General features: G+C 43.9%; 3 protein-coding genes and 1 non-coding gene across 4 annotated transcripts; 2 read left to right on the top strand and 2 right to left on the bottom strand.

The window, feature by feature from the left end:
- Window positions 1-29,583: 29,583 nt before the first annotated feature.
- LOC109883149 (arachidonate 5-lipoxygenase-activating protein) lies at window positions 29,584-40,305 on the bottom strand. The gene is made up of 5 exons (XM_020475197.2): window positions 39,966-40,305; window positions 38,942-39,023; window positions 31,075-31,145; window positions 30,089-30,170; window positions 29,584-29,943 (listed from the first exon to the last, which is right to left on the bottom strand). Exons 1-5 carry the CDS (start codon window positions 40,033-40,035, stop codon window positions 29,781-29,783), a joined length of 468 nt encoding a protein of 155 aa, XP_020330786.1. The 5' UTR covers window positions 40,036-40,305; the 3' UTR covers window positions 29,584-29,780.
- Window positions 40,306-45,035: 4,730 nt separating this feature from the next.
- trnae-uuc (transfer RNA glutamic acid (anticodon UUC)) lies at window positions 45,036-45,107 on the top strand. The gene has a single exon. It is a non-coding gene; the product is annotated as a tRNA-Glu (tRNA).
- A 2,449-nt stretch (window positions 45,108-47,556) lies between these two features.
- On the bottom strand, window positions 47,557-87,856 carry LOC109883148 (SUMO-specific isopeptidase USPL1). Its single transcript, XM_031808287.1, is given in 12 exon segments — window positions 47,557-49,174; window positions 49,176-50,605; window positions 50,607-51,098; window positions 51,529-51,689; window positions 53,965-54,090; window positions 62,759-62,894; window positions 64,171-64,281; window positions 64,578-66,570; window positions 68,607-68,729; window positions 69,618-69,803; window positions 70,134-70,304; window positions 87,803-87,856. Coding segments are annotated over 10 exon segments (5,037 nt in total). The 5' UTR covers window positions 69,678-69,803; window positions 70,134-70,304; window positions 87,803-87,856; the 3' UTR covers window positions 47,557-48,769.
- LOC109883150 (high mobility group-T protein-like) lies at window positions 85,279-109,063 on the top strand. Its single transcript, XM_031808286.1, has 5 exons — window positions 85,279-85,407; window positions 89,757-89,917; window positions 90,653-90,798; window positions 91,117-91,291; window positions 108,179-109,063. Exons 1-5 carry the CDS (start codon window positions 85,311-85,313, stop codon window positions 108,323-108,325), a joined length of 726 nt encoding a protein of 241 aa, XP_031664146.1. The 5' UTR covers window positions 85,279-85,310; the 3' UTR covers window positions 108,326-109,063.
- The last annotated feature ends 35,116 nt before the right edge of the window (window positions 109,064-144,179 follow it).

Raw genomic sequence — 144,179 nt, 5'->3', positions numbered from 1 at the left:
CCAATGGTTACTCTGACAGAGCTCCAGAGATCCTCTGTTTAGATGGGAGAACCATCCAGAATGACAACCATCTCTGCAGCACTCTCTCTCTACCTCTGTTAGTCTGTTGTTGCTCCTCCCCCCTCTCTCTCTACCTCTGTTAGTCTGTTGTTGCTCCTCCCCCCTCTCTCTCTACCTCTGTTAGTCTGATGATGCTCCTCCCCCTCTCTCTCTACCTCTGTTAGTCTGATGATGCTCCTCCCCCCTCTCTCTCTACCTCTGTTAGTCTGTTGTTGCTCCTCCCCCTCTCTCTCTCTCTCTCTACCTGTTAGTCTGTTGTTGCTCCTCCCCCTCTACTCCTGTTAGTCTGTTGTTGCTCCTCCCCCTCTACCCTTGTTAGTCTGTTGTTGCTCCTCCCCCTCTACCCCTGTTAGTCTGTTGTTGCTCCTCCCCCTCTACCCCTGTTAGTCTGTTGTTGCTCCTCCCCCTCTACCCCTGTTAGTCTGTTGTTGCTCCTCCCCCTCTACCCCTGTTAGTCTGTTGTTGCTCCTCCCCCTCTACCTCTGTTAGTCTGTTGTTGCTCCTCCCCCTCTACTCCTGTTAGTCTGTTGTTGCTCCTCCCCCTCTACCCCTGTTAGTCTGTTGTTGCTCCTCCCCCTCTACCCCTGTTAGTCTGTTGTTGCTCCTCCCCCTCTACCTCTGTTAGTCTGTTGTTGCTCCTCCCCCTCTACTCCTGTTAGTCTGTTGTTGCTCCTCCCCCTGGAAGAGGGAGAGGAGGAAGCAGAGGAAGAGGTGTTTGAAATGAGGAGCGAGGGGAAAGGAGAGTGGAAGAGGGAGAGGAGGAAGCAGAGGAAGAGGTGTTTGAAATGAGGAGCGAGAGGAAAGGAGAGTGGAAGAGGGAGAGGAGGAAGCAGAGGAAGAGGTGTTTGAAATGAGGAGCGAGAGGAAAGGAGAGTGGAAGAGGGAGAGGAGGAAGCAGAGGAAGAGGTGTTTGAAATGAGGAGCGAGAGGAAAGGAGAGTGGAAGAGGGAGAGGAGGAAGCAGAGGAAGAGGTGTTTGAAATGAGGAGCGAGAGGAAAGGAGAGTGGAAGAGGGAGAGGAGGAAGCAGAGGAAGAGGTGTTTGAAATGAGGAGCGAGAGGAAGGAGAGTGGAAGAGGGAGAGGAGAAAGCAGAGGAAGAGGTGTTTGAAATGAGGAGCGAGAGGAAAGGAGAGTGGAAGAGGGAGAGGAGGAAGCAGAGGAAGAGGTGTTTGAAATGAGGAGCGAGAGGAAAGGAGAGTGGAAGAGGGAGAGGAGGAAGCAGAGGAAGAGGTGTTTGAAATGAGGAGCGAGAGGGAAAGGAGAGTGGAAGAGGGAGAGGAGGAAGCAGAGGAAGAGGTGTTTGAAATGAGGAGCGAGAGGAAAGGAGAGTGGAAGAGGGAGAGGAGGAAGCAGAGGAAGAGGTGTTTGAAATGAGGAGTGAGAGGAAAGGAGAGTGGAAGAGGGAGAGGAGGAAGTAGAGGAAGAGGTGTTTGAAATGAGGAGCGAGGGGAAAGGAGAGTGGAAGAGGGAGAGGAGGAAGCAGAGGAAGAGGTGTTTGAAATGAGGAGCGAGGGGAAAGGAGAGTGGAAGAGGGAGAGGAGGAAGCAGAGGAAGAGGTGTTTGAAATGAGGAGCGAGAGGAAAGGAGAGTGGAAGAGGGAGAGGAGGGAAGCAGAGGAAGAGGTGTTGAAATGAGGAGCGAGAGGAAAGGAGAGTGGAAGAGGGAGAGGAGGAAGCAGAGGAAGAGGTGTTTGAAATGAGGAGCGAGAGGAAAGGAGAGTGGAAGAGGGAGAGGAGGAAGCAGAGGAAGAGGTGTTTGAAATGAGGAGTGAGAGGAAAGGAGAGTGGAAGAGGGAGAGGAGGAAGCAGAGGAAGAGGTGTTTGAAATGAGGAGCGAGGGGAAAGGAGAGTGGAAGAGGGAGAGGAGGAAGCAGAGGAAGAGGTGTTTGAAATGAGGAGCGAGAGGAAAGGAGAGTGGAAGAGGGAGAGGAGGAAGCAGAGGAAGAGGTGTTTGAAATGAGGAGCGAGAGGAAAGGAGAGTGGAAGAGGGAGAGGAGGAAGCAGAGGAAGAGGTGTTTGAAATGAGGAGCGAGAGGAAAGGAGAGTGGAAGAGGGAGAGGAGGAAGCAGAGGAAGAGGTGTTTGAAATGAGGAGCGAGAGGAAAGGAGAGTGGAAGAGGGAGAGGAGGAAGCAGAGGAAGAGGTGTTTGAAATGAGGAGTGAGAGGAAAGGAGAGTGGAAGAGGGAGAGGAGGAAGCAGAGGAAGAGGTGTTTGAAATGAGGAGCGAGAGGAAAGGAGAGTGGAAGAGGGAGAGGAGGAAGCAGAGGAAGAGGTGTTTGAAATGAGGAGCGAGAGGAAAGGAGAGTGGAAGAGGGAGAGGAGGAAGCAGAGGAAGAGGTGTTTGAAATGAGGAGCGAGGGGAAAGGAGAGTGGAAGAGGGAGAGGAGGAAGCAGAGGAAGAGGTGTTTGAAATGAGGAGCGAGGGGAAAGGAGAGTGGAAGAGGGAGAGGAGGAAGCAGAGGAAGAGGTGTTTGAAATGAGGAGCGAGGGGAAAGGAGAGTGGAAGAGGGAGAGGAGGAAGCAGAGGAAGAGGTGTTTGAAATGAGGAGCGAGGGGAAAGGAGAGTGGAAGAGGGAGAGGAGGAAGCAGAGGAAGAGGTGTTTGAAATGAGGAGCGAGGGGAAAGGAGAGTGGAAGAGGGAGAGGAGGAAGCAGAGGAAGAGGTGTTTGAAATGAGGAGCGAGAGGAAAGGAGAGTGGAAGAGGGAGAGGAGGAAGCAGAGGAAGAGGTGTTTGAAATGAGGAGCGAGAGGAAAGGAGAGTGGAAGAGGGAGAGGAGGAAGCAGAGGAAGAGGTGTTTGAAATGAGGAGCGAGAGGAAAGGAGAGTGGAAGAGGGAGAGGAGGAAGCAGAGGAAGAGGTGTTTGAAATGAGGAGTGAGAGGAAAGGAGAGTGGAAGAGGGAGAGGAGGAAGCAGAGGAAGAGGTGTTTGAAATGAGGAGCGAGGGGAAAGGAGAGTGGAAGAGGGAGAGGAGGAAGCAGAGGAAGAGGTGTTTGAAATGAGGAGCGAGAGGAAAGGAGAGTGGAAGAGGGAGAGGAGGAAGCAGAGGAAGAGGTGTTTGAAATGAGGAGCGAGAGGAAAGGAGAGTGGAAGAGGGAGAGGAGGAAGCAGAGGAAGAGGTGTTTGAAATGAGGAGCGAGAGGAAAGGAGAGTGGAAGAGGGAGAGGAGGAAGCAGAGGAAGAGGTGTTTGAAATGAGGAGCGAGAGGAAAGGAGAGTGGAAGAGGGAGAGGAGGAAGCAGAGGAAGAGGTGTTTGAAATGAGGAGCGAGGGGAAAGGAGAGTGGAAGAGGGAGAGGATACTTATGTAAAATCAGTCTCAGATTTCTTTTTGCATTTCATTTTCACTACATTTGCAAAAATGTCAAAAAACATGTTTTTATTGTGGTATTGTGTGTAGATGGTTGAGGGAAAAATATATTTAATCCATTTTGATATCTGGCTGAAACATTTTATAAAGTGTAACTTCCAGGTGTGTCACTCGCTTTCACATCGACCGTACACTGCTGTCGATAAGAGATTAGGACTAAAGTTAAAGTTAGACTTCGGTACATGGAAGATTTAACTTCAGAGTTAACGCTAAAATAAAGTAAATCTCTATTGGCCTTGTACTATTAAAAACCCCCGGGAATATGAACGTCTCTCTAAGTCCTCAACAGCCCCCTTGGCTGTCCAAAGACACCACTTACCATGACAAGTCAAATTTAGCGCTAAGAACATTTAGAATTCTCATCCAAGGTTCCAGAACGCTCGTCAAGCTGCTCAGGTCCGTTATAATGGCAGACATTTGCATAATTATCCCCCAACATTCCTTTTTAACAAACCAGCTAGAGCCCAGGGTTGAAAGGAACTAATGTCTTGGTTTTAATGAGATAAAAACACATCAAAGTCAGAGAGGGAGTGTAGTTTCGGCTCCGGAGAGAAACCATTCTTGTGTTGCTGTAGTGCTTTTGAGTGCACCAAAGGGGATAATTACATTGAATTGTTTTTGTAAATAAGCACAGTGGGGGTTTGTTTCGATACAAATAGGGGGTGGGGATACACAAGTAAGGAAATAACTAAATAGTCTAAACCGGTCAAACACAGTTTATCTAAAGAAGACCTAATGAAGCCTTCATAACCCCTTCATTAAGCTTCATAAGGTCTACATACGGAAGATCCCCAAACAATATATACAGAACGACAGCATAACAGTGAGCAACTCCCAGCAGAGTGTATCTTAATGATGCTGGTTGGAGGTCGATAGAATAGAGAAAGAAACATTTTTCCAGACACAATACTGTTGTTTAATATTATCATGTCTGGAGAACTACCTCCGGAAGATGTATACAACACTCACACACACACACACACCCCCGAACAGGGCAGAAATGTGTCTAGAGAACAGGGCAGAGTGAACAGAATTGTGTCGTTGAGCTCAACACTTGTTTTAATGAGATTTTACCTGAAAAATACCTGCTCCATTCTAAAAGTGTCACAGTAGCTGTCACCTGCTCGGCTGCACTGAGCCACTGAAAACAACAAAGTCCATTCTCAGCCACCATTAAAAAATAAATAAATAAACGATCTCGAATTGCCTGACACACAGTGAATACTTTTTGTGTTCTAAACATTTTGAGAAACTTCAGTCAAACTACGTAAACTTTTAAGATAATGGATCATACAAAAAACTGTTTAATGTTTTGTTTTTTTGGTAACGTTGTGTAGTGATTTTAGAGAAGCCACCACAGGTTCCAGAGGGGGGGGGGTCCTAGGGCCCAGAGTTTTGCCTGATCTGGTAAACCTCTGGGTATGACATAGTAATAAATCACTTGTAAAGAACGGTTATATATGGGCTCTAATCCTGTCTCAACGAATCAGTCTCAATGAATCAGTCTCAACGAATCAGTCTCAATGAATCAGTCTCAACGAATCAGTCTCAACGAATCAGTCTCAACGAATCAGTCTCAATGAATCAATCGCAACGAATCTGTCGCAATGAATCTGTCGCAACGATTCAGTCTCAACGAATCAGTCTAAACGAATCAGTCGCAACGAATCAGTCTCAAGGAATCAGTCTCAACGAATCAGTCTCAACGAATCAGTCTCAATGAATCAGTCGCAACGAATCAGTCTCAACGAATCAGTCGCAACGAATCAGTCTCAATGAATCAGTCGCAACGAATCTGTCGCAATTAATCTGTCGCAACGATTCAGTCTCAACGAATCAGTCTAAACGAATCAGTCGCAACGAATCAGTCTCAACGAATCAGTCTCAATGAATCAGTCGCAACGAATCTGTCGCAATGAATCTGTCGCAACGATTCAGTCTCAACGAATCTGTCTCAACGAATCCGTCTCAACGAATCAGTCGAAACGAAAGATCCCTGTCCCACTTTTCAATTCTTTTGTATGAAACACCACGTTTGCCGGCAGCCCTGCTGTGCAGATCAGATAGATGTAAATTGCCTCACAACGCTACAAGTGAAGACACACACCAATGTATTTATGTATTCTCTACACTGGCTTCCTGTCAAAGCAAGGGCTGATTTCAAGGTTTTACTGCTAACCTACAAAGCATTACATGGGCTTGCTCCTACCTATCTCTCTGATTTGGTCCTGCCGTACATACCTACACGTACGCTACGGTCACAAGACGCAGGCCTCCTAATTGTCCCTAGAATTTCTAAGCAAACAGCTGGAGGCAGGGATTTCTCCTATAGAGCTCCATTTTTATGGAACGGTCTGCCTACCCATGTCAGAGACGCAAACTCGGTCTCAACCTTTAAGTCTTTACTGAAGACTCATCTCTTCAGTGGGTCATATGATTGAGTGTAGTCTGGCCCAGGAGTGGGAAGGTGAACGGAAAGGCTCTGGAGCAACGAACCGCCCTTGCTGTCTCTGCCTGGCCGGTTCCCCTCTTTCCACTGGGATTCTCTGCCTCTAACCCTATTACAGGGGCTGAGTCACTGGCTTGCTGGGGCTCTCTCATGCCGTCCCTGGAGGGGGTGCGTCACCTGAGTGGGTTGATTCACTGTTGTGGTCATCCTGTCTGGGTTGGCGCCCCCCCCCTTGGGTTGTGCCGTGGCGGAGATCTTTGTGGGCTATACTCAGCCTTGTCTCAGGATGGTAAGTTGGTGGTTGAAGATATCCCTCTAGTGGTGTGGGGGCTGTGCTTTGGCAAAGTGGGTGGGGTTATATCCTTCCTGTTTGGCCCTGTCCGGGGGTGTCCTCGGATGGGGCCACAGTGTCTCCTGACCCCTCCTGTCTCAGCCTCCAGTATTTATGCTGCAGTAGTTTATGTGTCGGGGGGCTGGGATCAGTTTGTTATATCTGGAGTACTTCTCCTGTCCTATTCGGTGTCCTGTGTGAATCTAAGTGTGCATTCTCTAATTCTCTCCTTCTCTCTTTATTTCTCTCTCTCGGAGGACCTGAGCCCTAGGACCATGCCCCAGGACTACCTGACATGATGACTCCTTGCTGTCCCCAGTCCACCTGGCCATGCTGCTGCTCCAGTTTCAACTTCCACCTGACTGTGCTGCTGCTCTAGTTTCAACTGTTCTGCCTTATTATTTTTCGACCATGCTGGTCATTTATGAACATTTGAACATCTTGGCCATGTTCTGTTATAATCTCCACCCGGCACAGCCAGAAGAGGACTGGCCACCCCACATAGCCTGGTTCCTCTCTAGGTTTCTTCCTAGGTATTGGCCTTTCTAGGGAGTTTTTCCTAGCCACCGTGCTTCTACACCTGCATTGCTTGCTGTTTGGGGTTTTAGGCTGGGTTTCTGTACAGCACTTTGAGATATCAGCTGATGTACGAAGGGCTATATAAATAAATTTGATTTGATTTGATTTGATTTATGTTGTTCTCTCAGTGGAGACACAGACGTTAGAGGATGGAGAACAAATGGAGAGGTAGAATCCTCAGTGCTTCCCTTACGGAGACAGGTAATCCACACACACACACACACACAAACACACACGCACACACACAAACGCACAAACGCACACACACACAAACGCACGCACACACACACACAAACGCACGCACGCACGCACACACACGCACACACACACACACACACACACTTACGCACGCACGCGCACATACACACATACACAACACGGTATAATCCAGTATCATTATTGGATTGCATATTTCCTAAGGGACTCGTTCCCCTCTGGATCCTTGAGCTTTAACAGGTAGCTGGGCTTGTTGAAACCTGTAGAACGATCTTATCCAGCCACAGTTTCTCCTTTATAGAGAAGAAAGGAACCATTTCAGATAGACTTTTTAGTTCTGTGAAACATGGGGCAGCACAGCAATACGATCCACTGAGTAAAAACACTTACTGCTGCACCACTCTTTACTCTAAAACCAGAACAAACACACTCTTCTAGAAACACCTGTTCTGACTCAGTTTTGTCCGATCTTCGGGTCAAGAAATAGCTGAACATTAATGTGGTCAGGGTAACGGGATGTGGGCAGCGACAGACAGCAGTGGGGTGGGAGGTCGTCCTTAATGTAGCCAATGTGAAAATGACTAGCTAGTTAACGGTGCACTAGTAGTATTCGACTGGGGACGTCGCCTGTTCTGAGACGCAGAAGTGGTTGTTTCTCTACGGGCCCTGCCCGGTAGCTGAGGCTTTTGTGGAGCGATAGATAACGATGCTTCGAGGGGTGACTGTTGTCGTTGTGTTCAGAGGGTCCCTGGTTCACGGCAGGTTGGGGCAAGGAGAGGGACCCGAAGGAAAACAGTTAACACTCGCAACGTGACACACACACAATCACACACACACATACACAGACACACACTGCTCACGTTACAGCGGTGGAATGTAACCATGTGAATATTGGAACAATTCAATTCGTTCTGAAGGTTGCAACACCACCAATTAGAGACAGAGATATTAATAGATTAGCATATTAAGAGACTTATATTATATTTATATTAATATTTAGAGACTTATATTATATTAATATTTAGAGACTTATATTATATTAATATTTAGAGACTTATATTATATTTATATTTAGAGACTTATATTATATTTATATTTAGAGACTTGTATTTATACTAATATTTAGAGACTTGTATTTATACTAATATTTAGAGACTTGTATTTATACTAATATTTAGAGACTTGTATTTATACTAATATTTAGAGACTTGTATTTATACTAATATTTAGAGACTTGTATTTATACTAATATTTAGAGACTTGTATTTATACTAATATTTAGAGACTTGTATTTATACTAATATTTAGAGACTTGTATTTATACTAATATTTAGAGACTTGTATTTATATCTATATTAATATTTAGAGATTTATATTTATATTAATATTTAGAGCAGTGAAAAGCAAGTTGAAACTTCGAGATGAGATCGATTAAAATAAATAAACAGTGCTGAAATACTCTTTAAGAGGTAAAAGAAAGATGAGGAGAGGCAGAGTGATTTCAGGAAGCAGAGGTAGAATGGTGGAGTATTTCAATTGGACTGTTCTCAGAGAAGCAAATCAACACCCAAGAATACGAGAAAGAGGATGAACAGATTCGAGAGAAGGATTGTGTGATGATTGAGTGATGAAATGATGAGGAGAGAGAATACATGACCTACTCCCCATAGAGGAGACAGAGAATACATTACCTACGCCACATAGAGGGGAGAGAGAATACATTACCTATTCCACGTAGAGGAGAGAATACATTACCTACTCCCCATAGAGGAGAGAATACATTACCTACTCCACATAGAAGAGAGAGAGAATACATTACCTATTCCCCATAGAGGAGAGAATACATTACCTACTCCCCATAGAGGAGAGAATACATTACCTACTCCACATAGAAGAGAGAGAATACATTACCTATTCCCCATAGAGGAGAGAATACATTACCTATTCCCCATAGAAGGAGACGGAGAAAACATTACCTACGCCACATAGAGGAGAGAGAGAATACATTACCTATTCCACGTAGAGGAGAGATAGAATACATTACCTATTCCACGTAGAGGAGAGAATACATTACCTATTCCACATAGAGGAGAGAATACATTACCTATTCCCCATAGAGGAGAGAGAGAATACATTACCTATTCCCCATAGAGGAGAGAGAGAATACATTACCTACTCCCCATAGAGGAGACAGAGAAAACATTACCTACGCCACATAGAGGAGAGAATACATTACCTATTCCACATAGAGGAGAGAATACATGACCTATTCCCCATAGAGGAGAGAATACATTACCTATTCCCCATAGAGGAGAGAATACATTACCTACTCCCCATAGAGGAGAGAGAGAATACATTACCTATTCCCCATAGAGGAGAGAGAGAATACATTACCTACTCCCCATAGAGGAGAGAATACATTACCTATTCCACGTAGAGGAGACAGAGAATACATTACCTATTCCACAGAGGAGAGAATACATTACCTATTCCACATAGAGGAGAGAATACATTACCTATTCCACAGAGGAGAGAATACATTACCTACTCCCCATAGAGGAGAGAGAGAATACATTACCTACGCCACATAGAGGAGAGAATACATTACCTATTCCACAGAGGAGAGAATACATTACCTATTCCACAGAGGAGAGAATACATTACCTACTCCCCATAGAGGAGAGAATACATTACCTACTCCACATAGAAGAGAGAGAGAATACATTACCTATTCCCCATAGAGGAGAGAATACATTACCTATTCCCCATAGAGGAGACAGAGAAAACATTACCTACGCCACATAGAGGAGAGAATACATTACCTATTCCACGTAGAGGAGGGAATACATTACCTACTCCACATAGAGGAGAGATAGAATACATTACCTATTCCACGTAGAGGAGAGAATACATTACCTATTCCACATAGAGGAGAGAATACATTACCTATTCCACGTAGAGGAGACAGAGAATACATTACCTATTCCACAGAGGAGAGAATACATTACCTACTCCCCATAGAGGAGACAGAGAAAACATTACCTACGCCAAATAGAGGAGAGAATACATTACCTACTCCCCATAGAGGAGAGAATACATTACCTATTCCACGTAGAGGAGACAGAGAATACATTACCTATTCCACAGAGGAGAGAATACATTACCTATTCCACATAGAGGAGAGAATACATTACCTATTCCACAGAGGAGAGAATACATTACCTATTCCACGTAGAGGAGAGAGAGAATACATTACCTACTCCCCATAGAGGAGAGAGAGAATACATTACCTATTCCACATAGAGGAGAGAATACATTACCTACGCCACATAGAGGAGAGAATACATTACCTATTCCACAGAGGAGAGAATACATTACCTATTCCACAGAGGAGAGAATACATTACCTACTCCCCATAGAGGAGAGAATACATTACCTATTCCCCATAGAGGAGAGAGAATACATTACCTACTCCCCATAGAGGAGACAGAGAATACATTACCTATTCCACGTAGAGGAGAGAATACATTACCTATTCCCCATAGAGGAGACAGAGAATACATTACCTATTCCACGTAGAGGAGAGAATACATTACCTATTCCCCATAGAGGAGAGAATACATGACCTATTCCACGTAGAGGAGAGAATACATTACCTATTCCCCATAGAGGAGAGAATACATTACCTATTCCCCATAGAGGAGAGAATACATTACCTATTCCCCATAGAGGAGAGAAAGCAAAAAAGCGAGAGAGGAGGAGACAGTGACTCATCAGTCTGGATCACTTTTAAAAATAGTCACTCCTTTTCAGAGATTCTCTTCTTTTTCATGTTGGATTGTGAGATACAAGGACATGGTTACAACCCTGATCTCACACACACACACACACACACACACACACCAAAACAAATATCAGGTTAGCTACAAGTCGCATGTAAGAACCAGTCTTTGGCAGAGAAAAATGTTGTGTTTTGTTATTTATTTGAAAATAGTGTTTAAATAGAGTTTCAACAGCTCTGAACAAAAAAACAAAAAAACTCAAAATGCAACAAAGATTTTACTGAGTTTCAGTTCAAATAAGGGAATCAGTCATTTGAAATAAATAAATTAGGCCCGAATTGATGGATTTCACAAGACTGGGAACACAGATACCTTTCAAAAATAAAGGATGAGTAAACCAGTCAGTATCTGGTGTGACCACCATTTGCCTCATGCAGCACAACACATCTCCATCACATAGAGTTGATCAGGCTGTTGATTGTGGTCTGTGGAATGTTGTCCCACTCCTCTTCAATGGCTTTGTGAAGTTGCTGGATATTGCTGGAAAATGGAACACATTGTTGTACACGTCGATCCAGAGCATCCCAAACATGCTCAATGGCTGTGTGAAGTTGCTGGATATTGGCGGAAACTGGAACACGCTGTCGTACACGTCGATCCAGAGCATCCCAAACATGCTCAATGGCTGTGTGAAGTTGCTGGGTATTGGCGGAAACTGGAACACGCTGTCGTACGCGTCGATCCAGAGCATCCCAAACATGCTCAATGGGTGACATGTCTGTTGAGTATTCAAGCCATGGAAGAACTGGGAGATTTTCAGCTTCCAGGAAATGTGTACAGATCCTTGCCACATGGGGCCGTGCGTCATCGTGCTGAAACATGAGGTGATGGTGACAGATGAATGGCACGGCAACGACCTCAAGATGTCATCACTGTATCTCTGTGCCTTCAAATTGCCATCGGTAAAATGCAATTGTGTCCAATAACCGTAGCTTATACCTGTCCATACCATAACCCCACCCCCCCATACCATAACCCCACCCCCCCATACCATAACCCCACCCCCCCATACCATAACCCCACCCCCCCTCTGTTCACAATGTTGACATCAGGAAAAATCTTCGCCCACACAAGGCTGCCATCTGGTACACCTGGTACATCTGGTACACCTGGTACACCTGGTACATCTGGTACACCTGGTACAGCTGGTACACCTGGTACATCTGGTACACCTGGTACACCTGGTACAGCTGGTACACCGGGTACATCTGGTAGACCTGGTACATCTGGTACACTGGGTACATCTGGTAGACCTGGTACATCTGGTAGACCTGGTACATCTGGTACATCTGGTACACCTGGTACATCTGGTAGACCTGGTACATCTGGTACACCTGGTACATCTGGTAGACCTGGTACATCTGGTACACCTGGTACAGCTGAAACCAGGACTCATCCGAGAAGGGCGTACTTCTCCAGCGTTGCCAGTGGCCATTGAAGGTGAGCATTTTACCCACTGAAGGCGGTTACGACGCCGAACAGCAGTCAGGTCAAAACCTTGGCGAGGACGACGAGGACGCAGATTAGCTTCCCTGAGAAGGTTTACCAAAAACATTTGTGAATAGACATTGGTATTTATTGATCCCAGATAACGTTGAGCTACTTTCCCCTGCTTCTCCTTTTTTTTGGTTTTGTCAGCTCGGGGTTTTGAACTTGCAACCTTCCGGTTACTAGTCCAACACTCTAACCACTAGGCCAACCTGCAGGGGGCAGTTACTCAGTGACGTGTTGTAAATTCTACTGTTGCAACTCCTCTCTTGAATGAATGAACATTTTACAATCTGACACAATGGTAACCTACCTGTTGGGCTTTGCTTTGGAGATGTGCAATTGTTTTCAGGATTTTTTTCTTAAGCACTTCTAACGAGGGGGGGGTGCATCTTTAAAAATAAAAAATAAAACAGCATTGGAATAGTATTTACATCTATTTTGCATAAATGTACATAAACAATTAGCCTACCTGTCAAAGTGTAGCCAAGGTGTAACGCATATTGGCTACAGCCTCTCATGTCCACACCGTTGCTGACACGAGAGGTGCCAGAAGATGAGACTTTTAATCACATAAATAAATAAATATAATAATATAGGCGCAAGTCAGGTTTGAATATTATAATGTAGAATCAAATAAAATATCGGTTCTGTTGACATACTTGAGGCACGTCTAAAATATAGGTTCTGTTGACATACTTGAGGCACGTCTAAAATATCGGTTCTGTTGACATACTTGAGGCACATCTAAAATATCGGTTCTGTTGACATACTTGAGGCACGTCTAAAATATCGGTTCTGTTGACATACTTGAGGCACGTCTAAAATATCGGTTCTGTTGACATACTTGAGGCACATCTAAAATATCGGTTCTGTTGACATACTTGAGGCACGTCTAAAATATCGGTTCTGTTGACATACTTGAGGCACGTCTAAAATATCGGTTCTGTTGACATACTTGAGGCACGTCTAAAATATCGGTTCTGTTGACATACTTGAGGCACATCTAAAATATCGGTTCTGTTGACATACTTGAGGCACATCTAAAATATCGGTTCTGTTGACATACTTGAGGCACATCTAAAATATTGGTTCTGTTGACATACTTGAGGCACATCTAAAATATCGGTTCTGTTGACATACTTGAGGCACGTCTAAAATATCGGTTCTGTTGACATACTTGAGGCACATCTAAAATATCGGTTCTGTTGACATACTTGAGGCACATCTAAAATATCGGTTCTGTTGACATACTTGAGGCACATCTAAAATATCGGTTCTGTTGACATACTTGAGGCACGTCTAAAATATCGGTTCTGTTGACATACTTGAGGCACATCTAAAGTATCGGTTCTGTTGACATACTTGAGGCACATCTAAAATATCGGTTCTGTTGACATACTTGAGGCACATCTAAAATATTGGTTCTGTTGACATACTTGAGGCACATCTAAAATATCGGTTCTGTTGACATACTTGAGGCACGTCTAAAATATCGGTTCTGTTGACATACTTGAGGCACATCTAAAATATCGGTTCTGTTGACATACTTGAGGCACATCTAAAATATCGGTTCTGTTGACATACTTGAGGCACATCTAAAATATCGGTTCTGTTGACATACTTGAGGCACGTCTAAAATATCGGTTCTGTTGACATACTTGAGGCACATCTAAAGTATCGGTTCTGTTGACATACTTGAGGCACATCTAAAATATCGGTTCTGTTGACATACTTGAGGCACATCTAAAATATTGGTTCTGTTGACATACTTGAGGCACAGTTCCTTGTATTTTTGTTAAATGTGTAAAATGCAGGGCTCCCTGTATGGACTCCATGGTGCTCCCTGTATGGACTCCATGGTGCTCCCTGTATGGACTCCATGGTGCTCCCTGTATGGACTCCATGGTGCTCCCTGTATGGACTCCATGGTGCTCCCTGTATGGACTCAATGGGGCTCCCTGCATGGACTCAATGGGGCTCCCTGTATGGAGTCAATGGGGCTCCCTGTATGGACTCCATGGTGCTCCCTGTATGGACTCCATGGTGCTCCCTGCATGGACTCCATGGTGCTCCCTGTATGGACTCCATGGTGCTCCCTGTATGGACTCCATGGTGCTCCCTGTATGGACTCCATGGTGCTCCCTGTATGGACTCCATGGTGCTCCCTGTATGGACTCCATGGGGCTCCCTGCATGGACTCAATGGGGCTCCCTGTATGGAGTCAATGGGGCTCCCTGTATGGACTCCATGGTGCTCCCTGTATGGACTCCATGGGGCTCCCTGCATGGACTCAATGGGGCTCCCTGTATGGAGTCAATGGGGCTCCCTGTATGGACTCCATGGTGCTCCCTGTATGGACTCCATGGTGCTCCCTGTATGGACTCCATGGTGCTCCCTGTATGGACTCAATGGGGCTCCCTGTATGCACTCAATGGGGCTCCCTGCAGGGTCTCAATGGGGCTCCCTGTATGGTCTCAATGGGGCTCCCTGCACAGTCTCAATGGGGCTCCCTGTATGGTCTCAATGGGGCTCCCTGCACAGTCTCAATGGGGCTCCCTGTATGGTCTCAATGGGGCTCCCTGCACAGTCTCAATGGGGCTCCCTGCATGGACTCAATGGGGCTCCCTGTATGGTCTCAATGGGGCTCCCTGCACAGTCTCAATGGGGCTCCCTGTATGGTCTCAATGGGGCTCCCTGCACAGTCTCAATGGGGCTCCCTGCATGGACTCAATGGGGCTCCCTGTTGCAATAAAGGTGAAATTAGAATTCAGATCAAATGGTCACGAGCGGGGAAAAATAGTCTAGTCGGTACCTGTTGTTCCCTGCACACGTCAGCCATCTTGCAATCTGAGCAGAGGTAGTCGGCTTTCACAATCCTAGTCACGTTTCCAACACACATCTGGCCCTCATACCATCATGGCCACCTAATAATCCCCGGCTTCCAATTGACTCATTCATCCCCCTCCTCTCCCGTGTAACTATTCCCCAGGTCGTTGTCTAATCATCCCTCCTCTCCCGTGTAACTATTCCCCAGGTCGTTGCTGTAAATGAGAATGTGTTTCTCAGTCATCTGACCTGGTAAAATAAGGGTTTAATAAACATAAAACAAGGCCTTCTGGCCGACTCCGGCCCCTGACAGATGTCTATCTGTCCCATGAAATGATTTGTGTCAATTCCCTTTGGCCTGCTTCAATACCACCCGAGATGCGCTGCACTACAAATCCCAGCAAGCACTGCCAACGCGCTGAACGCCAAACAATAGTGAATTGCCACACACACACACACACCACACACACACACACCTCCTCCCAGACCCACCCTTGAGCCAGCCAGTGCGCTGTATCATATCATCACTGATGGTACTGAACTAATCTTCTACTGGACCGAGGGGTCGTTGCTATGGCAACATGTCAGCTTGGTCAAAAAAGATATGAGATAAAGTATTCCTACGTATAAATTACTACTGAAGTACAATACTACTGAAGTACAATACTACTGAAGTACAATACTACTGAAGTACAATACTACTGGAGTACAATACTACTGAAGTACAATACTACTGAAATACAATACTACTGAAGTGCAATACTACTGAAGTGCAATACTACTGAAGTACAATACTACTGAAGTACAATACTACTGAAGTACAATACTACTGAAGTACAATACACAAGTGCCTTTGGAAAGTATTCAGACCCCCTTGACTTTTTCCACATTTTGTTACGTTACAGCCTTATTCTAAAATTGATTAAATAGGTTTTTTTCTCAGTCTACACACAATATCCCATAATGATAGTTTTTTTTTACACATTTTTGCTAATTTATTAAAAATAAACTGAAATATCACATTTACATAAGTATTCAGACCCTTTACTCAGTACTTTGTTAAAGCATCTTTGGCAGCGATTACAGCCTAGAGTCTTCTTGGATATGACGCTACAAGCTTGGCACACCTGTGTTTGGGGAGTTTCTCCCATTCTTCTCTGCAGATCCTCTCAAGCCCTGTTAGGGTGGATGGGGAGCATCGATGCACAGCTATTTTCAGGTCTCTCCAGAGATGTTTGATTGGGTTCAAGTCCGGGGCTCTGGCTGGGCCACTCAAGGACATTCAGAGACTTGTCCCGAAGCCACTCCTGCGTTGTCTTGGCGGTGTGCCTAGGGTCGTTGTCCTGTTGGAAGGTGAACCTTCGCCCCAGTCTGAGGTCCTGAGTGCTCTGGAGCAGGTTTTCATCAAGTATCTCACTGTACTTTACTCCGTTCATCTTTGCCTCGATCCTGTCTAGTCTCCCAGTCCCTGCCACTGAAAAACATCCCCACAGCATGATGCTGCCACCACCATGCTTCACCGTAGGGATGGTGCCAGGTTTCCTCCAGACTTGATGATTGGCATTCAGGCCAAAGAGTTCAGTCTTTGTTTCATCAGACCAGAGAATCTTGTTTCTCATGGTCTGAGAGTCTGCATGTGCCTTTTGGCAAACTCCAAGCGGGCTGTCATGTGCCTTTTACTGAGGAGTGGCTTCTGTCTGGTCACTCTACCATAAAGGCCTGATTTGGTGGAGTGCTGCAGAGATAGTTGTCCTTCTGGAAGGTTCTCCCATTTCCACAGAGGAATTCTGGAGCTCTGTCAGAGTGATTTTTTATTTTTTTTATTTTTTTATTTTACCTTTATTTAACCAGGTAGGCTAGTTGAGAACACCTTTATTTAACCAGGTAGGCTAGTTGAGAACACCTTTATTTAACCAGGTAGGCCAGTTGAGAACACCTTTATTTAACCAGGTAGGCTAGTTGAGAACACCTTTATTTAACCAGGTAGGCTAGTTGAGAACACCTTTATTTAACCAGGTAGGCTAGTTGAGAACACCTTTATTTAACCAGGTAGGCTAGTTGAGAACACCTTTATTTAACCAGGTAGGCTAGTTGAGAACACCTTTATTTAACCAGGTAGGCTAGTTGAGAACACCTTTATTTAACCAGGTAGGCTAGTTGATAACACCTTTATTTAACCAGGTAGGCTAGTAGAGAACACCTTTATTTAACCAGGTAGGCTAGTTGAGAACACCTGTATTTAACCAGGTAGGCTAGTTGAGAACACCTGTATTTAACCAGGTAGGCTAGTTGAGAACACCTTTATTTAACCAGGTAGGCTAGTAGAGAACACCTTTATTTAACCAGGTAGGCTAGTTGAGAACACCTTTATTTAACCAGGTAGGCTAGTTGAGAACACCTTTATTTAACCAGGTAGGCTAGTTGAGAACACCTTTATTTAACCAGGTAGGCTAGTTGAGAACACCTTTATTTAACCAGGTAGGCTAGTTGAGAACACCTTTATTTAACCAGGTAGGCTAGTTGAGAACACCTTTATTTAACCAGGTAGGCTAGTTGAGAACACCTTTATTTAACCAGGTAGGCTAGTTGAGGCTAGTTACTCCATGTGTAACTCTGTGTTGTCTGTTCACACTGCTATGCTTTATCTTGGCCAGGTCGCAGTTGCAAATGAGAACTTGTTCTCAACTAGCCTACCTGGTTAAATAAAGGTGTTCTCAACTAGCCTACCTGGTTAAATAAAGGTGTTATCAACTAGCCTACCTGGTTAAATAAAGGTGTTCTCAACTGGCCTACCTGGTTAAATAAAGGTGTTCTCAACTAGCCTACCTGGTTAAATAAAGGTGTTCTCTACTAGCCTACCTGGTTAAATAAAGGTGTTCTCTACTAGCCTACCTGGTTAAATAAAGGTGTTCTCTACTAGCCTACCTGGTTAAATAAAGGTGAAATAAAAAAAATAAAAAATTAAAAAGCATTTATTTGGGCTGCAATTTATGAGGCTGGTAACTCTAATGGACTTATCCTCTGCAGCAGAATAAACACTGGGCCTTCCATTCATGAGAAGAGATGAGTCTTCAATAAAGACTTAAAGGTTCAGACCGAGTTTGCGTCTCTCACATGGGTAGGCAGACCGTTCCATAAAAATGGAGCTCTATAGGAGAAAGCCCTGCCTCCAGCTGTTTGCTTAGAAATTCTAGGGACAGTAAGGAGGCCTGCATCTTGTGACCATAGCGTACGTGTAGGTATGTACGGCAGGACCGAATCGGAAAGATAGGTATGAGCAAGCTCATGTAATGCTTTGTAGGTTAGCAGTAAAACCTTGAAATCAGCCCTTGCTTTGACAGGAAGCCAGTGTAGGTAGGCTAGCACTGTTGTAATATGGTCACATTATTTGGTTCTAGTCAGGATTCTAGCAGCCGTATTTAGCACTAACTGAAGTTTATTTAGTGCTTTATCCGGGTAGCCGGAAAGTAGAGCATTGCAGTAGTCTAACCTAGAAGTAACAAAAGCATGGATTAATTTTTCTGCATAATTTTTGGACCAGTATCAAAAGCAGCACTAAAGTCTAGGAGCACGAAGACAGATGCAGAGCCTCGGTCTGACGCCATTAAAAGGTAATTTACCACCTTCACAAGTGCAGTCTCAGTGCTATGATGGGGTCTAAAACCAGACTGAAGCATTGCGTATACATTGTTTGGCTTCAGGAAGGCAGTGAGTTGCTGCGCAACAGCTTTTTCAAAAGAAATTGAGAGGAATGGAAGATTCGATATAGGCTGATAGTTTTTTATATTTTCTGGGACAAGGTTCGGCTTTTCAAGAGAGGCTTTATTACTGCCACTTTTAGTGAGTTTGGTACACATCTGGTGGAAAGAGAGCCGTTTATTATGTTCAACATAGGAGGGCCAAGCACAGGAAGCAGCTCTTTCAGAGGTTTAGTTAGAATAGGGTCCAGTATGCAGCTTGAAGGTTTAGAGGCCATGATTATTTTCATCATTGTGTCAAGAGATATAGTACTAAAACACTTGAGTGTCTCCCTTGATCCTAGGTCCTGGCAGAGTTGTGCAGACTCAGGACAACTGAGCATTGGAGGAATATAATGAGGAGTCAGTAATTTGCTTTCTAATGATCATGATCTTTTCATTGAAGAAGTTCATGAATTTATTACTGCTGAAGTGAAACCCATCCTCAATTGGGGAATGCTGCTTTTTCGTTAGCTTTACGACAGTATCAAAAATACATTTCGGATTGTTCTTATTTTCCTCAATTAAGTTGGAGAAATAGGATGATCGAGCAGCAGTAAGGGCTCTACGGTACTGCACGGTACCGTCCTTCCAAGCTAGTCGGAAGACTTCCAGTTTGGTGTGGCGCCATTTCCGTTCCAATTTTGTGGAAGCTTCATGTCTCGGATATTTTCTGAGTACCAGGGATCTAGTTTCTTATGACACATGTTTTTAGTTTTTAGGGGTGCAACTGCATCTAGGGTATTACGCAAGGTTAAATTGAGTACCTCAGGTGATTAACAAGGAATCTTTGGGATGTCTGAGAATTTATAGCCACTGAGTCGATGATGGCTCCGAAAGCCTTTTGGAGTGGGTCTGTGGACTTTTCCATGTGAATATTAAAGTCACCAAAAATTAGAATATTATCTGCTATGACTACAAGGTCCGATAGGAATTCAGGGAACTTTGTGAGGAATGCTGTATATGGCCCAGGAGGCCTGTAAACAGTAGCTATAAAAAGTAATTGAGCTGCATAGATTTCATGACGAGAAGCTCAAAAGACGAACACGTCATTTTTTTGTTGTTGTAAATGTACATTTTCTGTCGTAAATGTTAGCAACACCTCCGCCTCCGCCTTTGCGGGATGTGCAGAGGATATGGTCACTAGTGTAACCAGGAGGTGAGGCCTCATTTAACACAGTCAATTCATCAGACTTAAGCCATGTTTCAGTCAGGCCAATCACATCAGGACTTTGATCAGTGATTAGTTCATTGACTATAACTGCCTTTGAAGTGAGGGATCTAACATTAAGTAGCCCTATTTTGAGATGTAAAGAAACACGATCTCTTTCAATAATGGCAGGAGGTCTTTATTCTAGGGAGATTTCTAAGGCGAACACCGCCATATTTAGTTTTGCACAACCCAGGTCGAGGCACAGACACGGTTTCAATGGGGATAGCTGAGCTGACTACACTGACTGTGCTAGTGGCATACTCCACTAAACTGGCAGGCTGGCTAACAGCCTGCTGCCTGGCCTGCACCCTATTTCATTGTGGAGCTAGAGGAGTTAGAGCCCTGTCTATGTTCGTAGATAAGATGAGAGCACCCCTCCAGCTAGGATGGAGTCCGTCACTCACTCCTCAACAGGCCAGGCTTGGTCCTGTTTTTGGATGAGTCCCAGAAAGAGGGCCAATTATCTACAAATTCTATCTTTTGGGAGGGGCAGAAAACAGTTTTCAACCAGTGACCACCTCTACCTTATCACAACACAACTGATTGGCTCAAACACATTAAGAAGGAAACAAATTCCACAAATTAACTTTTAAGAAGGCACAACTGTTAATTGAAATGCATTCCAGGTCACTACCTCATGAAGCTGGTTGAGAGAATTTCAAGAGTGTGCAAAGCTTTCATCAAGGTAAAGGGTGGCTACTTTGAAGAATCTCAAATATAAAAAATTAAAATAAATGTTTAACCTCTCTAGGGTAGGGGGCAGCATTCGGAATTTTGAGGGAGTGTGCAAGCCAAATCCACACTCCCTCAAAACTTGAAAAAATCTGTGGTATTGTGTTGTCAAAAAACTGCACATTTCAGAGTGGCCTTTTATTGTCCCCTGCACAAGGTTCACCTGTGTAATAATCATGCTGTTTAATCAGTTTCTTGATTTGCCACACCTGTCACGTGGATGGATTGTTTTGGCAAAGGAGAAATTATCACTAAAAGGGATGTAAACAAATTTGTGCACAAATTTTGAGAGAAATTTCTGGGATCTTTTATTTCAGCTCATGGAACATGAGACCCAACACTTTACATGTTGCGTCTATATTTTTTGTTCAATATAAAATAGATGCTAATATGAGTGTATGTATTCTTTTGTACAGGGCTATTGTTTTATGTGAGGATGGCTTTACCCTGTGTCCTCTCAAACCCTGACCAAACGTGATAAGCTAATTGTTTACACATTTCCTTGCTTTGTCTCTTTTGGATGGCCTGTCAGCCCTCCTGGGTGAAGACGAACGTTTTCAAACGGAAATAAACCATGTCTATATGTGTTTCCAATAAAACAAAATAACTTGCTCGATTAACGTGCAAACAGGGGTTCTGAAAACATGTGTATTTTTGTTTGCATTAACTACATTACCTGATTGTTTGTAAAAATGTCTGCTGGCATAGGGTCGTTTCTAGTGATCAACAATGAAGAATATTGACCAAAATTCTCATTATTTAGAGAATGTCGCCACCTTGTGGATATTTATTTATTTTACTCTCAAGGACAAGAACAAATAGGCAGCATAACAAGCAAAAAGGTCTCCAGTGTTTGTTTCCTAACAGCCTTGATTATATTTATTAAGCATACGGTCAGCCCCAGAGTGAGATACGGTCAGCCTCACAGTGGGATCCGGTCAGCCCCAGAGTGGGATACGGTCAGCCCCAGAGTGAGATACGGTCAGCCCCAGAGTGAGATACGGTCAGCCTCAGAGTGGGATACGGTCAGCCCCAGAGTGGGATACGGTCAGCCTCAGAGTGGGATACGGCCAGCCCCAGAGTGGGATACGGTCAGCCTCACAGTGGGATACGGTCAGCCTCACAGTGGGATACGGTCAGCCCCAGAGTGGGATACGGTCAGCCCCAGAGTGGGATACGGCCAGCCCCAGAGTGGGATACGGTCAGCTCCAGAGTGGGATACGGTCAGCCTCAGAGTGGGATATGGCCAGCCCCAGAGTGGGATACGGTCAGCCTCAGAGTGGGATATGGCCAGCCCCAGAGTGGGATACGGTCAGCCTCACAGTGGGATACGGTCAGCCTCACAGTGGGATACGGTCAGCCTCAGAGTGGGATACGGCCAGCCCCAGAGTGGGATACGGTCAGCCCCAGAGTGGGATACGGTCAGCCCCAGAGTGGGATATAGCCATCCCCAGAGTGGGATACGGTCAGCCCCAGAGTGGGATACGGTCAGCCTCACAGTGGGATACGGTCAGCCTCACAGTGGGATACGGTCAGCCTCACAGTGGGATACGGTCAGCCTCACAGTGGGATACGGTCAGCCTCACAGTGGGATACGGCCAGCCCCAGACTGGGATACGGTCAGCCTCAGAGTGGGATATGGCCAGCCCCAGAGTGGGATATGGTCAGCCCCAGAGTGGGATATAGCCAGCCCCAGAGTGGGATACGGTCAGCTCCAGAGTGGGATACGGTCAGCTCCAGAGTGGAATACGGCCAGCCCCAGACTGGGATACGGTCAGCCTCAGAGTGGGATATGGCCAGCCCCAGAGTGGGATATGGTCAGCCCCAGAGTGGGATATAGCCAGCCAGGGTCACTCTCCTCTCCGTGAGTTTGTCCTCTGATTGGTTGTATTTAGAATTGGTTCTATCTAAATGACAATTTGATATATATCATAGGGTGGGGGTAATGTCTTGGTACCATTTTGTACCAAGGACGAGATAAGAGCTTTGTTTAGGAGACCAAACTGAAGGATAATTTATAGCCCACTCTGTCTGACTAGGGGATATTCTCTCTGAAGTAAGGTTTTTTCTTTGTGTAAGTTCTAAGACCTGTGTTTTGTCATGTCGTCTAGGAGGGGGTGGATCTTTGCTATAAAGGATCCCATTTGCCATTATGTAGAGGACTCTCAACTTTTCATTAGAGATACTGAACTGTTGAAAGTCAAAATGCTATTGCAAAAGCTTAATTATTATTAAAGGTGAAGATTAAGCATAACTCTGCCTGGTGTGATTTGCTCTGTCATCAGTTGGTAATTAAGGAAATTTCCACGACACACTGCCCGCCGCTGCCTCAGGGCTAGAGGTGTTACGGTGACCGTATTACCGCCACACCGACGGTCATGAGTCATGATGGCAGTCAAATTCCATGTGACTGTTTTGTCACTGTAATTAAGTTTCTCTAAGCTCTGATGCTGCTGATGGTCATTAGTAACCTACCAAACTTGCTAACTGCCTGGTACTCAGCACTCTATTGTCCCTCTAATCACTCTGACATCAATAGAAAATCTAATGGAAAATCTGATCAAGGACTTCATGAGATCTCATGTTGCGCAACATTTATATATACTATGCAATTGCGCGAGACAACAGAGTTACGATGGCCTCTATTAAAAAGTGGAGGATCAGCTTTCTATAGTCTAGGCCTACTATATTTATTTATCAGCCTTCTTAATATTAAGCACATTGCATATCTTTACAGCAGGAGTATATCCTACCTGGCTGGCATGAAAATGAAGCTGTTTAAGTCCTTAGATGAACGTGTATTTTTTTTCCTATGCCCCTGTTCCGAGACAGGAACATGATTATGGTCCATTCTAAATCACAACTAATTTTACACATTTATTATTTAGTACAGTGCCTTCATAAATAATTCAGACCCTTTGACTTTTTCCCACACTGTTTTTGTTACAGCCTTATTCTTTAAAAAAAAATCTTTTGACAGTGCATGTCAGTGCAAAAACCAAGCCATGAGGTTCGAAGGAATTGTCTGTAGAGCTCCGAGACAGGATTGTGTCGAGGCACAGATCTGGGGATGGGTACCAAAAAATGTCTGCAGCATTGAACGTCCACAAGAACACAATGGCCTCCATCATTCTTAAATGGAAGAAGTTTGGAACCACCAAGACTCTTCCTCGAGCTAGCCGCCCGGTCAAACTGAGTAATCAGGGTAGAAGGGTCTTGGTCAGGGAGGTGATCAAGAACCTGATGGTCACTCTGACAGAGATAGAGTTCCTCTGTGGAGATGGGAGAACCTTCCAGAAGGACAGCCATCTCTGCAGCACTCCACCAATCAGGTCTTTATGGTAGAGTGGCCAGATGGAAGCCAGGCCTGTGCAACTGGGTCCTGGACTTCCTGACAGGCAGCCCCCAGGTGGTGAGGGTAGGTAACAACATCTTCACACCGCTGATCCTCAACACTGGGGCCCCACAAGGGTGCGTTCTAAGCCCTCTCCTGTACTCCCTGTTCACCCATGACTGCGTGGCCATGCACGCCTCCAACTCAATCATCAAGTTTGCAGACGACACGACAGTGGTAGGCTTGATTACCAACAACGACGAGACGGCCTACAGGGAGGAGGTGAGGGCCCTCGGAGTGTGGTGTCAGGAAAATAACCTCAAACTCAATGTCAACAAAACAAAGGAGATGATTGTGGACTTCAGGAAACAGCAGAGGAAGCAGCCCCCTATCCACATCGAGGGGACAGTAGTGGAGAAGGTGGAAAGTTTTAAGTTCCTCGGTGTACACATCACGGACAAACTGAAATGGCCCACCCACAAAGACAGCGTCGTGAAGAAGGCGCAGCAGCGCCTCTTCAACCTCAGGAGGCTGAGGAAATTTGGCTTGTCACCAAAAACACTCACAAACTTTTACAGATGCACAATCGAGAGCATCCTGTCGGGCTGTATCACCGCCTGGTATGGCAACTGCTCTGCGCACAACCGTAAGGCTCTCCAGAGGGTAGTGAGGTCTTTACAACGCATCACCGGGGGCAAACTACCTGCCCTCCAGGACACCTACACCACCCGATGTCATAGGAAGGCCATAAAGATCATCAAGGACAACAACCACCCGAGCCACTGCCTGTTCACCCCGCTACCATCCAGAAGGCGAGGTCAGTACAGGTGCATCAAAGCTGGGACCGAGAGACTGAAAAACAGCTTCTATCTCAAGGCCATCAGACTGTTAAACAGCCATCACTAACATTGAGTGGCTGCTGCCAACACACGGACTCAACTTCAGCCACTTTAATAATGGAAAAATTGATGTAATAAATGTATCACTAGCCACTTTAAACAATGCCACTTTATATAATGTTTACATACCCTACATTACACATCTCATATGTATATACTGTATTCTATACCATCTACTGCATCTTGCCTATGCCGTTCGGCCATCACTCATTTATATATTTGTATGTACATATTCTTATTCAATCCATTACACTTGTAATACTGATACTAGACTAATACTAATACAGACTAATACAGACTAATACTAATACAGACTAATACTAATTCAGACTAATACAAGACTAATACTAATACAAGACTAATACAGACCAATACTAATACAGACTAACACCAATACAGACTAATACAAGACTAATACTAGACTAATACAGACTAATACTAGACTAATACAGACTAATACTAGACTAATACAGACTAATACTAATACAGACAAATACTGATACTAGACTAATACAGACTAATACTAATACAGACTAAGACTAATACAGAATAATACTAATACAGACTAATACTAATTCAGACTAATACAAGACTAATACAGACTAATACTAATACAGACTAACACTAATACAGACTAATACAAGACTAATACAGACTAATACAGACTAATACTAATACAGACTAACACTAATACTAATACAGACTAATACTAGACTAATACAGACTAATACTAATACAGACTAAGACTAATACATAATAATACTAATACAGACAAATACTAATACAGACTAATACTAATACTAGACTAATACAATACAAATATGAATGCTAGATGAATATTAATACAGGTGAATACTAATAAAGACTCAACCTAATACTAGACTAATACTAATACAGACATTAATACAGACTAATACTAATACAGACTAATACTAATACAATACTAATACAATACTAATACAATACTAATACAGACTAATACAAATAAGACTAATACAATACTAATACTAATACAGACTAATACTAATACAGACTAATACTAATACAGACTAATACTAATACAGCATAATAGTAATACAGATATACTAATATAGACTAATACTAATACAGACTAATACAAGACTAATTTAGACTAATACTAATACAAAACTAATACAATACTAATACAGACTAATACTAATACAACATAATAGTAATACAGATATACTAATAGACTAATATTAATATTAGACTAATACAGACTAATACTAGACTAATACAGACTAAAACTAATTCAGACTAACACTAATACAGACGAATACTAATACAGACTAATACTAATACTAATACAGACTAATACTAATACAGACTAATACCAATATAGACTAATACTAATACAATACTAATACAGACTAATACTAATACAGACTAATACCAATATAGACTAATACTAATACAATACTAATACAATACTAATACAGACTAATACAATACTAATACAGACTAATACTAATACAGACTAATACTAATACAGACTAATACCAATACAATACTAATACAATACTAATACAGACTAATACAATACTAATACAGACTAATACCAATATAGACTAATACTAATACAATACTAATACTAATACAGACTAATACCAATATAGACTAATACTAATACAATACTAATACAATACTAATACAGACTAATACAAATAAGACTACTACAATACTAATACAGACTAATACTAATACAGACTAATACAGCATAATAGTAATACAGATATACTAATATAGACTAATATTAATATTAGACTAATACAGACTAATACTAATACAGACGGTGCAGAGTGACTGACTCTCTCCCCAACCCCTCTCTCTGTCATCCCCCCTCTCTCTCCCTCCCTCCCTCTGTCATCCCCCCCTCTCTCTCCCTCCCTCTCTCTGTCATCCCCCCTCTCTCTCCCTCTTCCTCTCTCCCTTCCTCTCTCTGTCATCCCCCCTCTCTCCCTCTTCCTCTCTCTGTCATCCCCCCTCTCTCTTGCTCTCTCTCCCTCTTCCTCTCTCCCTTCCTCTCTCTGTCATCCGCCCTCTCCCTCTCTCTGTCATCCGCCCTCTCTCTTTATATATATATATATATATATTTATTATATGTTACAGGGGACAGCGACCCCTCAGTTGAAGTGGATAGATCTTGGTCCATGTTTCAGGGGACAGCGACCCCTCTCAGTTGAAGTGGATAGATCTTGGTCCATGTTTCAGGGGACAGCGACCCCTCAGTTGAAGTGGATAGATCTTGGTCCATGTTTCAGGGGACAGCGACCCCTCTCAGTTGAAGTGGATAGATCTTGGTCCATGTTTCAGGGGACAGCGACCCCTCTCAGTTGAAGTGGATAGATCTTGGTCCATGTTTCAGGGGACAGCGACCCCTCTCAGTTGAAGTGGATAGATCTTGGTCCATGTTTCAGGGGACAGCGACCCCTCAGTTGAAGTGGATAGATCTTGGTCCATGTTTCAGGGGACAGCGACCCCTCAGTTGAAGTGGATAGATCTTGGTCCATGTTTCAGGGGACAGCGACCCCTCTCAGTTGAAGTGGATAGATCTTGGTCCATGTTTCAGGGGACAGCGACCCCTCTCAGTTGAAGTGGATAGATCTTGGTCCATGTTTCAGGGGACAGCGACCCCTCTCAGTTGAAGTGGATAGATCTTGGTCCATGTTTCAGGGGACAGCGACCCCTCTCAGTTGAAGTGGATAGATCTTGGTCCATGTTTCAGGGGACAGCGACCCCTCAGTTGAAGTGGATAGATCTTGGTCCATGTTTCAGGGGACAGCGACCCCTCTCAGTTGAAGTGGATAGATCTTGGTCCATGTTTCAGGGGACAGCGACCCCTCTCAGTTGAAGTGGATAGATCTTGGTCCATGTTTCAGGGGACAGCGACCCCTCAGTTGAAGTGGATAGATCTTGGTCCATGTTTCAGGGGACAGCGACCCCTCTCAGTTGAAGTGGATAGATCTTGGTCCATGTTTCAGGGGACAGCGACCCCTCTCAGTTGAAGTGGATAGATCTTGGTCCATGTTTCAGGGGACAGCGACCCCTCTCAGTTGAAGTGGATAGATCTTGGTCCATGTTTCAGGGGACAGCGACCCCTCAGTTGAAGTGGATAGATCTTGGTCCATGTTTCAGGGGACAGCAACCCCTCTCAGTTGAAGTGGATAGATCTTGGTCCATGTTTCAGGGGACAGCGACCCCTCTCAGTTGAAGTGGATAGATCTTGGTCCATGTTTCAGGAGACAGCGACCCCTCTCATTTGAAATGAAATGCTGGGAGCTCTGCTGCCTGATATACAACATTCAACCACTTGGAGATGCTGTTGTATCAGCAGACTGGAAAAGCATACGAGTGCACTAGGACATGGGCCCGACCGAATTCACAAAGGGTCTCAGAGTAGGAGTGCTGAACTAGGATCAGCCTTTTAGATCATAATGAATTTGATTATATAGACAAAGGGGGGGGGGGGCTGATCCTAGATCAGCATTCATACTCAGATGCTGTGGAAGTGTCTTTGGAAGACTTACAATAAGTTGCTTTAAGAAGTTGAGAGCTAGAAGCGAGGCAGCGTTCTCTGTCGGCGCCATTTTGTTTTGTGCGAACAGAGTGCCCCATGGTGGTTGGTTGGGTTATGGTATGGGATGGCATAAGCTACGGACAACCAACACAATTCGTATTTTATCGATGGCAATTTGAATGCACAAAAATAGCGTTATGAGATCCTGTTGCCCATTGGGAGGCACATTGACCAACAGATGCATATCTGTATTCCCAGTCATGTGAAATCCATAGATTAGGACCTAATGAATTCATTTAAATTCACTGATTTCCTCATATGAACTGTAACTCGGTAAATTCTTTTAAATTGTTGTCTTTTATATTTTCGTTCAGTATAGAAGTAAATAAATATAAATGCTATTTCTCCACCTGGGACAGCCAGAAGAGGACTGGCCACCCCACATAGCCTGGTTCCTCTCTAGGTTTCTTCCTAGATTCCTGGGCTTTCTAGGGAGTTTTTCCTAGCCACCGTGCTTCTACACCTGCTTTGCTTGCTGTTTGGGGTTTTAGGCTGGGTTTCTGCACAGCACTTTGAGATATCAGCTGATGTACGAAGGGCTATATAAATACATTTAAATGATTGATTGACTATATGGTCTTTAGAGGAGTCACTTTAGACCACATATGTTAAAGTAATTTCACGGAGTGCCGAGTGTCTGAAGGGTTTTCTCTCCTCCCTCGTACCTGATTGATGAATCAAGGTCAGTAAATTAGTAAGGAACTCCCCTCACCTGGTTGTCTAGGGGAGAAAAAGAAAAACCTGCAGACACGAGGTCCTCCATGGAACGAGTTGGACGGCCCTGGTGTAGACTGCCTGTAGGAACGGTCCATCAGTGGGATGATGTGTTGTCTGCATCACTAAATCATGAATCATAAATAAATATCATAAAATAAATCATAAATAATTAAATGAATAAATGAGTCATTTAGTATTTGTGTTGTTGTTGTTGTTTATTTCCAAATACTTTATTCATTTACTCAAATAAACATTTTTTTTTTCGATAAAAATAAAACGTGAAATTATTGAGCATACTGACTACCCATGATGCACGGCGCTAAGAACTGGACATAGACTTTATAGTCACTGCCATAGTACCTCTCACACACACACACACACACACACGTGTTCAGGGAATGAGGAGTAGAGCGGAGGCTGCGGTGGTGATGGTCTCCACGGTGTCTTTAAAGTCGTTGCCGAAGTAACGCACCAGCAGGAGGTTGAAGATACCCACAATGCACATCAGGAACAGGAAGGACAGGACACGTTTCCCAAACACATACCCTGGAGTGCTGTCAGACAGAACATACAATACAGTCAGTCAGTTACACCCCCACACACACACACACAGGTACCATGGAGTGCTGGCAGACAGAACATACAATACAGTCAGTCAGTTACACACACACACACAGGTACACACACACACACTCTCACCTCTGAGATGTCTGACCCATATACCCAACAAAGTACTTCTGTCTGGCCACCAGGTAGATGAGCCCTGAGAAGGCAGCAGGAGCTGAACACACCAAGATCACAGTTAGAGTTAGTTAGGGAATCATACTAGATCACAATAGAGTTAGTTAGGGAATCATACTAGATCACAAAGTTAGTTAGGGACTCATACTAGATAACAATAGAGTTAGGGAATTATACTAGATCACAATAGAGTTAGGGAATCATACTAGATCACAATAAAGTTAGTTAGGGAATCATACTAGATCACAATAAAGTTAGTTAGGGAATCATACTAGATCACAATAAAGTTAGTTAGGGAATCATACTAGATCACAATAGAGTTAGTTAGGGAATCATACTAGATCACAAAGTTAGTTAGGGACTCATACTAGATAACAATAGAGTTAGGGAATTATACTAGATCACAATAGAGTTAGGGAATCATACTAGATCACAATAAAGTTAGTTAGGGAATCATACTAGATCACAATAAAGTTAGTTAGGGAATCATACTAGATCACAATAAAGTTAGTTAGGGAATCATACTAGATCACAATAAAGTTAGTTAGGGAATCAAAGTAGATCACAATAGAGTTAGTTAGGGAATCATACTAGATCACAATAGAGTTAGGGAATTATACTAGATCACAATAGAGTTAGTTAGAGAATCATACTAGATCACAATAAAGTTAGTTAGGTAATCATACTAGATCACAATAGAGTTAGTTAGGGAATCATACTAGATCACAGTAGAGAAACATACTGTCAATGTTACCACTGGAGAATGTCACGTGTGTGTGTGTGTGTGTGTGTGTGTGTGTGTGTGTGTGTGTGTGTGTGTGTGTGTGTGTGTGTGTGTGTGTATGCATGCGTGTTAGGCTGGGTTTCTGTACAGCACTTTGAGATATCAGCTGATGTGAGAAGGGCTTTATAAATATATTTGATTTGATTTGTTAGTCATTTACCTTGGTTGAGACACAGCCCAGCACACCACAATACAGCCAGGAAGGTAGGGTATGAATCCATGCAGTTACGACTTGGGGGTCGGGGGGGGTTAACACACATAGAAACAGGAGAATCACATTAGGAAATCATTCTCACAGCGATGTACATTGTCCTTCACAATGAAACCTAATAAAGTCAAGTAAAAGGAAACCACAATTCTAGTAACTGGACTGCTAACAGCTGAGGGGCGGATCCTAAACAGACACGTATGTTTAATATTCGCTTAGTGACGTCAGAGGAAGTTACAGGATTCACCCCATGTCTTATGTAGGAACTGATGTAAAAAAAAAACGATGCTGAAAATAACATTTGTTTTACAACCCAGAACTGAGTCGCACTCAACCTCAGATTGAGGCACTGGGGTGATGCCTTTTTCTTACTACAAGAGAGCCATTTCACATTAGTCTGTGGTGTGTGGTACGTGTAATATGCAATGTTGTGGAACAATGATGAAATTGGACGCAAGGACTGACAGAATACCATCCCCCCCCTTCCCCCTCCCGTCTCACTGGATCGGAGGGGTGAAGGGAGGGACGGGTGTTGCAGTAGAAAAACAGCCCCCCCCGCCCCCCCAAAAAACTATAATAAATAATAATAATAATTTCTGTGTGACACACAGCAAACTCAGTAGTAATTCACTAGACACCTAACGTATGAAAACTGCCTCCAACGAAGAGGGACTGCCTGTACTTGTGTTCACTAGACACCTAACAGATGAAAACTGCCTCCAACGAAGAGGGACTGCCTGTACTTGTGTTCACTAGACACCTAACAGATGAAAACTGCCTCCAACGAAGAGGGACTGCCTGTACTTGTATTCACTAGACACCTAACGTCCCCAGTCTCTGTAGCCTATTGGGACACGTCCCCAGTCTCTCCAACGAAGAGGGACTGCCTGTACTTGTATTCACTAGACACCTAACGTCCCCAGTCTCTGTAGCCTATTGGGACACGTCCCCAGTCTCTCCAACGAAGAGGGACTGCCTGTACTTGTATTCACTAGACACCTAACGTCCCCAGTCTCTGTAGCCTATTGGGACACGTCCCCAGTCTCTACAACGAAGAGGGACTGCCTGTACTTGTATTCACTAGACACCTAACGGATGACAGCCTATTGGGACACGTCCCCAGTCTCTCCAACGAAGAGGGACTGCCTGTACTTGTATTCACTAGACACCTAACGGATGACAGCCTATTGGGACACGTCCCCAGTCTCTCCAACAAAGAGGGACTGCCTGTACTCGTCCATTAAGAAACTCTTGTTTGTGTCGCAAAAACATTTTCCGGTTGCGAAACATTTTTGCTGTAATGTGGACAACTGAATAAGGGAAAGTTCCACTACTGATGCATCTTGGGAAGTTGAAGAGACTGGGGACGTGTCCCAATAGGCTGTAGAGACTGGGGACATGTCCCAATAGGATTCAGAGACTGGGGACGTGTCCCAATAGGCTGTAGAGACTGGGGACGTGTCCCAATAGAATGTAGAGACTGGGGACGTGTCCCAATAGAATGTAGAGACTGGGGACGTGTCCCAATAGAATGTAGAGACTGGGGACGTGTCCCAATAGAATGTAGAGACTGGGGACGTGTCCCAATAGGCTGTAGAGACTGGGGACGTGTCCCAATAGAATGTAGAGACTGGGTACGTGTCCCAATAGACAAGGATGCAGAGACTGGGGACATGTCCCAATAGACAAGGATGCAGAGACTGGGGACGTGTCCCAATAGGATGCAGAGACTGGGGACGTGTCCCAATAGGATGCAGAGACTGGGGACGTGTCCCAATAGAATGCAGAGACTGGGGACATGTCCCAATAGGCTGTAGAGACTGGGGACGTGTCCCAATAGGATGCAGAGACTGGGGACGTGTCCCAATAGGATGCAGAGACTGGGGACGTGTCCCAATAGGATGCAGAGACTGGGTACGTGTCCCAATAGACAAGGATGCAGAGACTGGGGACGTGTCCCAATAGGCTGTAGAGACTGGGGACATGTCCCAATAGGATTCAGAGACTGGGGACGTGTCCCAATAGGCTGTAGAGACTGGGGACGTGTCCCAATAGGATGCAGAGACTGGGGACGTGTCCCAATAGGATGCAGAGACTGGGGACGTGTCCCAATAGGATGCAGAGACTGGGGACGTGTCCCAATAGGATGCAGAGACTGGGGACGTGTCCCAATAGGCTGCAGAGACTGGGGACGACTAAGACACTTACACTGAATGCAACATGGTGCTAATGTACTTGTTAATGTGTGTGTGTGTGTGTGTGTGTGTGTGTTCACATATGTATGATTTATGACGCTAACAAAACCATCTTAAATGAGTCCTCCCTACAGAGCAGAGACAGGATGTTGGTCCACTGCTTCCTTGCTTAATACAAGAAGTACATCAGTGCAATAATGATGGCCTCCTGCTAACAAACTCAAGCAACATTTCTGAGTTTACCCTTTGTTTCTTCATCTCTCCTACAGCCCCAGGGCACTTCCACAGAGTAATCGTTGTCTTTATTATCAGGTTATAGCTTGTCTAGTATCAGGTCATGGCTTGTCTATTATCAGGTTATAGCTTGTCTGTTATCAGGTCATGGCTTGTCTATTATCAGGTTATAGCTTGTCTAGTATCAGGTTATGGCTTCTCCTATCAGGTTATGGCTTGTCTGTTATCAGGTCATGGCTTGTCTTATCAGGTTATAGCTTGTCTGTTATCAGGTCATGGCTTGTCTATTATCAGGTTATAGCTTGTCTATTATCAGGTTACGGCTTGTCTCGTATCAGGTTATGGCTTGTCTAGTATCAGGTTATGGCTTGTCTAGTATCAGGTAGGCTGTGTACACGGGGGTAGCAGCGTTTATGTAAATGTAATAAGCTGTAAAGAAGCAGGGAAATAATGACTAGCAGGAGCAATTATTACACATCGCTACAATGATACCTCCTTGTAGAAGGTAGGTACTGCGGGTCTCGACAGAGATCATTGCGGTCCAGTCAGCATTTTTCATGCTGCGGTTGGGAGACAGAGAAAATTGTTCCGCAGATCATTTGGAAAAGGCCATCTTTCTGCTTTGTATGCGTTAGCTTTACCTATTGTGTTAAAAACACCTATTTGTTGCATTATTCACAAACTCTCGGAATTCGCTGCTTCAAGTGAAGCGGACTACTTCTCCTCGGATAGTTGGGTTTGGGAGATCAAGTGCACCTAGTAAAAATAGAAACGGCTCTTTTTCAGGAACCTGTCATTCAAAGATAATTCGTAAAAAATCCAAATAACTTCACAGATTTTCATTGTAAAGGGTTATATCACTGTTTCCCATGCTTGTTCAATGAACCATAAATAATTCATGAACATGCACCTGTGGAACGGTTGTTAAGACACTAATAGCTTGCAGACGGTAGGCAATTAAGGTCACAGTTATGAAGACTTAGGACACTAAAGAGGCCTTTCTACTGACTATGAAAAACACCAAAAGAAAGAAGCCCAGGGTCCCTGCTCATCTGCGTGACCGAGTCTTAGGCATGCTGCAAGGAGGCATGAGGATGCAGATGTGGCCAGGGCAATAAATTGCAATGTCTGTACTGTGAGACGCCTAAGACAGCGCTACAGGGAGACAGGACGGACAGCTGATCGTCCTCGCAGTGGCAGAGCACGTGTAACAACAACTGCACAGGATCGGTACATCCAAACATCATACATCCGGGACTGGTACAGGATGGCAACAACAACTACCCGAGTTACACCAGGAACACACAATCCCTCCATCAGTGCTCAGACTGTCCGCAATAGGCTGAGAGAGGCTGGACTGAGGGCTTGTAGGTCAGTTGTAAGGCAGGTCCTCACCAGACATCACCGGCAACAACGTCGCCTATGGGCACAAACCCACCGTCGCTGGCCCAGACAGGACTGGCAAAATGTGCTCTTCACTGACGAGTTGCGGTTTTGTCTCACCAGGGGTGATGGTCGGATTTGCGTTTATCGTCGAAGGAATGAGCTTTACACCGAGGCCTGTACTCTGGAGCGGGATCGATTTGGAGGTGGAGGGTCCATCATGGTCTGGGGCGGTGTGTCACAGCATCATCGGACTGAGCTTGTTGTCATTGCAGGCAATCTCAACGCTGTGCGTTACAGGGAAGACAACCTCATCCCTCATGCAGTACCCTTCCTGCAAGCTCATCCTGACATGACCCCTCCAGCATGACAATGCCACCAGCCATACTGCTCATTCTGTGTGTGATTTCCAGCAAGACAGGAATGTCAGTGTTCTGCCATGGTCAGCGAAGAGCCCAGATCTCAATCCCATTGAGCACGTCTGGGACCTGTTGGATAGATCTTAATGGCCACCCATGAGCGTAAATGTCATCCCTATTCATCATATTAAGTTTGCATACTGCATTTACACTTTTCTGTATTTCTTTAGCACAGTATTCTATAATATTACGATTATTTATTATAATAAGGTATACCACCTTGTTGCATCCTATTAATTGGATTTACATAAGCGGCAGGGTGGCAGGGTGACCTAGTGGTTAGAGCGTTGGACTAGGGAACTCGTACACTTCTGTAACTTTAATTGAAGCTGCAAAAAGGTAAACGTTCAGCCTTAACATGTGATAACTACGCAACAGAACAGATGGACAGGAATGACATTTACTCTCATGGGTGGTTAAAAATGACTATCTGAAAGTCACGCCCCTGCTAAACTACGCCTCCAGTCTTTTGATCTGACCTGCTGGGTCATTATCTCAGTAACCCAGCATCAATAAACCAGCATCCAGCATCAATAACCCAGCACCGATAACCCAGCACCAATAACCCAGCACCAGTAACCCAGCACCAGTAACCCAGCACCAGTAACCAAGCACCAATAACCCAGCACCAATAACCCAGCACCCAGCATCAGTAACCCAGCATCAATAACCCAGCACCGATAACCCAGCACGATAACCCAGCACCAATAACCCAACACTGATAACTCAGCACCAATAACCCTGCACCAATAACCCAACACCCAGCATCAATAACCCAACACCCAGCACCAATAACCCAACACCCAGCACCAATAACCCAACACCCAGCACCAATAACCCAACACCCAGCACAAATAACCCAGCACCAATAACCCAACACCCAGCACCAATAACCCAACACCCAGCACCAATAACCCAGCACCAATAACCCAACACCCAGCACCAATAACCCAACACAAATAACCCAGCACCAATAACCCAACACCCAGCACCAATAACCCAGCAGCTGCTAGCGATAACAACCCAAGTAGTGGCCCAAAGCCTGCAACTCAGCAGTAGGGTCAACCAAACAACCCAGCAGTAGGGTCAACCAAACAACCCAGCAGTAGAGTCAACCAAACAACCCAGCAGGATCAACCAAACAACCCAGCAGTAGAGTCAACCAAACAACCCAGCAGTAGAGTCAACCAAACAACCCAGCAGTAGTATCAACCAAACAACCCAGCAGTAGAGTCAACCAAACAACCCAGCAGTAGAGTCAACCAAACAACCCAACAGTAGAGTCAACCAAACAGCCCAGCAGTAGGATCAACCAAACAACCCAGCAGTAGAGTCAACCAAACTACCCAGCAGTAGTATCAACCAAACTACCCAGCAGTAGGATCAACCAAACAACCCAGGAGTAGAGTCAACCAAACAACCCAGCAGTAGAGTCAACCAAACAACCCAGCAGTAGGGTCAACCAAACAACCCAGCAGTAGGGTCAACCAAACAACCCAGCAGTAGAGTCAACCAAACAACCCAGCAGTAGAGTCAACCAAACAACCCAGCAGTAGAGTCAACCAAACAACCCAGTAGGATCAACCAAACAACCCAGCAGTAGAGTCAACCAAACAACCCAGCAGTAGTATCAACCAAACTACCCAGCAGTAGGATCAACCAAACAACCCAGCAGTAGAGTCAACCAAACAACCCAGCAGTAGAGTCAACCAAACTACCCAGCATTTTTTTGTGTTGAAAATAAAAAGGTGCAATGAGTGGATAGGCTACCATGGTGAGCAAGTGTTTTCATTCAATATCGATTACCCATTTTTTTGTCTCTGCAAATCGTCCTCCTAAAATGTAGGATATACCCTATATGCTAATTGGCCTCCTAAAAGGTAGGCTATATCCAATTAAGCTAATCGTCCTCCTAAAAGGTAAGCTATATGCTAATCGTCCTCCTAAAAGGTAAGCTATATGCTAATCGTCCTCCTAAAAGGTAAGCTATATGCTAATCGTCCTCCTAAAAGGTAAGCTATATCCTATATGCTAATCGTCCTCCTAAAAGGTAAGCTACATGCTAATCGTCCTCCTAAAATGTAGGCTATATCCAATTAGCTAATTGTCCTCCTAAAAGGTAAGCTATATGCTAATCGTCCTCCTAAAAGGTAAGCTATATCCTATATGCTAATCGACCTCCTATAAGGTAAGCTGTATTCTATATGCTAATCGTCCTCCTAAGGTAGGATATATGCTAATCATCCTCCTAAGGTAGGCTATATGCTAATCGTCTTCATAAAAGGTAGGCTATATGCTAATCATCCTCCTGAAAGGTAGGCTATATCCTAAATGCTAATCGTCCTCCTGAAAGGTTGGCTATATCCTATATGCTAATTGTCCTCCTGAAAGGTTGGCTATATCCTATATGCTAATTGTCCTCCTGAAAGGTTGGCTATATCCTATATGCTAATCGTCCTCCTGGAAGGTTGGCTATATCCTATATGCTAATCGTCCTCCTGAAAGGTTGGCTATATCCTATATGCTAATTGTCCTCCTGAAAGGTTGGCTATATCCTATATGCTAATCGTCCTCCTGGAAGGTTGGCTATATCCTATATGCTAATCGTCCTCCTGAAAGGTTGGCTATATCCTATATGCTAATCGTCCTCCTGAAAGGTTGGCTATATCCTATATGCTAATCGTCCTCCTGAAAGGTTGGCTATATCCTATATGCAAAACGTAGCTCAAGAGAAAGTGCAAGTGTCCACTGTCATCATTCTTGTTGCTTGAAGCTCAGTGTCCATACCTGGTAGATAAGTTAACCCACTGTTCCCCGGTAGGCCGTCATTGTAAATAAGAATGTGTTCTTTAACTGACTTACCTCGTTAAATGAAGGTAAAAGGTTCAATTTAAAACTTAAAAAAATAGATCAGGTGCACGTGTAATTAGAGTTGGTCAATGGGCGGGAGAAGCACGTGTAATTAGAGTTGGTCAATGGGCGGGAGAAGCACGTGTAATTAGAGTTGGTCAATGGACGGAGAAGCACGGGACAGTTATCTTTCAAAGGAAACGTATTTCCTAAATAAGATTAGGTTATAGTTTACTACATTGCCTGGAAATAAATATTGATCACCCATACTTGTATCTGTCTGAAATCCGTCCAACTCCTAAAAGGTAGCCCATAAAACGTAGCTAAAGAGAATACATCAAACTACATCTAGCCTATTGGCTGACATAGCCCAGTAATACAGATAGTCAAATATAATCGGCCACATGAGAATCTGCGACCATGACTAGCAAGTGAGCTGTGTCACAAATGCCTAAAATAACGTTGCGTGACTGTGGTCGGGTTCGGGACCAGTTCCTACGGTTGCGGTAGGTTTATGAAAAGCTGAGTGTGCGTGCGGGCAGACCTCTACCTCTTTGTTATGACTTAGTTCATATTGTAAATACACAGGGAAAGACTATCGTTGTGCATATAATACTAAAAATGTAGTGTCTCGGATTTGAAAGTACAGAATAATCCGAAATGATCTCAGACCAGGTTGTGTACATTGAACAGTTCAAGTGTGTGCATGCATGGTGTATGTGATAGAAAGTCACTTACTTGGCGCAGGACACTCTCTCAAAAGCAGAAGTGTTGGCGTGGTGCTCTTTACCCTCCCTCTCTACCTTCGTTGCAAAGAAGGCTGGAAATCACGCGACAGATTTTTTTTTTAAACACCAACGGTCAGAAATGTATATTTCATCATCGATCAAAGAAGCAAATAAACATCGTTGATTATCAAGTGATATACAGCAAGCCATATTATTCAACCGAAAGCATCATTTGAAAAATTCGACAATGAATACATTTTACAGTATAAACAGACAGAGAACATGTCACCACTACTATCAACTATTATTCTAAATCACACACAGTAGCGGGCTACTTTACAATAAGTCCTCCTCGTGTCTATATTTATAAAGGTATCTATATCTCAATGAGACTTCCTGGTTCAAATCAAATATATGTTGTAATTGATAAATAAAGTTGATTTATCCTCTCACTAACGATGATAATTTTGGTACTGTAACTAGTTACAGTTATTGCGCTAATGTTGTTTCCATCGGTAGTGAGTGTTGCAACTGAGGACAGACGATCAATGAGTGTTGCAACCGAGGACAGATGAATTTAACATGCTACGCACTTCAGCATTCGGCGGTCCCGTTCTGTGAGCTTGTGTGGCCTACCACTTCACGACTGAGCCGTTGTTGCTCCTAGACGTTTCCACTTCACAATAACAACACTTACAGTTGACCGGGGCAGAAATTTGACAAAATAACTTGTTGGAAAGGTGGCATCCTATGACTGTGCCACGTTGAAAGTCACTGAGCTCTTCAGGAAGGCCATTCTATTGTCAGTGTTTGTCTATGGAGATTGCATGGCTGTGTGCTCAATTTTATACACCTGTCAGCAACAACTGTGGCTGAATTAGCCGAATCCACTAATTTGAAGGGGTGTCGACATTCTTTTGTATATATTGTGTATATTATTTATGTCAATGGCACCTCCTAGCTGAAATACAATAAAAACTGTCATAAAAAAATATATATATTTGAAATTATATAAAGTTGATTAATTCTCTCACCATTCTGCAGGACACTGATGAGGGTGACGAGGACCAGGAGGAAGATGTGTTCTACCACTACGGACAGCATGACTGGAGAGATGACTGAGGGAGAGATGGAGCGAGAGGGAGGACAGGATGTTTGAATATAAGGACGGAGGAGGAGAGAAAACGGTTATAACATCTCTCTCTCTCTCTCTCTCTCTCTCTCTCTCTCTCTCTCTCTCTCTCTCTCTCTCTCTCTCTCTCTCTCTCTCTCTCTCTCTCTCTCTCTCTCTCTCTCTCTCTCTGTCTGTCCCTCTCTATGTCTCTCTCTCTCTCTCTCTCTGGTCCTCTCTCTCTCTGTCTCTCTGTCTCTCTCTCTCTCTCTGTCTCTCTCTGTCTCTCTCTCTCTCTCTCTGTCTCTCTCTCTCTCTCTCTGTCACTCTGTCTGTCTCTCTCTCTCTCTCTCTGTCTCTCTCTGTCTCTCTCTCTCTCTCTGTCTCTCTCTCTCTCTGTCTCTCTCTCTCTCTCTCTGCCATGTACTTCCTGTTACACAGTCTGTTTGTTTCTTCTATTTGGTTTATGGAAATACACTCAGAAATTCTTGCCTCACCCACTATGAAAAAGGTTTGCAGTCAGACAGAGTACAGTAGAACTCATTCAGACAGAGTACAGTAGAACTCATTCAGACAGAGTACAGTAGAACTCATTCAGACAGAGTACAGTAGAACTCATTCAGACAGAGTACAGTAGTACTCAGACAGACAGAGTACAGTAGAACTCAGACAGAGTACAGTAGAACTCAGACAGAGTACAGTAGAACTCAGACAGACAGAGTACAGTAGAACTCAGACAGCGAACAGTAGAACTCAGACAGAGTACAGTAGCACTCATTCAGACAGAGTACAGTAGCACTCATTCAGACAGAGTACAGTAGAACTCATTCAGACAGAGTACAGTAGAACTCATTCAGACAGAGTACAGTAGAACTCATTCAGACAGAGTACAGTAGAACTCATTCAGACAGGGTACAGTAGAACTCAGACAGAGTACAGTAGAACTCAGACAGAGTACAGTAGAACTCAGACAGACAGAGTACAGTAGAACTCAGACAGCGAACAGTAGAACTCATTCAGACAGCGAACAGTAGAACTCAGACAGACAGAGTACAGTAGAACTCATTCAGACAGAGTACAGTAGAACTCAGACAGAGTACAGTAGAACTCATTCAGACAGAGTACAGTAGAACTCAGACAGACAGAGTACAGTAGAACTCAGACAGAGTACAGTAGAACTCATTCAGACAGAGTACAGTAGAACTCAGACAGAGTACAGTAGAACTCAGACAGAGTACAGTAGAACTCAGACAGACAGAGTACAGTAGCACTCATTCAGACAGAGTACAGTAGAACTCAGACAGACAGAGTACAGTAGAACTCATTCAGACAGAGTACAGTAGAACTCAGACAGAGTACAGTAGAACTCATTCAGACAGAGTACAGTAGAACTCAGACAGACAGAGTACAGTAGAACTCAGACAAACAGAGTACAGTAGAACTCAGACAGAGTACAGTAGAACTCATTCAGACAGAGTACAGTAGAACTCAGACAGCGAACAGTAGAACTCATTCAGACAGAGTACAGTAGCACTCATTCAGACAGAGTACAGTAGAACTCATTCAGACAGAGTACAGTAGAACTCATTCAGACAGAGTACAGTAGAACTCATTCAGACAGAGTACAGTAGAACTCATTCAGACAGAGTACAGTAGTACTCAGACAGACAGAGTACAGTAGAACTCAGACAGAGTACAGTAGAACTCAGACAGAGTACAGTAGAACTCAGACAGAGTACAGTAGAACTCAGACAGAGTACAGTAGAACTCAGCCAGACAGAGTACAGTAGAACTCACACAGCAAACAGTAGAACTCATTCAGACAGAGTACAGTAGAACTCAGACAGACAGAGTACAGTAGAACTCAGACAGAGTACAGTAGAACTCATTCAGAGTACAGTAGAACTCAGAGTACAGTAGAACTCATTCAGACAGAGTACAGTAGAACTCATTCAGACAGAGTACAGTAGAACTCAGACAGCGAACAGTAGAACTCATTCAGACAGAGTACAGTAGCACTCATTCAGACAGAGTACAGTAGCACTCATTCAGACAGAGTACAGTAGAACTCAGACAGACAGAGTACAGTAGAACTCAGACAGAGTACAGTAGAACTCAGACAGAGTACAGTAGAACTCAGACAGCGAACAGTAGAACTCAGACAGCGAACAGTAGAACTCAAATCAAATGAAAATACATTTCTGTTTGTCATAAACTTCAGAAACAGCTGGTGTTGAATAACAGTGAAATGCTTAGGCCAACTTATTGGTCCTTTTCAAACAATGAAGAGTTAATGGTAAAGATATATATATATATATATATAGTGTTCGCGGGGTCCGACATGCCAATCAATCTGCTATCTGCCAATCAACCTGCTATCTGCCAATCACGGGAATGCCTGGAATGTTCTGATGCTGGGCATCCTGGCGGTTGGCGGAGTGGCGTGGAGGGGGCGGGGCATTGGAAGTTAAGGTTCAGCCTTTTCTCTCTCTTACGTCTGGGCTTCACAAGAGAAGGTCCCGATTGGCTTGTGGGGTATCTTTCATTTATTTGGCGTGGAGCTATGGCCAAACAGTAGCCTGTGTATAGCTGGGTTAATAAACTGTCAATTCGTAAACTCAATACTCTGTCTGGATCTAGTCAGGTCATTCCAATATATATATATATATATATATATATATATATATATATATAAATAATTGCAGTGTCCTAAAAACACCGTTTTTTTTACTGCAGTAATTTCGCAGTAGATTCATAATCAATCCGTCATATGTATTGGTAGTACAGCATTTACTGTGATGCGGTCTCTGCAGAGACCAGGGCATTCATACGGCATTCAATGGAGAAAGACGCTATGCTACTCGCCTCATGTCATGACTATGAAAACTCGAGACAACTGGGCTATTAAGTTTTTTTCTCTCAAAGTTGTCGGAACGTCACGTGTCCTACTTATAGCAGTACACTCGCAACAATTTAAACAAAATTTTAACCCTCTTATTAAAAAAACCCAGAAGAAACTAAATCAATGGTTACAGAGGGACTTATCTTTAAAAGGTAGAGTCCTGATAACCAAGGCTGAAGGTATCTCTAGACTAACATATGGTGCTCTATCTTTATATCTTGACCGTAAAATAAGCAAGGAGATAGACCAGATGCTTTTCAACTTTCTTTGGAGAAACCGTACCCATTACATTAGGAAAACTGTTGTAATGAACACTTATGAGAATGGTGGACTGAATTTTCTGGATTTTACTACTTTAAATAATACTTTCAAGATCATTTGGATAAAACAATTCCTAAGAAGACCCACTTCTATCTGGAATTTTATTCCTCATCATGTCTTCTCTACTTTTGGTGGCCTTAACTTCATGTTGTTTTGCAATTATAATATTGACAAAGTTCCAGTGAAACTTTCTGCTTTTCATCGGCAGGTTTTCTTGTCATGGTCCTTAATTTATAAACACAATTTTTCTCCACACAGATATTATATATGGAATAATCGGGATATATTGTATAAAAATACCTCTCTGTTTTTAGAATATTGGTTCAGAAATAATATCCTATTGGTGAGCCAACTGGTAAATGCAGAGGGTCTTTTACTCAGTTATAAAGAATTCTTATCACTTTACAAGGTCCCTGTAACACCTAAAGATTTTGCAATTGTTTTAGATGCCATTCCCTCAGGTGTTGCTATGTTATTCAGGAACATGCCAAGACCTGACCCTCAGAGCCTACCTTCTATTGACCCTGTTGACTCATCAGTAGGAAAGATTTGTTTCTCTTTTGGTCCATTCAACAACAGAGCGATACGATCCTTGTTTCAGCAGGATGTTGTATCTATACCTTATGTCATGCCTTATTGGAATGGATTTATTGATAATATCTGTTGGAAAAAAGTTTGGATGTTGCCACAAACATACCTACTTGTTAACAAAATTAAGGAAATTTCCTTTAAAATTATTCATAAATATTATCCTGCCAACCACTATATGAAGAAGTTTAAGGAAAACATCAACTCAAATTGCTCCTTTTGTAATGACCACCCAGAAACAGTTGTGCATCTTTTTGGCATTGTATGCATGTAAGAAAACTGTGGCAAGACATCAGTAGGTTTATAATTGAACACATTTATGAAGATTTTACACTATTGTGGAGAGATGTACTGTTTGGATTCTTTACATACAATAGAAATAAGCGGAATCATTATTATGTAATTAATTTCATTATTCTTTTGGCCAAATTTCATATACACAAATGTAAATTTACAAACAGAAAATCACATTTTCGTACCCTACAAAAAGAAATTGAACTGTATTTTAAGACGGTTAAATGCTCTACTAACAAAAAAGCTGTTAGAATTGTAAGTATATGCATGTCCCTTAAGGTGCTTGTGTAATTGTAATGTGATATTGTACCCCCTAGCTCGATTGTCTATTATTTGTCATCTATGTATGCTTGTGTTCCCTCATGTGCTTTATGTATTGATTTGTTGTTAATAAAAAATAATTTAAAAAAAATAAATAATAATAAATAAAAAAATAAATAAAATAAAAAAACTCTCCACAATTTAAGCATTACGAAACTTCTATTCGATCAAATAAACCTCATAGCAAATGAGCCATGGCCTCAATATAAAAACGTATTTGCGAGTGTACTGAAACAATGAAAATACCGCCACCTGCTGGAGGGAAACAGCTTTTCCTCCGAGTTGGGCCTCTCTCTTCCTCTTCTTCTCTGGCTATGGGGAGACCTGCGCATTGGTACAACATTTGGGAGATGCACGGCGATATGGTACAGCGCTTGATTTGGCCTCAGCAAGCCTCCAGAGGCGCAATTTACTCCACACCCTCCATACAAAGCGCCTTTCTCGCATTGAAGGATCAAGCATAAATCGGCTTTTAAGGGACTGGTGTGTGTGGTAGGTAGGCCTATCAACTCCCCTTTCCCTTCTGGAAACATTAGAACCCTGCTGTATCGAAGAGCTATAGCAACATCCCATATGGTCTAGCGGTTAGGATTCCTGGTTTTCACCCAGGCGGCCCGGGTTCGACTCCCGGTATGGGAATGAGTGTTTTGTTACTGTTCTTACTTCTGAATAGATATTGTAAGCATTTATTTATATTTATAATTCTTATTTTACAATAACGGCTTACTACCCTCCCCTAAACCCAGACGACGCTGGGCCAATTGTGAGCCGCCTAATGGAACTCCCGATCACGCTCGGTCGGTTGTGATACAACCCGGGGGTCGAACCTGGGTCTGTAGTGACGGCTTTAGCACGGAGTTGCATTTGCTTACATATGTCTACAATGACGCGTGCATCCATCACGTTCCAATTGGCGACGAGTATTCTGCGCGAAAAAAACATATTTATTAAATAAATCAGTCTAGCTCGTACTGACTGTTACATTATTATGAGAATATGTCCCTACCATTAAATGAAACATTGATCCCGCCAACTGATAAATGATTTACGTTAGCATCGGTGAAAAGCCGAGCATGGGGAAAATGGATATGCTCTTTCGCAGGTTCTCCACTAGGTGGCGTCCTAGCACCGTCAAACAGCCGGACCTGGTAAGTTAAAGTTACGCTACTCTTAGCTTCATTTTATGATCAGAATAAGTGGTAGTTGAACTACTTACCAATTAATTTATAATATTTAGTAGTTAACACATTTTATCACCCTGTAATATAGACCACAACTACAAAAAGCTACAGTCGGTTTGTGCCACTCCTTGCCATGGCAACAGACTGGAACCAGGCTAGTTGATTCTCACAAATCCCCCCCAGACTTTTATTTATTTATTTATTTTACCTTTATTTAACCAGGTAGGCAAGTTGAGAACAAGTTCTCATTTACAATTGCGACCTGGCCAAGATAAAGCAAAGCAGTTCGACAGATAAAACGACACAGAGTTACACATGGAGTAAAAACAAACATACAGTCAATAATGCAGTATAAACAAGTCTATATACAATGTGAGCAAATGAGGTGAGAAGGGAGGTAAAGGCAAAAAAGGCCATGATGGCAAAGTAAATACAATATAGCAAGTAAAATACTGGAATGGTAGTTTTGCAATGGAAGAATGTGCAAAGTAGAAATAAAAATAATGGGGTGCAAAGGAGCAAAATAAATAAATTAATTAAAATTAAATACAGTTGGGAAAGAGGTAGTTGTTTGGGCTAAATTATAGGTGGGCTATGTACAGGTGCAGTAATCTGTGAGCTGCTCTGACAGTTGGTGCTTAAAGCTAGTGAGGGAGATCAGTGTTTCCAGTTTCAGAGATTTTTGTAGTTCGTTCCAGTCATTGGCAGCAGAGAACTGGAAGGAGAGGCGGCCAAAGAAAGAATTGGTTTTGGGGGTGACTAGAGAGATATACCTGCTGGAGCGTGTGCTACAGGTGGAAGATGCTATGGTGACCAGCGAGCTGAGATAAGGGGGGACTTTACCTAGCAGGGTCTTGTAGATGACATGGAGCCAGTGGGTTTGGCGACGAGTATGAAGCGAGGGCCAGCCAACGAGAGCGTACAGGTCACAATGGTGGGTAGTATATGGGGCTTTGGTGATAAAACGGATTGCACTGTGATAGACTGCATCCAATTTGTTGAGTAGGGTATTGGAGGCTATTTTGTAAATGACATCGCCAAAGTCGAGGATTGGTAGGATGGTCAGTTTTACATGGGTATGTTTGGCAGCATGAGTGAAGGATGCTTTGTTGCGAAATAGGAAGCCAATTCTAGATTTAACTTTGGATTGGAGATGTTTGATATGGGTCTGGAAGGAGAGTTTACGGTCTAACCAGACACCTAAGTATTTGTAGTTGTCCACGTATTCTAAGTCAGAGCCGTCCAGAGTAGTGATGTTGGACAGGCGGGTAGGTGCAGGTAGCGATCGGTTGAAGAGCATGCATTTAGTTTTACTTGTATTTAAGAGCAATTGGAGGCCACGGAAGGAGAGTTGTATGGCATTGAAGCTTGCCTGGAGGGTTGTTAACACAGTGTCCAAAGAAGGGCCGGAAGTATACAGAATGGTGTCGTCTGCGTAGAGGTGGATCAGGGCAAGAGCGACCTCATTGATGTATACAGAGAAGAGAGTCGGTCCAAGAATTGAACCCTGTGGCACCCCCATAGAGACTGCCAGAGGTCCGGACAGCAGACCCTCCGATTTGACACACTGAACTCTATCAGAGAAGTAGTTGGTGAACCAGGCGAGGCAATCATTTGAGAAACCAAGGCTGTCGAGTCTGCCGATGAGGATATGGTGATTGACAGAGTCGAAAGCCTTGGCCTTGACTTGATTTCCTGTAGACTGACATTATGTCATGTGACACTGAGCATTTTGTATCCTGATTGATTGGCTATTATAATTCAGTATATTCTTTTACACTTGCTACCATACAACAACAAAAAATGAAGGTTAGGGAAAAGGCCTTTAGACCATCAATGATCCTGTCCAGGGGGTGTAAAGATACATCAAGCAGACTCAAATATTAGATACCGGCTCAGACAAGTCCTCCGTTTAAAGAAAACATTAGATTTTATTAGAATTATATACAGTATCCAATCCTGTACAACATTTTACAACAGTCACTTTTTGTATTACAAAATTACATTCAAAAACAACCAATGGAGAGTTCCAACCACCTCTAAAACACGAACCTTCTTATCCTAGTTGTCAGGCTTTTTTTATCCTAGTTGTCAGGCTTTTTTATCCTAGTTGTAGGCTTTTTTATCCTAGTTGTCAGGCTTTTTTTATCCTAGTTGTCAGGCTTTTTTTATCCTAGTTGTCAGGCTTTTTTTATCCTAGTTGTCAGGCTTTTTTATCCTAGTTGTCAGGCTTTTTTTATCCTAGTTGTCAGGCTTTTTTATCCTAGTTGTCAGGCTTTTTTTATCCTAGTTGTCAGGCTTTTTTATCCTAGTTGTCAAGGCTTTTTTTATCCTAGTTGTCAGGCTTTTTTTATCCTAGTTGTCAGGCTTTTTTATCCTAGTTGTCAGGCTTTTTTATCCTAGTTGTCAGCTTTTTTTATCCTAGTTGTCAGGATTTTAAGTAATTCAGACAAAATGTAAATACAATAATAAAAAGGCAACCTAAAGCAAAACAGATGATTTCTCCGGAACATTCCGAAGCAAGATCAGATCACTCGCCTATTAACCTTACAGAATGAGTTCTACTGTACTCTGAAACAACTATTAACCTTACAGAACCTTACCTTACCCTGAAACAAGCTCTATATTTCACATTCGTTTAAAAGCCTCAATCTGTCTATTATTTTTTATTTTTTTACTTGAGGACCTTATAGGACCTGGTCAAAATATAGTATCTAGGGAATAAGGTGGCGTTTAGGACAAAGCTTCAATGAGTATCAACGTTAAACCGTATTCAACTTCACAACATTCTTTGGAAACAATGAATGATATGGGAGTGTTTATTTTAAATGGCTGTTAAGATTCCACTTTGTGTGACACATGCTACCAATAACAGAACAACCCACTGATGCCACGTACACACACGCGACTGAAAGGTGTAGTAGCATGTCGTTTCTCCTAGCAACTGTCCACGTCTACACTGGCAACTCTGCTTCCTATATAGTGATCTAGTCAACGAATTAGACAATGAGAATCCTTTCATTGAACGAGATGTCGCCACTGATCTGAGCTAAGCTTGGATGTTTAAGCTCAGGGGTTTGGTAAGCAGATAGCAGATCCTAGACCTGTGGTTAACGAAGCCTAAAAGAACAGGTCAAAAGCACTGAGTGCTTCCGTCTCCATCTGCTGATTGGCCGACCCCGATATGAACTCCTCCAGGAAGTTCTCACCAGAGGTCATGATGGCCCCATCTAGACCAGGCAGTGGCATTACTACACCGTGATTGGCCGGTTGTAAGGTCGCAGGGGTCATCACCTGTGAGGCTCCACCAATCGCATTCCCCCCACACGCCAAGTTCCCTCCCCCTTCTTGCCCATTGGTGGTGAGCATATCCAGGAAGCCCGTGCTGTCCGGTGATAGATTGCTGGCAGTCGTCGCGGGCGACAGAAGGTCGGCGAAGAACTCATCGTAGGCGGGGCTGTCGTAGGCGGAGGTACTGGAGCTAACGGTAGAGGGGGGAGCGAAGGTCTGGTCCGTGGGTCACTTCCTGTCCTACTGCAGCCGCCTGGAAACCCAACTTCTGATTCAGCTTCTCTAGTTTCTTCTTCTTGGCTTTCAGCTTCTTCAGCAGCTTGTACCTGAGGGCTTCTGTCTCACTGAGGCCGGCAGGAACCTTCGAGACCTGGCCACCGGGGCCTTGATTCCTGGAGGAAGAGATTTTATGGAGCTCCGTGACTCCCGGAGAAGAAGGAAGTGAGGTCATGATAGGATACACTGCTGCAGTGTTGTCGATAGGGGGTTTTCGCGAGGCGAGGGCGCCAGGCTGACTTGGTGTCTTCCAGACGCCATTTTGAGGGTCAATTCTTTGAGAGAGGAGCTGGGTTGGAGGTGAAGTCTTGGAAGAGACATTGTTTATGTTTGTATTTACGTTCCTGCTCCTGGCCTGGAACCCTCCGTACATCTCGGCAGCCTTCACCGGCAGGGCCTCATTGTCCTCCTTACTGAGTCTGGCTTTGGGGAGAGGAGGAGGCTTCTTCAGCCGGGTGTCTGGGTTGGGGGGAGCCATCTTGGGGGTCTGTCGGCTCTGTGAAAGCTGCTGGAACCGGTTGGGTATCGAGTGGTTCAACTGACTGGGTTGTCTCTGGGTGCTGGGGGGAGTGGGGGTGGTGGTGGGGTGGCGGCTGAGCAGGTACGACCAGTGGGAGTTGGGGTGTGGTGGCGGAGGGAGACCAGGCGTGCTCTGCGGAGAGTTGGGGGTATTGGGGTGGGGCGGGGGAGAGAGACCAGGCATGCTCTGCGGAGAGTTGGGGGTATTGGGGTGGGGCAGGGGAGAGGGAGAGGGAGGGAGACCAGGCATGCTCTGAGGAGAGTTGGGGCTATTGGGGGTTTTGGGGTGGGGCGGGGGAGATGGAGGGAACTCTGGTGCTGCGGGGCTGGGATCCACATATGATGGTGACATCATAGATACAACAGAGGGCAGGATTATTTCACCACAGCTTCCAGAAAGTGCCATTGGTGTTGTTGTTGTTGTGACCACCTTAGCTGCAGAAGCAACTGGAGCGTTGGACGCCATTTTAGGTCTATTGCTGCTTCTCCTGATCCTGGGAGGACTAGGAGTGAGTTCTTCAGAGTCGCTCTCAGACGGAACGTCACTGCTGTCAGGGAGAAACTCACTGGCCGTTTCGGGGGACGTTGGCCTTTCGACGAGGTCTTCATCGTCTGTTTCAGAGGGCGTTTCAGATTCAGTGGGTATTTCATGGGCAAGTGGGGGGGTCTCAGATCTAGGAGCCGAGAGAAAGCAGACGTCTCTTCCATTTTGTTTGGGAGCCGTGGTGACGTCGTCCAACGGTCTGCTCTCAGAGTCCATTTTGACCTCTACGAGCGTCAGGGTGACGACGTCATCGTGGGAGAGGCCTTCGAAGGTGTCGAGCAGCGTGGCAGAACCGATGGACGGGTCACCGGCTGTTACCCGTGGTGTCCATGTCCTCATTATCGGTGTTGTCAGACACCGTCAGCGCCTCGACAACGGCCGTGTCATTGAGAGGGAGGGGGAGAGAGAGGTCGTGAGAAGAGAGGTCGTGAGACCAGGACTGGAGTGGTACATCAGCAAGCATGGAGGTGGAACCGACGATGATGGGAGAGTTATTCCTTAATGTTGTGTCCATATTGTCCATATTGTTATCTATGTAGTCAGCCGTTATGGTGGCGTCCATGTCAACGTCGTCAGAGACCGTCTGAGAAAGGTCTAGAGATTCATTAACGACAAAGAGCTTGGCCAGGTGAGGTTCTTTCTGTATCAAGGAAGTGCTCGTCAGGTTTTTGGGAGGAGAAGAGCAGGGTGTCTGTGGGTTGTCCGGTCGGTCTGTCTCCAACTCCCAGAAGACAACATGGATCTCTCTAGGCGGGACAGCCAGCTGGGTGTGTGAGACACAGTCAGGATGCTTCAGGTCGTCGAACTCTAACCATGATCCTGTTGGAAAAGAGAAGGTTAAGAATGGGTTTTATACACAGTTACTAGTCACAGAGGAATGATTAACATGCTCCCTTCTCAGACCATTCTTCAGTAGCAGGAAGGTGCTGAATCCTTGTGATAAATAAATGGATTATTGAAGGTATTTCTGGTGCTCTGTCCATGTCTTTTATCGAGTTACCCCCAACACAACGTAAAGAGTCCTACCGATTGGCACTTTATAAACGAGACACATTATGGGACAGACTCACTTTTCAGTTCTAAAAATAGATCTATCCATGGATAATGGAAGTATGAATAAAAAAAAACACAAATTCACTCAGTGACCAGTAAACATCAACGATACTAAGTAAGGAATCGCCCGAGGGGACAAATAAAAGTTATACCTGAATTGAGTTGAAACAGACATTAAATGTAATAAATTAAATACCATCAGGGATACGTATCCAGCTGACCAGGTGGTCGAGCGGCTGGTCGTACTGCAGGACGGTGGTGATGGAGTACCTCTGCTGCTGGAAGGTGAAGGAGTACGCACTGAGGTCGTTGTCAGGGAGACCTTCCGCAAAGTGTAGCACAAACACAGGAGACAGCCTGGAAGAAACGACACAGGAATGTCAGGAAATAGAAGTAGAGACAACACTCTTCTCTTCTCCATGTGCACTAACTGAATAGACAGAGAGAGAGAGAGAGAGAACAGAGACAATAGACAGAGAGAGAGAGAGAGAGAGAGAACAGAGACAATAGAACAGAGAGAGAGAGAGAGAGGAGAGAGAACAGAGACAATAGACAGAGAGAGAGAGAGAGAACAGAGACAATAGAGAGAGAGAGAGAGAACAGAGACAATCGACAGAGAGGGAGAGGAGAGAGAGAGACAGAGACAATAGACCAGAGAGAGAGAGAGGAGAGAGAGAACAGAGACTAATCATAACAGAGAGAGAGAGAGAGAGAGACAGGAGCAATAGACAGAGAGAGAGAGAGAGAGAACAGAGACAATAGAACGAAAGAGAGAGAGAGAGAGAGAACAGAGACCAATAGACAGAAAGAGAGAGAGACAAGACAATAGACAAGAGAGAGAGAGAACAGAGACAATAGACAGAGAGAGAGAGAGAACAGAGACAATAGACAGAAGAGAGAGAGAGAGAGAAAGAGAACAGAGACAATAGACAGAGAGAGAGAGAACAGAGACAATAGACAGAGGAGAGAGAGAACAGAGACAATTAGACAGAGAGAGAGAGAGAGAGAGAGAGAGAACAGAGACATGAGACAGAGAGAGAGAGAGAGAGGAGAGAGCACAAAGAAATACGACAGAGGAGAGAGAGAGAGAGAGAAGAGACAATAGAGAGAGAGAGAGAGAACAGAGACAATAGACAGAGAGAGAGAGAGAGAGAGAGAACAGAGACAATAGACAGAGAGAGAGAGAGAGAGAGAGAGAACAGAGACAATAGACAGAGAGAGAGAGAACAGAGACAATAGACAGAGAGAGAGAGAGAGAGAGAAACAGAGACAATAGACAGAGAGAGAGAGAGAGAGAGAACAGAGACAATAGACAGAGAGAGAGAGAGAGAGAGAGAGAACAGAGACAATAGACAGAAAGAGAGAGAGAGAGAGAACAGAGACAATAGACAGAGAGAGAGAGAACAGAGACAATAGACAGAGAGAGAGAANAACAGAGACAATAGACAGAGAGAGAGAGAGAGAGCAGAGAACAGAGACAATAGACAGAGAGAGAGAGAGAGAGGAAGAACAGAGACAATAGACAGAGCGAGGAGAGATGAGAGAGAGATGGAGAGAGAGGAGAACAGAGACAATAGCACGAGAGAGCAGAGAGAGAGAGAGAGAAGAGAACAGAGACAATAGACAGAGAGAGAGAGAGAGAGAGAACAGAGAGACAATAGACAGAGAGAGAGAGAACAGAGACAAAATAGACAGAGAGAGAGAGAGAGAGAGAGAAACAGAGACAATAGACAGAGAGAGAGAGAGAGAGAGAGAACAGAGACAATAGACAAGACAAGAGAGACGAGACAATAGAGAGGAGAGAGGAGAGAAGAGAGAGACAATAGACAGAGGGAAGGAACAGAGACAGAGACAAGAGAGAAGAGAGAGAAGAGAACAGAGACAATAGAGAGGGGAAGAACAGAGACATAGACAGAGACGGAGAGACGAGAGAGAACAGAGACATGACCAGAGAGAGAGAGAAGAGAGAGAGAGAGAACAGAGGACAAGTGAGAACAGAGGACAATAGATCCGAGAGAGAGAGACAGAGGACATAGAGAGAGAGAGAGAGAGGAGACAGAGACAATAGACAGAAGAGAGAGAGAGGGAGAGAGAGAGAGAGATAACAGAGGAGAGAGGAGAGAGGAGAGAGACAGAGGACAATAGACAGAGAGAGAGAGAGAGAGAGAGAACAGAGACAATAGACAGAGAGAGAGAGAGAGAGAGAGAGAACAGAGGACAATAGACAGAGAGAGAGAGAGAGAGAGAGAACAGAGACAATAGACAGAGAGAGAGAACAGAGACAATAGACAGAGAGAGAGAACAGAGACAATAGACAGAGAGAGAGAACAGAGACAATAGACAAAGAGAGAGAACAGAGACAATAGACAGAGAGAGAGAACAGAGACAATAGACAGAGAGAGAGAACAGAGACAATAGACAGAGAGAGAGAACAGACAATAGACAGAGAGAGAACAGAGACAATGTAATTCTCCTCCACTGAATTGAAAGTTCCGCATTGTTTTTCTATGAGGACTTTTCAATTTGGAAATATACATTTTAATTTACTTCCTGAATTGAAAACGGAAATTGACCCTCAATCCCTGGTTGAGATCCACACCAGATATGAAAAGGTTGAAGGTCGCGCCCTCACCTCTCCAGCACCAACATCCTGGCTTGCTTCATCTTATTACACTTGCTGCAACGTGATTGGTTGGCAGCATTGAGAGGGTGCCAATCAGAAACCACATTGGTGAAAGTGGTGAGGTTCTTGTTACATCTGAAAAGAAAAACACATTTCATAGTTTGTGTTTCTTCATCTGAATAATGACACACAGACAGGAACGTCTGGTGGTGTGTGTGTGTTGACTCCCTGTGTGTGTGTGTGTGTGTGTGTGTGTGTGTGTGTGTGTGTGTGTGTGTGTGTGTGTGTGTGTGTGTGTGTGTGTGTGTGTGTGTGTGTGTGTGTGTGTGTGTGTGTGGAAACGCTACGGCAACGCTACGGCTACGTTCTGGCTACACTACGGCTACATTCTGGCAACGCTACGGCTACGTTCCGGCTACGCTACGGCAACGCTACGGCTACGTTCCGGCTACGCTACGGCAACGCTACGGCAACGCTACGGCTACGTTCCGGCTACGCTACGGCAACGCTACGGCTACGTTCCGGCTACGCTACGGCTACGTTCCGGCTACGGCTACGCTACGGCTACGTTCCGGCTACGCTACGGCTACGTTCCGGCTACGCTACGGCTACATTCCAGCTACGCTACGGCAACGCTACAGCTACATTGGGAAAAGATTTGTTGACGTGGTTAATATTAACTCCTGCACAATTAATTATTACAGTAAAATGATACACCAAATGTAGACTACATTTTGACTCAGGAACAGAATAAATATAATTTCTTTCTTTCAGCATCTTGAGAGATTGTGAATGGCATTTAGATACCATCTGTAGAGGTGCTGTCTTTATCAGCATTATGCCAGCTGATAGTATTTCAACCACAGTTAGGGACCGTCTGTAAAGGTGCTGTCTTTATCAGCATCATAACAGCAACATAAAATATGCAACCAAGACGAACTGAAATCTTATCAGAAACATGTTGGGTCATTTTTACATGTTTCTATTTCCTTACAACCAGTCAAACTGAACAGCTCTCTCTTTTTGGGGAGGGTTAATTACATTTTCTCCCCAGTGCCTAAATCTCTTTGCTCTGCAAAAGAAGCAGAAATGACAGAAAACTTTTGATGTCAACTAGATTGAATAATTTATTCTATCGATTAATGACATTCTGCTGAGCAAGGATTGATTTAGTCATCTAAGGCAACATGTAATAACAGAATAGAAGTATGCATGTATCCAACTAGACAGTTGACTCAATCATCTTTTTGAAAATTTGAAATTGTCTTTAAATTTCCAAACCCTTATTGGTTTAAAATTGTGTATTTTTTTTCATCTTGTATTCTTTTGAACTTAACATGAATTGGGGTATTTAGAGTAGTATACAGGGCATTTGAAAGTAAGTATTCAGACCCCTTGACCTTTTCCCACGTTTTGTTACATTACAGCCTTATTCTACAATTTATTTTATACATTTTCTCCCTCATCAATCTACATGTATTTAAATGCTTTTTTTGCAAATGTATAAAAAAATAAAATATTCTTTTTTTCTTATTTACCTAAGTATTCAGGCTATGAGACTCGAAATTGAGCTCAGGTGCATCCTGTTTCCATTGATCATCCTTGAAATGTTTCTACAACTTCTACAACTAAGGCACATGACAGCCCACCTGGAGTGTTCCAAAAGTCACCTTAAGGACTCTCAGACCATGAAAAACAAGATTCTCTGGTCTGATGAAACCAAGATTGAACTCTTTGGCCTGAATGCCAAGGGTCACGTCTGGAGGAAACCTGCCACCACCATGAAACATGGTGGTGGCAGCATCATGCTGTGGGGATGTTTTTCAGCAGCAGGGACTGGGAGACTAGTCAGGATCGAGGGAAAGATGAACAGAGCAAAATACAGAGATAGCCTTGATGAAAACCTGCTCAGGACCTCAGACTGGGGCGAAGGTTCACCTTCTAACAGGACAACAACCTTAAGCACACAGCAAAGACAACGCAGGAGTGGCTTTGGGACAAGTCTTTGAATGTCCTTGAGTGGCCCAGCCAGAGCCCGGACTTGAACCCCATCGAACATCTCTGGAGAGACCTGAAAATAGCTGTGCAGCGATGCTCCCCATCCAACCTGACGGAGCCTGAGAGGATCTGCAGAGAATAATGAGAAACTCCCCAAATACAGGTGTACCAAGCTTGTAAGGTCATACCCAAGATGACTCGCTGCCAAAGGTGCTTCAACAAAGTACTGAGTAAAGGGTCTGAATACTTATGTAAATGAGATATGTTTAGACATTTTTGCTAATTTATAAAAACATGTTTTGCTTTGTCATTATAGGGTATTGTGATGTCATTATGGGGTATTGTGATGTCATTATAGGGTTATTATGTGTGTAGATTGATTAGGATATTTATTTAAATAAATCTATTTTAGAGTAAGGCTTTAACGCAAAATGTGTAAAAAGTCAAGGGAATACTTTCTGAATGCCCTGTAAAGGTAGAAACCATTGAACAGGGAGGAGAACAGGGAGGAGAACAGGGACGAGGCCGAGGCCAATAAATACATTTTCACAAAAACGCAGATAGAACGGTACAGTCCCAAGCTCTCGAAATATCAGAAACGAAATAGGCTCTCGAAATATCAGAAACGAAATAGGCTACCGAAATATCAGAAACGAAATAGGCTACCGAAATATCAGAAACGAAATAGGCTCCCGAAATATCAGAAACGAAATAGGCTCTCGAAATATCAGAAACGAAATAGGCTCTCGAAATATCAGAAACGAAATAGGCTCTCGAAATATCAGAAACGAAATAGGCTCTCGAAATATCAGAAACGAAATAGGCTCTCGAAATATCCGAAACGAAATAGGCTCTCGAAATATCAGAAACGAAATAGGCTCTCGAAATATCAGAAACGAAATAGGCTACCGAAATATCAGAAACTAAATAGCCTACCGAAATATCAGAAACGAAATAGCCTACCGAAATATCAGAAACAAAATAGCCTACCGAAATATCAGAAACAAAATAGCCTACCGAAATATCAGAAACAAAATAGCCTCCCGAAATATCAGAAACGAAATAGCCTCCCGAAATATCAGAAACGAAATAGCCCATTTCATTTCTGATATTTTGGTAGGCTATTTCATTTCTGATATTTTGGTAGGCAAAAAAAATGTGGTCTGTCGTCTGACTGTAGCCTACAGTGTATTTTCTATATTTGTGGGTTGGGGGTCAGGTGAAGGCCTCAGATTTTCACTATAGTTGGGTGGTTGCAGGGTGAACAAACAGCTGACAGCACCACTAACACCCCCCCCCCCCTCTGGTCCCGTTGAGTCGGTCAGTGTCTCTGACTCTTTGTACACTCACGTTTCTGTCAACATTTACCTCCTTGTCGTTGCCATTCAAAAGACCAGTTCAACAGAGAGACACAGCTCCCCCATATTCACGAGGAGTCGCGGTGTTTCGCTGGTCTGCGTACCCACATACAGCAGCCCACCCCTCCCCCCAACCCCCTCCAGACCTTGCGAGCAAAACATTTTAGCAACCCCCTCTTGACAGCACAGTTGTAAACATTTTACTGGACCTAGTTTCTAGAAGAGTCATAATCACAACAATAACTTTACATAGTGTGTCAGCCATATTTTATTTTTTGGCTCTTTTGCACTGAGAAAATGTCACCCAATAACTGCTGTCTGGAAATTGGAACATTGGTGGTGGTTTCTCAGAGCCACAATACGACCAATACACAAAAAACTAGAGGAAGGAAATTAGATGTTTGTTTTCATTCACGACTCGCTTTCTAAATCCATTTCTATGGTTCCTCTTTAAAAGAAGACATTCTCAGAGTAAAAGACTGGGCTCTCCTCCAGCAGTACAATTACCATGTTGATATATTCACTTCACCCATCTCCCCCTCCCTCCCTTCCCCGCTCTTTAGTGCAGCCCATCTCAGCAGTGTGTTGTGCCTGTGTAGGATGCTGTTACAGGCCAGGTGATCTGTCCGCTGAAAGTAGGAGAAGAGGCAGATATATCTGCTCTCATGATTGGCCATTAGGTTCGCAGTGGGAGTCGACGGTATCGCAGTGGGAGTCGGCGGTATCGCAGTGGGAGTCGACGGTATCGCAGTGGGGGTCGACGGTATCGCAGTGGGGGTCGACGGTATCGCAGTGGGGGTCGACGGTATCGCAGTGGGGGTCGACGGTATCGCAGTGGGAGTCGACGGTATCGCAGTGGGAGTCGACGGTATCGCAGTGGGAGTCGACGGTATCGCAGTGGGAGTCGACGGTATCGCAGTGGGAGTCGACGGTATCGCAGTGGGAGTCGACGGTATCGCAGTGGGAGTCGACAGTGGGAGTCGACGGTATCGCAGTGGGAGTCGACAGTGGGAGTCGACAGTATCGCAGTGGAAGTCGACGGTATCGCAGTAGGAGTAGACGGTATCGCGGTAGGAGTAGACGGTATCGCGGTGGGAGTCGACAGTGGGAGTCGGCAGTGGGAGTCGACAGTATCGCGGTGGGAGTCGGCAGTGGGAGTCGGCAGTGGGAGTCGGCAGTGGGAGTCGGCAGTGGGAGTCGGCAGTGGGAGTCGACAGTATCGCAGTGGGAGTCGACAGTATCGCAGTGGGAGTCGACGGTATCGCAGTGGGAGTCGACGGTATCGCAGTGGGAGTCGACGGTATCGCAGTGGGAGTCGACGGTATCGCAGTGGGAGTCGACGGTATCGCAGTGGGAGTCGACGGTATCGCAGTGGGAGTCGACGGTATCGCAGTGGGAGTCGACGGTATCGCAGTGGGAGTCGACGGTATCGCAGTGGGAGTCGACGGTATCGCAGTGGGAGTCGACGGTATCGCAGTGGGAGTCGGCAGTGGGAGTCGACGGTATCGCAGTGGGAGTCGGCAGTGGGAGTCGACGGTATCGCACTGGGAGTCGGCAGTGGGAGTCGACGGTATCGCACTGGGAGTCGGCAGTGGGAGTCGACGGTATCGCAGTGGGAGTCGACGGTATCGCAGTGGGAGTCGACGGTATCGCAGTGGGAGTCGACGGTATCGCAGTGGGAGTCGACGGTATCGCAGTGGGAGTCGACGGTATCGCAGTGGGAGTCGACGGTATCGCAGTGACAGTCGACGGTATCGCAGTGGGAGTCGACGGTATCGCAGTGACAGTCGACGGTATCGCAGTGGGAGTCGACGGTATCGCAGTGGGAGTCGACGGTATCGCAGTGACAGTCGACAGTGGGAGTCGACGGTATCGCAGTGGGAGTCGACGGTATCGCAGTGGGAGTCGACGGTATCGCAGTGGGAGTCGACGGTATCGCAGTGGGAGTCGACAGTGGGAGTCGACGGTATCGCAGTGGGAGTCGACGGTATCGCAGTGGGAGTCGACGGTATCGCAGTGGGAGTCGACGGTATCGCAGTGGGAGTCGACGGTATCGCAGTGGGAGTCGACGGTATCGCAGTGGGAGTCGACGGTATCGCAGTGGGAGTCGACGGTATCGCAGTGGGAGTCGACGGTATCGCAGTGGGAGTCGACGGTATCGCAGTGGGAGTCGACGGTATCGCAGTGGGAGTCGACGGTATCGCAGTGGGAGTCGACGGTATCGCAGTGGGAGTCGACGGTATCGCAGTGGGAGTACCATGAAAAATTAAGAAGTCGTCAAAAAAAGATCTTCTAGGATGACGACTAATGGGGATATTGATCACTAAATCTCTGATCGAGAAATGAATGTCACAGGAACGCCATAACGATCATCAAGGACAACAACCACCCTGAGCCACTGCCTGTTCACAACGTTTTTCTTCCAGAAGGCGAGGTCAGTACAGGTGCATCAAAGCAGGGACCGAGAGACTGAAAAACAGCTTCTATCTCAAGGCCATCAGACTGTTAAACAGCCATCACTAACACAGAGAGGCTGCTGCCTACAGACTCAAATCATTGGCCACTTTAACAAATGTATCACTAGTCACTTCAATAATGTTTACAGTCATATCATATGTATATAATGTACTCTATACCATCTACTGCATCTTGCCGATGCCGTTCGTCCATCTCTCATCCATATATTTATATGTACATATTCTCATTCACCCCTTTAGATGTGTGTGTATTAGGTAGTTGTTGTGAAATTGTTAGATTCCTTGCTAGATATTACTGCACGGTCTGAACTAGAAGTCGCAGTGGGAGTCGACGGTATCGCAGTGGGAGTCGACAGTGGGAGTCGACAGTATCGCAGTGGGAGTCGACGGTATCGCAGTGGGAGTCGACGGTATCGCAGTGGGAGTGTCATCTACAAGACCCTGCTAGGTAAAGTCCCCCCTTATCTCAGCTCGCTGGTCATCATAGCATCTCCCACCTGTAGCACACGCTCCAGCAGGTATATCTCTCTAGTCACCCCCAAAACCAATTCTTTCTTTGGCCGCCTCTCCTTCCAGTTCTCTGCTGCCAATGACTGGAACGAACTACAAAAATCTCTGAAACTGGAAACACTTATCTCCCTCACTAGCTTTAAGCACCAACTGTCAGAGCAGCTCACAGATTACTGCACCTGTACATAGCCCACCTATAATTTAGCCCAAACAACTACCTCTTTCCCAACTGTATTTAATTTTAATTTATTTATTTATTTAGCTCCTTTGCACCCCATTATTTTTTTATTTCTACTTTGCACATTCTTCCATTGCAAAACCACTATTCCAGTATTTTACTTGCTATATTGTATTTACTTTGCCATCTTGGCCTTTTTTGCCTTTACCTCCCTTCTCACCTCATTTGCTCACATTGTATATAGACTTGTTTATACTGCATTATTGACTGTATGTTTGTTTTTACTCCATGTGTAACTCTGTGTCGTTTTATCTGTCGAACTGCTTTGCTTTATCTTGGCCAGGTCGCAATTGTAAATGAGAACTTGTTCTCAACTTGCCTACCTGGTTAAATAAAGGTGTTCTCAACTAGCCTACCTGGTTAAATAAAGGTGTTCTCAACTAGCCTACCTGGTTAAATAAAGGTGTTCTCAACTAGCCTACCTGGTTAAATAAAGGTGTTCTCAACTTGCCTACCTGGTTAAATAAAGGTGTTCTCAACTTGCCTACCTGGTTAAATAAAGGTGTTCTCAACTAGCCTACCTGGTTAAATAAAGGTGTTCTCAACTGGCCTACCTGGTTAAATAAAGGTGTTCTCAACTAGCCTACCTGGTTAAATAAAGGTGTTCTCAACTAGCCTACCTGTTTAAATAAAGGTGTTCTCAACTAGCCTACCTGGTTAAATAAAGGTGTTCTCAACTAGCCTACCTGGTTAAATAAAGGTGTTCTCAACTGGCCTACCTGGTTAAATAAAGGTGTTCTCAACTAGCCTACCTGGTTAAATAAAGGTGTTCTCAACTAGCCTCCCTGGTTAAATAAAGGTGTTCTCAACTAGCCTACCTGGTTAAATAAAGGTGTTCTCAACTAGCCTACCTGGTTAAATAAAGGTGTTCTCAACTAGCCTACCTGGTTAAATAAAGGTGAAATAAATAAATAAATAAAGAAGCACAAGCATTTCACTCATTAACGACATTAACATCTGCTAACCATGTGTATGTGACCAATAACATCTGCTAACCATGTGTATGTGACCATTAACATCTACTAACCATGTGTATGTGACCATTAACATCTGCTAACCATGTGTATGTGACCAATAACATCTGCTAACCATGTGACTGTGACCATTAACATCTGCTAACCATGTGACTGTGACCAATAACATCTGCTAACCATGTGACTGTGACCATTAACATCTGCTAACCATGTGACTGTGACCATTAACATCTGCTAACCATGTGACTGTGACCATTAACATCTGCTAACCATGTGACTGTGACCATTAACATCTGCTAACCATGTGACTGTGACCAATAACATCTGCTAACCATGTGACTGTGACCATTAACATCTGCTAACCATGTGACTGTGACCATTAACATCTGCTAACCATGTGACTGTGACCATTAACATCTGCTAACCATGTGACTGTGACCATTAACATCTGCTAACCATGTGACTGTGACCAATAACATCTGCTAACCATGTGTATGTGACCAATAACATCTGCTAACCATGTGACTGTGACCATTAACATCTGCTAACCATGTGACTGTGACCATTAACATCTGCTAACCATGTGACTGTGACCATTAACATCTGCTAACCATGTGACTGTGACCATTAACATCTGCTAACCATGTGTATGTGACCAATAACATCTGCTAACCATGTGACTGTGACCAATAACATCTGCTAACCATGTGTATGTGACCAATAACATCTGCTAACCATGTGTATGTGACCAATAACATCTGCTAACCATGTGACTGTGACCATTAACATCTGCTAACCATGTGTATGTGACCAATAACATCTGCTAACCATGTGACTGTGACCAATAACATCTGCTAACCATGTGTATGTGACCAATAACATCTGCTAACCATGTGTATGTGACCAATAACATCTGCTAACCATGTGACTGTGACCAATAACATGTGATATATTCTCCATTGAAAGTGCTTCTTTAGTCCAAGACTCGGTCAAATCAAATCTATTTTATTTGTCACATACACATGGTTAGCAGATGTTAATGCGAGTGTAGCGAAATGCTTGTGCTTCTAGTTCCGACAATGCAGTAATAACCAACGAGTAATCTAACTAACAATTCCAAAACTACTACCTTATAGACACAAGTGATGCATGTATTACATAAAGATGCAGTAGATGATATAGAGTACAGTACATAGGTTTAATCTCTGTCCAGAAAACTGTCCCCAACAAGTTATCGACAGCTCTTACTTTGTTTTGGTGGCGTGCTGGCAAGTTGATGAGTTACACTGGAACTGCCAGTCATACTCATGCTGGAAGAGACGGTCGGCCCAGGAGTCAGCCCCGAGGAGGAGAGGCAGGACGAAAACCAGCCTCTCATTCTGACCTGCCGGAGAGCAGACAACACAGCAGGGGTCAGGGTGAGGTCAGGGGTCAGGGTGAGGTAAAAATCAGGTCCATCTGGAATACCAACATTTGACTAACGATATCAGGCCAAGTATCACGATACCAACATTTTGCTAATAATATCAGGCCAAGTATCACGATACCAAGTAGTATGGTGATACCACAGGGCCCCCCTTCCTCCTCTCCAGGTCGCCTGTTCCCGTTTTCTATAGGCTCTGCACATGTGCTACATAAACACCTCTACTCAATACAACACACTGAAGTTAACGTCACACACAACATGGTAGCAGCACATGACAACAACATGGTAGCAACACATGAAAACAACATGGTAGCAACACATGACAACAACATGGTAGCTCCACAACATGGTAGCAACACATGACAACAGCATGGTAGCAACACATGACAACAACATGGTAGCAACACATGACAACATGGTAGCAACACATAACAGCATGGTAGCAACACATGACAACAACATGGTAGCAACACATGACAACAACATGGTAGCTCCACAACATGGTAGCAACACATGACAACAGCATGGTAGCAACACATGACAACATGGTAGCAACACATGACAACATGGTAGCAACACATAACAGCATGGTAGCAACACATGACAACAACATGGTAGCATCACATGACAACAGCATGGTAGCAACACATGACAACAACATGGTAGCAACACATGACAACAACATGGTAGCAACACATGACAACATGGTAGCAGCACAAAAACATGGTACAAACATTATTGGGTACAGAAAACAGCACAAAGGGCAAGAAGGTAGAGACAACAATACATCACACAAAGAAACCACAACTGTCAGTAAGAGTGTCCACGATTGAGTCTTTGAATGAAGAGATGGAGATAAAACTGTCCAGTTTGAGTGTTTGTTGCAGCTCGTTCCAGTCGCTAGCTGCAGCGAACTGAAAAGAGGAGCGACCCAGGGATGTGTGTGCTTTGGGGACCTTTAACAGAATGTGACTGGCAGAATGGGTGTTGTATGTGGAGGATGAGGGCTGCAGTAGATATCTCAGATAGGGGGGAGTGAGGCCTAAGAGGGTTTTATAAATAAGCAACAACCAAGAACATCTAGCCACTCGAGAGCATACAGACCTCTGGTGTAAATGAGAAGGTGCACAGCACAGAGGAGTGAAGGAGACGAGCATCTTGTCATTATATACAGATCTCTGATGTAAATGGGACACCAACCATTTCTTAAAAACGTATGCACGCCGATTCTTACCCAGTTTACATTTCAGCAGAGGCTCCAGCAGTTTAAAGATGGCCATCCTGATGGCCTGCATCTCAGTCTGGACCCTCTGTGACACGGCGAAGGGCACTCGGACGACACCATCTGGAGAGAGGTGAGAGACGGGGAGAAGGACTCACATCAGGTGTAAACATTCATGTAGGACCAACTAAATAAACAACAACAAAAAAACACTTGTTTAGGACTTCTCTGGAAAGTGGAAAATGCTGTCCAATGGCAAAGAGAGAGGACTACACAAGAGCTCCTGTTGACGGCAGTTGTATTGGATAAGAGCAAGAGAGTGTACGAATACATTCTGTCTCAAATAGATATTCAGCTCTTAGCTGCCAATGTGGTACATCAATACAAACAAACTTTAGTGAATAGACATGTCCACCCACCTGCGCCAGTGTGTTGGTAGGCTGTGCTGAGACTACAGGCTCGGTCGTACCGCTCACACAGATCCCAGACCGGTTGACCGACAGTGGGCCTCTTGATGGGTCGTCTGTCCCTCAGGGTGCGACAGTGGACCAGCGCTACCAGCAAGGTGTCCAGCCAACCCAGACTGTACTCATTCTTCCAGAACAGGTGAGGTCCGGGAACTGGGACCAACTCCCCCGTCGAGATCAGTCCCGGGTCAAAGGCGGGCAACACTTCCTGCGTGTATTTAATAAGAGGAGTCTTTCTTGGCCGGCCCCTTTTCTTTTTCGGCGCCGGTGTCAGGACTTCCACTTCCTCTTTGACGCTTACTTCCTGTTCCTCGTCCTCGTCGCTTAGTTGTCGGGCGTTCTGAGCTCTTCTTCTAGCTCTGATAGGACCGTCATCTTCCTGACCATCATGCACTTTGCTCTGACTGAGGTCCACACTGCAGGGTCTACAGACCCCTTGCGGGGGCCGCTCTTCATCCTGTATCTTCACTTCCTCATCAAAGACAGGCAGATCCTCCTCATCTTTCTCTAAAGCAGCCTCCCCTGGGACAGGTAGAGCCTCCTCTAGCAGAGAGACAGCCTTCCCTGGGACATGTAGAGTCTCCTCTAGCAGAGAGACCGCCTCCCCTGGGGCAGGTAGAGCCTCCTCTAGCAGAGAGACAGCCTCCCCTGGGACAGGTAGAGCCTCCTCTAGCAGAGAGACAGCCTCCCCTGGGGCAGGTAGAGCCTCCTCTAGCAGAGAGACAGCCTCCCCTGGGGCAGGTAGAACCTCCTCTAGCAGAGAGACAGCCTCCCCTGGGACAGGTAGAGCCTCCTCTAGCAGAGAGACAGCCTCCCCTGGGACAGGTAGAGCCTCCTCTAGCAGAGAGACAGCCTCCCCTGGGGCAGGTAGAGCCTCCTCTAACAGAGAGACAGCCTCCCCTGGGACAGGTAGAGCCTCCTCTAGCAGAGAGACAGCCTCCCCTGGGACAGGTAGAGCCTCCTCTAGCAGAGAGACAGCCTCCCCTGGGACAGGTAGAGCCTCCTCTAGCAGAGAGACAGCCTCCCCTGGGACAGGTAGAGCCTCCTCTAGCAGAGAGACAGCCTCCCCTGGGACAGGTAGAGCCTCCTCTAGCAGAGAGACAGCCTCCCCTGGGACGGATAGAGCCTCCTCTAGCAGAGAGACAGTCTCCCCTGGGACGGATAGAGCCTCCTCTAGCAGAGAGACAGCCTCCCCTGGGACAATCAGAGCCTCCTCTAGCAGAGACACAGCCTCCCCTGGGACAATCAGAGCCTCCTCTAGCAGAGACACAGCCTCCCCTGGGACAATCAGAGCCTCTAGGAGACGGACGGGGTCCTGTAAATTAGGGACAGTTACCCGTGGAGCCAAAACTGGAGCAGCCACATTCTTCTCTGGGACAGAAACAGCCTCGTCAATGGGACAGATAATCTCCTTTGGTACAGGCTCAGCATCTACAAAAGACAGTTGTGACGTAGGTATAGTCTTCTCTGGGAGATGCAACCCCTTGTCTAAAGTAGGTGTACCCTCCTCTGGGAGAAAGACATCACCTTCTCCCTCATCTAGGACTTTCTGGTCCATTTCCTCTGGTATCGGCCAATCAGAATCCTTGTGGTATCCATTGGCCCCTCCCCTCTCAGGAAGTGGATAGTTGAGGGTTTTATCCACCAGCTCCATGTCTGTGGGTTCTGATTGGCCGATTCTCTCCTTCTGTACTGGTGTCGTGTGCTTCGTCTTATGAAAGCAGTCTTCCTCATTGAGTTTGGAGCTGGTGATCCTCACGACTGGGCGACTCTCATTCTGTGACACGGCCTCCTCCGATCGTGCGCTTTTGGGGGAAGATACAGAGTCTCCGTTTTCCAACCCACTGGGACTCTTCCTCTTCCTCCCCGTCTGTGTTTGGGGTAGAGGGGGTACGAGGCTGGCCAGGACATCTTCCAAAGGCCGGGAGACCAGGGGAAACAGGCACTGTGGGCGGGGGCCAGAGGGTAGAGGTTATTTAGATGGGTAGGTATATTTAAAAAAAGGCTAGTCAATTAAGAACAAAATTGTTATTTAAGGCCTGGCAACAACAAATAAATTATCATCAACGGGCAACTTCTTCAACCTAGAACTTTTATTCACTCTTTCTGTCAAGGTGAGGCCAAGGACAACATCCACTCTCTATAACGTAGCACGGTGAAAGGACACGTTAGCAGGAGGACAGTGAAAGGACACGTTAGCAGGAGGACAGTGAAAGGACACGTTAGCAGGAGGACAGTGAAAGGACACTTTAGCAGGAGGACAGTGAAAGGACACGTTAGCAGGAGGACAGTGAAAGGACACGTTAGCAGGAGGACAGTGAAAGGACACGTTAGCAGGAGGACAGTGAAAGGACACGTTAGCAGGAGGACAGTGAAAGGACACGTTAGCAGGAGGACAGTGAAAGGACACGTTAGCAGGAGGACAGTGAAAGGACACTTTAGCAGGAGGACAGTGAAAGGCCACTTTAGCAGGAGGACAGTGAAAGGCCACGTTAGCAGGAGGACAGTGAAAGGCCACTTTAGCAGGAGGACAGTGAAAGGCCACTTTAGCAGGAGGACAGTGAAAGGCCACTTTAGCAGGAGGACAGTGAAAGGCCACTTTAGCAGGAGGACAGGGTGAGGACACGTTAGCAAAGTGTCCGACTGTATTTACTACCAACAGTAACAGAACTCACCCATGCCTTAAGACCCTCGTAATACTGCCACTACGCCAGACAACAAAGCCAACCCAGACACTGAAACAATGTTTTAAAGGAAACTACTAAATCGGGCATCTTGTTTCAGACAAACTACTAAATCGGGCATCTTGTTTCAGACAAACTACTAAAACGGGCATCTTGTTTCAGACAAACTACTAAATCGGGCATCTTGTTTCAGACAAACTACTAAATCTGGCATCTTGTTTCAGACAAACTACTAAATCGGGCATCTTGTTTCAGACAAACTACTAAATCGGGCATCTTGTTTCAGACAAACTACTAAATCGGGCATCTTGTTTCAGACAAACTACTACAAACTACTAAATCGGGCATCTTGTTTCAGACAAACTACTAAAACGGCATCTTGTTTCAGACAAACTACTAAATCGGGCATCTTGTTTCAGACAAACTACTAAATCGGGCATCTTGTTTCAGACAAACTACTACAACGGGCATCTTGTTTCAGACAAACTACTAATCGGGCATCTTGTTTCAGACAAACTACTAAATCGGGCATCTTGTTTCAGACAAACTACTAAATCGGGCATCTTGTTTCAGACAAACTACTAAATCAGGCATCTTGTTTCAGACAAACTACTACATCGGGCATCTTGTTTCAGACAAACTACTACATCGGGCATCTTGTTTCAGACAAACTACTACATCGGGCATCTTGTTTCAGACAAACTACTACATCGGGCATCTTGTTTCAGACAAACTACTACATCGGGCATCTTGTTTCAGACAAACTACTACATCGGGCATCTTGTTTCAGACAAACTACTAAATCGGGCATCTTGTTTCAGACAAACTACTAAATCGGGCATCTTGTTTCAGACAAACTACTACATCGGGCATCTTGTTTCAGACAAACTACTAAATCGGGCATCTTGTTTCAGACAAACTACTAAATCGGGCATCTTGTTTCAGACAAACTACTAAATCGGGCATCTTGTTTCAGACAAACTACTAAATCGGGCATCTTGTTTCAGACAAACTACTAAAACGGCATCTTGTTTCAGACAAACTACTAAAACGGCATCTTGTTTCAGACAAACTACTAAAACGGGCATCTTGTTTCAGACAAACTACTAAAACGGCATCTTGTTTCAGACAAACTACTAAAACGGGCATCTTGTTTCAGACAAACTACTAAAACGGGCATCTTGTTTCAGACAAACCATTAAAACTTGTGTCTTTGATCCTCACTCATTGGCCCTGCTTTGTGAAATACCCCACTGTTTTTGTCGATGTCGTGCTGATTGTGTTCGCGTTAGCATACCTGTGGGTCAGTGCAGAGGGTGATGACCTCCTGGATGCTGATCCTATAGGAACGCAGAGCCCGAGTCTGCCCTTTAGCAGCACACCACGGACAGGTCTCCAACGAGGCTGAGCGCTCCTGGATCTGCAGGAGGGACCAATCATTATGACACCAAAGAACATGTTAATAACTTGATCGATATCAGGAGAAGGGAGGGCAGCTTTGTCGCCTAGGAGACAACACACCGTAACACATCGCAGAGCATCGTACAGCATAATTGAGAACAGTTGAGCATCGCTGAGTGTCGTCATACAGTATCATTGAGTAAACATGGAATGTCATTGGATATCTTTCTAAATATAATTCAGTGCTTTAGTGCAGGGGTGGGTAATTCCAGTCCTCGAGGGCCTGATAGGTGTCACTGTTTTGCCCCCCATCCCCCTTGCTAACACACCTGACTCCAATAATCACCTAATCACGATCTTCAGTTTAGAATTACAATGTGATTAATCATCTGTGTTTGCTAGGGATGGAGAAAGAGTGTAACACCCCCAATCAGGCCCTGGAGGACTGGAGTTCCCCCACCCCTGTTTAAGTGTATCGAATACACTGTCATTGATTATAAGATATTTAGATAATATGTCAATGTCATATAGTACTCTGGAGTATCAGGTCAGAGTACACAGGATCATTGAGTTTGTTAGAGCGAGTATCAAAGTATCAGAGCTGAATATTATTAGAGTCCAGTCCAATCATAATGAAGTGATTTGAGTCTGAGTTCACAGGGACATGCATCATGTGCAATGTACCAGACGGCATATCAATTGATGTAAAGCCTCAAAAAAACATCCACACAAACGTTTCGCCTTTTAAAAGCAAAGATTTCCAATTTTCATTGAGTATATTATTTTGTTGGATTTTGATTTGGATACAATAAGGAGATTATACCCAATATAAATCCTTAAATCCAAAATAGCTTTGCACAAGTGACAGCAAGGGTAGAGGAGAGGAAGACAAATGAGTTCGACTGACTTTTTCCCAATACCCTGCAAGTGGGCCCGGGGCCCCCAAACCAGTGCCTTCGCAACTCATCACAGGCAAATCTGCTGTTCCTTGTTGTTGTTGTTGTTGTGTCCAGTGCTGTCTGTGTCCAGCGCTAGTCACTATACATTACCATATCCCTGTGACCAACCAGGCTCACCTCCTCCGCATGAAGGGCTACAGGGGGGGGGGGAACAGCACATTGGCAAAGTTAACGTAGCAAAACGTTGGCATTACGTTTGGATCGCACGCTAACGGCTTAACGCTTAATTGTTAATAATGTCAAAATACAGTTCATATGATCATAATGGATCCAATTGCTACTATGATACCACATGAAACTCGGAACACAAAAAATATATAAAAATACCAACGTTAGCTAGCTTGCTAATCTAAGGTGGTGCTGATTAGCTAGCTTATTAGCAATGCAAGCTAACCTTAGCTAGCTACCGAGTAGTTCGAGAATGCGCTGCTGGACCTCAAACCTGGCTATTATTTTTTACCTACCTCGCTAAAGAGCATACTCTATTCAATTTAGAGACGATGGTAATCACGATAATTCATCAACTCCTGCCGGTGGTGTGTCGTTTTCCATTCGCGTCCCTGTATCGTGGTCGAAACTTCCTGTTTCCGGTTGGGGGCTTGACGCCGGTTTGTGTAGCAAAGTTTACCTTCCCCCTTTCGAACGAGAAAACAAGCCGTTGTTGTACCGCCTCCCACTGGTCAGATAAATGTATTACACCTTATTGTCTAGACTTGGTACAATGTGATTCAAATCGAGAAAGAACAGCAGATTCAAGTAGCTGCGACACACAGACACTGTGAAGGCCCAGAGGTTCTGAAAAAGGATATGTTTTGCTAGCTAGCCGGTAATATAGCCCAGAGTACCACTGACCTGACTGGTGTGATGAGGGCTTTGTATTTAATAATAATAATAATGAAATCTAATCAATTGAATACATTTGATGATAATATAAGATAATATGCGTATTCATAATGTGAATAAGTGCTGTATTACTATTCTAAAGGAGGGAACTGTAAAAAAAAACACAAAAAAAACAAGACTAATGTAAAATAGAGTAAAATGCGAATATTTCATCCTTTGTTATCCACATTTTTAAGTGGCGCTTTCTGATTTGAATTTACAAGAGGAGAAATATTAAACGAAGAGGGGGTATGGGGGTTCTTTGGGGTACGGGGGGTTTCGGGGTACTGAGGCGAGAAGGCGGGGCGGTGAGGTACCCGTTATCTGAAAAACAATGCCCCCTTCATTTATAGCTCAGTGCTCCTGTCTTTCCTCCCCCCACATCCCCTTCTACTGTCTCTCGTTTATACCTCCCACCCCTTTCCTTTTTTTCCCCGGCTGTACCCCCATACCTCTCCCCTTGTTTCCTCTGTGGTGCCTCGCTCCCCCCCTTTCCCTATTTCCCTTTTCCCCATACCCCCCCACCACCCCAACACACACACATGAACGTACACATAAACACACACACACACACACTCCGACACCCCTTCTTCCAGCCCCTCCTGCAGCACCGCTGCTGTCCTCTATTTTTTCTTCTGATGACAAATTAATTTGCATATTTTTTTCCCAGAGAGGCCTCATTAGAATGCATAGATACATTGGTGATGAACTCTCCCCTCACCCTCCTCTCCTCTCTTCTCATCCTCTCCTTCTCTCTCCTACCCCACCCTTCTCTCCTCTCCCCTCACCCCTCACCCTCCTCTCCTCTCTTCTCATCCTCTCCTTCTCCTTCTCATCCTCTCCTTCTCTCTCCTACCCCACCCTTCTATCCCCTCCTCTCCTCTCCTGTCCTTTCCTCCTCTCTCCTCTTCCCTACCCCACCCTCCTCTCTGTTTCTCCTCTCCTCTCCTCTCCTCTCCTCTCCTCTCCTCTCCTCTCCTCTCTTCTCATCCTCTCCTTCTCTCTCCTACCCCACCCTTCTCTCCTCTCCCCTCACCCTCCTCTCCTCTCTTCTCATCCTCTCCTTCTCCTTCTCATCCTCTCCTTCTCTCTCCTACCCCACCCTTCTATCCCCTCCTCTCCTGTCCTTTCCTCCTCTTCCCTACCCCACCCTCCTCTCTGTTTCTCCTCTCCTCTCTTCTCATCCTCTCCTTCTCCTTCTCATCCTCTCCTTCTCTCTCCTACCCCACCCTTCTATCCCCTCCTCTCCTCTCCTGTCCTCTCCTCTCCTCTTCCCTACCCCACTCTCCTCTCCTCTCCTTGTGCTTCATGGACAGGCTGTGTGACTTTCTGTCATCATGCTGCAGGTACTACTGCTACTACTCCCACATGGGACGGATGACAGTTTAATAGCTAGACAGAGACAAATGGGGCTCTGGATAAAAGTTGCCCTTAGGCACAGATCTGGGTTCAGTTTCAGCTCCCTGAGTCCTGATGGTAAATATGAGAGGTGGAATTGCTACACTAATCGCAGATCAGTGTCTATGAGGGCCGGCTCCATTGAGAATTTCTCTTTGTTTAAAAGATGTGACTGTGACATGTCCCTTTTCAAATGTTAAGTATCATCCATTGCTTCCCCTTTATTTTTTATAGCACTGTGCTAGAATGTATTCCCATGGCAAAATCTGATAGATGCCACAATCAGTGTCTCCCTTTCACTGTTCTGTATGTCTAAGGGTACCAAACCTACCTCCAAAGACAATAGAGAGAGTAACCAATCCTACCTCCCAAGACAATGGAGAGGGTAACCAAACCTACCTCCAAAGACAACAGAGAGGGTAACCAAACCTACCTCCCAAGACAATGGAGAGGGTAACCAAACCTACCTCCCAAGACAATGGAGAGGGTAACCAATCCTACCTACAAAGACAATAGAGAGGGTAACCAAACCTACCTCCAAAGACAATAGAGAGGGTAACCAAACCTACCTCCCAAGACAATAGAGAGGGTAACCAAACCTACCTCCCAAGACAATGGAGAGGGTAACCAATCCTACCTCCAAAGACAATAGAGAGGGTAACCAAACCTACCTCCAAAGACAATAGAGAGGGTAACCAAACCTACCTCCCAAGACAATGGAGAGGGTAACCAAACCTACCTCCCAAGACAATGGAGAGGGTAACCAAACCTACCTCCAAAGACAATGGAGAGGGTAACCAAACCTACCTCCCAAGACAATGGAGAGGGTAACCAAACCTACCTCCCAAGACAATCATTATCATCATCATCATCATCATCATCATCCCTACAATCCTATATATATAAAGCAGGATTCCTTACTGATTGATTGATTGATTGATTGATCGATTGATTGATCGATTGTAGCGGAACACTGTAAATCCAGGGCTGTTTCATTTTAGATGATGATGCCGACAAAGGTTTGCTAAAAAATAAAAAGAAGCAAATGAATATCAGACTGTGGAAGGAAAGCATGATTATCACCATCACCCATAAACCATTATTATTACTATTTTATTGACTAGAAATTAGCTTTAAAAATGGCACAATTTTCTCTCAGCCTCATGGCAAAATGGGGTTACTGGTTACTCTTAGGTTACTGGTATGATGATGATGATGATGAATTTGAGCTTGAGGGACTAAGGAATGAGAAAACCATCATTCACTGTGATACAAATATATAAAGGGTGTATAAAGAGCATGGAATATAGCGCTATCTACAAAGGTCCAATCATATCTGTCAAAATTTGTCAAAATCTAAATAATATTATATTTCTTAATGACATATGATTGTTTTTATTTAACTTTTAAGTTATGCTTCAATCAATGCACGGATTGACCTTATACGTGTGAATTGAATGCGCCCTTATGGGCCTGTGGAACGCAATACAGTTCTATTCATAGGAGCGCTGGCGCATGTGAGAATTGGAACATACACGCATGTGTCAGCGCCTTGACATCAACGTTTTCTAGCAGGTCTCCAGCGATGCACTTGCCTAATCCTAATGCATGTATCCAAAAGGTTGAGCCTTTAGCTACATAATCTGCCAAATTGTAATCATTCACTCCTATGGCCTATTTATTGCCTACCTCCTCGTGCCTTTTGCACACAATGTATATAGATTTGTTTGTTTCTACTGTGTTATTGACTTGTTAATTGTTTACTCCATGTGTAACTCTTTGTTGTCTGCTCACACTGCTATGCTTTATCTTGGCCAGGTCGCAGTTGCAAATGAGAACTTGTTCTCAACTAGCCTACCTGGTTAAATAAAGGTGTTCTCAACTAGCCTACCTGGTTAAATAAAGGTGTTCTCAACTAGCCTACCTGGTTAAATAAAGGTGTTCTCAACTAGCCTACCTGGTTAAATAAAGTTGTTCTCAACTAGCCTACCTGGTTAAATAAAGGTGTTCTCAACTAGCCTACCTGGTTAAATAAAGGTGTTCTCAACTAGCCTACCTGGTTAAATAAAGGTGTTCTCACTAGCCTACCTGGTTAAATAAAGGTGTTCTCAACTAGCCTACCTGGTTAAATAAAGGTGTTCTCAACTAGCCTACCTGGTTAAATAAGATGTGTTCTCAACTAGCCTACCTGGTTAAATAAAGGTGTTCCTCAACTAGCCTACCTGGTTAAATAAAGTGTTCTCAACTAGCCTACCTGGGTTAAATAAAGGTGTTCTCAACTAGGCCTACCTGGTTAAATAAAGGTGGTTCCTCAACTCGCCTACCTGTTAAATAAAGGTGTTATCAACTAGCCTATCCTGGTTAAAATAAAGGTTTTCTCAACTAGCCTACCTGGTTAAATAAAGGTGTTCTCAACCTAGCCTACCCCTGGTTACATAAAGGTGTTCTCAAACTAGCCTACCTGGTTAAATAAGTGTTTCTCAACTAGCCTACCTGGTTAATAAAAGGTGTTCTCACTAGCCTACCTGGTTAAATAAAGGTGTTCTCAACTAGCCTACCTGGTTAAATAAAGGTGTTCTCAACTAGCCTACCTGGTTAAATAAAGGTGTTCTCAACTAGCCTACCTGGTTAAATAAAGGTGTTTCTCAACTAGCCTACCTGGTTAAATAAAGGTGTTCTCAACTAGCCTACCTGGTTAAAATAAAGGTGGTTCTCAACTAGCCTACCTGGTTAAATAAAGGTGTTCTCAACTAGCCTACCTGGTTAAATAAAGGTGTTCTCAACTAGCCTACCTGGTTAAATAAAGGTGTTCTCAACTAGCCTACCTGGTTAAATAAAGGTGTTCTCAACTAGCCTACCTGGTTAAATAAAGGTTGTTCTCAACTAGCCTACCTGGTTAAATAAAGGTGTTCTCAACTAGCCTACCTGGTTAAATAAGGTGTTCTCAACTAGCCTACCTGTTAAATAAGGTGTTCTCAACTAGCCTACCTGGTTAAATAAAGGTGTTCTCAACTAGCCTACTGGTAGCCTACCTGGTTAATAAAGGTGTTCTCAACTAGCCTACCTGGTTAAATAAAGGTGTTCTCAACTAGCCTACCTGGTTAAATAAAGGTGTTCTCAACTAGCCTACCTGGTTAAATAAAGGTGTTCTCAACTAGCCTACCTGGTTAATAAAGGTGTTCTCAACTAGCCTACCTGGTTAAATAAAGGTGTTCTCACTAGCCTACCTGGTTAAATAAAGGTGTTCTCAACTAGCCTACCTGGTTAAATAAAGGTGTTCTCAACTAGCCTACCTGGTTAAATAAAGGTGTTCTCAACTAGCCTACCTGGTTAAATAAAGGTGTTCTCAACTAGCCTACCTGGTTAAATAAAGGTGTTCTCAACTAGCCTACCTGTTAAAATAAAGGTGTTCTCAACTAGCCTACCTGGTTAAATAAAGGTGTTCTCAACTAGCCTACCTGGTTAAATAAAGGTGTTTCTCAACTAGCCTACCTGGTTAAATAAAGGTGTTTCTCAACTAGCCTACCTGGTTAAATAAAGGTGTTCTCAACTAGCCTACCTGGTTAAATAAAGGTGTTCCAACTAGCCTACCTGGTTAAATAAAGGTGTTCTCAACTAGCCTACCTGGTTAAATAAAGGTTGTTCTCAACTAGCCTACCTGGTTAAATAAGGTGTTCTCAACTAGCCTACCCTGGTTAAATAAAGGTGTTCTCAACTGCCTACCTGGTTAAATAAAGGTGTTCTCACTAGCCTACCTGGTTAAATAAAGGTGTTCTCAACTAGCCTACCTGGTTAAATAAAGGTTTCTCAACTAGCCTACCTGGTTAAATAAAGGTGTTCTCAACTAGCCTACCTGGTTAAATAAAGGTGTTCTCTCACTAGCCTACCTTGGTTAATAAAGGTGTTCTCAACTAGCCTACCTGGTTAAATAAAGGTGTTCTCAACTAGCCTACCTGGTTAAATAAGGTGTTCTCCAACTAGCCTACCTGGTTAATAAAAGGTGTTCTCAACTAGCCTACACTGGTTAAATAAAGGTGTTTCCAACTAGCCTACCTGGTTTAAATAAAGGTTCTCAACTAGCCATACCGGTTCAATAAAGGTGTTTCTCAACTAGCCTACCTTGTAGATTAAATAAAGGTGTTCTCACTAGCCCTACCTGTTTAAATAAGGTGTCTCAACTTAAGCCTACTGGTAAAGGTAACTAGCCTACCCTGGTTAAATAAAGGTGTTCTCCAACTAGCCTACCTGGGTTTAAATAAATGTGTTCTCAAGCTAGCCGTACCTGGTATTTACAATAAAGGTGTTCTCAACTAGCCTACACCTGGGATTAAAATAAAGGTGTTCTTCAACTAGCCTACCTGGTTAAATAAAGGTGTCTCACTAGGCCTACCTGGTTAAATAAATGTGTTTCTCAACTAGCCCTACCTGGTTAAATAACGGTGTTCTCAAACTAGCCTACCTGGTTAAATAAGGTGTTATCCACTAGCCTACCTGGTTAAATAAAGGTGTTCTCAACTAGCCTACCTGGTTAAATAAAGGTGTTCTCAACTAGCCTACCTGGTTAAATAAAGGTGTTCTCAACTAGCCTACCTGGTTAAATAAAGGTGTTCTCAACTAGCCTACCTGGTTAAATAAAGGTGTTCTCAACTAGCCTACCTGGTTAAATAAAGGTGTTCTCAACTAGCCTACCTGGTTAAATAAAGGTGTTCTCAACTGGCCTACCTGGTTAAATAAAGGATGTTCGCAACTAGCCTACCGTGGTTCAATAAGTGTTTCCTCAACTAGCCTACCTGTTAAATAAAGGTGTTCTCAACTAGCCTACCTGGTTAAATAAAGGTGTTCTCAACTAGCCTACCTGGTTAAATACAGGTTGTTCTCAGACTAGTCCTACCTGGTTACATAAAGGTTGTTCTCAACTAGCCTACCTGGTTAAATTAAAGGTGTTCTCAACTAGCCTACCTGGTTAAATAAATGGTGTTCTCAACTAGGCCTACCTGGTTAAATAAAGGTGTTCTCAACTAGCCTACCTGGTTAAATAAAGGTGTTCTCAACTAGCCTACCCTGGTTAAATAAAGGTGGTCTCAACTAGCCTATCCTGGTTAAATAAAGGTGTTCTAACTAGCCTACCTGGTTAAATAAAGGTGTTCTCAACTAGCTACCTGGTTAATAAGGTGTTCTCAACTAGCCTACTGGTTAAATAAAGGTGTTCTCAACTAGGCCTACCTGGTTAAATAAGGTGTTCTCAACTAGCCTACCTGGTTAAATAAAGGTGTTCTCAACTAGCCTACCTGGTTAAATAAAGGTGTTCTCAACTAGCCTACCTGGTTAAATAAAGGTGTTCTCAACTGCCTACCTGGTTAAATAAAGGTGTTCTCAACTAGCCTACCTGGTTAAATAAAGGTGTTCTCAACTAGCCTACCTGGTTAAATAAAGGTGTTCTCAACTAGCCTACCTGGTTAAATAAAGGTGTTCTCAACTAGCCTACCTGGTTAAATAAAGGTGTTCTCAACTAGCCTACCTGGTTAAATAAAGGTGTTCTCAACTAGCCTACCTGGTTAAATAAAGGTGTTCTCAACTAGCCTTACCTGGGTTAAATAAAGGTGTTCTCAACTAGCCTACCTGGTTAATAAAGGTGTTCTCACTAGCCTACCTGGTTAAATAAAGGTGTTCTCAACTAGCCTACCTGGTTAAATAAAGGTGTTCTCAACTAGCCTACCTGGTTAAATAAAGGTGTTCTCAACTGGCCTACCTGGTTAATAAAGGTGTTCTCAACTAGCCTACCTGGTTAAATAAAGGTATTCTCACTAGGCCTACCTGGTTTAAATAAAGGTGTTTCTCAACTAGCCTACTGGTTAAATAAAGGTGTTCTCAATCCTAGCTACCTGGTTAAATATAGGAAGGTGTGTTCCTCAACTCAGACCTACCTGGTTAATAAAGGTGTTTCTCAACTAGCCTACCTGGTTAAATAAAGGTGTTCTCAACTAGCCACCTGGTTAAATAAAGGTGTTCTCAACTAGCCTACCTGGTTTAAATAAAGGTGTTCTCAACTAGCCTACCTGGTTAAATAAAGGTGTTCTCACTAGCCTACCTGGTTAAATAAAGGTGTCTCACTAGCCTACCTGGTTAAATAAAGGTGTTCTCAACTAGCCTACCTGGTTAAATAAAGGTGTTTCAACTAGCCTACCTGGTTAAATAAAGGTGTTTCAACTAGCCTACCTGGTTAAACTAAAGGTGTTTCAACTAGCCTACCTGGTTAAATAAAGGTGTTCTCAACTAGCCTACCTGGTTAAATAAAGGTGTTATCACCACTAGCCTACCTGGTTTAAATAAAGGGTGTTCTCAACTAGCCTACCTGGTTAAATAAAGGTGTTCTCAACTAGCCTACCTGGTTAAATAAAGGTGTTCTCAACTAGCCTACCTGGTTAAATAAAGGTGTTCTCACTAGCCTACCTGGTTAAATAAAGGTGTTCTCAACTAGCCTACCTGGTTAAATAAAGGTGTTCTCAACTAGCCTACCTGGTTAAATAAAGGTGTTCTCAACTAGCCTACCTGGTTAAATAAAGGTGTTCTCAACTAGCCTACCTGGTTAAATAAAGGTGTTCTCAACTAGCCTACCTGGTTAAATAAAGGGTGTTCTCAACTAGCCTACCTGGTTAATAAAGGTTGTTCTCAACTAGCCTACCTGGTTAAATAAAGGTGTTCTCAACTAGCCTACCTGGTTAAATAAAGGTGTTCTCAACTAGCCTACCTGGTTACAATAAAGGTGTTCTCAACTAGCCTACCTGGTTAAATAAAGGTGTTCTCAACTAGCCTACCTGGTTAAATAAAGGTGTTCTCAACTAGCCTACCTGGTTAATAAAGGTGTTTCTCAACTAGCCTACCTGGTTAAATAAAGGGTGTTCTCAACTAGCCTACCTGGTTAAATAAAGGTGTTCTCAAACTAGCCTACCTGGTTAAATAAAGGTGTTCTCAACTAGCCTACCTGGTTAAATAAAGGTGTTCTCAACTAGCCTACCTGGTTAAATAAAGGTGTTCTCACTAGCTACCTGTTAAATAAGAGGTGTTCTCAACTAGCCTACCTGGTTAAATAAAGGTGTTCTCTCACCGTAGCCCCTACCTGGTTAACATAAGGTGTTCTCAACTAGCCTCCGGTTTAAATAAAGGTGTTCTCAACTGGCCTACCTGGTTAAATAAAGGTGTCTCACTAGCCTACCTGGTTAAATAAAGGTGTTCTCAACTAGCCTACTGGTTAAATAAAGGTGTTCTCAACTAGCCTACCTGTTAAATAAAGGTGTTCTCAACTAGCCTACCTGGTTAAATAAAGGTGTTCTCAACTAGCCTACCTGGTTAAATAAAGGTGTTCTCAACTAGCCTACCTGGTTAAATAAAGGTGGTCTCAACTAGCCTACCTGGTTAAATAAAGGTGTTCTCAACTAGCCTACCTGGTTAAATAAAGGTGTTCTCAACTAGCCTACCTGGTTAAATAAAGGTGTTCTCAACTAGCCTACCTGGTTAAATAAAGGTGTTCTCAACTAGCCTACCTGGTTAAATAAAGGTGTTCTCAACTAGCCTACCTGGTTAAATAAAGGTGTTCTCAACTAGCCTACCTGGTTAAATAAAGGTGTTCTCAACTAGCCTACCTGGTTAAATAAAGGTGTTCTCAACTAGCCTACCTGGTTAAATAAAGGTGTTCTCAACTAGCCTACCTGGTTAAATAAAGGTGTTCTCAACTAGCCTACCTGGTTAAATAAAGGTGTTCTCAACTAGCCTACCTGGTTAAATAAAGGTGTTCTCAACTAGCCTACCTGGTTAAATAAAGGTGTTCTCAACTAGCCTACCTGGTTAAATAAAGGTGTTCTCAACTAGCCTACCTGGTTAAATAAAGGTGTTCTCAACTAGCCTACCTGGTTAAATAACGGTGTTCTCAACTAGCCTACCTGGTTAATAAAGGTGTGTTCTCAACTAAGCCTAACCTGGTTAAATAAAGGTGTTCTCAACTATGCCTACCTGGTTAAATAATGGGGTTCCTCAACTAGCCTACCTGGTTAAATAAAGGTGGTTCTCAACTGGCCTACCTGTTAAATAAAGGTGTTCTCAACTAGCCTACCTACTGGTTAAATAAAGGTGTTCTCATAGCCTTAATGCGCACTAGCTGGGTTAGATAAAGGTGTTCCTCAACTAGGCCTACTGGTTAAATAAAGGTGTTCTCACCTAGCCTACCTGGTTAAATAAAGGTGTTCTCAACTAGGCCTACCTGGTTAAATAAAGGTGTTCTCAACTAGGCCTAACCTGGTTAAATAAAGGTGTTCTTCAACTAGCCTACCTGGTTAAATAAAGGTGTTCTCACTAGCCACCTGGTTAACTAAAAATAAGAGGTGTTTCTCAACTAAGCCTACCTGGTTAAATAAAGGGTGTTCTCAACTAGCCTACCTGGTTAAATGAAAGGTGTTCTCAACTAGCCTACCTGGTTAAATAAAGGTGTTCTCAACTAGCCTACCTGGTTAAATAAAGGGTGTTCTCACTAGCCCTATAACCTGGTTAAATAAAGGTGTTTCTCAACTTACCTACCTGGTTAAATAAAGGTGTTCTCAACTAGCCTACCTGGTTAAATAAAGGTGTTCTCAACTAGCCTACCTGGTTAAATAAAGGTGTTCTCAACTAGCCTACCTGGTTAAATAAAGGTGTTCTCAACTAGCCTACCTGGTTAAATAAAGGTGTTCTCAACTAGCCTACCTGGTTAAATAAAGGTGTTCTCAACTAGCCTACCTGGTTAAATAAAGGTGTTCTCAACTAGCCTACCTGGTTAAATAAAGGTGTTCTCAACTAGCCTACCTGGTTAAATAAAGGTGTTCTCAACTAGCCTACCTGGTTAAATAAAGGTGTTCTCAACTAGCCTACCTGGTTAAATAAAGGTGTTCTCAACTAGCCTACCTGGGTTAAATAAAGGTGTTCTCAACTAGCCTACCTGGTTAAATAAAGGTGTTCTCAACTAGCCTACCTGGTTAGATAAAGGTGTTCTCAACTGGCCTACCTGGTTAAATAAAGGTGTCTTCAACTAGCCTACCTGGTTAAATAAAGGTGTCTCAACTTAGCCTACCTGGTTAAATAAAGGTGTTCTCAATAGCCTACCTGGTTAAATAAAGGTGTTTCTCAACTAGCCTACCTGGTTAAATAAAGGTGTTCTCAACTAGCCTACCTGGTTAAATAAAGGTGTTCTCAACTAGCCTACCTGGTTAAATAAAGGTGTTCTCAACTGGCCTACCTGGTTAAATAAAGGTGTTCTCAACTGGCCTTCCTGGTTAAATAAAGGTGTTCTCAACTGGCCTCCTGGTTAAATAAAGGTGTTCTCAACTGGCCTTCCTGGTTAAATAAAGGTGTTCTCAACTGGCCTCCTGGTTAAATAAAGGTGTTCTCAACTAGCCTACCTGGTTAAATAAAGGTGTTCTCAACTGGCCTACCTGGTTAAATAAAGGTGTTCTCAACTAGCCTACCAGGTTAATAAAGGTGTTCTCAACTAGCCTACCTGGTTAAATAAAGGTGTTCTCAACTAGCCTACCTGGTTAAATAAAGGTGTTCTCAACTAGCCTACCTGGTTAAATAAAGTGTTCTCAACTAGCCTACCTGGTTAAATAAAGGTGTTCTCAACTAGCCTACCTGGTTAAATAAAGGTGTTCTCAACTAGCCTACCTGGTTAAATAAAGGTGTTCTCAACTAGCCTACCTGGTTAATAAAGGTGTCTCAACTGGCCTACCTGGTTAAATAAAGGTGTTCTCAACTAGCCTACCTGGTTAAATAAAGGTGTTCTCAACTAGCCTACCTGGTTAAATAAAGGTGTTCTCAACTAGCCTACCTGGTTAAATAAAGGTGTTCTCAACTAGCCTACCTGGTTAAATAAAGGTGTTCTCAACTAGCCTACCTGGTTAAATAAAGGTGTTCTCAACTAGCCTACCTGGTTAAATAAAGGTGGTCTCAACTAGCCTACCTGGTTAAATAAAGGTGTTCTCAACTAGCCTACCTGGTTAAATAAAGGTGTTCTCAACTAGCCTACCTGGTTAAATAAAGGTGTTCTCAACTGCCTACCTGGTTAAATAAAGGTGTTCTCAACTAGGCCTACCTGGTTAAATAAAGGTGTTCTCAACTAGCCTACCTGGTTAAATAAAGGTGTTCTCAACTAGCAACTAGCCTACCTGGTTAAATAAAGGTGTTCTCAACTAGCCTACCTGGTTAAATAAAGGTGTTCTCAACTAGCCTACCTGGTTAAATAAAGGTGTTCTCAACTAGCCTACCTGGTTAAATAAAGGTGTTCTCAACTAGCCTACCTGGTTAAATAAAGGTGTTCTCAACTAGCCTACCTGGTTAAATAAAGGTGTTCTCAACTAGCCTACCTGGTTAAATAAAGGTGTTCTCAACTAGCCTACCTGGTTAAATAAAGGTGTTCTCAACTAGCCTACCTGGTTAAATAAAGGTGTTCTCAACTAGCCTACCTGGTTAAATAAAGGTGTTCTCAACTAGCCTACCTGGTTAAATAAAGGTGTTCTCAACTAGCCTACCTGGTTAAATAAAGGTGTTCTCAACTAGCCTACCTGGTTAAATAAAGGTGTTCTCAACTAGCCTACCTGGTTAAATAAAGGTGTTCTCAACTAGCCTACCTGGTTAAATAAAGGTGTTCTCAACTAGCCTACCTGGTTAAATAAAGGTGTTCTCAACTAGCCTACCTGGTTAAATAAAGGTGTTCTCAACTAGCCTACCTGGTTAAATAAAGGTGTTCTCAACTAGCCTACCTGGTTAAATAAAGGTGTTCTCAACTAGCCTACCTGGTTAAATAAAGTGTTCTCAACTAGCCTACCTGGTTAAATAAAGGTGTTCTCAACTAGCCTACCTGGTTAAATAAAGGTGTTCTCAACTAGCCTACCTGGTTAAATAAAGGTGTTCTCAACTAGCCTACCTGGTTAAATAAAGGTGTTCTCAACTAGCCTACCTGGTTAAATAAAGGTGTTCTCAACTAGCCTACCTGGTTAAATAAAGGTGTTCTCAACTAGCCTACCTGGTAATAAAGGTGTTCTCAACTAGCCTACCTGGTTAAATAAAGGTGTTCTCACTAGCCTACCTGGTTAATAAAGGTGTTCTCAACTAGCCTACCGGTTAAATAAAGTGTTCTCAACTAGCCTCCCTGGTTAAATAAAGGTGTTCTCAACTAGCCTACCTGGTTTAAAATAAGGTGTTCTCAACTAGCCTACCTGGTTAAATAAAGGTGTTCTCAACACTAGGCCTACCTGGTTTAAATAAAGGTGTTCTCAACTAGCCTACCTGGTTAAATAAAGGTGTTCTCAACTAGCCTACCTGGTTAAATAAAGGTGTTCTCAACTAGCCTACCTGGTTAAATAAAGGTGTTCTCAACTAGCCTACCTGGTTAATAAAGGTGTTCTCAACTAGCCTACCTGGTTAAATAAAGGTGTTCTCAACTAGCCTACCTGGTTAAATAAAGGTGTTCTCAACTAGCCTACCTGGTTAAATAAAGGTGTTCTCAACTAGCCTACCTGGTTAAATAAAGGTGTTCTCAACTAGCCTACCTGGTTAAATAAAGGTGTTCTCAACTAGCCTACCTGGTTAAATAAAGGTGTTCTCAACTAGGCCTACCTGGTTAAATAAAGGTGTTCTCAACTAGCCTACCTGGTTAAATAAAGGTGTTCTCAACTAGCCTACCTGGTTAAATAAAGGTGTTCTCAACTAGCCTACCTGGTTAAATAAAGGTGTTCTCAACTAGCCTACCTGGTTAAATAAAGGTGTTCTCAACTAGCCTACCTGGTTAAATAAAGGTGTTCTCAACTAGCCTACCTGGTTAAATAAAGGTGTTCTCAACTAGCCTACCTGGTTAAATAAAGGTGTTCTCAACTAGCCTACCTGGTTAAATAAAGGTGTTCTCAACTTGCCTACCTGGTTAAATAAAGGTGTTCTCAACTAGCCTACCTGGTTAAATAAAGGTGTTCTCAACTAGCCTACCTGGTTAAATAAAGGTGTTCTCAACTAGCCTACCTGGTTAAATAAAGGTGTTCTCAACTAGCCTACCTGGTTAAATAAAGGTGTTCTCAACTAGCCTACCTGGTTAAATAAAGGTGTTCTCAACTAGCCTACCTGGTTAAATAAAGGTGTTCTCAACTAGCCTACCTGGTTAAATAAAGGTGTTCTCAACTAGCCTACCTGGTTAAATAAAGGTGTTCTCTACTAGCCTACCTGGTTAAATAAAGGTGTTCTCAACTAGCCTACCTGGTTAAATAAAGGTGTTCTCAACTAGCCTACCTGGTTAAATAAAGGTGAACTAAAATATATATAAATAAACATTCGAACAAAAACGCAGAGTTACAAAAGCATAAAAATAACGGTATAAAGTAACGGTTGGAGTCAGAACTGTAGCCGATAAAAGCGCGTCAACACTGCTTCATATAGCCAGAGGACCGCACATAAAACGGATGGTTCCGTTTGTGACAATGAGGACTATAGTGAGGACAGATAGAATAGAAAAATAAATGGTCTTAAAATTGCTTGTCTACTTTTAGTTTTATTGGCTACCGTTTTCATTAAACCGCATTATAGACTCTCCTTCTGCTATCAACGTGCATTAGATTTATACCGTGTAATGAACATTTGTTAAATAATCTTGTATTTCTCCTAAACAATCACTAATAACATAATAAACGCCGTCTTCTGTCGAAAATAAGAACCTTGCTTAATACTGCCTCGATATACTGTCATTGATACATCTGCATTGATAGTGTATACTGTACCATGTCATTCATTGGTTCATTACAAACGACAAAAAATATCTCAAATTCCTTCTACGTGATATACTGTATCATCCTACCAAGAGGTCCCTTCAAACACTTTTCTATTATTCCTATTTAAAACTCACCATCCTAATATATTCTATTAACAAAGTCTTAATTTGCTAATACAGGTAATTAACATAGAATGGTGTGAATAGTCAATGGTTGCAATTGATCATTGGGGGTGGGGTGGGAACTTCCCACCAACACCTTGTTCCAGTTCACTTTAACACGCTGTTGCTCACCAAAACGCTCCGCAGTTGTCCCATTCATTTGCGTTTCACTGTGTTCAACGCACAGAAACTCAATGCTATGGGCAAACCACTCTACAAACATCCAGGAAGCTCAGCACCAGCAACAACAACAAAAATGTTCGTATCACCGCGCCATTTTACAACTCCCGTGACGTTTCACAAAAGGTAGCCAATGGCGCATCGTCTGATATTAGGACAATGAAAAAGTTATATCCTATCAGACTGGCACAAAACTTGGCGGTAGCCAATGGGAAGGGAGGAGAGAGAGAGAGCTCCACTGAGAGTGATGTTAGAGAAGCGACAAGACACTGCGTATCGCATTCGTTTTGGTGTTCCACATTACAGCCATTGCAGTGCATTTGAGATCCAAGCGGCAGCCTTTGGTAAGTATCTCACACGATAGAGGGAGAGAAAAAAATATATGAGAAGTGTCGGTAAGGATGAAAAAATAACAAGACAATTTAGAAATTTCCTTTGAAATGTATTGACCATGTTAGGTTTGCAAAAAAAAAAATGTGATTTTTTTTTTTATTCGAAGAAACCGGTCAAAAACTACCAAGAAAATTGCCAGCGAAGCACACAGTATTTAGCCTCTGGTTGAAAAAAGGCGAAAACTAAAATAGTCTACATTTAAAAAATATATATATATTTTATAAATTAATATCAGGTAATTGTTGCAGTGTTATTATAAAATGCGGTGTATTTACCGAGTTAAAAATCAATAATGTTCAGTGGACAGCTGGCTAGCAAGGTAGCGCACAAACATGAGACTTGTGCCCATTGCAGTGTATTGCGAGGCTGTGATGCCTGTCATACGAAGATGAAACCATGGGAAGAGTGACAATGAAAATATAGAAAACATTGAGAGAAAGAAATGTGCTCTGAAAATTGTAACTGTTCGTTATTTTTTTTCTTCCACAAATTGCCTCATAATAGGGTGAGAAATTACCTCGGGAATCTGCGCTTTACTGTAATGGCTGACTGTACTCGCATAGGAAACAAGGCAGACAGTAACTGCGGAGCCAGCCATACAATCGCAGTTCACTTCCAACTTTTTCAAACCGTGATTTATCACCAACCATGTGTCTAACTGTAAAATATAAAAAATGAAAATGAAAGGCCCATCTCTCCTTATTCCAACGACAGTCTTTTTGTATTTTTCTGTTGAAATAAAAGAGTTGAAATCGCAGATTGAAAAGAGGTGGGTACCCCGCGGTCGCTCTGCCCTCTACTTGCATGCAATGGCTGTGCATTGACACAAAGAGAAGGAGCCATATTCTCCATGTTAGTGGATGAAGACACAAGCGGCCATTCCGAGCTCATAGGACTCTACACAGCCCGCACATAGGCATAGCACAGACCCAGTGTATCACTATACACCACGGTTATTGCAATAGGAATCTACCGGGGAAAATCATGGTCAAGCTAACGGGCTTTGTCAACATATTTTTCGATTCAAAATGCGATCGGGAATGCGGGTGGAGACATTTCAGGGCGACTTTCTTTCATGAAGAAGGCTTTCTCACAAAATGGAAGAAGAAATATTGCCGTCGTTTGTTGACCTCCTTTTTCCTTCAACGAGAAGCCTTATGCGCCATTACTACTTCACTCGACAGATAGAAACGCATTGCTTTGCTACAACACAGACATGAAGCCATACCAGCAATATTAATAGGGAATTTCACGAGAATTTTTTTTCCACATTTTAATTTTTTTTCCAAATGTTGCTGAATCGAAATTGAAACATATTTTGACTTTATTTTGTGGTTTTAGGGTATTTTTTTTTTCTAGATTTTTCGGGTTTTGTTTTTTTCTAAGGAATAGATTTCTATAGAGTTAGCTAAATGCACTAGTATCATTTTAATAACATTATACACGAATTAATCAGAAACCTGGTACTTTATGTATTTCTCATTTTCTTTCCGATTTAGTTCGTGAAATAGTGAAAAATGTCAAATCTGTCCGAAGGGTATCCCATGTTCTACACTTGACAAAGTTTAAAGGATTTTTCCCCCTTGTAGAATGAGAACTTCTAACGTTCTGTAGCTAAAACTCCAATGATTAAATGACAGGCATTCTGCATTAAAAACGAAACAACTCACAAATATGAGGTGACTAACGTAAGACTGTACAAAATGCATGAAAATAGCGTCTATTTTTTATTTTTTTTACATTTCGCATGATTTGACCAGTAAAGGTAACGGCTGTGTTTTCAGCAAAGGGCACATTCCGCGTGACAGTCCGTAAACGTTCCTACAGACAAGGGTTTGTTTCCACAAACTTATTTTCTATCAAACACACAGAACCGGACGTGTTTATTCGCAGAGAGCTGCGTTTACAGTTCTGATGCCAAGAGTAAGTAAGGGCAGGAAACAGTCTATTGAGTCCAGCCTGGTAGGGGAAGGGGGAACCCAAATGATAGAAAATAAATTATAAAAAAAAAAAAAAAAGGTCAAATATTATTAAATATGTTTTCAGCCCCTTTTGTCAAAGCAAATCTAATAACTCAGATGCAACAAATATTTGTAACATCTTGAAAAAGGGCCTTCCACCTGTAATGCAATATACACCTGTCTCTGTGAGGGCCTTCCATCATGTTGTGAATTTCAACCATAGCTTCAATCACAAAGAACAAAGAGCTTTCAGAAGAGTTCAGGGATAAAGTTGTAGATCGATAACAGACTAGGGGTACGTTATAAGAAAATTTCCTATACGTTGAGTACAGTCAGGCCAATCATTAAGAAGTGGAAGGTTTTATGGAACCACACAGACTCTTACCAGATCAGGATGGCCTTCCAAAATAACAAGTTGGGAGAAAAATATCTGAACTCGCGTTGAAAGAGCTGCTGCAGAGTTCCATGGCTGAGATTGGGAGAAAATGTCTACGAATCAACTATTAGCTCGATCATCCACCACCTGTAGCCGATACCGCGCAATCTGATAGGTCATTACTGAAAACAAAGGCAGATCTCCAATCACGTGCGGTTTGCATGAAAGCATTTAGGTAACATTTCAGAATATATGGCAGTAAATCGTGTTTCTTACAGGGGGGGGGGGGGGGGGGGGTCAGAAAATACTGAATCAAATGTGACTTGTGTTTTTTAGGGGGGGGGGTCAGAATATACTGAATAAAATGTGACTTGTGTTTTTTAGGGGGGGGGGGTCAGAATATACTGAATCAAATGTGACTTGTGTTTTTTAGGGGGGGAGGGGGGTCAGAATATACTGAATCAAATGTGACTTGTGTTTTTTAGGGGGGGGGGTCAGAATATACTGAATCAAATGTGACTTGTGTTTTTTAGGGGGGGGGTGTCAGAATATACTGAATCAAATGTGACTTGTGTTTTTTAGGGGGGGGGGTCAGAATATACTGAATCAAATGTGACTTGTGTTTTTTAGGGGGGGGGGGTCAGAATATACTGAATCAAATGTGACTTGTGTTTTTTAGGGAGGGGGGGTCAGAATATACTGAATCAAATGTGACTTGTGTTTTTTAGGGGGGGGGGTCAGAATATACTGAATCAAATGTGACTTGTGTTTTTTAGGGGGGGGGGGGTCAGAATATACTGAATCAAATGTGACTTGTGTTTTTTAGGGGGGGGGGGTCAGAATATACTGAATCAAATGTGACTTGTGTTTTTTAGGGGGGGGGGGTCAGAATATACTGAATCAAATGTGACTTGTGTTTTTTAGGGGGGGGGGGTCAGAATATACTGAATCAAATGTGACTTGTGTTTTTTAGGGGGGGGGGTCAGAATATACTGAATCAAATGTGACTTGTGTTTTTTAGGGGGGGGGGGGTCAGAATATACTGAATAAAATGTGACATGTGTTTTTTAGGGGGGGGGGGTCAGAATATACTGAATCAAATGTGACTTGTGTTTTTTAGGGGGGGGGGCAGAATATACTGAATCAAATGTGACTTGTGTTTTTTAGGGGGGGGGGGTCAGAATATACTGAATAAAATGTGACTTGTGTTTTTTAGGGGGGGGGGGCAGAATATACTGAATCAAATGTGACTTGTGTTTTTTAGGGGGGGGGGTCAGAATATACTGAATCAAATGTGACTTGTGTTTTTTAGGGGGGGGGTCAGAATATACTGAATCAAATGTGACTTGTGTTTTTTTAGGGGGGGGGGTCAGAATATACTGAATCAAATGTGACTTGTGTTTTTAGGGGGGGGGGTCAGAATATACTGAATCAAATGTGACTTGTGTTTTTTAGGGGGGGGGGGGGGTCAGAATATACTGAATCAAATGTGACTTGTGTTTTTTAGGGGGGGGGGGGTCAGAATATACTGAATCAAATGTGACTTGTGTTTTTTAGGGGGGGGGGGGGTCAGAATATACTGAATCAAATGTGACTTGTGTTTTTTAGGGGGGGGGGGTCAGAATATACTGAATCAAATGTGACTTGTGTTTTTTAGGGGGGGGGGGTCAGAATATACTGAATCAAATGTGACTTGTGTTTTTTAGGGGGGGGGGGGTCAGAATATACTGAATCAAATGTGACTTGTGTTTTTTAGGGGGGGGGGTCAGAATATACTGAATCAAATGTGACTTGTGTTTTTTAGGGGGGGGGGTCAGAATATACTGAATCAAATGTGACTTGTGTTTTTTAGGGAGGGGGGGTCAGAATATACTGAATCAAATGTGACCTGTTTTATTTTGTGGTTTTGCTTTTCTTTGCCATTTTGATAACTTCTAAAAACCTTCTCTCTGATCCATTTTAGATACCGATATTGAGATGGGGAAAGATCCAACGAAGCCGAGGGGCAAGATGTCCTCCTATGCCTACTTTGTCCAGACCTGTCGAGAGGAGCACAAGAAGAAACACCCGGAAGCTTCCGTCAACTTCTCCGAGTTCTCCAAGAAGTGCTCTGAGAGATGGAAGGTAAGTATGGAACACATCTCAGCTGTGACTGACTGGCACCCCATTCCCTACATAGTGCACTACTTTTCATCAGCACCCTATGGGCCCTGGTTGAAAGTAGTGCACTAAATTGGAATAGTGTGCCATTTTGGGATGCAGAACCCTTTAGTGGACACTGTCCTGTACCACTTGTAGTCCCGTGATAGTTGTCTGGTACGAGATAGTTTCAAATGAACGGTGTCACAGCTAAGTTGTTCCATACTAATCTGCCACCCCTTGCATGTCATTGTTTACGTTCTGTTCCTCTACCACTGTGTAGCACCTAACCAACACGCACACACGCACACACACACACACGCATACACACTCACAATCACACATACACGCACACACACACACGCATACACACACACACACGCACGCACACACACTCACAATCACACATACACGCACACACACACACGCATACACTCACAATCACACACACACACGCACGCACACACACTCACAATCACACACTCACAATCGCACACACACACTCACAATCACACGCACACACATGCACACACACTCACAATCACACACGCACACACACACAATCACACACTCACGCATGCGCACACACACACACTCACAATCACACACACACGCACGCGCACACACACACACTCACACACACACACACACATGCACGTGCACACACACACAAACACAAACAAACTGTTGACATCTGATCACACCTTCTGCTTCCCTCAGACCATGTCTGCCAAGGAGAAGGGGAAGTTTGAGGATCTGGCCAAGCTGGACAAGGTGCGTTATGAGAGGGAGATGAGGAGCTACATTCCTCCGAAGGGAGAGAAGAAGAAGAGGTTTAAGGACCCCAATGCCCCCAAGAGACCATCGTGAGTACTGCCTGTCACTAAAAGACAATCACCCCCCCCGCCCCCCTTCCAAAACTCATAATTCATGGATAATGTGCAGAGATTCAACTCCGGATGTCCGGCTGTATCGGTTAAAATGTGCCTAAAGTAAGTTATGAAAACAATTACTAATAAAATAATGAACAATAACACACGTACTGCATTTAAAGCAGCTCCGTTAGCACTCAAATAAAACATCAGTGTTTCCCAACAAACAATCGATTTAATTGACAACCAAACAAAAACAAGTGACCCGTCTGTTTCCTCTCCTCCTGTTCTTCTTCTTCACCCATCCTCCAGGTCTGCTTTCTTCATCTTCTGCGCTGATTTCCGACCCCAGGTGAAGGGGGAGACCCCTGGCCTGTCTATCGGTGATGTGGCCAAGAAGCTGGGAGAGAAGTGGAACAACCTGACAGCGGAAGACAAGGTGCCCTATGAGAAAAAGGCTGCAAAGCTGAAGGAGAAGTACGAGAAGGTAAACAAACATCACCCCTTTTGTTATTCTATGCATTTGATTGGTTTATTTAGATCTCTGTTCGCTGTTAAGTGGGATGTTCTCTCAGTCAAGCCTAACAATTGTTGTTACTACTAGTCATGCATAGCCTAACAATTGTTGTTACTACTAGTCATGCATAGCCTAACAATTCAAGTTATTACCACTATTCATGCATAGCCTAACAATTCAAGTTATTACCACTAGTTATGCATAGCCTAACAATTCAAGTTATTACCACTATTCATGCATAGCCTAACAATTCAAGTTATTACCACTAGTTATGCATAGCCTAACAATTCAAGTTATTACCACTAGTTATGCATAGCCTAACAATTCAAGTTATTACAACTAGTTATGCATAGCCTAACAATTCAAGTTATTACCACTAGTTATGCATAGCCTAACAATTCAAGTTATTACAACTAGTTATGCATAGCCTAACAATTCAAGTTATTACCACTAGTTATGCATAGCCTAACAATTCAAGTTATTACAACTAGTCATGCATAGCCTAACAATTCAAGTTATTACCACTAATGCATAGCCTAACAATTCAAGTTATTACCACTAGTCATGCATTGCCTAACAATTGTTGTTACTACTAGTAATGCATAGCCTAACAATTCAAGTTATTATCACTAGTCATGCATAGCCTAACAATTCAAGTTATTACCACTAGTCATGCATAGCCTAACAATTCAAGTTATTACAACTAGTTATGCATAGCCTAACAATTCAAGTTATTACAACTAGTTATGCATAGCCTAACAATTCAAGTTATTACCACTAGTCATGCATAGCCTAACAATTCAAGTTATTACCACTAGTCATGCATAGCCTAACAATTGTTGTTACTACTAGTCATGCATAGCCTAACAATTGTTGTTACTACTAGTCATGCATAGCCTAACAATTGTTGTTACTACTAGTTATGCATAGCCTAACAATTGTTGTTACTACTAGTCATGCATAGCCTAACAATTCAAGTTATTACCACTAGTCAGGCATAGCCTAACAATTGTTGTTACTACTAGTCATGCATAGCCTAACAATTCAAGTTATTATCACTAGTCAGGCATAGCCTAACAATTGTTGTTACTACTAGTCATGCATAGCCTAACAATTGTTGTTATTACCACTAGTCATGCATTGCCTAACAATTCAAGTTATTACCACTAGTCATGCATAGCCTAACAATTGTTGTTACTACTAGTCATGCATAGCCTAACAATTGTTGTTACTACTAGTCATGCATTGCCTAACAATTCAAGTTATTACAACTAGTCATGCATAGCCTAACAATTGTTGTTACTACTAGTCATGCATAGCCTAACAATTGTTGTTACTACTAGTCATGCATAGCCTAACAATTGTTGTTACTACTAGTCATGCATAGCCTAACAATTGTTGTTACTACTAGTCATGCATAGCCTAACAATTGTTGTTACTACTAGTCATGCATTGCCTAACAATTGTTGTTACTACTAGTCATGCATTGCCTAACAATTCAAGTTATTATCACTAGTCATGCATTGCCTAACAATTCAATTGAACAGTATTCATGCATAGCCCAACAATTCAAGTTATTACCACTAATGCATAGCCTAACAATTGTTGTTACTACTAGTCATGCATAGCCTAACAATTGTTGTTACTACTAGTAATGCATAGCCTAACAATTCAAGTTATTATCACTAGTCATGCATAGCCTAACAATTCAAGTTATTACAACTAGTCATGCATAGCCTAACAATTCAAGTTATTACCACTAGTCATGCATTGCCTAACAATTCAAGTTATTATCACTAGTCATGCATTGCCTAACAATTCAAGTTATTACAACTAGTCATGCATAGCCTAACAATTCAAGTTATTACCACTAGTCATGCATTGCCTAACAATTCAAGTTATTATCACTAGTCATGCATAGCCTAACAATTGTTGTTACTACTAGTCATGCATAGCCTAACAATTGTTGTTACTACTAGTCATGCATAGCCTAACAATTGTTGTTACTACTAGTCATGCATTGCCTAACAATTCAAGTTATTATCACTAGTCATGCATTGCCTAACAATTCAAGTTATTACCACTAGTCATGCATAGCCTAACAATTCAAGTTATTACCACTAGTCATGCATTGCCTAACAATTCAAGTTATTACCACTAGTCATGCATAGCCTAACAATTCAAGTTATTACAACTAGTCATGCATTGCCTAACAATTGTTGTTACTACTAGTCATGCATAGCCTAACAATTCAAGTTATTATCACTAGTCATGCATTGCCTAACAATTCAAGTTATTACAACTAGTCATGCATAGCCTAACAATTCAAGTTATTACCACTAGTCATGCATTGCCTAACAATTGTTGTTACTACTAGTCATGCATAGCCTAACAATTGTTGTTACTACTAGTCATGCATAGCCTAACAATTGTTGTTACTACTAGTCATGCATAGCCTAACAATTGTTGTTACTACTAGTCATGCATAGCCTAACAATTGTTGTTACTACTAGTCATGCATAGCCTAACAATTGTTGTTACTACTAGTCATGCATAGCCTAACAATTGTTGTTACTACTAGTCATGCATAGCCTAACAATTGTTGTTACTACTAGTCATGCATAGCCTAACAATTGTTGTTACTACTAGTCATGCATTGCCTAACAATTCAAGTTATTATCACTAGTCATGCATTGCCTAACAATTCAATTGAACAGTATTCATGCATAGCCCAACAATTCAAGTTATTACCACTAATGCATAGCCTAACAATTGTTGTTACTACTAGTCATGCATAGCCTAACAATTGTTGTTACTACTAGTAATGCATAGCCTAACAATTCAAGTTATTATCACTAGTCATGCATAGCCTAACAATTCAAGTTATTACAACTAGTCATGCATAGCCTAACAATTCAAGTTATTACCACTAGTCATGCATTGCCTAACAATTCAAGTTATTACAACTAGTCATGCATAGCCTAACAATTCAAGTTATTACCACTAGTCATGCATTGCCTAACAATTCAAGTTATTATCACTAGTCATGCATAGCCTAACAATTGTTGTTACTACTAGTCATGCATAGCCTAACAATTGTTGTTACTACTAGTCATGCATAGCCTAACAATTGTTGTTACTACTAGTCATGCATTGCCTAACAATTCAAGTTATTATCACTAGTCATGCATTGCCTAACAATTCAAGTTATTACCACTAGTCATGCATAGCCTAACAATTCAAGTTATTACCACTAGTCATGCATTGCCTAACAATTCAAGTTATTACCACTAGTCATGCATAGCCTAACAATTCAAGTTATTACCACTAGTCATGCATTGCCTAACAATTCAAGTTATTACCACTAGTCATGCATAGCCTAACAATTCAAGTTATTACAACTAGTCATGCATTGCCTAACAATTGTTGTTACTACTAGTCATGCATAGCCTAACAATTCAAGTTATTATCACTAGTCATGCATTGCCTAACAATTCAAGTTATTACAACTAGTCATGCATAGCCTAACAATTCAAGTTATTACCACTAGTCATGCATTGCCTAACAATTGTTGTTACTACTAGTCATGCATAGCCTAACAATTGTTGTTACTACTAGTCATGCATAGCCTAACAATTGTTGTTACTACTAGTCATGCATAGCCTAACAATTGTTGTTACTACTAGTCATGCATAGCCTAACAATTGTTGTTACTACTAGTCATGCATAGCCTAACAATTGTTGTTACTACTAGTCATGCATAGCCTAACAATTGTTGTTACTACTAGTCATGCATAGCCTAACAATTGTTGTTACTACTAGTCATGCATAGCCTAACAATTGTTGTTACTACTAGTAATGCATAGCCTAACAATTCAAGTTATTATCACTAGTCATGCATAGCCTAACAATTCAAGTTATTACAACTAGTCATGCATAGTCTAACAATTCAAGTTATTACAACTAGTCATGCATAGCCTAACAATTCAAGTTATTACAACTAGTCATGCATTGCCTAACAATTCAAGTTATTATCACTAGTCATGCATAGCCTAACAATTGTTGTTACTACTAGTCATGCATAGCCTAACAATTGTTGTTACTACTAGTCATGCATAGCCTAACAATTGTTGTTACTACTAGTCATGCATTGCCTAACAATTCAAGTTATTATCACTAGTCATGCATTGCCTAACAATTCAAGTTATTACCACTAGTCATGCATAGCCTAACAATTCAAGTTATTATCACTAGTCATGCATAGCCTAACAATTGTTGTTACTACTAGTCATGCATAGCCTAACAATTGTTGTTACTACTAGTCATGCATAGCCTAACAATTGTTGTTACTACTAGTCATGCATTGCCTAACAATTCAAGTTATTATCACTAGTCATGCATTGCCTAACAATTCAAGTTATTACCACTAGTCATGCATAGCCTAACAATTCAAGTTATTACCACTAGTCATGCATTGCCTAACAATTGTTGTTACTACTAGTCATGCATAGCCTAACAATTCAAGTTATTATCACTAGTCATGCATAGCCTAACAATTCAAGTTATTACCACTATTCATGCATAGCCTAACAATTCAAGTTATTACCACTAGTTATGCATAGCCTAACAATTCAAGTTATTACAACTAGTTATGCATAGCCTAACAATTCAAGTTATTACCACTAGTTATGCATAGCCTAACAATTCAAGTTATTACAACTAGTCATGCATAGTCTAACAATTCAAGTTATTACCACTAGTTATGCATAGCCTAACAATTCAAGTTATCACCACTAGTTATGCATAGCCTAACAATTCAAGTTATTACCACTAGTTATGCATAGCCTAACAATTCAAGTTATTATCACTAGTCATGCATAGCCTAACAATTCAAGTTATTACCACTAATGCATAGCCTAACAATTCAAGTTATTACCACTAGTCATGCATTGCCTAACAATTGTTGTTACTACTAGTAATGCATAGCCTAACAATTCAAGTTATTATCACTAGTCATGCATAGCCTAACAATTCAAGTTATTACCACTAGTCATGCATAGCCTAACAATTCAAGTTATTACAACTAGTTATGCATAGCCTAACAATTCAAGTTATTACAACTAGTTATGCATAGCCTAACAATTCAAGTTATTACCACTAGTCATGCATAGCCTAACAATTGTTGTTACTACTAGTCATGCATAGCCTAACAATTGTTGTTACTACTAGTCATGCATAGCCTAACAATTGTTGTTACTACTAGTTATGCATAGCCTAACAATTGTTGTTACTACTAGTCATGCATAGCCTAACAATTCAAGTTATTACCACTAGTCAGGCATAGCCTAACAATTGTTGTTACTACTAGTCATGCATAGCCTAACAATTCAAGTTATTATCACTAGTCAGGCATAGCCTAACAATTGTTGTTACTACTAGTCATGCATAGCCTAACAATTCAAGTTATTACCACTAGTCATGCATTGCCTAACAATTCAAGTTATTACCACTAGTCATGCATAGCCTAACAATTGTTGTTACTACTAGTCATGCATAGCCTAACAATTGTTGTTACTACTAGTCATGCATTGCCTAACAATTCAAGTTATTACAACTAGTCATGCATAGCCTAACAATTGTTGTTACTACTAGTCATGCATAGCCTAACAATTGTTGTTACTACTAGTCATGCATAGCCTAACAATTGTTGTTACTACTAGTCATGCATAGCCTAACAATTGTTGTTACTACTAGTCATGCATAGCCTAACAATTGTTGTTACTACTAGTCATGCATTGCCTAACAATTGTTGTTACTACTAGTCATGCATTGCCTAACAATTCAAGTTATTATCACTAGTCATGCATTGCCTAACAATTCAATTGAACAGTATTCATGCATAGCCCAACAATTCAAGTTATTACCACTAATGCATAGCCTAACAATTGTTGTTACTACTAGTCATGCATAGCCTAACAATTGTTGTTACTACTAGTAATGCATAGCCTAACAATTCAAGTTATTATCACTAGTCATGCATAGCCTAACAATTCAAGTTATTACAACTAGTCATGCATAGCCTAACAATTCAAGTTATTACCACTAGTCATGCATTGCCTAACAATTCAAGTTATTATCACTAGTCATGCATTGCCTAACAATTCAAGTTATTACAACTAGTCATGCATAGCCTAACAATTCAAGTTATTACCACTAGTCATGCATTGCCTAACAATTCAAGTTATTATCACTAGTCATGCATAGCCTAACAATTGTTGTTACTACTAGTCATGCATAGCCTAACAATTGTTGTTACTACTAGTCATGCATAGCCTAACAATTGTTGTTACTACTAGTCATGCATTGCCTAACAATTCAAGTTATTATCACTAGTCATGCATTGCCTAACAATTCAAGTTATTACCACTAGTCATGCATAGCCTAACAATTCAAGTTATTACCACTAGTCATGCATTGCCTAACAATTGTTGTTACTACTAGTCATGCATAGCCTAACAATTCAAGTTATTATCACTAGTCATGCATAGCCTAACAATTCAAGTTATTACCACTATTCATGCATAGCCTAACAATTCAAGTTATTACCACTAGTTATGCATAGCCTAACAATTCAAGTTATTACAACTAGTTATGCATAGCCTAACAATTCAAGTTATTACCACTAGTTATGCATAGCCTAACAATTCAAGTTATTACAACTAGTCATGCATAGTCTAACAATTCAAGTTATTACCACTAGTTATGCATAGCCTAACAATTCAAGTTATCACCACTAGTTATGCATAGCCTAACAATTCAAGTTATTACCACTAGTTATGCATAGCCTAACAATTCAAGTTATTATCACTAGTCATGCATAGCCTAACAATTCAAGTTATTACCACTAATGCATAGCCTAACAATTCAAGTTATTACCACTAGTCATGCATTGCCTAACAATTGTTGTTACTACTAGTAATGCATAGCCTAACAATTCAAGTTATTATCACTAGTCATGCATAGCCTAACAATTCAAGTTATTACCACTAGTCATGCATAGCCTAACAATTCAAGTTATTACAACTAGTTATGCATAGCCTAACAATTCAAGTTATTACAACTAGTTATGCATAGCCTAACAATTCAAGTTATTACCACTAGTCATGCATAGCCTAACAATTGTTGTTACTACTAGTCATGCATAGCCTAACAATTGTTGTTACTACTAGTCATGCATAGCCTAACAATTGTTGTTACTACTAGTTATGCATAGCCTAACAATTGTTGTTACTACTAGTCATGCATAGCCTAACAATTCAAGTTATTACCACTAGTCAGGCATAGCCTAACAATTGTTGTTACTACTAGTCATGCATAGCCTAACAATTCAAGTTATTATCACTAGTCAGGCATAGCCTAACAATTGTTGTTACTACTAGTCATGCATAGCCTAACAATTCAAGTTATTACCACTAGTCATGCATTGCCTAACAATTCAAGTTATTACCACTAGTCATGCATAGCCTAACAATTGTTGTTACTACTAGTCATGCATAGCCTAACAATTGTTGTTACTACTAGTCATGCATTGCCTAACAATTCAAGTTATTACAACTAGTCATGCATAGCCTAACAATTGTTGTTACTACTAGTCATGCATAGCCTAACAATTGTTGTTACTACTAGTCATGCATAGCCTAACAATTGTTGTTACTACTAGTCATGCATAGCCTAACAATTGTTGTTACTACTAGTCATGCATAGCCTAACAATTGTTGTTACTACTAGTCATGCATTGCCTAACAATTGTTGTTACTACTAGTCATGCATTGCCTAACAATTCAAGTTATTATCACTAGTCATGCATTGCCTAACAATTCAATTGAACAGTATTCATGCATAGCCCAACAATTCAAGTTATTACCACTAATGCATAGCCTAACAATTGTTGTTACTACTAGTCATGCATAGCCTAACAATTGTTGTTACTACTAGTAATGCATAGCCTAACAATTCAAGTTATTATCACTAGTCATGCATAGCCTAACAATTCAAGTTATTACAACTAGTCATGCATAGCCTAACAATTCAAGTTATTACCACTAGTCATGCATTGCCTAACAATTCAAGTTATTATCACTAGTCATGCATTGCCTAACAATTCAAGTTATTACAACTAGTCATGCATAGCCTAACAATTCAAGTTATTACCACTAGTCATGCATTGCCTAACAATTCAAGTTATTATCACTAGTCATGCATAGCCTAACAATTGTTGTTACTACTAGTCATGCATAGCCTAACAATTGTTGTTACTACTAGTCATGCATAGCCTAACAATTGTTGTTACTACTAGTCATGCATTGCCTAACAATTCAAGTTATTATCACTAGTCATGCATTGCCTAACAATTCAAGTTATTACCACTAGTCATGCATAGCCTAACAATTCAAGTTATTACCACTAGTCATGCATTGCCTAACAATTCAAGTTATTACCACTAGTCATGCATAGCCTAACAATTCAAGTTATTACAACTAGTCATGCATTGCCTAACAATTGTTGTTACTACTAGTCATGCATAGCCTAACAATTCAAGTTATTATCACTAGTCATGCATTGCCTAACAATTCAAGTTATTACAACTAGTCATGCATAGCCTAACAATTCAAGTTATTACCACTAGTCATGCATTGCCTAACAATTGTTGTTACTACTAGTCATGCATAGCCTAACAATTGTTGTTACTACTAGTCATGCATAGCCTAACAATTGTTGTTACTACTAGTCATGCATAGCCTAACAATTGTTGTTACTACTAGTCATGCATAGCCTAACAATTGTTGTTACTACTAGTCATGCATAGCCTAACAATTGTTGTTACTACTAGTCATGCATAGCCTAACAATTGTTGTTACTACTAGTCATGCATAGCCTAACAATTGTTGTTACTACTAGTCATGCATAGCCTAACAATTGTTGTTACTACTAGTCATGCATTGCCTAACAATTCAAGTTATTATCACTAGTCATGCATTGCCTAACAATTCAATTGAACAGTATTCATGCATAGCCCAACAATTCAAGTTATTACCACTAATGCATAGCCTAACAATTGTTGTTACTACTAGTCATGCATAGCCTAACAATTGTTGTTACTACTAGTAATGCATAGCCTAACAATTCAAGTTATTATCACTAGTCATGCATAGCCTAACAATTCAAGTTATTACAACTAGTCATGCATAGCCTAACAATTCAAGTTATTACCACTAGTCATGCATTGCCTAACAATTCAAGTTATTACAACTAGTCATGCATAGCCTAACAATTCAAGTTATTACCACTAGTCATGCATTGCCTAACAATTCAAGTTATTATCACTAGTCATGCATAGCCTAACAATTGTTGTTACTACTAGTCATGCATAGCCTAACAATTGTTGTTACTACTAGTCATGCATAGCCTAACAATTGTTGTTACTACTAGTCATGCATTGCCTAACAATTCAAGTTATTATCACTAGTCATGCATTGCCTAACAATTCAAGTTATTACCACTAGTCATGCATAGCCTAACAATTCAAGTTATTACCACTAGTCATGCATTGCCTAACAATTCAAGTTATTACCACTAGTCATGCATAGCCTAACAATTCAAGTTATTACCACTAGTCATGCATTGCCTAACAATTCAAGTTATTACCACTAGTCATGCATAGCCTAACAATTCAAGTTATTACAACTAGTCATGCATTGCCTAACAATTGTTGTTACTACTAGTCATGCATAGCCTAACAATTCAAGTTATTATCACTAGTCATGCATTGCCTAACAATTCAAGTTATTACAACTAGTCATGCATAGCCTAACAATTCAAGTTATTACCACTAGTCATGCATTGCCTAACAATTGTTGTTACTACTAGTCATGCATAGCCTAACAATTGTTGTTACTACTAGTCATGCATAGCCTAACAATTGTTGTTACTACTAGTCATGCATAGCCTAACAATTGTTGTTACTACTAGTCATGCATAGCCTAACAATTGTTGTTACTACTAGTCATGCATAGCCTAACAATTGTTGTTACTACTAGTCATGCATAGCCTAACAATTGTTGTTACTACTAGTCATGCATAGCCTAACAATTGTTGTTACTACTAGTCATGCATAGCCTAACAATTGTTGTTACTACTAGTAATGCATAGCCTAACAATTCAAGTTATTATCACTAGTCATGCATAGCCTAACAATTCAAGTTATTACAACTAGTCATGCATAGTCTAACAATTCAAGTTATTACAACTAGTCATGCATAGCCTAACAATTCAAGTTATTACAACTAGTCATGCATTGCCTAACAATTCAAGTTATTATCACTAGTCATGCATAGCCTAACAATTGTTGTTACTACTAGTCATGCATAGCCTAACAATTGTTGTTACTACTAGTCATGCATAGCCTAACAATTGTTGTTACTACTAGTCATGCATTGCCTAACAATTCAAGTTATTATCACTAGTCATGCATTGCCTAACAATTCAAGTTATTACCACTAGTCATGCATAGCCTAACAATTCAAGTTATTACCACTAGTCATGCATTGCCTAACAATTGTTGTTACTACTAGTCATGCATAGCCTAACAATTCAAGTTATTATCACTAGTCATGCATTGCCTAACAATTCAAGTTATTACAACTAGTCATGCATAGCCTAACAATTCAAGTTATTACCACTAGTCATGCATTGCCTAACAATTGTTGTTACTACTAGTCATGCATAGCCTAACAATTGTTGTTACTACTAGTCATGCATAGCCTAACAATTGTTGTTACTACTAGTCATGCATAGCCTAACAATTGTTGTTACTACTAGTCATGCATAGCCTAACAATTGTTGTTACTACTAGTCATGCATAGCCTAACAATTGTTGTTACTACTAGTCATGCATAGCCTAACAATTGTTGTTACTACTAGTCATGCATAGCCTAACAATTGTTGTTACTACTATTCATGCATAGCCTAACAATTGTTGTTACTACTAGTCATGCATAGCCTAACAATTGTTGTTACTACTAGTCATGCATAGCCTAACAATTGTTGTTACTACTAGTCATGCATAGCCTAACAATTGTTGTTACTACTAGTCATGCATAGCCTAACAATTGTTGTTACTACTAGTCATGCATTGCCTAACAATTCAAGTTATTATCACTAGTCATGCATTGCCTAACAATTCAATTGAACAGTATTCATGCATAGCCCAACAATTCAAGTTATTACCACTAATGCATAGCCTAACAATTGTTGTTACTACTAGTCATGCATAGCCTAACAATTGTTGTTACTACTAGTAATGCATAGCCTAACAATTCAAGTTATTACCACTATTCATGCATAGCCTAACAATTCAAGTTATTACCACTAGTCATGCATAGCCTAACAATTCAAGTTATTACCACTAGTCATGCATTGCCTAACAATTCAAGTTATTATCACTAGTCATGCATAGCCTAACAATTGTTGTTACTACTAGTCATGCATAGCCTAACAATTGTTGTTACTACTAGTCATGCATAGCCTAACAATTGTTGTTACTACTAGTCATGCATAGCCTAACAATTGTTGTTACTACTAGTCATGCATAGCCTAACAATTCAAGTTATTATCACTAGTCATGCATTGCCTAACAATTCAAGTTATTACAACTAGTCATGCATAGCCTAACAATTCAAGTTATTACCACTAGTCATGCATTGCCTAACAATTCAAGTTATTACCACTAGTCATGCATAGCCTAACAATTCAAGTTATTACCACTAGTCATGCATTGCCTAACAATTCAAGTTATTATCACTAGTCATGCATTGCCTAACAATTCAAGTTATTACAACTAGTCATGCATAGTCTAACAATTCAAGTTATTACCACTAGTCATGCATAGCCTAACAATTCAAGTTATTACCACTAGTCATGCATAGCCTAACAATTCAAGTTATTACCACTAGTCATGCATAGCCTAACAATTCAAGTTATTATCACTAGTCATGCATAGCCTAACAATTCAAGTTATTACCGCTAGTCATGCATTGCCTAACAATTCAAGTTATTACAACTAGTCATGCATAGCCTAACAATTCAAGTTATTACCACTAGTCATGCATTGCCTAACAATTGTTGTTACTACTAGTCATGCATAGCCTAACAATTCAAGTTATTATCACTAGTCATGCATTGCCTAACAATTCAAGTTATTACAACTAGTCATGCATAGCCTAACAATTCAAGTTATTACCACTAGTCATGCATTGCCTAACAATTGTTGTTACTACTAGTCATGCATAGCCTAACAATTGTTGTTACTACTAGTCATGCATAGCCTAACAATTGTTGTTACTACTAGTCATGCATAGCCTAACAATTGTTGTTACTACTAGTCATGCATAGCCTAACAATTGTTGTTACTACTAGTCATGCATAGCCTAACAATTGTTGTTACTACTAGTCATGCATAGCCTAACAATTGTTGTTACTACTAGTCATGCATAGCCTAACAATTGTTGTTACTACTATTCATGCATAGCCTAACAATTCAAGTTATTATCACTAGTCATGCGTAGCATAACAATTCAATTGAACGGTATTCATGCATAGCCCAACAATTCAAGTTATTACCACTAATGCATAGCCTAACAATTGTTGTTACTACTAGTCATGCATAGCCTAACAATTGTTGTTACTACTAGTCATGCATAGCCTAACAATTGTTGTTACTACTATTCATGCATAGCCTAACAATTCAAGTTATTATCACTAGTCATGCGTAGCATAACAATTCAATTGAACAGTATTCATGCATAGCCCAACAATTCAAGTTATTACCACTAATGCATAGCCTAACAATTCAAGTTATTACTACTAGTCATGCATTGCCTAACAATTCAAGTTATTACCACTAGTCATGCATTGCCTAACAATTCAAGTTATTACCACTAGTCATGCATTGCCTAACAATTCAAGTTATTACAACTATTCATGCATTGCCTAACAATTCAAGTTATTACTACTAGTCATGCATAGCCTAACAATTCAAGTTATTACCACTAGGCATGCATAGCCTAACAATTCAAGTTATTACCACTAGTCATGCATTGCCTAACAATTCAAGTTATTACCACTAGTCATGCATAGCCTAACAATTCAAGTTATTACCACTAGTCATGCATAGCCTAACAATTCAAGTTATTACCACTAGTCATGCATAGCCTAACAATTCAAGTTATTACCACTAGTCATGCATAGCCTAACAATTCAAGTTATTATCACTAGTCATGCATAGCCTAACAATTCAAGTTATTACCGCTAGTCATGCATTGCCTAACAATTCAAGTTATTACCACTAGTCATGCATTGCCTAACAATTCAAGTTATTACAACTAGTCATGCATAGCCTAACATTTCAAGTTATTACCACTAGTCATGCATTGCCTAACAATTGTTGTTACTACTAGTCATGCATAGCCTAACAATTCAAGTTATTATCACTAGTCATGCATTGCCTAACAATTCAAGTTATTACAACTAGTCATGCATAGCCTAACAATTCAAGTTATTACCACTAGTCATGCATTGCCTAACAATTGTTGTTACTACTAGTCATGCATAGCCTAACAATTGTTGTTACTACTAGTCATGCATAGCCTAACAATTGTTGTTACTACTAGTCATGCATAGCCTAACAATTGTTGTTACTACTAGTCATGCATAGCCTAACAATTGTTGTTACTACTAGTCATGCATAGCCTAACAATTGTTGTTACTACTAGTCATGCATAGCCTAACAATTGTTGTTACTACTAGTCATGCATAGCCTAACAATTGTTGTTACTACTATTCATGCATAGCCTAACAATTCAAGTTATTATCACTAGTCATGCGTAGCATAACAATTCAATTGAACAGTATTCATGCATAGCCCAACAATTCAAGTTATTACCACTAATGCATAGCCTAACAATTGTTGTTACTACTAGTCATGCATAGCCTAACAATTGTTGTTACTACTAGTCATGCATAGCCTAACAATTGTTGTTACTACTATTCATGCATAGCCTAACAATTCAAGTTATTATCACTAGTCATGCGTAGCATAACAATTCAATTGAACAGTATTCATGCATAGCCCAACAATTCAAGTTATTACCACTAATGCATAGCCTAACAATTGTTGTTACTACTAGTCATGCATAGCCTAACAATTGTTGTTACTACTAGTAATGCATAGCCTAACAATTCAAGTTATTACAACTATTCATGCATTGCCTAACAATTCAAGTTATTACTACTAGTCATGCATAGCCTAACAATTCAAGTTATTACCACTAGGCATGCATAGCCTAACAATTCAAGTTATTACCACTAGTCATGCATTGCCTAACAATTCAAGTTATTACCACTATTCATGCATTGCCTAACAATTCAAGTTATTACCACTAGTCATGCATAGCCTAACAATTCAATTTATTACCACTAGTCATGCATAGCCTAACAATTAAATAGGTCATGGTGGCGAAGTAATTACAATATAGCAATTAAACACTGGAATGGTAGATCGGCAGAAGATGAATGTGCAGGTAGAGATACTGGGGTGCAAAGGAGCAAGATAAATAAATAAATACAGTATGGGGATGAGGTAGTTGGATGGGCTGTTTACAGATGGGCTATGTACAGGTGCAGTGATCGGTAAGCTGCTCTGACAGCTGGTGCTTAAAGTTAGAGAGGGAGATGTGAGTCTCCAGCTTCAGTGATTTTTGCAATTAGTTCCAGTCATGGGCAGCAGAGAACTGGAAGGAAAGACGACCAAAGGAGGAATTGGCTTTGGGGGTGACCAGTGAGATATACCTGCTGGAGTACGTGCTATGAGTGGGTGCTGCTATGGTGACCAGTGAGCTGAGATAAGGCAGAGCTTTACCTAGCAGAGACTTGTAGATGACCTGTAGCCAGTGGGTTTGACGATGAATATGAAGCGAGGGCCAGCCAACGAGAGCATACAGGTCACAGTGGTGGGTAGTATATGGGGCTTTGGTGATAAAACGGATGGCATTGTGATAGACTGCATCCAGTTTGTTGAGTAGAGTGTTGGAGGCAATTTTATAGATGACATCGCCGAAGCCGAGGATCGGTAGGATGGTCAGTTTTACAAGGGTATGTTTGGCAGCATGAGTGAAGGAGGCTTTGTTGCAGAATAGGAAGCCGATTCTAGATGTAATTTTGGATTGGAGATGTTTAATGTGAGTCTGGAAGGAGAGTTTACAGTCTAACCAGACACCTAGGTATTTGTAATTGTCCACGTATTATAAGTCAGAACCGTCCAGAGTAGTGATGCTAGTCGGGCGGGAGGGTGCGGACAGCGATTGGTTGAAGAGCATGCATTTAGTTTTACTAGCGTTTAAGAGCAGTTGGAGGCCACGGAAGGAGAGTTGTATGGCATTGAAGCTTATCTGGAGGTTAGTTAACACAGTGTCCAAAGAAGGGTCAGAAGTATACAGAATGGTGTCGTCTGTGTAGAGGTGGATCAGAGACTCACCAGCAGCAAGAGCGACATCATTGATGTATACAGAGAAGAGAGTCGGCCCGAGAATTGAACCCTGTGGTACCCCCCATAGAGACTGCCAGAGGTCTGGAGAACAGGCCCCCCGATTTCACACACTGAACTCTATCAGGGAAGTAGTTGGTGAACCAGGCGAGGCAATGATTTGAGAAACCAAGGCTGTCGAGTCTGCCAATAAGAATGTGGCGATTGACAGAGTCGAAAGGCTTGTCCAGGTCGAAAGCCTAACAATTCAAGTTATTACCACTAGTTATGCATAGCCTAACAATTCAAGTTATTACCACTAGTTATGCATAGCCTAACAATTCAAGTTATTACCACTAGTTATGCATAGCCTAACAATTCAAGTTATTACCACTAGTTATGCATAGCCTAACAATTCAAGTTATTACCACTAGTTATGCATTGCCTAACAATTCAAGTTATTACCACTAGTTATGCATAGCCTAACAATTCAAGTTATTACCACTAGTTATGCATAGCCTAACAATTCAAGTTATTACCACTAGTTATGCATAGCCTAACAATTCAAGTTATTACCACTAGTTATGCATAGCCTAACAATTCAAGTTATTACCACTAGTTATGCATTGCCTAACAATTCAAGTTATTACCACTAGTTATGCATAGCCTAACAATTCAAGTTATTACCACTAGTTATGCATAGCCTAACAATTCAAGTTATTACCACTAGTTATGCATTGCCTAACAATTCAAGTTATTACCACTAGTTATGCATTGCCTAACAATTCAAGTTATTACCACTAGTTATGCATAGCCTAACAATTCAAGTTATTACCACTAGTTATGCATAGCCTAACAATTCAAGTTATTACCACTAGTTATGCATTGCCTAACAATTCAAGTTATTACCACTAGTCATGCATAGCCTAACAATTCAAGTTATTACCACTAGTTATGCATAGCCTAACAATTCAAGTTATTACCACTAGTTATGCATAGCCTAACAATTCAAGTTATTACCACTAGTCATGCATAGCCTAACAATTCAAGTTATTACCACTAGTTATGCATAGCCTAACAATTCAAGTTATTACCACTAGTCATGCATATTCTAAGTGGTCATTAGCAGATGCAGTTGTTGTATGTTTACTTCCATGTTGCGAGTCACATTTGGTGACTAGGACGAAACCTAGAGAGGAACCTCTGAGGGGTGGCAAGTCCAAGTGGTTGTCTGTAGCAATGAAGTGAACCACTACTCTCGTCCACTTCCCCGTTCTCAGGACATCACTGCGTATCGCAACAAGGGCAAGGTGCCCGTCAGCATGCCCGTGAAGGTCGCTGCCCCAACCAAGGACGACGACGACGACGATGATGATGATGACGACGACGACGATGACGACGACGACGATGACGACGATGACGAGTAGATCCACGTTGTTGTTAGAGCTTATCGTTTCTTGTTCACGCATCACTTACTCAGAACAAAATAAAAAACATTACTTGAAAAAGTTAAAAATAAAAAATACTAATAAACTGCCCCCCCCCCCCCCCCCCCTCTTCTCTTCTCCCTCCAAAATCGTAAACGCTGTGTAGAAGACTTGTTTTGCAGCTGTACAGGTTGTTGTCTCCTTTTTTTTGTATAGTTTAACACTACAACAGTGTCACCTGTGTCTGTCTGTGTTTCTTATCTCCCAGTCTCTTTGCGTCCCAAACATTTTTTGAATCCTATTCCTTATTTCGTGCACTACTTTTGACAAAGGCCTAATAAGGGTTCAGGTCAAAAGTAGATCACTATATAGGGAATAGGGTGCAATTTGTGGACCCCCCCCCCTTGTTACAGTTTAAAGCGGTTTGTAAAAAATAAAAAATAGTATTGGAAACCGATGGGTCTATTTGCCTTAGCTAGCAGTGCACAGCAGCACATTACCTAGTTATAATGTAGGGTCTTAGTAGTTCTTCTGTTTCCAATGGGCCCCGTGCGTTTGGTTTGTTATTCTTGTGTTTAAATGCTGCATTATCAACTCACCGTATTATCATCAAGATATTTTACTGGGCTATTTGAATACCACTGTCATTGCAAAAAAAAAGAGGAAATATTTGCATTTTTTTTTGTTGTTGAGATTCTGAATTGCTTCTGACGTCAATAAACTTTTTTCTTATTTTTATAGACTGGTTTCTTTCTTGTGTGTTTAGAATCTCTTGGTTACGCAGATAATCTCGTCCAGGGTTTCTCAAACTCGGTCCCGGGCCCACCCTCCCCAGTACACATTTTGTTATTTGCCCTAAAACTACACCGCTGATTCAAAATAATCAAAGGCTTGATGATTAGTTGGTTATTTGAATCAGCGGTGTAGTTTTAAGGCAAAAACCAAAACGTGACCGAGTTTGGGAAACTGATCTAGTCGATCATGTCAGTCTACACATTTACTCTATTCTAGACTTTGATTGTGTCATTCGGATGTTTTTCATTTAAACGGTAGTAACCAATGCAGCTATAGCTTATCGATTCATCGCGTCTACCAGCTGGCCATGTCTGTTGAACCTATGCCATTTAGCCTGGGGGACGAGATTCCTCATCAATGGACTTGCCTGACAGGTAAATTGTTATTCTGTACTTGGGAGACAATCACTGGTGAATCAACGTTTTCACCTGTGAGGTCGCAGGAAAATCATCTCAGCTGCTTCGTTAACAAAAGTCTCCTATTGACAACCAATTCCAGTCCATAATGCATATTCATTAATGGTACGTTTAGTGATGATGACCGAATAACCATAGCTGGGTGTGTTATAAGCAGTGGTGCTTTACTGGAGCTGTGGAGAAGGCTTCGGCTAGCTTACACTACTACACATTACTGTCCAACTATAACGTCTCCCCTGGGACTGTGAGTTCTGGTGTGCCTCTGTCCTGTCCAACTGTCAGGTCTCTCCTGGGACTGTGAGGCCTGGTGTGCCTCTGTCCTGTCCAACTGTCAGGTCTGTCCTGGGACTGTGAGGCCTGGTGTGCCTCTGTCCTGTTCAACTGTCAGGTCTCTCCTGGGACTGTGAGGCCTGGTGTGCCTCTGTCCTGTTCAACTGTCAGGTCTCTCCTGGGACTGTGAGGCCTGGTGTGCCTCTGTCTGTCCTGTCCAACTGTCAGGTCTCTCCTGGGACTGTGAGGCCTGGTGTGCCTCTGTCCTGTCCAACTGTCAGGTCTCTCCTGGGACTGTGAGGCCTGGTGTGCCTCTGTCCTGTCCAACTGTCAGGTCTCTCCTGGGACTGTGAGGCTCTCCAGAGGGTAGTGAGGTCTGCACAACGCATCACCGGGGGCAAACTACCTGCCCTCCAGGACACCTACACCACCCGATGTCACAGGAAGGCCATAAAGATCATCAAGGACAACAACCACCCGAGCCACTGCCTGTTCACCCCGCTACCATCCAGAAGGCGAGGTCAGTACAGGTGCACCAAAGCTGGGACCGAGAGACTGAAAAACAGCTTCTATCTCAAGGCCATCAGACTGTTAAACAGCTATCACTAACATTGAGTGGCTGCTGCCAACACACTGACTCAACTCCAGCCACTTTAATAATGGGAATTGATGGGAAATTATGTAAATATATCACTAGCCACTTTAAACAATGCTACCTAATATAATGTTTACATACCCTACATTATTCATCTCATATGTATACGTATATACTGTACTCTATATCATCTACTGCATCCTTATGTAATACATGTATCACTAGCCACTTTAACTATGCCACTTTGTTTACATACTCATCTCATATGTATATACTGCACTCAATACCATCTACTGTATCTTGCCTATGCCGCTCTGTACCATCACTCATTCATATATCTTTATGTACATATTCTTTATCCCCTTACACTGTGTATAATACAGTAGTTTTGGAATTGTTAGTTAGATTACTTGTTGGTTATTACTGCATTGTCGGAACTAGAAGCACAAGCATTTCGCTACACTCGCATTAACATCTGCTAACCATGTGTATGTGACCATTAACATCTGCTAACCATGTGTATGTGACCATTAACATCTGCTAACCATGTGTATGTGACCATTAACATCTGCTAACCATGTGTATGTGACCAATAACATCTGCTAACCATGTGTATGTGACCAATAACATCTGCTAACCATGTGTATGTGACCAATAACATTTGATTTGAATATGCTTTGTGGACTCCACCGGACAGATGTTGCTCTCTGGGTTTGTGATAAAACAAAAAGGTGTGGTTGAATTTATTCTGCCACTGTGTCTTCTTATTGTCTCTGCCTTTAGGCCCTATATATATATATATATATCACTGTGTCTTCTAATTGTCTCTGCCTTTAGGCCCTATATATATATATATATCACTGTGTCAAGGCATATCAACTAACAGGTTATAGAGAAAACAACGCAATCGTCACAACACATAGATTATGATGTGGTTCTACTGGATTGGTTACCACAGTGATTTTACCCACTACTGGTCCCAAATGACTCTATTCCCTTTAGTGTGTGTGTGTGTGTGTGTGTGTGTGTCTCTGTGTGTGTGTGTGTGTCTCTGTGTGTGTGTGTGTGTGTGTGTGTCTCTGTGTGTGTGTGTGTCTGTCTGTGTGTGTGTGTCTCTGTGTGTGTGTCTCTGTGTGTGTGTGTCTCTGTGTGTGTGTGTGTCTCTGTGTGTGTGTGTGCCTGTGTATCTTACACCCGTGGTGGAGGTGGCCACTGTGACTAGGCGATAGATAACAAAACAGTGTTCAGACAGGATGTTAGTGTTTCTTAGCCACAAACCGTGGCTTGGTAACAACACTCACCACTATCTCCTGTTCTCTCTGTTTCATTTAGACACCGCTGCCTCTCTCCCTCTCTGTCTCCCTCTCTGTCTCCCTCTCTCGCTTTCTCTCTGTCTCCCTCTCTGTCTCCCTCTCATTTTCTCTCTGTCTCCCTCTCTGTCTCCCTCTCACTTTCTCTCTGTCTCCCTCTCTGTCTCCCTCTCTCACTTTCTCTCTGTCTCCCTCTCTCACTTTCTCTCTCTCCCTCTCTCACTTTCTCTCTGTCTCCCTCTCTCACTTTCTCTCTGTCTCCCTCTCTGTCTCCCTCTCTCACTTTCTCTCTGTCTCCCTCTCTGTCTCCCTCTCACTTTCTCTCTGTCTCCCTCTCTGTCTCCCTCTCTCACTTTCTCTCTGTCTCCCTCTCTGTCTCCCTCTCTCACTTTCTCTCTCTCCCTCTCTCACTTTCTCTCTGTCTCCCTCTCTCACTTTCTCTCTGTCTCCCTCTCTGTCTCCCTCTCTCACTTTCTCTCTGTCTCCCTCTCTGTCTCCCTCTCTCACTTTCTCTCTCTCCCTCTCTCACTTTCTCTCTGTCTCCTCTCTGTCTCCCTCTCTCACTTTCTCTCTGTCTCCCTCTCTGTCTCCCTCTCTCACTTTCTCTCTGTCTCCCTCTCTGTCTCCCTCTCTCACTTTCTCTCTGTCTCCCTCTCTGTCTCCCTCTCTCACTTTCTCTCTGTCTCCCTCTCTGTCTCCCTCTCTCACTTTCTCTCTGTCTCCCTCTCTGTCTCCCTCTCTCACTTTCTCTCTGTCTCCCTCTCTGTCTCCCTCTCTCACTTTCTCTCTGTCTCCCTCTCTGTCTCCCTCTCTCACTTTCTCTCTGTCTCCCTCTCTGTCTCCCTCTCTCACTTTCTCTCTGTCTCCCTCTCTGTCTCCCTCTCTCACTTTCTCTCTGTCTCCCTCTCGCTTTCTCTCTGTCTCCGTCTCTGTCTCCCTCTCGCTTTCTCTCTGTCTCCGTCTCTGTCTCCCTCTCTCGCTTTCTCTCTGTCTCCCTCTCTGTCTCCCTCTCGTTTTCTCTCTGTTTCATTTAGACACAGCTGCCTCTTTCCCTCTCTGTCTCCCTCTCGTTTTCTCTCTGTTTCATTTAGACACAGCTGCCTCTTTCCCTCTCTGTCTCCCTCTCTGTCTCCCTCTCTCACTTTCTCTCTGTCTCCCTCTCTGTCTATTTCTCTCTCTGACTTCCATCAAGGATGGGGGGAAAAAAAAGAGAGACGAATAACGCACGACTTCACTTACCAATCACACACACACACACACACACACACACACACACACACACACACACACGACAGAGACCTTAGGGCTTATTCAGGAAGGGGCAATGAATCAGAATGGAAATTTCAGATAGAAGTGTGTTCAGTAGAATAGACATGACTGTATGTTGTGTAGAACATTGTGTGATGTCAGCAGAACATTGTGTGATGTCAGTAGACCATTGTGTGATGTCAGTAGAACATTGGGAGATGTCAGTAGAACATTGGGTGATGTTAGTAGAACATTGGGTGATGTTAGTAGAACATTGGGTGATGTCAGTAGAACATTGGGTGATGTCAGCAGAACATTGGGTGATGTCAGTAGAACATTGGGTGATGTCAACAGAACAATGGGTGATGTCAGCAGAACATTGGGTGATGTCAGTAGAACATAGGGTGATGTCAGTAGACCATTGTGTGATGTCAGTAGAACATTGGGAGATGTCAGTAGAACATTGGGTGATGTCAGTAGAACATTTGGTGATGTCAACAGAACATTGGTTGATGTCAGCAGAACATTGAGTGATGTCAGCAGAACATTGGGTGATGTCAGTAGACCATTGGGTGATGTCAACAGAACATTGGGTGATGTCAGCAGAACATTGGGTGATGTCAACAGAATTTTTGAGAACATTGTGTGATGTCAACAGAACATTGGGTGATGTCAGCAGAACATTGGGTGATGTCAGCAGAACATTGGGTGATGTCAACAGCACATTGGGTGATGTCAGCAGAACATTGGGTGATGTCAGCAGAACATTGGGTGATGTCAGTAGAGCATTGTGTGATGTCTGTAGAACATTGGATGATGTCAGCAGAACATTGGGTGATGTCAGCAGAACATTGGGTGATGTCAGTAGAACATTGGGTGATGTCAGTAGAACATTGGGTGATGTCAGTAGAACATTGGGTGATGTCTGTAGAACATTGGGTGATGTCAGTAGAACATTGGGTGATGTCAGCAGAACATTGGGTGATGTCAGCAGAACATTGGGTGATGTCTGAAGAACATTGGGTGATGTCAGTAGAACATTGTGTGATGTCAACAAAACATTGTGTGATGTCAACAAAACATTGTGTGATGTCAGCAGAACATTGGGTGATGTGAACAGAACATTGGGTGATGTCAGCAGAACATTGGGTGATGTCAATTCTTTCTGCACTTCTAAACTGAGAGGTCTTGGTACTGTTCACCTCTCTACTGTTCTGTAGATCGACAGAGCTGGACTACTGTTTACCACTGTACTGTACTGTAGACTGACAGAGCTGGGCTACTGTTTACCACTGTACTGTACTGTAGACTGACAGAGCTGGGCTACTGTTTACCACTGTACTGTAGAATGACAGAGCTGGGCTACTGTTTACCACTGTACTGTACTGTAGACTGACAGAGCTGGGTTACTGTTTACCACTGTACTGTAGACTGACAGAGCTGGGCTACTGTTTACCACTGTACTGTAGACGGACAGAGCTGGGCTACTGTTTACCACTGTCCTGTAGACTGACAGAGCTGGGCTACTGTTTACCTCTGTACTGTAGACGGACAGAGCTGGGCTACTGTTTACCTCTGTACTGTACTGTAGACTGACAGAGCTGGGCTACTGTTTACCACTGTACTGTACTGTAGACTGACAGAGCTGGGCTACTGTTTACCACTGTACTGTAGACTGACAGAGCTGGGCTACTGTTTACCACTGTACTGTAGACTGACAGAGCTGGGCTACTGTTTACCACTGTACTGTACTGTAGACTGACAGAGCTGGGCTACTGTTTACCACTGTACTGTACTGTAGACTGACAGAGCTGGGCTACTGTTTACCTCTGTACTGTACTGTAGACTGACAGAGCTGGGCTACTGTTTACCACTGTACTGTAGACTGACAGAGCTGGGCTACTGTTTACCTCTGTACTGTAGACTGACAGAGCTGGGCTACTGTTTACCTTTGTACTGTAGACTGACAGAGCTGGGCTACTGTTTACCACTGTACTGTACTGTAGACTGACAGAGCTGGGCTACTGTTTACCACTGTACTGTACTGTAGACTGACAGAGCTGGGCTACTGTTTACCACTGTACTGTACTGTAGACTGACAGAGCTGGGCTACTGTTTACCACTGTACTGTACTGTAGACTGACAGAGCTGGGCTACTGTTTACCACTGTACTGTACTGTAGACTGACAGAGCTGGGCTACTGTTTACCACTGTACTGTACTGTAGACTGACAGAGCTGGGTTACTGTTTACCACTGTACTGTAGACTGACAGAGCTGGGCTACTGTTTACCACTGTACTGTACTGTAGACTGACAGAGCTGGGCTACTGTTTACCATTGTACTGTAGACTGACAGAGCTGGGCTACTGTTTACCATTGTACTGTAGACTGACAGAGCTGGGCTACTGTTTACCATTGTACTGTAGACTGACAGAGCTGGGCTACTGTTTACCACTGTACTGTACTGTAGACTGACAGAGCTGGGCTACTGTTTACCACTCTACTGTACTGTAGACTGACAGAGCTGGGCTACTGTTTACCACTGTACTGTACACTGACAGAGCTGGGCTACTGTTTACCACTGTACTGTACTGTAGACTGACAGAGCTGGGCTACTGTTTACCACTGTACTGTACACTGACAGAGCTGGGCTACTGTTTACCACTGTACTGTACACTGACAGAGCTGGGCTACTGTTTACCACTGTACTGTACTGTAGACTGACAGAGCTGGGCTACTGTTTACCACTGTACTGTACACTGACAGAGCTGGGTTACTGTTTACCACTGTACTGTACTGTAGACTGACAGAGCTGGGCTACTGTTTACCACTGTACTGTACTGTAGACTGACAGAGCTGGGCTACTGTTTACCACTGTACTGTAGACTGACAGAGCTGGGCTACTGTTTACCACTGTACTGTACACTGACAGAGCTGGGCTACTGTTTACCTCTGTACTGTAGACTGACAGAGCTGGGCTACTGTTTACCTTTGTACTGTAGACTGACAGAGCTGGGCTACTGTTTACCACTGTACTGTACTGTAGACTGACAGAGCTGGGCTACTGTTTACCACTGTACTGTACTGTAGACTGACAGAGCTGGGCTACTGTTTACCTCTGTACTGTAGACTGACAGAGCTGGGCTACTGTTTACCTCTGTACTGTAGACGGACAGAGCTGGGCTACTGTTTACCTCTGTACTGTACTGTAGACTGACAGAGCTGGGCTACTGTTTACCACTGTACTGTACTGTAGACTGACAGAGCTGGGCTACTGTTTACCACTGTACTGTAGACTGACAGAGCTGGGCTACTGTTTACCACTGTACTGTAGACTGACAGAGCTGGGCTACTGTTTACCACTGTACTGTACTGTAGACTGACAGAGCTGGGCTACTGTTTACCACTGTACTGTACTGTAGACTGACAGAGCTGGGCTACTGTTTACCTCTGTACTGTACTGTAGACTGACAGAGCTGGGCTACTGTTTACCACTGTACTGTAGACTGACAGAGCTGGGCTACTGTTTACCTCTGTACTGTAGACTGACAGAGCTGGGCTACTGTTTACCTTTGTACTGTAGACTGACAGAGCTGGGCTACTGTTTACCACTGTACTGTACTGTAGACTGACAGAGCTGGGCTACTGTTTACCACTGTACTGTACTGTAGACTGACAGAGCTGGGCTACTGTTTACCACTGTACTGTAGACTGACAGAGCTGGGCTACTGTTTACCACTGTACTGTACTGTAGACTGACAGAGCTGGGCTACTGTTTACCACTGTACTGTACTGTAGACTGACAGAGCTGGGCTACTGTTTACCACTGTACTGTAGACTGACAGAGCTGGGTTACTGTTTACCACTGTACTGTAGACTGACAGAGCTGGGCTACTGTTTACCACTGTACTGTACTGTAGACTGACAGAGCTGGGCTACTGTTTACCATTGTACTGTAGACTGACAGAGCTGGGCTACTGTTTACCATTGTACTGTAGACTGACAGAGCTGGGCTACTGTTTACCATTGTACTGTAGACTGACAGAGCTGGGCTACTGTTTACCACTGTACTGTACTGTAGACTGACAGAGCTGGGCTACTGTTTACCACTGTACTGTACTGTAGACTGACAGAGCTGGGCTACTGTTTACCACTGTACTGTACACTGACAGAGCTGGGCTACTGTTTACCACTGTACTGTACTGTAGACTGACAGAGCTGGGCTACTGTTTACCACTGTACTGTACACTGACAGAGCTGGGCTACTGTTTACCACTGTACTGTACACTGACAGAGCTGGGCTACTGTTTACCACTGTACTGTACTGTAGACTGACAGAGCTGGGCTACTGTTTACCACTGTACTGTACACTGACAGAGCTGGGTTACTGTTTACCACTGTACTGTACTGTAGACTGACAGAGCTGGGCTACTGTTTACCACTGTACTGTACTGTAGACTGACAGAGCTGGGCTACTGTTTACCACTGTACTGTAGACTGACAGAGCTGGGCTACTGTTTACCACTGTACTGTACACTGACAGAGCTGGGCTACTGTTTACCTCTGTACTGTAGACTGACAGAGCTGGGCTACTGTTTACCTTTGTACTGTAGACTGACAGAGCTGGGCTACTGTTTACCACTGTACTGTACTGTAGACTGACAGAGCTGGGCTACTGTTTACCACTGTACTGTACTGTAGACTGACAGAGCTGGGCTACTGTTTACCTCTGTACTGTAGACTGACAGAGCTGGGCTACTGTTTACCTTTGTACTGTAGACTGACAGAGCTGGGCTACTGTTTACCACTGTACTGTACTGTAGACTGACAGAGCTGGGCTACTGTTTACCTCTGTACTGTACTGTAGACTGACAGAGCTGGGCTACTGTTTACCACTGTACTGTACTGTAGACTGACAGAGCTGGGCACTGTTTACCACTGTACTGTACTGTAGACTGACAGAGCTGGACTACTGTTTACCTCTGTACTGTAGACTGACAGAGCTGGGCTACTGTTTACCACTGTACTGTAGACTGACAGAGCTGGGCTACTGTTTACCACTGTACTGTACTGTAGACTGACAGAGCTGGGTTACTGTTTACCACTGTACTGTAGACTGACAGAGCTAGACTACTGTTTACCACTGTACTGTACTGTAGACTGACAGAGCTGGGCTACTGTTTACCTCTGTACTGTAGACTGACAGAGCTGGGCTACTGTTTACCACTGTACTGTAGAATGACAGAGCTGGGCTACTGTTTACCACTGTACTGTACTGTAGACTGACAGAGCTGGGTTACTGTTTACCACTGTACTGTAGACTGACAGAGCTGGGCTACTGTTTACCACTGTACTGTACTGTAGACTGACAGAGCTGGGCTACTGTTTACCACTGTACTGTAGATGGACAGAGCTGGGCTACTGTTTACCACTGTCCTGTAGACGGACAGAGCTGGGCTACTGTTTACCTCTGTACTGTAGACGGACAGAGCTGGGCTACTGTTTACCACTGTACTGTACTGTAGACTGACAGAGCTGGGCTACTGTTTACCACTGTACTGTAGACTGACAGAGCTGGGCTACTGTTTACCACTGTACTGTACTGTAGACTGACAGAGCTGGGCTACTGTTTACCACTGTACTGTACTGTAGACTGACAGAGCTGGGCTACTGTTTACCACTGTACTGTACTGTAGACTGACAGAGCTGGGCTACTGTTTACCTCTGTACTGTACTGTAGACTGACAGAGCTGGGCTACTGTTTACCACTGTACTGTAGACTGACAGAGCTGGGCTACTGTTTACCTCTGTACTGTAGACTGACAGAGCTGGGCTACTGTTTACCTTTGTACTGTAGACTGACAGAGCTGGGCTACTGTTTACCACTGTACTGTACTGTAGACTGACAGAGCTGGGCTACTGTTTACCACTGTACTGTACTGTAGACTGACAGAGCTGGGCTACTGTTTACCACTGTACTGTACTGTAGACTGACAGAGCTGGGCTACTGTTTACCACTGTACTGTACTGTAGACTGACAGAGCTGGGCTACTGTTTACCACTGTACTGTACTGTAGACTGACAGAGCTGGGCTACTGTTTACCACTGTACTGTACTGTAGACTGACAGAGCTGGGTTACTGTTTACCACTGTACTGTAGACTGACAGAGCTGGGCTACTGTTTACCACTGTACTGTACTGTAGACTGACAGAGCTGGGCTACTGTTTACCATTGTACTGTAGACTGACAGAGCTGGGCTACTGTTTACCATTGTACTGTAGACTGACAGAGCTGGGCTACTGTTTACCACTGTACTGTACTGTAGACTGACAGAGCTGGGCTACTGTTTACCACTGTACTGTACTGTAGACTGACAGAGCTGGGCTACTGTTTACCACTGTACTGTACTGTAGACTGACAGAGCTGGGCTACTGTTTACCTCTGTACTGTACTGTAGACTGACAGAGCTGGGCTACTGTTTACCACTGTACTGTAGACTGACAGAGCTGGGCTACTGTTTACCTCTGTACTGTAGACTGACAGAGCTGGGCTACTGTTTACCTTTGTACTGTAGACTGACAGAGCTGGGCTACTGTTTACCACTGTACTGTACTGTAGACTGACAGAGCTGGGCTACTGTTTACCTCTGTACTGTACTGTAGACTGACAGAGCTGGGCTACTGTTTACCACTGTACTGTAGACTGACAGAGCTGGGCTACTGTTTACCTCTGTACTGTAGACTGACAGAGCTGGGCTACTGTTTACCTTTGTACTGTAGACTGACAGAGCTGGGCTACTGTTTACCACTGTACTGTACTGTAGACTGACAGAGCTGGGCTACTGTTTACCTCTGTACTGTAGACGGACAGAGCTGGGCTACTGTTTACCTCTGTACTGTACTGTAGACTGACAGAGCTGGGCTACTGTTTACCTCTGTACTGTACTGTAGACTGACAGAGCTGGGCTACTGTTTACCACTGTACTGTACTGTAGACTGACAGAGCTGGGCTACTGTTTACCGCTGTACTGTAGACTGACAGAGCTGGGCTACTGTTTACCACTGTACTGTAGACTGACAGAGCTGGGCTACTGTTTACCACTGTACTGTACTGTAGACTGACAGAGCTGGGCTACTGTTTACCACTGTACTGTACTGTAGACTGACAGAGCTGGGCTACTGTTTACCACTGTACTGTACTGTAGACTGACAGAGCTGGGCTACTGTTTACCACTGTACTGTACTGTAGACTGACAGAGCTGGGTTACTGTTTAACACTGTACTGTAGACTGACAGAGCTGGGCTACTGTTTACCACTGTACTGTACTGTAGACTGACAGAGCTGGACTACTGTTTACCTCTGTACTGTAGACTGACAGAGCTGGGCTACTGTTTACCACTGTACTGTAGACTGACAGAGCTGGGCTACTGTTTACCACTGTACTGTACTGTAGACTGACAGAGCTGGGTTACTGTTTACCACTGTACTGTAGACTGACAGAGCTAGGCTACTGTTTACCACTGTACTGTACTGTAGACTGACAGAGCTGGGCTACTGTTTACCTCTGTACTGTAGACTGACAGAGCTGGGCTACTGTTTACCACTGTACTGTAGAATGACAGAGCTGGGCTACTGTTTACCACTGTACTGTACTGTAGACTGACAGAGCTGGGCTACTGTTTACCACTGTACTGTAGATGGACAGAGCTGGGCTACTGTTTACCACTGTCCTGTAGACTGACAGAGCTGGGCTACTGTTTACCTCTGTACTGTAGACGGACAGAGCTGGGCTACTGTTTACCTCTGTACTGTACTGTAGACTGACAGAGCTGGGCTACTGTTTACCACTGTACTGTACTGTAGACTGACAGAGCTGGGCTACTGTTTACCACTGTACTGTAGACTGACAGAGCTGGGCTACTGTTTACCACTGTACTGTACTGTAGACTGACAGAGCTGGGCTACTGTTTACCACTGTACTGTACTGTAGACTGACAGAGCTGGGCTACTGTTTACCACTGTACTGTAGACTGACAGAGCTGGGCTACTGTTTACCTCTGTACTGTAGACTGACAGAGCTGGGCTACTGTTTACCTTTGTACTGTAGACTGACAGAGCTGGGCTACTGTTTACCACTGTACTGTACTGTAGACTGACAGAGCTGGGCTACTGTTTACCACTGTACTGTACTGTAGACTGACAGAGCTGGGCTACTGTTTACCACTGTACTGTACTGTAGACTGACAGAGCTGGGCTACTGTTTACCACTGTACTGTACTGTAGATTGACAGAGCTGGGTTACTGTTTACCACTGTACTGTAGACTGACAGAGCTGGGCTACTGTTTACCACTGTACTGTACTGTAGACTGACAGAGCTGGGCTACTGTTTACCATTGTACTGTAGACTGACAGAGCTGGGCTACTGTTTACCATTGTACTGTAGACTGACAGAGCTGGGCTACTGTTTACCACTGTACTGTACTGTAGACTGACAGAGCTGGGCTACTGTTTACCACTGTACTGTACTGTAGACTGACAGAGCTGGGCTACTGTTTACCACTGTACTGTACTGTAGACTGACAGAGCTGGGCTACTGTTTACCACTGTACTGTACACTGACAGAGCTGGGCTACTGTTTACCACTGTACTGTACTGTACACTGACAGAGCTGGGCTACTGTTTACCACTGTACTGTACTGTAGACTGACAGAGCTGGGCTACTGTTTACCACTGTACTGTACACTGACAGAGCTGGGTTACTGTTTACCACTGTACTGTACTGTAGACTGACAGAACTGGGCTACTGTTTACCACTGTACTGTAGACTGACAGAGCTGGGCTACTGTTTACCACTGTACTGTAGACTGACAGAGCTGGGCTACTGTTTACCACTGTACTGTACACTGACAGAGCTGGGCTACTGTTTACCTCTGTACTGTAGACTGACAGAGCTGGGCTACTGTTTACCTTTGTACTGTAGACTGACAGAGCTGGGCTACTGTTTACCACTGTACTGTACTGTAGACTGACAGAGCTGGGCTACTGTTTACCACTGTACTGTACTGTAGACTGACAGAGCTGGGCTACTGTTTACCTCTGTACTGTAGACTGACAGAGCTGGGCTACTGTTTACCTCTGTACTGTAGACGGACAGAGCTGGGCTACTGTTTACCTCTGTACTGTAGACTGACAGAGCTGGGCTACTGTTTACCACTGTACTGTACTGTAGACTGACAGAGCTGGGCTACTGTTTACCACTGTACTGTACTGTAGACTGACAGAGCTGGGCTACTGTTTACCTCTGTACTGTAGACTGACAGAGCTGGGCTACTGTTTACCACTGTACTGTAGACTGACAGAGCTGGGCTACTGTTTACCACTGTACTGTACTGTAGACTGACAGAGCTGGGTTACTGTTTACCACTGTACTGTAGACTGACAGAGCTGGGCTACTGTTTACCACTGTACTGTACTGTAGACTGACAGAGCTGGGCTACTGTTTACCACTGTACTGTACTGTAGACTGACAGAGCTGGGCTACTGTTTACCTCTGTACTGTAGACTGACAGAGCTGGGCTACTGTTTACCACTGTACTGTACACTGACAGAGCTGGGCTACTGTTTACCACTGTACTGTACTGTAGACTGACAGAGCTGGGCTACTGTTTACCACTGTACTGTACTGTAGACTGACAGAGCTGGGCTACTGTTTACCACTGTACTGTAGACTGACAGAGCTGGGCTACTGTTTACCACTGTACTGTAGACTGACAGAGCTGGGCTACTGTTTACCACTGTACTGTACACTGACAGAGCTGGGCTACTGTTTACCTCTGTACTGTAGACTGACAGAGCTGGGCTACTGTTTACCTTTGTACTGTAGACTGACAGAGCTGGGCTACTGTTTACCTTTGTACTGTAGACTGACAGAGCTGGGCTACTGTTTACCACTGTACTGTACTGTACTGTAGACTGACAGAGCTGGGCTACTGTTTACCACTGTACTGTACTGTAGACTGACAGAGCTGGGCTACTGTTTACCTCTGTACTGTACTGTAGACTGACAGAGCTGGGCTACTGTTTACCTCTGTACTGTAGACTGACAGAGCTGGGCTACTGTTTACCTCTGTACTGTAGACGGACAGAGCTGGGCTACTGTTTACCACTGTACTGTAGACTGACAGAGCTGGGCTACTGTTTACCACTGTACTGTACTGTAGACTGACAGAGCTGGGCTACTGTTTACCACTGTACTGTACTGTAGACTGACAGAGCTGGGCTATTGTTTACCACTGTACTGTACTGTAGACTGACAGAGCTGGGCTACTGTTTACCTCTGTACTGTAGACTGACAGAGCTGGGCTACTATTTACCACTGTACTGTAGACTGACAGAGCTGGGCTACTGTTTACCACTGTACTGTACTGTAGACTGACAGAGCTGGGTTACTGTTTACCACTGTACTGTAGACTGACAGAGCTGGGCTACTGTTTACCACTGTACTGTACTGTAGACTGACAGAGCTGGGCTACTGTTTACCACTGTACTGTACTGTAGACTGACAGAGCTGGGCTACTGTTTACCTCTGTACTGTAGACTGACAGAGCTGGGCTACTGTTTACCACTGTACTGTAGACTGACAGAGCTGGGCTACTGTTTACCACTGTACTGTACTGTAGACTGACAGAGCTGGGTTACTGTTTACCACTGTACTGTAGACTGACAGAGCTGGGCTACTGTTTACCACTGTACTGTACTGTAGACTGACAGAGCTGGGCTACTGTTTACCACTGTTCTGTACTGTAGACTGACAGAGCTGGGCTACTGTTTACCTCTGTACTGTAGACTGACAGAGCTGGGCTACTGTTTACCACTGTACTGTAGACTGACAGAGCTGGGCTACTGTTTACCACTGTACTGTACTGTAGACTGACAGAGCTGGGTTACTGTTTACCACTGTACTGTAGACTGACAGAGCTGGGCTACTGTTTACCACTGTACTGTACTGTAGACTGACAGAGCTGGGCTACTGTTTACCACTGTACTGTAGACTGACAGAGCTGGGCTACTGTTTACCACTGTACTGTACTGTAGACTGACAGAGCTGGGCTACTGTTTACCTCTGTACTGTAGATGGACAGAGCTGGGCTACTGTTTACCACTGTACTGTACACTGACAGAGCTGGGCTACTGTTTACCACTGTACTGTACACTGACAGAGCTGGGCTACTGTTTACCACTGTACTGTACACTGACAGAGCTGGGCTACTGTTTACCACTGTACTGTACACTGACAGAGCTGGGCTACTGTTTACCACTGTTGACCACTTTTACTTTTTACTCCATACATTCACTTGACACCCAAAAGTACTTATAATGCTTGAATGCTCAGCCGGACAGGAAAATGGTCCAATTCATGCTCTTATCAAGAGAACACGTGGTCATCCCTAGTGCCTCTGATCTGATGGACTCTGATGATCTGCTGGACTCTGATCTGATGGACTCTGATCTGATGGACTCTGATCTGATGGACTCTGATCTGATGGACTCTGATCTGATGGACTCTGATCTGATGGACTCTGATCTGATGGACTCTGATCTGATGGACTCTGATCTGATGGACTCTGATCTGATGGACTCTGATCTGGCGGACTTACTTTTGTAAATGATGTCTGAGCGTCGGAGTGTGTTCAGCTCTCTTACAGTGGTCCTATCGACCTGCTGGCGCAGAGTAGACAGACAAGCAGCAGCCCACAGCCACATACAGACAGGCAGGTGGCACACAGCTACACAAAACAGGTTTAGATCGACATCTAGTGGACATTTAGTGGAACAGCAGAGGTCTTGGCAAATACATTTACTTGATATTTTAGTAATTTAGCTAACGCTCTTATCCAGAGCGACTTACAAAAAGCAATTTGGGTTATAAGTGCCTTGCTCAAGGGCACATCGGCAGATGTTTCACCTTGTCGGGCTCAGGGATTCAAACCAACGACCTTTCGTTTACTGTCCTGACGTCTCTAACCTCTAATAGATTTTTTTTCAATCTCTATTGATGATGATAAAAGAAATGTTCATATACTATATTACAGTATTAAAGAAACAAACTTTTTACCTGAAATCTTCTCTTGGAACGGTCGGCGAGGCATGGTAGAGAAATGAACATTCAGTTCTCCGGCAACAGCTCTGGTGGACATTCCTGCAGTCGGCCAGCCCCAAAACTTGAGACATCTCTGGCATTGTGTTGTGTGACAAAACATTTTCAAAGTGGTAATTTATTGTCCACAGCACAAGGTTCACCTGTGTAATGATTGTTGCTGGTTTAATCAGCTTCTTGGCATGCCACACCTGTCAGGTCAGTATCGCAGAAAACTCTGGCTGTCTAAACAGTAGCTTGATTTCTATCCTGAATTGATTTCAGATTGTAAGTCATTTCCCAACATGAACATAGTAAGCAAAAACAGGACAGTGACAGCAATTTTCATCAAGGATCTCTCTGTGTTTAGCTTCGTTCATCTTTCCCTCGATCCTGACTTGTCTCCCAGTCCCTGCATCTGAAAAACATCCCCACAGCATGATGCTGCCACCACCATGCTTCACCGTAGGGATGGTGCCTGGTTTCCTCCAGACGTGACGCTTGGCATTCAGACCAAAGAGTTCAATCTTGGTTTCATCAGACCAGAGATTCTTGTTTCTCATGGTCTGAGAGTCCTTTAGGGGGCTGTCATGTGCCTTTTACTGAGAAGTGGCTTCTGTCCGGCCTCTCCACTATAAAGAACTGATTGGTGGAGTGCTGCAGAGATGGTTGTCCTTCTGGAAGGTTCTTCCATCTCCACAGAGGAACTCTAGAGCTCTGTCAGGTCCTTAGTCACCTCCCTGACAACGGCCCTTCTCCCCCGATTGCTCAGTTTGGCCGGGTGACCAGCTCTAGGAAGAGTCTTGGTGGTTCCAAACGTCTTCCATTGTAAGAATGATGGAGGCCACTGTGTTCTTGGGAACCTTCAGTAATGCAGAAACATTTTGGTTACCCTTCCCCAGATCTGTGCCCCTGACACAATCCTGTCTCGAAGCTCTACGGACAATTCATACGACATCATGGCTTGGTTTATTATCTGACATCCACTGTGAACTGTGGGACTTTATATAGACAGGTGTGTGCCTTACCGCCTAATGTTTTAATTAGCCACAGGTGGACTCCAATCAAGATGTAGAAACATCTCAAGGATGATCAATGGAAACAGGATGAGAGAGAGAGAGAGAGGATGCCCCTGAGCTACATTTTTGAGTCTCATAGCAAAAGAATACGTATGTAAATAATAATAATAATAATAATAATAATGTCTTTTGTTAAAAACATTCTATGAGCGTGCTAAAATGTCTAAAAACATGTTTTCGCTTTGTCATTATGGGGTATTGTGGTGTCATTATGGGGTATTGTGATGTCATTATGGGGTATTGTGACGTCATTATGGGGTATTGTGATGTCATTTTGGGGTATTGTGATGTCATTTTGGGGTATTGTGATGTCATTATGGGGTATTGTGATGTCATTATGGGGTATTGTGTTTAGATTGAGGGAAACAATCATTTTAATCCATTTTAGAATAAGGCTGTAACGAAACAAAATGTGGAAAAAGGGAAGGGGTCTGAATATTTTCCAAATGCACTGTATATACACCAATGATATGGATGGATACCACTTAGACCACTAGGTGGCGACATTGTACAGTATAAATTGTAGAGGTTTGCTAAGCTTGGCCTACTGTCAGCTCTCTGTATGCTTAGTTATGCTTGCGTGTGTGTATGTCGTTTGTGTGTCTACCAGGGTGTGTTGATGATGGGCCACGAACAGGAAAGACCATTCTGGCTAAAGCCGTAGCTACAGAGTGTATGAACGGTTGTGTCTCTCTAAAGCCGTAGCTACAGAGTATGTTAAGGGTTGTGTCTCTCTAAAGCCGTAGCTACAGAGTGTATGAACGGTTGTGTCTCTCTAAAGCCGTAGCTACAGAGTGTATGAACGGTTGTGTCTCTCTAAAACCATAGCTACAGAGTGTATGAACGGTTGTGTCTCTCTAAAGCCGTAGCTACAGAGTATGTTAAGGGTTGTCTCTCTAAAACCGTAGCTACAGAGTATGTTAAGGGTTGTCTCTCTAAAGCCGTAGCTACAGAGTGTATGAACGGTTGTCTCTCTAAAACCGTAGCTACAGAGTATGTTAAGGGTTGTCTCTCTCTAAAGCCGTAGCTACAGAGTATGTTAAGGGTTGTCTCTCTCTAAAGCCATAGCTACAGAGTATATGAACGGTTGTGTCTCTAAAGCCGTAGCTACAGAGTGTATGAACGGTTGTCTCTCTAAAGCCGTACCTACAGAGTATGTTAAGGGTTGTCTCTCTAAAGCCGTAGCTACAGAGTGTATGAACGGTTGTGTCTCTCTAAAACCGTAGCTACAGAGTATGTTAAGGGTTGTGTCTCTAAAGCCGTAGCTACAGAGTATGTTAAGGGTTGTGTCTCTCTAAAGCCGTATATACAGAGTATGTTAAGGGTTGTCTCTCTAAAGCTGTACCTACAGAGTATGTTAAGGGTTGTCTCTCTAAAGCTGTACCTACAGAGTATGTTAAGGGTTGTCTCTCTAAAGCCGTAGCTACAGAGTATGTTAAGGGTTGTCTCTCTAAAGCCGTAGCTACAGAGTATGTTAAGGGTTGTCTCTCTAAAGCCGTAGCTACAGAGTATGTTAAGGGTTGTCTCTCTAAAGCCGTAGCTACAGAGTATGTTAAGGGTTGTCTCTCTCTAAAGCCGTACCTACAGAGTATGTTAAGGGTTGTCTCTCTAAAGCTGTAGCTACAGAGTATGTTAAGGGTTGTCTCTCTAAAGCCGTAGCTACAGAGTATGTTAAGGGTTGTCTCTCTAAAGCCGTAGCTACAGAGTATGTTAAGGGTTGTCTCTCTAAAGCCGTAGCTACAGAGTATGTTAAGGGTTGTCTCTCTAAAGCCGTAGCTACAGAGTATGTTAAGGGTTGTCTCTCTAAAGCCGTAGCTACAGAGTATGTTAAGGGTTGTCTCTCTAAAGCCATAGCTACAGAGTATGTTAAGGGTTGTCTCTCTCTAAAGCTGTACCTACAGAGTATGTTAAGGGTTGTCTCTCTAAAGCCGTAGGTACAGAGTATGTTAAGGGTTGTCTCTCTAAAGCCGTAGCTACAGAGTATGTTAAGGGTTGTCTCTCTAAAGCCGTAGCTACAGAGTATGTTAAGGGTTGTCTCTCTAAAGCCGTAGCTACAGAGTATGTTAAGGGTTGTCTCTCTAAAGCCATAGCTACAGAGTATGTTAAGGGTTGTCTCTCTAAAGCCGTAGCTACAGAGTATGTTAAGGGTTGTCTCTCTAAAGCCGTAGCTACAGAGTATGTTAAGGGTTGTCTCTCTAAAGCCGTAGCTACAGAGTATGTTAAGGGTTGTCTCTCTAAAGCCGTAGCTACAGAGTATGGCACCACCTTCTTCAACGTCTCCTCCCCTCTCACCTTCAAATAGAGATTCTGAAAAACTGTCCAGACTACTCTTTGAGATGGTGAGCCTGTCTGTGTTTGTATTTGTGTGTGTGTTTGTGTGTATGTGTGTTCGTGTGTGTGTGTCTGCATTTGTGTGTTTGTGTTCGTGTGTGTCTGTGTTCGTGTGTGTCTGTGTTCGTGTTTGTTCGTGTGTGTCTGTGTGTATGTGTATGTGTCTGTGTTCGTGTGTGTCTGTGTGTGTGTGTGTTCGTGTGTGTCTGTGTTCGTGTTTGTTCGTGTGTGTGTGTGTGTGTGTGTGTGTGTCTGTGTCTGTGTGTCTGTGTGTGTGTGTGTGTGTGTGTGTGTGTGTGTGTGTGTGTGTGTGTGTGTGTGGGAGCTGAGGGAAACCAGAAATACTGGTACAGATGGACGGTGAGATAAGCTGGGGGAGGTGAGAGAAAGAGGGAAGGCAGAGAGAAAGAGAGAGGGTGGAAGTATGGTAGAGAGAGAAAGAGATAGGGTGGAAGTATGGTAGAGAGAGAAAGAGAGAGGGTGGAAGCATGGTAGAGAGAGAAAGAGAGAGGGTGGAAGCATGGTAGAGAATTCACTGGTTTCCAGATATGTAATTTCTCGCTGACTGTACCATTGTTGTCCAGGTGGGGGGAGCTCTAGATATGTGACTGTACCATTGTTGTCCAGGTGTGGGGGGACCTCTAGATATATCACTGTACCATTGTTTTCCAGGTGTGGGGGAGCTCTAGATATATGACTGTACCATTGTTGTCCAGGTGGGGGGGAGCTCTAGATATATGACTGTACCATTGTTGTCCAGGTGGGGGGGGGGGGGGGGCTCTAGATATATGACTGTACCATTGTTGGCCAGGTGTGGGGGGAGCTCTAGATATATGACTGTACCATTGTTGTCCAGGTGTGGGGGAGCTCTAGATATATGACTGTACCATTGTTGTCCAGGTGTGGGGGGGGGGGGGGCTCTAGATATATGACTGTACCATTGTTGTCCAGGTGGGGGGGGAGCTCTAGATATATGACTGTACCATTGTTGTCCAGGTGGGGGGGGGGGGGGGGGGGCTCTAGATATATGACTGTACCATTGTTGGCCAGGTGTGGGGGGAGCTCTAGATATATGACTGTACCATTGTTGTCCAGGTGTGGGGGAGCTCTAGATATATGACCTTACCATTGTTGTCCAGGTGGGGGGGAGCTCTAGATATGTGACTGTACCATTGTTGTCCAGGTGGGGGGGGGGGCTCTAGATATATGACTGTACCATTGTTGTCCAGGTGGGGGGGAGCTCTAGATATATGACTGTACCATTGTTGGCCAGGTGTGGGGGGAGCTCTAGATATGTGACTGTACCATTGTTGTCCAGGTGGGGGGGAGCTCTAGATATGTGACTGTACCATTGTTGTCCAGGTGGGGGGGGGGGGGCTCTAGATATATGACTGTACCGTTGTTGTCCAGGTGGGTGGGGGGGGGCTCTAGATATATGACTGTACCATTGTTGTCCAGGTGGGGGGGAGCTCTAGATATATGGCTGTGCCAATGTTGTTCAGGTGTGGGGGGAGCTCTAGATATGTGACTGTACCATTGTTGTCCAGGTGTGGGGGGAGCTCTGGATATGTGACTGTACCATTGTTGTTCAGGTGTGGGGGGAGCTCTAGATATGTGACTGTACCATTGTTGTCCAGGTGTGGGGGAGCTCTAGATATATGACTGTACCATTGTTGTCCAGGTGGGGGGGGGGGGGCTCTAGATATATGACTGTACCATTGTTGGCCAGGTGTGGGGGGAGCTCTAGATATATGACTGTACCATTGTTGTCCAGGTGGGGGGGAGCTCTAGATATGTGACTGTACCATTGTTGTCCAGGTGGGGGGGAGCTCTAGATATGTGACTGTACCATTGTTGTCCAGGTGGGGGGGGGGGGGGGGGGGGGGCTCTAGATATATGACTGTACCATTGTTGTCCAGGTGGGGGGGAGCTCTAGATATATGGCTGTACCATTGTTGTCCAGGTGTGGGGGGAGCTCTGGATATGTGACAGTACCATTGTTGTCCAGGTGGGGGGGAGCTCTAGATATGTGACTGTACCATTGTTGTCCAGGTGTGGGGGGAGCTCTGGATATGTGACTGTACCATTGTTGTCCAGGTGGGGGGGAGCTCTAGATATGTGACTGTACCATTGTTGTCCAGGTGGGGGGGGGGGGGGGGGCTCTAGATATATGACTGTACCATTGTTGTCCAGGTGGGGGGGAGCTCTAGATATATGACTGTACCATTGTTGTCCAGGTGGGGGGGAGCTCTAGATATGTGACTGTACCATTGTTGTCCAGGTGGGGGGGAGCTCTAGATATGTGACTGTACCATTGTTGTCCAGGTGGGGGGGGGGGGGCTCTAGATATATGACTGTACCATTGTTGTCCAGGTGGGGGGGAGCTCTAGATATATGACTGTACCATTGTTGGCCAGGTGTGGGGGGAGCTCTAGATATGTGACTGTACCATTGTTGTCCAGGTGGGGGGGAGCTCTAGATATGTGACTGTACCATTGTTGTCCAGGTGTGGGGGGAGCTCTGGATATGTGACTGTACCATTGTTGTCCAGGTGGGGGGGAGCTCTAGATATATGACTGTACCATTGTTGGCCAGGTGTGGGGGGAGCTCTAGATATGTGACTGTACCATTGTTGTCCAGGTGGGGGGGAGCTCTAGATATGTGACTGTACCATTGTTGTCCAGGTGGGGGGGGGGGGGCTCTAGATATATGACTGTACCGTTGTTGTCCAGGTGGGTGGGGGGGGCTCTAGATATATGACTGTACCATTGTTGTCCAGGTGGGGGGGAGCTCTAGATATATGGCTGTGCCAATGTTGTTCAGGTGTGGGGGGAGCTCTAGATATGTGACTGTACCATTGTTGTCCAGGTGTGGGGGGAGCTCTGGATATGTGACTGTACCATTGTTGTTCAGGTGTGGGGGGAGCTCTAGATATGTGACTGTACCATTGTTGTCCAGGTGTGGGGGAGCTCTAGATATATGACTGTACCATTGTTGTCCAGGTGGGGGGGAGCTCTAGATATATGACTGTACCATTGCTGTCCAGGTGGGTGGGGGGGGCTCTAGATATATGACTGTACCATTATTGTCCAGGTGGGGGGGAGCTCTAGATATGTGACTGTACCATTGTTGTCCAGGTGGGGGGGGGGGGGGGCTCTAGATATATGACTGTACCGTTGTTGTCCAGGTGGGTGGGGGGGGGCTCTAGATATATGACTGTACCATTGTTGTCCAGGTGGGGGGGGGGCTCTAGATATATGACTGTACCATTCTTGTCCAGGTGTGGGGGGGAGCTCTAGATATATGACTGTACCATTGTTGTCCAGGGGGGGGGCTCTAGATATATGACTGTACCATTGTTGTTCAGGTGGGGGGGGGGGGCTCTAGATATATGACTGTACCATTGTTGGCCAGGTGTGGGGGGAGCTCTAGATATATGACTGTACCATTGTTGTCCAGGTGTGGGGGAGCTCTAGATATATGACTGTACCATTGTTGTCCAGGTGTGGGGGAGCTCTAAATATATGACTGTACCATTGTTGTTCAGGTGTGGGGGGAGCTCTAGATATGTGACTGTACCATTGTTGTCCAGGTGTGGGGGGAGCTCTGGATATGTGACTGTACCATTGTTGTTCAGGTGTGGGGGGAGCTCTAGATATGTGACTGTACCATTGTTGTTCAGGTGTGAGGGGAGCTCTAGATATGTGACTGTACCATTGTTGTTCAGGTGTGGGGGAGCTCTAGATATGTGACTGTACCATTGTTGTCCAGGGTGGGGGGGGGGGCTCTAGATATATGACTGTACCATTGTTGTCCAGGTGGGGGGGGGGGGCTCTAGATATATGACTGTACCATTCTTGTCCAGGTGTGGGGGGGAGCTCTAGATATATGACTGTACCATTGTTGTCCAGGGGGGGGGGCTCTAGATATATGACTGTACCATTGTTGTTCAGGTGGGGGGGGGGGGGGCTCTAGATATATGACTGTACCATTGTTGGCCAGGTGTGGGGGGAGCTCTAGATATATGACTGTACCATTGTTGTCCAGGTGTGGGGGAGCTCTAGATATATGACTGTACCATTGTTGTCCAGGTGGGGGGGAGCTCTAGATATGTGACTGTACCATTTTTGTCCAGGTGGGAGGGGGGGGGGGCTCTAGATATATGACTGTACCGTTGTTGTCCAGGTGGGGGGGGGGGGGGCTCTAGATATATGACTGTACCATTGTTGTCCAGGTGGGGGGGAGCTCTAGATATGTGACTGTACCATTTTTGTCCAGGTGGGAGGGGGGGGGGGGGGCTCTAGATATATGACTGTACCGTTGTTGTCCAGGTGGGGGGGGGGCTCTAGATATATGACTGTACCATTGTTGTCCAGGTGTGGGGGGAGCTCTGGATATGTGACTGTACCATTGTTGTTCAGGTGTGGGGGGAGCTCTAGATACGTGACTGTACCATTGTTGTCCAGGTGTGGGGGAGCTCTAGATATATGACTGTACCATTGTTGTCCAGGTGGGGGGGAGCTCTAGATATATGACTGTACCATTGTTGTCCAGGTGGGGGGGGGGGGGGGGGGCTCTAGATATATGACTGTACCATTGTTGTTCAGGTGGGTGGGGGGGGGGGCTCTAGATATATGACTGTACCATTGTTGGCCAGGTGTGGGGGGAGCTCTAGATATATGGACTGTACCATTGTTGTCCAGGTGTGGGGGAGCTCTAGATATATGACTGTACCATTGTTGTCCAGGTGTGGGGGGAGCTCTAGATATGTGACTGTACCATTGTTGTCCAGGTGTGGGGGGAGCTCTGGATATGTGACTGTACCATTGTTGTTCAGGTGTGGGGGGAGCTCTAGATATGTGACTGTACCATTGTTGTCCAGGTGTGGGGGGAGCTCTGGATATGTGACTGTACCATTGTTGTTCAGGTGTGGGGGGAGCTCTAGATATGTGACTGTACCATTGTTGTTCAGGTGTGAGGGGAGCTCTAGATATGTGACTGTACCATTGTTGTTCAGGTGTGGGGGGGCTCTAGATATGTGACTGTACCATTGTTGTCCAGGTTGGGGGGGGGGGGGGGGCTCTAGATATATGACTGTACCATTGTTGTCCAGGTGGGGGGGGGGGGGCTCTAGATATATGACTGTACCATTCTTGTCCAGGTGTGGGGGGGAGCTCTAGATATATGACTGTACCATTGTTGTCCAGGGGGGGGGGCTCTAGATATATGACTGTACCATTGTTGTTCAGGTGGGGGGGGGGGGGGCTCTAGATATATGACTGTACCATTGTTGGCCAGGTGTGGGGGGAGCTCTAGATATATGACTGTACCATTGTTGTCCAGGTGTGGGGGAGCTCTAGATATATGACTGTACCATTATTGTCCAGGTGGGGGGGAGCTCTAGATATGTGACTGTACCATTGTTGTCCAGGTGGGGGGGGGGGGGCTCTAGATATATGACTGTACCGTTGTTGTCCAGGTGTGGGGGGGGCTCTAGATATATGACTGTACCATTGTTGTCCAGGTGGGGGGGGAGCTCTAGATATATGGCTGTACCATTGTTGTCCAGGTGTGGGGGGAGCTCTGGATATGTGACTGTACCATTGTTGTCCAGGTGGGGGGGAGCTCTAGATATGTGACTGTACCATTGTTGTCCAGGTGTGGGGGGAGCTCTGGATATGTGACTGTACCATTGTTGTCCAGGTGGGGGGGAGCTCTAGATATGTGACTGTACCATTGTTGTCCAGGTGGGGGGGGGGCTCTAGATATATGAATGTACCATTGTTGTCCAGGTGGGGGGGAGCTCTAGATATATGACTGTACCATTGTTGTCCAGGTGGGGGGGAGCTCTAGATATGTGACTGTACCATTGTTGTCCAGGTGGGGGGGAGCTCTAGATATGTGACTGTACCATTGTTGTCCAGGTGGGGGGGGGGGGGGGGGCTCTAGATATATGACTGTACCATTGTTGTCCAGGTGGGGGGGAGCTCTAGATATATGACTGTACCATTGTTGGCCAGGTGTGGGGGGAGCTCTAGATATGTGACTGTACCATTGTTGTCCAGGTGGGGGGGAGCTCTAGATATGTGACTGTACCATTGTTGTCCAGGTGTGGGGGGAGCTCTGGATATGTGACTGTACCATTGTTGTCCAGGTGGGGGGGAGCTCTAGATATATGACTGTACCATTGTTGGCCAGGTGTGGGGGGAGCTCTAGATATGTGACTGTACCATTGTTGTCCAGGTGGGGGGGAGCTCTAGATATGTGACTGTACCATTGTTGTCCAGGTGGGGGGGGGGGGGCTCTAGATATATGACTGTACCGTTGTTGTCCAGGTGGGTGGGGGGGGCTCTAGATATATGACTGTACCATTGTTGTCCAGGTGGGGGTGAGCTCTAGATATATGGCTGTGCCAATGTTGTTCAGGTGTGGGGGGAGCTCTAGATATGTGACTGTACCATTGTTGTCCAGGTGTGGGGGGAGCTCTGGATATGTGACTGTACCATTGTTGTTCAGGTGTGGGGGGAGCTCTAGATATGTGACTGTACCATTGTTGTCCAGGTGTGGGGGAGCTCTAGATATATGACTGTACCATTGTTGTCCAGGTGGGGGGGAGCTCTAGATATATGACTGTACCATTGTTGTCCAGGTGTGGGGGGGGGGGGGGGCTCTAGATATATGACTGTACCATTGTTGGCCAGGTGTGGGGGGAGCTCTAGATATATGACTGTACCATTGTTGTCCAGGTGGGTGGGGGGGGCTCTAGATATATGACTGTACCATTGTTGTCCAGGTGGGGGGGAGCTCTAGATATATGGCTGTGCCATTGTTGTCCAGGTGGGGGGGGGGGGGGGCTCTAGATATATGACTGTACCGTTGTTGTCCAGGTGGGTGGGGGGGGCTCTAGATATATGACTGTACCATTATTGTCCAGGTGGGGGGGAGCTCTAGATATGTGACTGTACCATTGTTGTCCAGGTGGGGGGGGGGGGCTCTAGATATATGACTGTACCGTTGTTGTCCAGGTGGGTGGGGGGGGGCTCTAGATATATGACTGTACCATTGTTGTCCAGGTGGGGGGGGGGCTCTAGATATATGACTGTACCATTCTTGTCCAGGTGTGGGGGGGGAGCTCTAGATATATGACTGTACCATTGTTGTCCAGGGGGGGGGCTCTAGATATATGACTGTACCATTGTTGTTCAGGTGGGGGGGGGGGGGGCTCTAGATATATGACTGTACCATTGTTGGCCAGGTGTGGGGGGAGCTCTAGATATATGACTGTACCATTGTTGTCCAGGTGTGGGGGAGCTCTAGATATATGACTGTACCATTGTTGTCCAGGTGTGGGGGAGCTCTAAATATATGACTGTACCATTGTTGTTCAGGTGTGGGGGGAGCTCTAGATATGTGACTGTACCATTGTTGTCCAGGTGTGGGGGGATCTCTGGATATGTGACTGTACCATTGTTGTTCAGGTGTGGGGGGAGCTCTAGATATGTGACTGTACCATTGTTGTTCAGGTGTGAGGGGAGCTCTAGATATGTGACTGTACCATTGTTGTTCAGGTGTGGGGGAGCTCTAGATATGTGACTGTACCATTGTTGTCCAGGTTGGGGGGGGGGGCTCTAGATATATGACTGTACCATTGTTGTCCAGGTGGGGGGGGGGGGGGGCTCTAGATATATGACTGTACCATTCTTGTCCAGGTGTGGGGGGGAGCTCTAGATATATGACTGTACCATTGTTGTCCAGGGGGGGGGCTCTAGATATATGACTGTACCATTGTTGTTCAGGTGGGGGGGGGGGGGCTCTAGATATATGACTGTACCATTGTTGTCCAGGTGGGGGGGGGGCTCTAGATATATGACTGTACCATTCTTGTCCAGGTGTGGGGGGGAGCTCTAGATATATGACTGTACCATTGTTGTCCAGGGGGGGGGCTCTAGATATATGAATGTACCATTGTTGTTCAGGTGGGGGGGGGGGGGGGCTCTAGATATATGACTGTACCATTGTTGGCCAGGTGTGGGGGGAGCTCTAGATATATGACTGTACCATTGTTGTCCAGGTGTGGGGGAGCTCTAGATATATGACTGTACCATTGTTGTCCAGGTGTGGGGGAGCTCTAAATATATGACTGTACCATTGTTGTTCAGGTGTGGGGGGAGCTCTAGATATGTGACTGTACCATTGTTGTCCAGGTGTGGGGGGATCTCTGGATATGTGACTGTACCATTGTTGTTCAGGTGTGGGGGGAGCTCTAGATATGTGACTGTACCATTGTTGTTCAGGTGTGAGGGGAGCTCTAGATATGTGACTGTACCATTGTTGTTCAGGTGTGGGGGAGCTCTAGATATGTGACTGTACCATTGTTGTCCAGGTTGGGGGGGGGGGGCTCTAGATATATGACTGTACCATTGTTGTCCAGGTGGGGGGGGGGGGGGGCTCTAGATATATGACTGTACCATTCTTGTCCAGGTGTGGGGGGGAGCTCTAGATATATGACTGTACCATTGTTGTCCAGGGGGGGGGGGCTCTAGATATATGACTGTACCATTGTTGTTCAGGTGGGGGGGGGGGGGCTCTAGATATATGACTGTACCATTGTTGGCCAGGTGTGGGGGGAGCTCTAGATATATGACTGTACCATTGTTGTCCAGGTGTGGGGGAGCTCTAGATATATGACTGTACCATTGTTGTCCAGGTGGGGGGGAGCTCTAGATATGTGACTGTACCATTTTTGTCCAGGTGGGAGGGGGGGGGGGGGCTCTAGATATATGACTGTACCGTTGTTGTCCAGGTGGGGGGGGGGGCTCTAGATATATGACTGTACCATTGTTGTCCAGGTGGGGGGGAGCTCTAGATATGTGACTGTACCATTTTTGTCCAGGTGGGAGGGGGGGGGGGGGCTCTAGATATATGACTGTACCGTTGTTGTCCAGGTGGGGGGGGGGCTCTAGATATATGACTGTACCATTGTTGTCCAGGTGTGGGGGGAGCTCTGGATATGTGACTGTACCATTGTTGTTCAGGTGTGGGGGGAGCTCTAGATATGTGACTGTACCATTGTTGTCCAGGTGTGGGGGAGCTCTAGATATATGACTGTACCATTGTTGTCCAGGTGGGGGGGAGCTCTAGATATATGACTGTACCATTGTTGTCCAGGTGGGGGGGGGGGGCTCTAGATATATGACTGTACCATTGTTGTTCAGGTGGGGGGGGGGGGCTCTAGATATATGACTGTACCATTGTTGGCCAGGTGTGGGGGGAGCTCTAGATATATGACTGTACCATTGTTGTCCAGGTGTGGGGGAGCTCTAGATATATGACTGTACCATTGTTGTCCAGGTGTGGGGGGAGCTCTAGATATGTGACTGTACCATTGTTGTCCAGGTGTGGGGGGAGCTCTGGATATGTGACTGTACCATTGTTGTTCAGGTGTGGGGGAGCTCTAGATATGTGACTGTACCATTGTTGTCCAGGTGTGGGGGGAGCTCTGGATATGTGACTGTACCATTGTTGTTCAGGTGTGGGGGGAGCTCTAGATATGTGACTGTACCATTGTTGTTCAGGTGTGAGGGGAGCTCTAGATATGTGACTGTACCATTGTTGTCCAGGTGGGGGGGGGGGGGGCTCTAGATATATGACTGTACCATTGTTGGCCAGGTGTGGGGGGAGCTCTAGATATATGACTGTACCATTGTTGTCCAGGTGGGGGGGAGCTCTAGATATATGGCTGTACAATTGTTGTCCAGGTGTGGGGGGAGCTCTGGATATGTGACTGTACCATTGTTGTCCAGGTGGGGGGGAGCTCTAGATATGTGACTGTACCATTGTTGTCCAGGTGTGGGGGGAGCTCTGGATATGTGACTGTACCATTGTTGTCCAGGTGGGGGGGAGCTCTAGATATGTGACTGTACCATTGTTGTCCAGGTGGGGGGGGGCTCTAGATATATGAATGTACCATTGTTGTCCAGGTGGGGGGGAGCTCTAGATATATGACTGTACCATTGTTGTCCAGGTGGGGGGGAGCTCTAGATATGTGACTGTACCATTGTTGTCCAGGTGGGGGGGAGCTCTAGATATGTGACTGTACCATTGTTGTCCAGGTGGGGGGGGGGGGGGGGCTCTAGATATATGACTGTACCATTGTTGTCCAGGTGGGGGGGAGCTCTAGATATATGACTGTACCATTGTTGGCCAGGTGTGGGGGGAGCTCTAGATATGTGACTGTACCATTGTTGTCCAGGTGGGGGGGAGCTCTAGATATGTGACTGTACCATTGTTGTCCAGGTGTGGGGGGAGCTCTGGATATGTGACTGTACCATTGTTGTCCAGGTGGGGGGGAGCTCTAGATATATGACTGTACCATTGTTGGCCAGGTGTGGGGGGAGCTCTAGATATGTGACTGTACCATTGTTGTCCAGGTGGGGGGGGGGGGGCTCTAGATATATGACTGTACCGTTGTTGTCCAGGTGGGTGGGGGGGGGCTCTAGATATATGACTGTACCATTGTTGTCCAGGTGGGGGGGAGCTCTAGATATATGGCTGTGCCAATGTTGTTCAGGTGTGGGGGGAGCTCTAGATATGTGACTGTACCATTGTTGTCCAGGTGTGGGGGGAGCTCTGGATATGTGACTGTACCATTGTTGTTCAGGTGTGGGGGGAGCTCTAGATATGTGACTGTACCATTGTTGTCCAGGTGTGGGGGAGCTCTAGATATATGACTGTACCATTGTTGTCCAGGTGGGGGGGAGCTCTAGATATATGACTGTACCATTGTTGTCCAGGTGTGGGGGGGGGGGGGGCTCTAGATATATGACTGTACCATTGTTGGCCAGGTGTGGGGGGAGCTCTAGATATATGACTGTACCATTGTTGTCCAGGTGGGTGGGGGGGGCTCTAGATATATGACTGTACCATTGTTGTCCAGGTGGGGGGGAGCTCTAGATATATGGCTGTGCCATTGTTGTCCAGGTGGGGGGGGGGGGGGGCTCTAGATATATGACTGTACCGTTGTTGTCCAGGTGGGTGGGGGGGGCTCTAGATATATGACTGTACCATTATTGTCCAGGTGGGGGGGAGCTCTAGATATGTGACTGTACCATTGTTGTCCAGGTGGGGGGGGGGGGCTCTAGATATATGACTGTACCGTTGTTGTCCAGGTGGGTGGGGGGGGCTCTAGATATATGACTGTACCATTGTTGTCCAGGTGGGGGGGGGGCTCTAGATATATGACTGTACCATTCTTGTCCAGGTGTGGGGGGGAGCTCTAGATATATGACTGTACCATTGTTGTCCAGGGGGGGGGCTCTAGATATATGACTGTACCATTGTTGTTCAGGTGGGGGGGGGGGGGGCTCTAGATATATGACTGTACCATTGTTGGCCAGGTGTGGGGGGAGCTCTAGATATATGACTGTACCATTGTTGTCCAGGTGTGGGGGAGCTCTAGATATATGACTGTACCATTGTTGTCCAGGTGTGGGGGAGCTCTAAATATATGACTGTACCATTGTTGTTCAGGTGTGGGGGGAGCTCTAGATATGTGACTGTACCATTGTTGTCCAGGTGTGGGGGGATCTCTGGATATGTGACTGTACCATTGTTGTTCAGGTGTGGGGGGAGCTCTAGATATGTGACTGTACCATTGTTGTTCAGGTGTGAGGGGAGCTCTAGATATGTGACTGTACCATTGTTGTTCAGGTGTGGGGGAGCTCTAGATATGTGACTGTACCATTGTTGTCCAGGTTGGGGGGGGGGGGCTCTAGATATATGACTGTACCATTGTTGTCCAGGTGGGGGGGGGGGGCTCTAGATATATGACTGTACCATTCTTGTCCAGGTGTGGGGGGGAGCTCTAGATATATGACTGTACCATTGTTGTCCAGGGGGGGGGGCTCTAGATATATGACTGTACCATTGTTGTTCAGGTGGGGGGGGGGGGGGGCTCTAGATATATGACTGTACCATTGTTGTCCAGGTGGGGGGGGGGCTCTAGATATATGACTGTACCATTCTTGTCCAGGTGTGGGGGGGGAGCTCTAGATATATGACTGTACCATTGTTGTCCAGGGGGGGGGCTCTAGATATATGACTGTACCATTGTTGTTCAGGTGGGGGGGAGGGGGGGCTCTAGATATATGACTGTACCATTGTTGGCCAGGTGTGGGGGGAGCTCTAGATATATGACTGTACCATTGTTGTCCAGGTGTGGGGGAGCTCTAGATATATGACTGTACCATTGTTGTCCAGGTGTGGGGGAGCTCTAAATATATGACTGTACCATTGTTGTTCAGGTGTGGGGGGAGCTCTAGATATGTGACTGTACCATTGTTGTCCAGGTGTGGGGGGATCTCTGGATATGTGACTGTACCATTGTTGTTCAGGTGTGGGGGGAGCTCTAGATATGTGACTGTACCATTGTTGTTCAGGTGTGAGGGGAGCTCTAGATATGTGACTGTACCATTGTTGTTCAGGTGTGGGGGAGCTCTAGATATGTGACTGTACCATTGTTGTCCAGGTTGGGGGGGGGGGGCTCTAGATATATGACTGTACCATTGTTGTCCAGGTGGGGGGGGGGGGGCTCTAGATATATGACTGTACCATTCTTGTCCAGGTGTGGGGGGGAGCTCTAGATATATGACTGTACCATTGTTGTCCAGGGGGGGGGGGGGCTCTAGATATATGACTGTACCATTGTTGTTCAGGTGGGGGGGGGGGGGCTCTAGATATATGACTGTACCATTGTTGGCCAGGTGTGGGGGGAGCTCTAGATATATGACTGTACCATTGTTGTCCAGGTGTGGGGGAGCTCTAGATATATGACTGTACCATTGTTGTCCAGGTGTGGGGGAGCTCTAAATATATGACTGTACCATTGTTGTTCAGGTGTGGGGGGAGCTCTAGATATGTGACTGTACCATTGTTGTCCAGGTGTGGGGGGATCTCTGGATATGTGACTGTACCATTGTTGTTCAGGTGTGGGGGGAGCTCTAGATATGTGACTGTACCATTGTTGTTCAGGTGTGAGGGGAGCTCTAGATATGTGACTGTACCATTGTTGTTCAGGTGTGGGGGAGCTCTAGATATGTGACTGTACCATTGTTGTCCAGGTTGGGGGGGGGGGGGCTCTAGATATATGACTGTACCATTGTTGTCCAGGTGGGGGGGGGGGCTCTAGATATATGACTGTACCATTCTTGTCCAGGTGTGGGGGGGGAGCTCTAGATATATGACTGTACCATTGTTGTCCAGGGGGGGGGGCTCTAGATATATGACTGTACCATTGTTGTTCAGGTGGGGGGGGGGGGGGGCTCTAGATATATGACTGTACCATTGTTGGCCAGGTGTGGGGGAGCTCTAGATATATGACTGTACCATTGTTGTCCAGGTGTGGGGGAGCTCTAGATATATGACTGTACCATTGTTGTCCAGGTGGGGGGGAGCTCTAGATATGTGACTGTACCATTTTTGTCCAGGTGGGAGGGGGGGGGGGCTCTAGATATATGACTGTACCGTTGTTGTCCAGGTTGGGGGGGGGGGCTCTAGATATATGACTGTACCATTGTTGTCCAGGTGGGGGGGAGCTCTAGATATGTGACTGTACCATTTTTGTCCAGGTGGGAGGGGGGGGGGGGCTCTAGATATATGACTGTACCGTTGTTGTCCAGGTGGGGGGGGGGCTCTAGATATATGACTGTACCATTGTTGTCCAGGTGTGGGGGAAGCTCTGGATATGTGACTGTACCATTGTTGTTCAGGTGTGGGGGGAGCTCTAGATATGTGACTGTACCATTGTTGTCCAGGTGTGGGGGAGCTCTAGATATATGACTGTACCATTGTTGTCCAGGTGGGGGGGAGCTCTAGATATATGACTGTACCATTGTTGTCCAGGTGGGGGGGGGGGGGCTCTAGATATATGACTGTACCATTGTTGTTCAGGTGGGGGGGGGGGGGCTCTAGATATATGACTGTACCATTGTTGGCCAGGTGTGGGGGGAGCTCTAGATATATGACTGTACCATTGTTGTCCAGGTGTGGGGGAGCTCTAGATATATGACTGTACCATTGTTGTCCAGGTGTGGGGGGAGCTCTAGATATGTGACTGTACCATTGTTGTCCAGGTGTGGGGGGAGCTCTGGATATGTGACTGTACCATTGTTGTTCAGGTGTGGGGGAGCTCTAGATATGTGACTGTACCATTGTTGTCCAGGTGTGGGGGGAGCTCTGGATATGTGACTGTACCATTGTTGTTCAGGTGTGGGGGGAGCTCTAGATATGTGACTGTACCATTGTTGTTCAGGTGTGAGGGGAGCTCTAGATATGTGACTGTACCATTGTTGTTCAGGTGTGGGGGGGCTCTAGATATGTGACTGTACCATTGTTGTCCAGGTTGGGGGGGGGGGCTCTAGATATATGACTGTACCATTGTTGTCCAGGTGGGGGGGGGGGGCTCTAGATATATGACTGTACCATTCTTGTCCAGGTGTGGGGGGAGCTCTAGATATATGACTGTACCATTGTTGTCCAGGGGGGGGGGGGCTCTAGATATATGACTGTACCATTGTTGTTCAGGTGGGGGGGGGGGGGGCTCTTGATATATGACTGTACCATTGTTGGCCAGGTGTGGGGGGAGCTCTAGATATATGACTGTACCATTGTTGTCCAGGTGTGGGGGAGCTCTAGATATATGACTGTACCATTATTGTCCAGGTGGGGGGGAGCTCTAGATATGTGACTGTACCATTGTTGTCCAGGTGGGGGGGGGGGGGCTCTAGATATATGACTGTACCGTTGTTGTCCAGGTGGGTGGGGGGGGCTCTAGATATATGACTGTACCATTGTTGTCCAGGTGGGGGGGGGGCTCTAGATATATGACTGTGCCATTGTTGTCCAGGTGGGGGGGAGCTCTAGATATGTGACTGTACCATTGTTGTCCAGGTGGGGGGGGGGGGGGGGCTCTAGATATATGACTGTACCATTGTTGTTCAGGTGTGGGGGGAGCTCTAGATATGTGACTGTACCATTGTTGTTCAGGTGTGAGGGGAGCTCTAGATATGTGACTGTACCATTGTTGTTCAGGTGTGGGGGGGCTCTAGATATGTGACTGTACCATTGTTGTCCAGGTTGGGGGGGGGGGGGGCTCTAGATATATGACTGTACCATTGTTGTCCAGGTGGGGGGGGGGGGAGCTCTAGATATATGACTGTACCATTGTTGTCCAGGGGGGGGGGCTCTAGATATATGACTGTACCATTGTTGTTCAGGTGGGGGGGGGGGGGGGGGCTCTAGATATATGACTGTACCATTGTTGGCCAGGTGTGGGGGGAGCTCTAGATATATGACTGTACCATTGTTGTCCAGGTGTGGGGGAGCTCTAGATATATGACTGTACCATTGTTGTCCAGGTGTGGGGGAGCTCTAAATATATGACTGTACCATTGTTGTCCAGGTGTGGGGGGAGCTCTGGATATGTGACTGTACCATTGTTGTTCAGGTGTGGGGGGAGCTCTAGATATGTGACTGTACCATTGTTGTTCAGGTGTGAGGGGAGCTCTAGATATGTGACTGTACCATTGTTGTTCAGGTGTGGGGGAGCTCTAGATATGTGACTGTACCATTGTTGTCCAGGTTGGGGGGTGCTCTAGATATATGACTGTACCATTG

Source organism: Oncorhynchus kisutch, linkage group LG28, assembly GCF_002021735.2.
Source record: "Oncorhynchus kisutch isolate 150728-3 linkage group LG28, Okis_V2, whole genome shotgun sequence".
In the NCBI taxonomy this organism is placed as follows: Eukaryota; Metazoa; Chordata; class Actinopteri; order Salmoniformes; family Salmonidae; genus Oncorhynchus; species Oncorhynchus kisutch.
Note: the sequence above shows the minus strand (reverse complement) of the source record. Positions and strands in the feature narration are given on the sequence as shown.

Bases quoted from the DNA above. Each gene is read 5' to 3' on its own strand.
- LOC109883149 (XM_020475197.2), bottom strand. From the start codon at position 40,035: ATGCTGTCCGTAGTGGTAGAACACATCTTCCTCCTGGTCCTCGTCACC. The intron at 39,024-39,965 runs GTGAGAGAATTA...CGTGATTTCCAG, and splicing joins CATCAGTGTCCTGCAGAATG to CCTTCTTTGCAACGAAGGTA. The intron at 30,171-31,074 runs GTAAATGACTAA...TGGTGTGTTCAG, and splicing joins TGGGCTGTGTCTCAACCAAG to CTCCTGCTGCCTTCTCAGGG.
- LOC109883150 (XM_031808286.1), top strand. From the start codon at position 85,311: ATGTTAGAGAAGCGACAAGACACTGCGTATCGCATTCGTTTTGGTGTT. The intron at 89,918-90,652 runs GTAAGTATGGAA...TGCTTCCCTCAG, and splicing joins AGTGCTCTGAGAGATGGAAG to ACCATGTCTGCCAAGGAGAA. The intron at 91,292-108,178 runs GTAAACAAACAT...CCCCGTTCTCAG, and splicing joins TGAAGGAGAAGTACGAGAAG to GACATCACTGCGTATCGCAA.